Below are 104,840 nucleotides of genomic sequence, written 5' to 3'. Positions count from 1 at the left end.
TGAGCAGTCGATGCACCTAAAATAAATGAGTGCTGTTTTCATTCTAGTCATCTAATCATAGGCTTATAGAGCTGAGATGGGATGTGAATTCAATTAATTATGTTGTGGGCAAGAAGCAGCAGCACTGATTGGTCATCTGGGCTCTTACTGGAGGAAACAGACAGATAGTTTTCTCCATCTTATTTATTATGATGCTGAGGGTGATGTGATGTTCTTGCTTAACCTTTCTTGAATAAAAATGAGACTGGGAACCTATACAGTAAATTATCTGTATCATTAGCCCATGAACTCCACAACTCATTCCTTTAGTATATGAAATCTGACAAATTCAGCATAAACTCATCAGCATATAACTAACACTGAATATTCTACATATTCGCAAACTGTATTAAGCAACTTCTGGCAGATTAAAAACTGAGACAGATTAAATCAGCCATGTAATTTAGTGTCATGCATAGGTAATACTCATCTAAATATTTTGCTTCTCTCTAGTTGGCTGTATTCAGTGCTAGAAAAGTTTCCCTCATGCATGTGCGAGATTTATGTTGTTTACTTCTATTATAAAGTCTAACTGTGGCAGTTTTTAATTACCTCATTGTTCAACAGGTAAGTCACTTTACAGTAGTTCAGTCCACATCAGTGGACTATATATAATATTTTATAATATTAATTGATTTTTGCCCTGTGATGGACTGGTGACCTGCCCAGGGTGACCTGCGTTTCACCCAAAGAAAGCTGGGATAGGCTCCAGCAGATCCTGTGACCCTAGTGCCGAATAAGTGTGTATAGATAATCGATGGATGGATGGAAAATGATTACTGAACACATTGAAGTTATGACATAACAAATATGAAATTATGTAATCTTACTACAAAAATACAACCAGAATATGTTTTCAATTATGCAAAGTAGTCAGGGGCTGTTTTGATGACAGCCTCTTGGCATGCTCTTAGTCAGCCTCATGAGGAGAATGGGTTTCCAACTATTCTGAAGGCGTTCCCAGAGGTGTTGAGTATTGGACTACTGCTTTTCCTTATCTCTCTGGTCCAACTCATCCCAAACCATCTCAATTGGATTTAGATCTGGTGATTGTGGAGGCCAGGTCATCTGACCCACTCCATCATTCCGGCACTTTTCTTCTTCTTATATAACCTAGAGATGTGCTTGGGTTCATTATCCTGTTGGAAACAAATGGTGATGGTTCCACTAAATGCAAACCTAACCTTGAGCTTTGAATGTCACTAACCTTGTGCTCTCTCTCTCCCCTAGTTTGTGCTATCTCCCTCTCTCTCTCTCTCTCTCTCTCTCTCTCGCTCTCTCTCTCTCTCTCTCTGTACCATCTGCAGGTGTCCCTGGTCCTGGAGCTGTATATCGCTGATGTGCAGTTACTGGCCCCACCAACCTGCAATGTCTATTTGTTGTTTATTGTTGCTGTTCTTTTCTCTCTCCTCCATCCACTCACCCCAAGGCAGATGGTCGCCCAAATTGAACCCGGTTCTGCTGGAGGTTTTTTCTTCCATTAAAGGGAGTTTTTCCTCTCCACTGTCGCAAAATGCTTGCTCATAAGGGATTCGTTGGGTTTTTAGTTTTTGTAAAGTGCCTTGAGATGATTTGTATTGTGATTTGGCGCTATACAAATAAATTGAATTGAACTGAATTGAAACCACATCGGCTGGCATGTTGCTGCAAAATGCTTTGGTAGCCATGCTGTTTAAGTGTGTTCATCACACCTCCTCCTCCATGCTTAACAGTGGGAACCACACATTCAGGACCCCTCACATCTAACAAAGACACTGGTTAGAAACAAAAATCAAAAATTTGTAATCGTCAGACCAAAGGACAGTTTTCTACTGATCAAATGATCCTCTACAAAGAAATTCTCTTCTGCCTGATGTTCTTCCAAAGTAATGGTTTCTTTGGCGCAATTTGACCATGAAAGCCTGACTCACGTAGTCCCCTCTAAAAAGTGGATGTTGAAATATGTCACTTGAACTCCAAGAAGCATTTAATGGGCTGTAATCTGAGGTGCTGCAAATTAGCGGTTTCTGAGGCTTATTCTAATAAACTTGTCCTCTGCAGCAGAGGTAGCTCTTGGTCTTCTCTTCTTAGAACAGGTGTTCACCACTAGCAGTAAATACATTTAAAACATTTCTTTGATCTCCTTTACGAGCTAACCATCCTTCGTTAGATATGAACTGAAGCTTATGTAAAGTGTGTACTAATTTGTTTTGTTGTAGTTCCCTGTATGCGACAATCCAGCATTTAGTGTTTAGAGTGTTTGCCGTATGTTTCATGTCTGAAGGATCCACTTAACCTCCCCTTATCATCAGATCGGACACTATGCCCATTAAAGGGGTTAAACAAAGGTCAGATTCACAATACACTCAACCCACTCAAAATACTGCTACCAAAATATAATGTTAAATGCAAGATGTGTTGTCAATCTGTTTGACTTATTATAGCTTATGTAGCGAAGTTATGGTTCCAATATGTTTTACAAAACACTATCATGTTGTCTAAAGGTCAGGTTGTCTAATTATAATATAGCTATAAGAAGAGAGCAGAAATCTAACCCTTTGTGTCACACAGCACTCATACCAATAAAATTGCACCATTGCAGTCAGGTGAATGTGAACCAATGTGAACCAATATGTGAATGTGTCACCAACAATTATTAGGCACCTTCCCAAACATAGGGTGACCAAGGGTGCAAAGGTTTTTTTATTTCATATATTTATTTATTTATTTTTACAAATTATTCAAATGGAAAGCTAAACTACTGTAACGTGCAAGCTAATGGCTCTCTAATCAAGACACTTTTTACCCCATGACCCCAAATCCACCGATTGTAGTGATCCAATGGATTTTGCTCCTTGGTGAAACTGGCTAGTCTTTTCAAAAATCCCTCTATCTGCACCTTTAAATCTCACTCATTAATCTTATCATCATGTTAATTTAGTTCAAAATAATATAAAAATATTAACACTTGGTTTTATAGGGAACTATATAATACAATAAAATAAAAGAAATAGTTGTAGGTGTGAAAACCTCTTTTAAATTTTTGTCGTGCAGGAGTTAAACAAAACAAGACACCACGTGTTAACTTGTCAGCTTTAAAGGTGGTTTTAAATTTGAATAAAGCCGGAGTGATTGATTCTCCTGTCCTAGTTTTTATACTAAACTAGGTGAATTAAATTCCAGCTTTGAAGCTATAGTTAATGCACAGAGCGGTACAATATCAATCTTCTCATCTAAATCTCAGCAAGAAATACATACGCGTATTCCACATAATGCCAAAGAACTTCTTGATCCCTGTGTCAAATGCCAAATCATACCTCAGGCTGACGTCAATTTAGTCTAGTTTACAGGTTGTCTGTCGAACAGCTGGGTCTACAGGCAACAAGGTTCGTTTTGAAGCAACACTCCCTCTGTTTGTTTGCACAACCCCAGCCCTCAACTGTTTATTTATTTATTTCACCCAGAGAGGAGTTTTAATCTTCTGTTTGTCCAAAGCTCCGATGATTCAGGTCACTTCGTCCTTCACAGTCTGTCCTCAGGATGAGACCACGTGTGCAGCTGGGATGTCTCACAGATGCAGTTTGTTTGTTGAGTTTAGTAGTGCATTCCTCTCATTATGTCCTTTGATTGATTATTTGAATGAAAAAAAATGGAAAGCAACATGACAGACTCAGTTTTGATTTACTTTAGCCTCTCCGATTCCATTGCTTATTTACCAATCACACATAAGCAAAGACAAAATATTTTTTGGCTGTGAGCTACAGTATGTAAAGCTACTGAAGCATACAACTGTAATGCAAAATTACACACACATCTCTTTAACTACACACATCTACACACCCTCCTTTCTTTCTTTTGCGTTACCAATCATGAATGAAGGTGAGTGTAGTGACGTGTATTGCAGAGCTGCACATATGTAAGTAATGTATGTGCTAGTGCTGTGATCACAAGTTTTGCGAGAGTCCATGGTCGCTAATCTCTCTCTTTTGCCAACATTTCCACTCTATCTGGTTTCATCAGGCAGGGATTACACAGGATTAGACAACCTCCCAGAAGCTGACATGCATTCATTCATTAAAAACCCAAATGCTCACATGCCTCCATTTCTGCCAAAATGCACCAATTACACATCGTGTATAATACAGATTAGATTGACTTTAATATACTGTATATAAATATATCTCTTTTGACAAGGTTATTGTCTTCTGTGGCCTGTGATTACATAATGCAGTGGACCTCATGACATTAGGGTGTGAGTGGTATTGAGGTTGTAGTTTAGCCTGTCCATCAGTGCAGCAGGCAACCAGTGTGTATGATCCTCTGGTTGTCTTCTTCTTTGTGCAGAACGAAGGAGTTGAAGCAGGCCCTTTAAGTTTAATAACCACTAGCTCTATAGACAGTTTACAAATGTAAACCTCATGGTACTAATCTAATCTGGACTCTGTATAACAGTAACTCCAAAGTATATGAAACTTTCAATCTTCAACATTTCTTTCTTTCTTTTTTTTTCTTAAAATGATTATATCTGCTCTGGGCTCTATAACTCCTCAACAGCAGCAGGACAATGTCAGATTCAGCAAGTGTTCCCTGTGCAATTTGAGTCTTCCAGCAGAAGAACAATACAGCAAGTAAAAACATTGTTATATTACTGTATGTGAGTGCCCTTTAGGTATGGTGCCCCCATAAGGCTGATCGACGGTACTGCTGAAATTCCGCAATACATTGGCATCTCTGCATTGATTCACAGGTCTGCAGACTTAACCTCTTGCTGGAGAAATATTTATTAAGTAGTAGTCTCATTACCACCATGTTAAATAGCAATTTTATTAGATATGGCCCCTGCGGCATTAAATTATCAAATGCAAAGTAATGGCTAATACACAGTACATGGTGACCCTGTCAGGGAAACAGATATATTCAATTTAGAATGGTAATGATAATATTACCCTAAATAGGAATAGGTGGGTATAGATAATGGATGGATGGATAATAATATAATAAATTTGATAATTTTCCTGAAACAGGCAATGGCTCCAACAAGCTCTTACAATTCAAGAATATGACTCATAGGACAGGTCCAGCAATGTGCTTACCAGAGCTTAACCATTTATTTATGAAAATACTCATGAACACATGGTTATATTTATGCAAATAGTTTAATGAGATTTAAGGGAAGATAAAACAAAACAAACTAGATAATGTTATAAAAAAAAGATAATGGATAAGAAAAACAAAACTTTTTTCATATTGATTTTTAAGCTTTTAATCTTTGTTTTTAGGGCCCTGCACAATCTGGCCCTTGGGTATCTTGGTTATCTATTGAGATGGTATGATCCTACAAGACGTCTAAGGTCATCCAGCCAGTTTTCACTAGAGGTCCCAAAGGTTATATTTTAATGTTGGGGTGAATGTGCTTTTGTAACATTGGAATTCTCATTCTCACTCTCTATTCTCTATCTAGTATAGATCTGGCTACTTTTAAATCTTTTTTGGAAACATACAGTACCTTTTTTCCCAGGCTTCCAATACACAATAGTTGCTGACTTCTTCTGTTTATGACTTTTTTTTATGTTTGTACCTTAATTTTATGTTGTGTTATCTCATTCCTTCGAATGTTTAATTCTATTGAGCTTTTTAGCTGCAATGTACTTTGGTCAGCAAACACTGGTGAGCTAGCATTTGTATTGATTTTTTTGAGAACATTTCACACTGGAATGAACCACAAGTTTTGTGGAGTGATCAGTGTTTTTAAACCACCCACCCTCACTAACCTCCTCTAATGTGGATGCTGAATTTCCTGCAATGCTTGTGTCCAAATTAATTATGTGTTTGTTTGAAATCTGTTTTGGAAAGATGATACTACGAAGTGTAAAGTGAAGATCTATATATTTTTTAGTAATATTTAGTACTGATGAAAAATGCAATCCATACATTGTTTGTTAAATGCCAAATATGAATTTCTAGAGTGTTAAATCATTATAAAATTTATTCTATTGCATCTTTATTATTATAAATGTGGGTAGTGGTTTCTATGTCAGTGCATCATGTTTTATACACTTATGGTAAGTGCTGTATGTACAATATGTACAAATAACTTTAGCATTTAAATACCTTTGGTGGAGTGAAGAGTTCAGTATTGATCTTTGAAAATGCAATAGCATTATCTGTAATTATTCCAGTACAATAGCTGAAAATTACTACTACTACTTTGGAGTATTTAGCTAATTATAGCTCTTTTGAAAATTTATGCTACTACTGATTTTATTCATATGTGTCAAATGTGCAGTTCACTGTATTTCCTTGTATTTTTTCTACGGTGGCCGACAAGGGCAAACGCGCTGCAAAAGAGAAACGCGCTGCAAAAGAGAAACGCTGCAAAAGAGAAACGCGCTGCAAAAGAGAAACGCTGCAAAAGAGAAACGCGCTGCAAAAGAGAAACGCTGCAAAAGAGAAACGCGCTGTAAAAGAGAAACGCGCTGCAAAAGAGAGAACACAACGGAAGTGCGCCAGGCCGATAGGGGGACCCCGAACTCAGGGGTGCTATTAACAAAGAACACGGAGTGTAGGATGTAGAGTAGGGACTTTGAATGTAGGGACTTTGTCAGGAAAAACTAGAGAGTTGGCTGATATGATGGAGAAAAGAAAGGTGGATATCTTGTGTGTTCAGGAGACCAGGGGGAAAGGTAGCAAGGCTTATAGATTAGAAGCAGGGTTCAAGCTGTTTTATCATGGTGTGGATGGAAAGAGAAATGGAGTAGGAGTTATCCTGAAGGAGGATTTTGCTAGGAATGTTCTGGAGGTGAAGAGAGTGTCAGATAGGGTGATGAGTCTGAAGCTGCGAGTTGAAGGTGTGATGTTGAATGTTGTCAGTGGTTATGACCCACAGGCACAGGTAAGATGTGAGTTAGAAGAGAAGGCGAAATTCTGGAGGGAGATGGATGAGGTGATCCAGGGTATCCCTAGTGGTGAGAGAGTGGTGATTGGGACAGACTTCAACAGACATGTTGGTGAGGGAAACAGAGGTGACGAGGAAGTGATGGGTAAGTTTGGTATGCACGACAGGAATGGAGAAGGACAGAAGGTGGTAGACTTCTCAAAAAGGATGGAAATGGCTGTAGTGAACACATTTTTCCAGAAAAGGGAGGAGCATAGGGTGACATATAAGAGTGGGGGCAGGAGCACACAAGTTGATTACATCTTGTGCAGAAAAAGGAAGAGTGTTGTGTAGGAAGAGCTGAAACATGCTCTGGGAGGTCAGGAGGTTCTTCCAGATGACTGGACAGCTACAGCTAAAGTGATCAGGGAGACAGGTAGGAGGGTACTTGGTGTGTCATCTGGAAAGAGGAAAGCAAATAAGGAGATTAGATGGTGGAATGAGGAAGTTCAGGAATGTGTTAAGAGGAAAAGGTTAGCTAAGAAGAAGTGGGACATTGAGAGGACAGAAGAGAACAGACAGGAGTACAGGGAGATGCAACGTAAGGTGAAGGTAGAGGTGACAAAGGCCAAACAAAGGGCATATGAGGATTTGTATGATAGGTTGGACACTAAGGAGGGAGAGGTGGATTTGTACAGGTTGGCGAGGCAGAGAGACAGAGATGGGAAGGAAGCGCAGCAGGTTAGGGTCATTAAGGACAGGGATTGAAATGTGTTGACAGGTGCCACAAGTGTGATGGAAAGATGGAAGGAATACTTTGAAGAGTTGATGAATGAGGAAAATGCCAGAGAGCATAGAGTAGAAGAGGTGACTGTTGTGGAGCAGGAAGTAGCAAAGATCAGTAAGGATGAAGTGAGTAATGAGCTGAAGAGGATGAAGAGTGGAAAGCCAAGTCCTGATGACATACCTGTGGAGGTATGGAAGTGTTGAGAGGTGGCAGTAGAGTTTTTCACTGGGCTACTTAACAAGATCTTGGAGAGTGAGAGGATGCCTGAGGAATGGAAGCGAAGTGTACTGGTGCCCATTTTTAAGAACAAGGGAGACGTGCAGAGTTGTGGAAACTACAGAGGAATAAAGCTAATGAGTCACACAATGAAGTTACGGGAAAGAGTAGTGGAGGCTAGGCTGAGGTCAGAAGTGAGCATTTGTGAGCAGCAGTATGATTTCATGCCAAGAAAGAGTACCACAGATGCAATATTTGCTTTGAGAATGCTAATGGAGAAGTACAGAAAAGGCCAGAAGGAGCTGCATTGTGTCTTTGTAGATTTGGAAAAAGTGTATGACAGGGTTTTGTATGAGGAAGTCTGGAGTGGCAGAGAAGTATGTTCGAGTGGTGCAGGACATGTATGAGAGCTGTAAGACAGTGGTGAGGTGTGCTGTAGGTATGACAGAGGAGTTCAAGGTGGAGGTGGGACTGCACCAAGCATCACCTTTGAGCCTCTTCTTGTTTGCTGTGGTGACAGACAGGCTGACAGATGAGATTAGACAGGAATCTTCGTGGACCATGATGTTTGCAGATGACATTGTCATCTGTAGTGAGAGCAGGGAGCAGGTGGAGGAAAATCTAGAGAGGTGGAGGTTTGCTCTGGAAAGGAGAGGAATGAAGGTTAGCCGCAGTAAAACAGAGTACATGTGTGTAAATGAAAGGGACTCAAGTAGAACAGTGAGGTTACAGGGAGTAGAGGTGAAGAAGGTGGAGGATTTTAAGTACCTAGGGTCAACACCCTAGGTACCTTGTACCTTGTGCTCTCTCTCTCCCCTAGTTTGTGCTCTCTCCCTCCCTCTCTCTCTCTCTCTCTCTCTCTGTACCTTCTGCAGGTGTCCCTGGTCCTGGAGCTGTATATCGCTGATGTGCAGTTACTGGCCCCACCAACTTGCAGTGTCTATTTGTTGTTTATTGTTGCTGTTCTTTTCTCTCTGCTCTATCCACTCACCCCAACCGGTCGAGGCAGATGGCCGCCCAAACTGAGCCCGGTTCTGCTGGAGGTTTTTTTCTTCCGTTAAAGGGAGTTTTTTCCTCTCCACTGTCGCCAAGTGCTTGCTCATAAGGGAATTGTTGGGTTTTTAGTTTTAGTTTTTGTAAAGTGCCTTGAGATGATTTGTATTGTGATTTGGCGCTATACAAATAAAATTGAATTGAATTGAACAGTCCAGAGCAACGGAGAGTGTGGAAAAGAAGTGAAGAGGAAAGTGTCAGGTGTGACGTGTAACAAAAGAGTGTCAGCAAGAATGAAAGGAAAAGTGTACAAGACAGTGGTGAGACCAGCAATGTTGTCTGGTTTAGAGACAGTGACACTGAGAAAAAGACAGGAGGCAGAGCTGGAGGTAGCAGAGCTGAAGATGTTGAGGTTCTCTTTGGGAGTGTCGAGGATGGATAGGATCAGGAATGAGTACATCAGAGGGACAGCTCATGTTAGATGTTTTGGAGAAAAAGCCAGGGAAGCCAGATTGAGATGGTTTGGACATGTTCAGAGGAGGGACAGTGAATACATTGGTAAAAGGATGCTGAGGTTAGAGCTGCCAGGAAGGTGGCCTAGAGGAAGACCAAAGAGGAGGTTCTTGGATATAGTGAAGGAGGACATGAGGATAGTTGATGTGGGTGAGGAGGATACAGAGGATAGGGTTAAATGGAGGCGGATGATTTGCTCTGGCGATCCCTGAAAGGAGCAGCCAAAAGGAAAAGAAGAATTCTGAATGGTCTGAATGGCATATATCAATTTCATTTCATGGTTCCAGACACTTGGATAAGCTCTCATTCTGCTTGCACGAAACCTGAATATGCAGTCTCGGGTAATGTAATCAAAACCAGCACATGTAAATATCTTATTCAGGTTTTTAATAACCTTTAATGTTGTAGAAAACTATATGTATAATAATGATTAGGAAGATGGATATCTTCTTTCTTATGTTCCAATAAAAATCATATGCCAAATAAGATCAAAAAAAGATGTAATTATAAATGCATTCAATGTAGGATGAACTGAAGCAACTGCATTCACATTGTAGGCCTTAATATTCAATTCCATTTCTTTGGTCAGATCCATTTTTGTTGTACTGATGGTTCACATTCATGTTGAATTACATACTGTACATCCAGCTCATGTGTGAACACCACTGAGGTCCTAAACTTCCATGCATGTGGAGATTTGTTCAAAATGTAAGCCACGTGCATACAAAAAAAAAGGAAGAAATGTAATTTGTGTAACCGTCAGTGAATCAAAGGGCCAGGGCAGTGGATAAATGTGTGTAGTGATCATTTGCATAATTGATTGATCAGTGGGCCCAGAGAGCAGGGTTAAGGAGATGACAGCCAAGATTACTAGGTCTGAGAGAAAAAAAGAGACTGCTGCTGTGTCCCTGCGTTGTTAAATGGCTATATTCGAGCACAGTGATATGCACATACACAGAGGAATGAGACATTAAAGAAAAAACACATAAATTCTAATATGACCATTCTGACCACAGTTGCTTAGTCAGAGAGCACTTATACAAATATATGACCACATATGCAAGTGAGTCAGAGCAAGGGATTTTTAAACTGATTTGGTTTGTTTACAATTCTGTGAAGAAAATCAATTTAAGTCACTTAAAATGGAAGACAATAATTTGGAACACTATCAAGTACTGTGTGTATAGCCCTAGTTTATAACTTTCTTAGTATCAGAGTTCAGCAGTTTGAAAAATTATCCTAATTGATGATATCTAAAAATAAAGCTTTAACACCAGGTCAATAAAATTGTAAGTTTAGTGAAAGAACAAAATAATAAAAGCAAAATCATTCAAGTGTTAACTGAATGGTTTCCCTTTGGAATGAAAGGTGTTTTCCTTAATGTCCCTGGTTGCTCAGTTTAGAAGGTTCAGTCCATCTAACATGAAAGAAAATCAACACTGTTGTAAGGGCTTCTCTTCTTGTTTGCATAATTTGACCTTTATGAGAGCCAGCCCATGGTTCTGTGCTGAGTATAAACCCTATTCTAAATGCAGCTCAGCTGTGATATTTCAGATATCACATATGGTCACATCCACTTGTGGTTTTGACAAACTAGATATATTTTTTCATGATTATGCTTCAAGACTAGCAAAAACATATTAGGTTTTAGGTAATGTTTCATATATAACTGTCAAGACGTGATTTTTGTTAAATGTGCAAAGTATTTACAGTTAACTGTAATGCTATTTATTTATTTATTTATTGTAGCATGTATATTTATTTGGTTTGCGCCACTTTTCACATTCAGCCCCAGTAATATTTGACATTTACCTAAGTACATTTTTGGGTACAGTATTTATTTATACTGCAAATCTATCTACCCCTGGATAAGGGGCCCTCATCCAAAACTCCCCTTAAACCGATGGGGCCGGTATGGTGTGCAAAAAAAAGAAAGCATCCAATCGATCACTGTCAGGCTGAGGAGACAATGCATGTGACAATGCATGTAATCACAGAATGTAATTTATCAAGCAAGACAATATATCAAGGCAGACTTGATGGTCTCATAGACTCAGCATTAAAACTTTAAATGAACTTACCTGGTGGGTTAGGTAGTAGTGTTTGTTTAGTTCATGCAACAGGATCAATAATCTTTGATACACACTTCAAAACAGAAGGTGGCAGTAATGCCTCTAGTGTGCTAAAACCAACAAGAAGTGCTACGAGAGTGTGTGGGAACATGTTGGTCTTACTGTTAGTGCTAAATATTAATATTTGATCACATTTCTTTTATTTGTGGGTCATTTGTTGACTACAAGATGTATCTTTTAGTGTTTAACCACAGAATTGTTAATTTAACATTAGCTAGCAGTTGAGTCCAGAGATTTACAGAAATGCTTGAATTATTTGCACAGATGTTCATTTTAAGCTATGCCTATTTGTGGTTACTGTCCACTGACACTGACATGTGACCTTTGGGGTTTTCAATGATCTCTGAAAGGCATTAAATACACTGGCATTCAAATAACTCCTGATTATAAAGATAAGGTCCAGGAAAAAAATTAAATAACTAATGCAAAAATTGAAAAATGTTTTTTGGCAGTAGGACTAAACTTAATTTTCCCTGTGGGGCCAAATCCCTACTGTGGAAGTGATGTCTGTGGCTGTGATTTTCTATACTCTTTCTCATATTACTTTAAATATTCAGATTCCCACTTCAGAGATTTTGATGTACTGATTCCTTTTGGGGGAAAATACCAACACAGCATAGGGATAAGAAAACTACAAGCCTATTCAAAAAAAGGGGGATTCTCTCTACCTTGAAATTGTATTATTGGCTCATCAGTGTAAGGTACATGAGAACCTTGTTGCCAAGTTGTAAGTTAGAGATAAACCACAATGGCTCAAAATGTGCCTTGTGCTGAAATATGACTTGGGCTATCTCCCTGGATTGGAAGTTTCAGCACAACACTGCTACAACAAAAGAAGCCCATCATTACTAATGCCTGGTTATTGTCAAACAAACTCAGTAGAGCTGGTTGCTAAGACTTTTTTAAATACCCCCACCAAGTTATGGAATAACAAGCATATCCTAATTTTTCTTGTGTTTTGTCTAAATGGTTAATCATCCCAATAGGCAGCCCAGTTGAATAATTACTCACTAAATCAATATCCTGTGTGTGTATATAAATGTATAAAAGAGCAAGCAAGCACTGTGCATCCTCAGTGCTTCAAACCCAGGTGCATATAGAGCTGTATCACTTCTTCACTCTGAATAGAATCATGAAATCTATTTACTTTACTGGCCGATATTATCTTCTCTGCATGTCATTGCAGTTCATTGCACTAACCTGACAAAAGGTTTTCACCAGGCCCCCACACACTACTCTGAATCAGATGGATCGTGTTCTGACATAGACCTGACTAGGGTAGCTTGTCTCATTAAGTGGGAAGAAGTAGAATGTTTATCTCCAGTCATGTAGGCTATTTTTTACTATCCTAGGAACACTGTGAACATTTTGCAATGCATATTGCTTTGCTTCTTCATTGATCAGTGAGTGTTAACTTCTTTTTGACTGGAGAATAAGGAATAATTTTGCAGCTCAGCCACCGTCTAAATTGCACTGCAAATCACGAGGACAGGTACAGCATGCTAAACTCTTGCTGCCGGTCACAAAACAGACATGGGCATCACACTGCAGAAAATACAAAGCGATGTTAGTCTGTCCGCAGGTCGGTCAACCACTTTGGTCCAGGCTAAACTACCACAGGGATTGCCATGACGTGCTGTACAGCAATCCCCAGAGGATAAATCCTTCTAACTTGGTGATCTTCTGGCTTATCCTTTAACAACACCGGCTAGTCAAAGTTTCACTTAACCTGTAATATATCTCAACAACTATAGGATGGACTGTCATGCAATGTAGTATAGACATTCATGGTCCCTTGAGGATGAGTCTGAATGATTTTGGTAATCGTCAGACACTGGCTCTTGGTACAGACATTCATGTTTTTAAAATGTAATAATGTTTGTGATAATAATGTGATAGCATGTCCTCTAGCGCCATAATGAACTTAAATTTTCAATTTAATGTGTCAAGCTAGGATAGCCATTCTTATCATGGCTATTTACACAGTATTATCAAAACACTGATGTAAAAACTTGGCAAAACATAACAAAATTGTAATTTTATTGTTTAATGAAGAACCCCTTTCAATAGTAAGGTACAGTATCCCCCATTTGTGATTTAAGAACATAGCTTAAAAATCAGACTAGGCCACAGTTTAGCCCATATTTTATCTTTTCTGTGTTTTCATTATAAGAAAGAGAGAGAAAATGTAAAACAGATGGGAGTGTTCTGACATTAGCAGCACAGTGAAGGATGATGGCAGGATAGTGAAATCTGTTTCAAAGGATTTTGCCATATATCCCTCTATTGATTTATTAAAGGACAGGGTACAAATACAAGAACGCGTTTAAAAATTGTGCATATTGTAGTAAAACAGTGGAAAGAAGACTGGTAAGGAAGAATGACACAGTGAAATAAAAAGAAATTGAGAGAACAAAATTAAAAACTACTGTTTAGGTTTTTCAGATTTGTTGCTTTGCCTTTTGGCTTCCTGAAATTATCCTGAAACCTGGAAACAGAAGTCTGTGGCCAGCTGTGATTGGTTCATGGCTTTATGTCACCCATAGCCTACCAGTTTATCAGGAGCCACAAGTTTTAACTGATATAATGTTCACTAATTTTTTGAGTCTTGTCAAGGTGCTACAGGAGCACAAATATCATGCAAAAGATGTGTGTAACATATTGCAAAATTCTGTTAAAGAATGATTTTATTACATTTAATGTATTTTCTTGTCCCTGTAACAGGAGACAGTTGCAACAGTCCACAGGCCTGTTTGACTTTTTCTGTTCAGGTATAAATTATGTATTATTTATTATATCATATCATCATATGTAAACGTGCTACAGCAGTGTAAATGGGTAGCTGACAGGGTTTAATGGTTTAATGTATTAAAATGTAGTCTTTCCAAAAACAACAGTTTAGGTGACAACAATCTGAGAAACATGCTACCACTCTGAACTAAAATGATGAACATTAAGCTACACCTGATAATACTAGCATGCTATCGCTTTGATGATAGCATTTACCAGTTACTTAAAAAAAACAAACAGCATCAGGCAAGGGCATCTTGACTCATCAGAGAATCCATATTATTTCAAGCTTTTCTGCGCTGTCACTTTATGCACTGCTTCCCCAATAGCTGGTCCCACCTCAACGTGCCAACACTGAATCAGCTATTTATTTGATCAATCAAAATGTCATCCATTGTTTTATGGTTTAGGTATTAACAGCAGTTGTTCATGCAATATCATGTAATCAAATTATTTCTTTATATTTGTAATTAATGTTTATAGATTCATAGATAGACATAGGGTAGTGAATGACACACACACACACACACAGTCCTGTCTCACCATGGTTGTGAGACAACTCTTAGACATATTGTATTTCCTAAACCCTAACCCTAAAATCACAACTAAGTGCTTAACCTTAACGCTTACCCTAACCCTAACCCAAGTCTAATTCTAACCCTAATCCTAAAACCTAAAGTCTTAACTCTCAAACAACCATTTGAAATTGTGAGAACGGGTCAAAATGTCCTCACAAGAATGGCATCAGAGTAAGACGTGTACACAGAGGAAGAGAGCGAGAGAGACAGAGCGAGAGGGAGAAAGAGGAGGGTGGGGGAGAGATGGGAGTGTGGTGCACTGGTCTCACTCTCACATAATTTGCCCGCTGATGTGAAGTTGCAGAAGCGGACGGGATGAGAGCGGGTTGTAATGTGCGCCGCACCGCATCCGGCTGTCCATGTGCGGACAGCTCTGTCTGATATGAGCTCGTACTGCGAAAGTTACTACAGCAAAGACAACGTGTCCGTGCAGGGCTTCGCTTGTCCGAAGGCGGACAGTGACACCTCGGCGCTTTACTGCTGCGGTTTCAGCGACTTGAAGTACTGTTGCGATGACCCCAACAGCTTTTTCCCCTACGAGTATGGATACATGTGGTGGTTAAGGTAAGGAAGAATAGAAGAAACAAAATTAACATGTTGCATAGATTGTTTTTTTTTTTCCTGCTAGGAGACCACTCAGAAATGTGTACACGCAACAGGCGTGAATGTGAAGGTATTGCCCAGAATACCTTTATTTGCAGAGTGGGATGTGATTGATTCCGCTGGAAAATGATATTTTGCTCAACAATTTGAAATCACAATGAAGATTTATTTATTTTTCATCAACATGGACTTTAGGGGTTAAAAACATGTATGAATGAAAAATGAATGCCCTGGTGTGTGTGTATTTAGAAGCCAAACTTTGGTTGTCACTCTTCAGCTTTAGTTCTATTCAAATGGCTTTCATAGATGAGAACCCGAGTAATTTAGCAAACATACTACATAAGGCTATATTATAATGTGATCAGGGATTGCTGTGTTAAAAACAGGACCACTATGAATGTAACAGGTAAATACAGAATGTTTGAATGCAACTGTAATGCAACATTTTTTATTTTCTCTTTTTAAACTGGTAATTTGATATGATTCATTTGAACTTTCAGAGCAGATTGACTTGCTAATTGTTTTATTCATGAAGTTTGTTATGAGCCTTGTTTAAAGGTACCTCAGTGTGTGTGTAGTCATTTTCACTGCTATGGTATTGCATACATGCACTTACCTGTTGTAACCAAAGCTCACCTTCCCGTTTTTTTACTTCATACTCTACTGCTGTTTCAAAAGTAGAGACTGTCTGGCTTGTCTCACTTGCTTTAATTGGTATCTGAGATTTCCTGACCTGCGTGTTTGAGACACCTGTCTGAGATTTCTGCTGCCAGCCTACACTTTAATTGGTGGTGTTCACTGCATTGAAAAATGACGGTTTAAAAACAGAGATGTTGCTGTAGATTTCAGTGTCTGGATAATGCATATAATCCACTGTTGACAGTTTTCAGAGGGACTATTACCATGTTAAATGTAATGTCTGTGAACACTATAAGCAAATACCATCTACCTCTGTTGTGCTATTAATATGGCACTATGCATGGGCAAACATAGGTACTGTACAAAGTTAGAATAATGTGTGATAATGTTAAAAATCATAACATACGGCATGCAAAGTATTTAAGGGTGCTGAATGTTTAATTAATATGTAGTATACAGCATCTCTATATAAATGTCTGAATATAATTGAATGTATGTAATAAGAAAAGTGCAAGTTTATCTCTGTTTTAATAATGGGCTTTTAATCAAGTACATAAAATGTCACATGATATCAAATCGTCTCAGAAGGATTTTTGGTCCAGTGAAATAAGAACTTTATTGAAACACTTCAGTGCTTTTACTGAAGTGCTTTACTAGTCTCAAGGCACAGAATAGATGTTTACATAATCAGGCATGAACACAGAACACATCACTCAGGTGCCCTGCTGCTCCAGATTTGACAGACAAAAGCTAGAAACAATACTAAACATATTTTAAACATCTTGCATCTGTCATCCTTTGGGAGTGCAGTAATTATTAGTGCGTAGGTAGCCTTTAATTAAGAATGGATGGTCAGACAATTTGAATTTAAACCAGTTTCTTAATTTTTTTCTTTTAGCTTGCTGAAATGTTTCATAGTGAACCTTTAAAGCCTATTTGACTATATGATAGGTTTTTGTTTTCTCATATTTCATTTCATTAACTAATTGGGGCAGTCATGGCCTAATGGACAGAGAGTTGCACTTGTAACCTGAAAGTTGTTTGGTCGAGTCTCAGGACCGGCAGGATTGTTGGAGGGGCGGAGTGAACAGTGCCAGTGCCCACTCCACCCTCAATACCATGATTGAGGTGAGATCCTTGAGCAACCCACCTTGTGGGACTAATTAGGGTAAGGGTAATAACTTAACTGTCATCATTGTAAATATTTCCATTCTGCTAAAATTAATTTGCTACACACAAGCAACCAAATCACAAGATAAGGATATGTTATTCTGGGTAATAAAAATTCAGTGGTTAACATTAAAAAAAGTGTTTTATAATCCTGTCTTAACCTGTCAGTGTCTCTCCAATCAAAGGCCATGATTGCTTCAGGTGGCAGGCAGCTTACCTAGCATGCAGCTCTTAACTAACACAGAATGGCTTTAGGCTGTTTTTTCAGTTCAACTTGTTAATTTTTTTCCAAATAAATAAAGAAACTGGGCTCTCACCTTTGCAAACTGTGGGTTGTCTTAGTCTGAACTGACTGTAGACATACTTGTATGTCTGTTGAGATATAGGTCTAAATATTCATCATATTAACATTGACATTTTTTAATACAACAGGGGAGAGAAGCAGATGTGGCTTGTCTTCTGACACACGGTGAATTAATCTCCTACACTTTGCCACCTCTGAGAAAAAAAATAAATTAGTTGCCTACTAGTCAAGTATCATAAGGTATATTCATTTAAAAAAATAAGAAAGACACAACTGAAGAAATGAATGGTCACATCCAAAAAAAGAAAACCAGGCTGTGTGAAGAGTGTTTGTGTCTCGAAGCAGTGAGCATTACTAAGAATGATAGAAAAAATACCAAGGAGACAGCAGGAAACAGACTAAAGAAAATGAGTTGAACATAGCTGGATGTTTCTTGCAGTGTGCAATTAAGGCGCATGTTTTTTACTGATTATGCTAGTACTGCTTGGTGCTGCAGCCCCTTCCAGCACCAGTCCCCTCCTTATATGTATTACTTTTGGAACTGTTCAGATAGCTTATATTTAACCCCGCAGTTAATGGGTTTGCTGCATTGTATTTGTTACTACATACATGCTGCAAGATCCCATAGATCCTCTGTCTTCGCTTTCATTTAATGGTATCCTTGGTATATCCTTGTCCTAGTCCTTTTAACGATAGTCAAACAAATAATCTCACAGCAAGGCACGATTTTAAACACCAATCATTATTCTCAGGTCAAAACCTTCAACTTCATAGCACATCCGCCTAATATTGAGTGGTGAAACCTGGACAATAACAAAAGTTTTAAAGGCAACCTGTGCTACCTGTGTGTTATTCTCATGTTTTTCCTAACCATGTCCAGTATAAAATGTTTTGAAACACTGTTATTCATGAGATACAAATAGAAACCCAGTCATGAAAACATGCCAAAACAAATGTCCATTTCAATAAAGAAAGCAGTGTTTATCTATTCTAATCGATATGAACACATTTCATTTTTAATGTACAGCATTTTCAGAGGATACCGTATAAGCCTAAAGGATGCTTCCCTTCCCAGTGTCTGTGTTGTCTGTCTTACAGCCTTGGAGCTCTAGTGGGTCTCTCTGTAGCAGCTGTGGTTCTCCTGGCCTTCATCATTACCCTTTGCGTTCTCTGCTATTTGTTCATCGCCACCAAACCCAGAGGTCTGGACAACGGGCTGCCACTACAAGCACCAGGTACTGGCTGCACTTCAGTCTCTTGGCATACAGAATGCTACTAAAACATTTATAAAAATACACAGAATTATTTGGCCACCCTTTCACTGTAATTCACTGTAATAATGGTTGACCTAAATGTGTTGAAAGAAAGAAATGGACTGCTCATAGATTCATTGCTATTTAAATAGGTTATAATTTTATTTATTTTTTTTTTGTAGTTTTTTTTTTTTTTACATTGAATGAGAACTAAACAAATTCTGGCCACATTCATCCCACAAGATAAAATCTGATAATGGGCAGAGGCATAGGCTATTCATAAAAACAAAAGAAAATTAGTGCAGTACCTGTCCAGTATGGTGGACAGGTATGGTCTCTTCATTTTTAGCCTGCAGTTGACAATATCAGATGAGACTTACCAAGAGATTTTTGCCAGAATAGTCCAATTAAATACATCCATATTTCTTAGTTTTCCTATTGTATGTTACAGATACATCTGTAAATAGTGGAGGGATTTAATGTACCATTTAAGGAAGTGGATTGGTGTTACCTAAAGGCAGAGAATAAGATGACAACATTAACCTAAAGGTCAAAGCAACTGGTGATGCTCTTCTATTTCTTTTAAATTTGCATAAGAGGGATACAACCTGCTAAATCAAACAATAAAAATTTTTAAGTTGCCAAAGAAAACCCTTCTTCTCACTTGACTCTTGTAACACAAACACTCGTGAGCTCAAAACAACTTGGATGCAACAGGATGCAAACAACTTTTGAACTATTTAGAACTTGTTGTTTATTCAGATGTCAACTGTCAGATGTTTCTTACAGTTCCAGTTGCTTTTAATATGCTGAGCAAATGACTTATGCACTGGTTCTCAGTTGAATCTTCATAGCAAATTGTCATTATTTTAGTTCACAAAATTTGGCAAAATGTTTGAACAAGTGCCCATAATATGTCAATCATATGGCTATCTGAAGGTTTTTATACATGGCTAGTAGAGGCTTGGTAAATATGTCCACAATTTATGAATTTGTCTCAGGTGAATTTCAAGTGTCACTAATAAAGGGGAACGTGTGAAGCGCTACATCGAACAATGACCAACATATACTGTGAATTAGCTCAGAAGTGCATCTCATATATATAGACAGGGTCTAAGAGGTCTTTGCTGTGTTTTAATTTGAAATTATGTATGTTTTTCTTTGTGCTCTGCAGCACTGTATTAACATTCTGCTGTATATTCTGAATGTCAGTGCCTGTAGAAACAGTGAAATTTTTAGAATGTAAATTATGTCCAGTCTTTTGTTATGAGTCTCATACACTAATTTGAAACATTATGTAGTGAACAATGTCTGTGCTACACAGAAAGTGCAGACTTGTACATTTTCAAACATTTTCCTCAAACTGTACCCATAGTTTATGTCGGAAACCTATCCTTTTGACACCATGACTAATCATTTTGCCTGTGGTGTTTGTAGTCAAAGAGACAAGGACATGACCTTCTGACGGCACTGATTCACAAAAAAACTTTTGTGCAATAGACAAAGCACTTTGGACAAGGGATGCACTTTTGCCAGCCATCCATGTGGTGGTGCTTGTATGTGTTGTTTTGAAAGATGTACTTACAGTTCTGCACACTTTAATCTGAGAAATGCAGCAAAGCCTGTATTACTATGCTAAAATGAAATGTTTCACTGCCCCCTCTGGTTTAATATTATAAGTGTCTTGCAATTCTAACCATGTTCATCAGCGACATCACAGACACACCATGGAGTAGACTCGGATATCAGACCTGAGTTAGATGTTAACCTGTTGGTTGTCAGCAGGGTACTCTTTAAAAAGATGAACCCTCCCTACTCCTGATTGGACACCCACTAGTCTGTCCCCTACCTTAAACTTTGCCTTGGCCTTTAATTTAATTCACTGATTCCTAAAAAAGAGGTGAACAGTGGGTGGAAAACAGCTGGTTGAGTTTTTTCTTAAGTTCATGACTAGACCTCAGAAGCTCAGTAAATTCACTACACTTTGTCATGTTTACATGCCTTTCTGTGATCAGTCGTCTCACCTCACTCGGGAAAGAAAGCATCTGCTAATAATTATAGTTTAACATTACCTTTTGGGTAGATATACAAGTATAATCTGAAAGTGGTAAAACAAAGTCTTGAGTCTAAAGATATACTTTGGTATCAAAATACTCTTTATTTAACATACATATGAGACAGGACTAGGGACAAAGAGCACATATGCCATGCTCTAGCCTAACATCACCAAAGCTGGAACTTCTAGATCAGAGGTCACTAACAGGCGGACCGCGGTCCGGGTGCGGACCCAGAAGCCGCCCCATACGGACCCGGACGTATAGCCAAAACAGAAGATTGTGATTTAAAACCTAACGGGGCGCTTCTATTTCCACCGGAGCAGCTTTTTTAGACTTTACAGTAGTGGAAACACACAGACCAATTGCATGCGAGTTGAGCCATCCCACGTGATACCACTCAGCCAATCAAGTCTGTGCATCCCAGGCGGTAAACATTACGACTCTACAGTGTAAACAGCGCTAGAGGCAAGTTACACATGAAAACAGTGTTGCCAACTTAGCGACTTTGTCGCTATATTTAGCGAGTATTCAGACCCCTCTAGCGACACTTTTTTTAAAAAGCGACTAGCGACAAATCTGGCGACTTTTTCTGGTGTTACTTGAGACTTTTGGAGACTCTGATGTGTTTGTACTGCACCATTCTTACACTTCTCAATTTGCCGCAGTAAGACTGCAAATCAGCTGCAGCCGCGAGCCCCTCCCCCGTCCCAAAGCCTTCACAGGCGGCCCAGTCCTCTCGCAGCAGTCCCTCCCTCCCTCCCTCCCAGCTGCAGTCACAGCAGGAAGTGTTCACGCCTCCGCGTCCCGACTGCAATGTGCGTGATCTGTACTGATGCATGGCATAATAAAAAAATAAAATAAAATAAAAAGTAAAATGTTCTTTGTCTAAAATAAATCACTGCATTTGAATCAAACAGCCTCAGTCATTTACAGCAAGGCAAATGTATTTAGTTCTGAGAACTTATTAACTGCAGGCCGTCATGCTACATTATATGGCACAGTACAAATATTTTGAGTGTCCCTTATTCTGTCCCTTATTTCTTATAAAGAATCACAATTGTCTCTTACTTTCCATTTCTGAAGTTGGCAAAAGCGTCCATCACAATTAAAGCATGTGCCATGGACATTATGCAAATTACGCGATGACGTCATTCAGCGACTTCTAGCGACTTTTAGGACAGCCAATAGCTACTTTCCTTACTGACGAGTTGGCAACACTGCATGAAAAGACAGTACAAAGAAAAAGAAAGAGAGCGATACATGTAGAAAACAAAGGGAGAGAAACAGGCGAGTGAGACGGAGAAAGAGAGAGAACTTAGTTAATGAGAGAACATTATACATATCTACAGCCATACATATATGTTCAGTTGTGTGTTACATGACAATAAATATTGTCAGAAAGTTTTTGAATTGTACTGAATTCATTTGATTTGACAGTCAGGTATTGATTACATGCAGATGTTGATAAAACTACTAGGCTACTTAAATATATATCACACTAACTAGTTAGACATTATGATCTTCCGGACCTTTGCTTCAAGAAATTTTCTCTAACTGGACCTCTTTAAATTTTAGTTGAATACCCCTGTTCTAGATAATGGAGATGTTTCTCCTGGACACCAGATCTCTCTGTGCTAAAAAACTGAGATCAAAGAAAATGGCCTTTAAATACTGTAACGCAGGAGCACAGAGAGACGTTTTTGTCTTCTACCAAGGGAGTTCAGACTCTCTCTCCTCCCCCTTCTCTCTCCTTGACCGATGCAACAGGGCAGGGAACATTATTATTGTCTTTTAAACGATAATGCTCAAGTGGTTAAATTTGTTCCATGTGATAATTCTGAATAATATTCTACAAACCCATAATTAAGTTAATTTTCTCTACAGACTAAAACAAGAAACTATAAAACTACAGAATGTGTACTGGTTTTTGACTGATATTTTTCTTTGCAATTCCAGTGTCTGCAACGCTTCTGAGGCAAAACAGTCCCAATAATTCCACTGAAATGTGTTCTTGTGTGTTTGACCTATACTCACTGGCATGTGTTTATTTCCATTGCTGACATTAAATTCTATACTTGGCATTTTTACTAGTCTTCAAACTGTTACAGTGGACAACAATGTATAATTCTGTGATCATTCTCCGTAGCTTTGTAACTACAAGTGACACTTTTCACACCAGCATATTTGATCTGTTGTTACAGATCAGAATTCATAATTATTAAAGTCAAAATATTGTTAAATTAATTAACAAATGTGATTTTTTTTTTTTTTTTTTTTTGCCTTCCAGCCTCCACATTGAGTCCACAAGAACCAGGACCGAGTCATAACAGCGCCCCTTCAGGCCCTCAAGGTCTCAGAAAACACTTCCTGAGGGGGAAGCTGGACTGTGACAATCAGCCCCCAGATCCAGATCGCCTTTTCCAGCGTTGTTTCATGGCTACTGTGACTTCTGTCAATGTTGAGGGTCCTGCATAGGCTTCGACTTTTTGACTAGCTGCTTTTACTTTGATTATTGTTGTTGGCTGCCTAGCTGTTCACCATGTTGTATCCTCTCAAGGAGGTTACAAGGTGGGCTGAATTTAGATCACCACATAATCTGAGAAATCCTTAGAGGTCTCGTTAAGAATTCACATGTATTCATCAAGGGAAAGCTAGAGCAGAGGAATAAGGACAATACACAGAACTCGCCCTGCAAACACAAATTATTTTGTGCATCAGAGCAACAAAACATGATGTGAAAACAAAAAAATATTTTCATGATAGTAAATCTGCAGTAGAGGATGTTTGAACAATGTTTGTGGATTGCAAAATCACAGGCATTGAATACAGATCTTGTAACAGATCTTGTTTTTAATTGCCTTCTAATAGATGAGATGAGCTGAATTACAATAAATGTATTAGAGCTCATTTCCTTAGAAAATTCCCCAATGTCCAGAAGTTGTTAGAATCTGTTAGTCATAAATTTTATATTTCTCTAAAGATAAAAAATAGGCAGAATACCTCACTTGTTTTCAAAATTAGATCCACTGAGAAATAACCCCAGTATGTTCTCTGAAAGGTGACAACTGACATTAATAAGGTTTTTTTGTTGAACATGAGAGGCATAGTGAATTTGACAATCAATAAAATTCAGCTAGCTGTATTGTGTTTGTGCCTGTTCAGGTTTCCCCACATTTAACCAGAAGGTTACAAACAGCTTTCACACTGATGGAAAAGATAAAGTCAGTAATCAGAGAAACTGAATGAATGTATTTTGCACAAGTTGTTAATCCAGATATATAATAGGTTTATTCATCATGAGTGTCATTAATTCTAAGGTTGGCCTTGAGGCTTTACAGTTCTAACAGAAAATCTGTTACTAGTTAGGAGCATTTGGGGAAGCTGTGCGTATGTATGTTGAGTGCATTATGAGACTTGTTGGCTGCAGTGTTTTTGGAGCTTGTATTTGGGGGAACAAATCACGATATATCTCTCTCTTCTTTAGATGATTTGTCTCCCCCAACTGTTTCAAAGTGCAACCCTAACTACATATTTTCACTGGATGCAGCTATATCACATTTCAGTTGCATCATGTCTCTGTTTCATTTCAAATGACACTGGAAGTCCCACTATATGGATACTTTTAGACCATTTATTTGTGGTACCCACATGCCTCCTCCTTCGAGATTACCAGGGGCTCTTGGTCCAAAATCTCTGCAGCCACCCACATATTGTGCACAGTGGTACACACACGGTACATGTTCCGCTCAGGATTAATTTTTTTCATCAACCACCATCCTCAGATAAAAGTTTTACTTTGTCCAAAATCTCCACAAAGTAAACATTTTCTAATGTGGTAGTGCTAGTTTGCAAATGTCAAACTAAAAAGAACAAACTAAAACTGTGAACTTGGTAAAACAATATACGTTCTTGGGATCAGCATTTTAATGCTGTAACTGTGAGCATCTTAGCATATTTTCAGCATTTATTGAAAAGTACAGTGCCTGAGTACACAGCTTAACAGACCATGGCTATAGACTCTTATTTGTTTCTACCCAATATATCACTGACGCTGGGTGAAATAACAGCACCACCCCTCTGTATAATGCAGTGCAGTTCAACCACAGCACAAATATTATCACCTTCACTGAAACTTCTCATTTTTGTTTAAATTGAAACATTTTTTTAGTCATGATGAAGGTTTATTTTGTTAAAAGAATGAATGTGAAAGGGTAACGCTGAATGCTGTAGTTTTGGCTGATTAGTTTATTCTGGTTTAATGGTTTAATTTAACGGATGGTGTTTCTGTGAAGGCTGTTGGAAAGGTTGCAAAGTGTCTTGATTCTGGCTTTCTGTGGCTCTCCTCTGCTACCACTGTCTGCTGTTGTCTGCTTTCCAGGTGAGGCACAGTTCATCTTGAGTGATCCCATTTATGCCTACGGGCTAATTAACATAACCTGCATATCTCCTGAATGTGGGAGAAACCTACGCAAGCATGGGGGAGAACATGCAAGCTCCCCCAACTGTTTGGAACACTGCATTATTTACAATTATTTTGTGCTTTGTTAAGTGTGAAAGCTGTGCAAGGAACACAAGCTAGATGTAGCTGAGATGTCACTCTGATGTTCACGCCTTCGAGCAGCTTATGTTTTGATTTGATGTGATTTGCAATTGTGAATTCTCATATTGTGCCATGACTGCTCATCACATTTTGGAGAATATTCATGTAATGTGATTCTTTATCAAAGCTTATTTAAGACTTAAGACTGGTTTAATATCAGTGTATTTGTAATATGAAATCTGGCAGCTAAAGTGCCTCTTAATCATATCTGTGCATTTTCCAAAGTTATGAAAGCCAAGACTACATGTGTTTGTGCGCTGTCTTTCTTTGATGCTGATCTGTCTTGAATCTGGACCAGTGTTTTTAAATTAAAATTTTCTCAGACCTTACTTAATGTATTTTTTATGAGTAGCACCAGAGCTGCAGTTGAGCCTGCTCAGATGATTTAAGCCACCATGGATCTATTCCCTGGCTGTCACAACACTGATGTCATATCACTTCCTGCTCACTTGATGCAAGTGCGACACAGTGAAGAATATCTTTATGCAAATAATACCTGTACTCTGCCACATTACATGGACTTTCTGTATTTTGGTACACATCCCCACATTTTACAAACACATTTCACATTATAGGATATAGGTGAGGAAAAATAGATGATGATTTATTTTTATTGTTTGTGGTGGTGTGCAGTGTATAGACTGATGATGTTTATGGTGGATATTTAGATCTCTGAAGGAAACAGCAGGCAATAACACAATTGTTAAGGCATCTGCAGTTTGTTGGAAAGAATGAAAAACTGTATATGTGGAGACTGAATAAGTAGCTTTGAGAATTTTATTTCTAATCTGAGAAATGTACTAAAGCACTGTAAAACAATTACAAATGAAAATCTGAAGTTTCAAATAATATTCTATTACAAAAGCAAACATATTCCCAGTTCAGAATGGCTTGTCAGAATAGACAGACAGGCTTTTGTTCTCTTTATTCAAATTGCAATTCAAACAATTTAGGTCAAACAGAAACTGTTTCCTCTTTCCTGGGTCAGTGAATTCACTTCCGGTTGCGTGTTCACCGTGTTGTGCTGTGTTTCTGTACAACTCATCTCCAGATTAGGTCTGGTCTAACACAGCTAAAACTAACTAGATTCTCTGTACAACTTCACTCCTAAATTGTTACATACTCCTGTTTTTAAAAAAATCAAGCTAAATTTATTAATTGATCAGTTAATTAAATAGAAAATTAACTTATAACAGACTAATAACTGGTTAGTCATCCATTAAACAAAAAATGCCAAAAAACAAAACAAAACACTGGTACAAGCTTTTGTAATCTACATGTTTGGGTTTCTGAGTGTCAGACAATAAAACAGTTTGAATTTGTTTACTTGTGCTTCAGGAATAATGATGATTTTTTTTATACACAAAACAGTTTTTCATGAAAATAACTATCAAAAGTGCTGGTAATTAAAATAACTGTTGGTTGCAGCCTTATCTTTCAGCAATCATTTTCTTCCCTGAGATTTTAACAGGGATTGGCATCCTTATTGTTGCATTACTTCCATCTTCTGCCTGCAGTCCACATCAACCCACGCATTAGTTGTTATGTGCCTAATCAGTCCTATAGCCCTCAAATTGTCAAACAAAATCCTTCTCCTTCTCCCCCATTTCCATCCATCCTTTCTCTATAGTCCAATTCCCAGCTGATTTTGGGTGAAAGGTGGGGTACAATCTTGACAGATCACCATTGTATCACAGGGCTGAGAACAGAAACAGACAAATACTCACTCACACTCATACCTATGGGTAATTTAGAGAAAACCCACACAGACATGGGGAGAACATGCAAACTCCAAACAGAAAGGCCCGAAGTTTGAATGGGATTCAAACCCTGAACTTTCTTGCTGTTGGGGGAAAACTGCTAACCACCATACCACCATCTTGCCCTACCCTTACAGTGTAATCAGTTCTAGCCTTTCCTCTGCATAGTTCCTGTGTGATATGATAACGTGCAGTGTCAATTTTGCTTCCTGCTCCTGCTTCTAATCCTGGTTGTCCTCACCTTATTCTGTATCATCTTTTGCTTCTGAACTTTTCTGACAATCACAAACTTTCCCTGTCTTGCCCTGGTATAACATTGTGTGCTGGTATCCATATGAAAGTGATTACTTTCCCTTTACTGACTTCTGTTGAAATTAATTTCAGAACTTCATATAGTGGAGCTTGGTGATTTTTACTATTACACAGCTGCATAGTCTCATATGCAGGCTGAATCACTGTATATAAGAATATTCTGCACTCCATTTCCTCCAGCCCAATTTTGAGCTATCAGTATCACACAGAACTCCACAGAATACATTTCTGCAATCATACTATCTTGCTCAAGCTTTTATGAATTTTAATAGCTTACATGCAGAAGAAACCATACAGATGTGAACTAAACACAATAACACAATACACAAGCTTAAGATAAACTAAACTAAAAAAGATGTTCTAGTCTTAAATTCAGATTCAGACCACAAGGCTACAAGAAAACCTGCCATACTTTATATTGCACTTTAGTGGTATACATTTCTAAAGGATTCGTCATTAATCAAATTATGTAGCCTCATGTGATATAGCATAAACCTGGAGCCTTTGGGGCCCCTGAGGTCTGGTTGAGTTCTATTCCAAAATTTTCTTAAGAAATATTGTGTCTAGGCACAAACACAGAGCACTTACGCTCACTTTGTGAACAACCTGGCTATGCAGGATGGACATTAGATGCTTCTGTCTGTTAGACACCAGTGTCTCACAGTGGAAGACAATAAAAAACAGAAAGAAAAACATGGAGTGTCTAGACCTGAAGAATAAGATAAAGCTACAAGAATAGTTCTCTCAGCAGGAAATTAGTTTATTCTATTTTTATTCATCTACAGAGTCATCATCTGCTATTAAACTGTTTTGAAATCCACACAATTATTACCAAAGGATTACCTGAAAAATGTTCACTCCAACATACACTCTCAAATCCATTTTATACCACTTTAAAATAATTGCAGTAGAATTAGATGATTGTGGTGTCGCATTCAAGTTCTTTTTTTTTTACCCTGAGGTATAATTTGATGTGAACTATGCAGGACATAGTAGACAAAGGTTTAATATAACAAACATATAAACCCTTGTCAGTCACTGCTTTCAGAGTGATCTCAGTATCAAAATGTGACCAGCAGTGAGACAGAGAAACAGATAATACAATATTCAAATATCCTAACCTCTCAAGATGAGGAATTCATGGTTTCCAGATTGATAAATTTAGGAAAAAGAAGGGCGAAGGTGGATGATGCACCCATCCGCCAAAGTGGCAAGATGATGATCTCCCGTAATTATTACAGGGACATCAAGATACCATCCAGTTAGTCACCACGCAAAATGCAATTTGAGCAAAATGTTTCTCTACTCTCTGAGCAGCAAATGCCAATTCCTTGCTGAGGTCTAGGGTGACCCAAGCCAGGAATTAACCATGATGAGACCAGGACTGATGAAAGGGGAGTTCAAGAGGATTTTTATGTCATTTCAGCCATATGCAGAGTACAGTATACAGTGAAATGAAACAACATTCCACCAGAACCCCAGGTGCTACAATATGAGGCAGCACAAGATTACTACTGTACAAAACTAGTACTGTACAAAAGAAACAAGACTACACTATACATAAAGTGCCAGAGTGCAGCAAAGTGAAAACAGCAGGACATTCAGGATGGCAGTAAACATTAGATAACATTCAGTAACATCAGACAGTGCACATTGGACAGTAAGAAACAAAACACGAGTAACGCTGACCAGAGCACAATGCCCTGTAAAGGGCAGTACAACAAATGAAGAGCATATTAGAGAGGTCCATGCAATGTTCAAAGTGACAGTGTGCAATGTAACATTGAATATAACTGAAGTGTGCAAAGATGCAATGTTGGATGTGTGTGTATGTGTATGTCTTATTGCTTGTGGGGAAAAGCTATTCCACAGCCTGAATGTCCGGGTGAGTGAGAGCCAGATAAGAGTGTTGTGGTGGTAGTGTCGTCCATTGAACGGTTGGGACGATACGCGAACTGCAGATCTTTGATGTGCCTCATGACCAGCCTTTTGAAGACTTCATCACGGTTGAACTGGGACTAGTCACATTGTTGCTTTGACTAGTCACAATGTAATTTTTTGATATCTGAAATGCAATTACGGATATTCAAGTGAAATATGTTAAAATGGCACAGAACGTGTGCAAACAGCCACTATACACGATGGCCAATTGAGGCGCTGGGAGAAACTGACTTGATACAAAGAAGAAGAAGTAGTAGAAGAAGAAGCTCTTCCATGGATACGAGGGACGCTAGAGTGGTCGCTAACTAAACAGTAGACAACAACGCGATACGTGTTAAAACTGGGTGAACCGCTTGATGTTAAACTGCTAAACTAATCAATGACGCACTTTTCGTCCAGGTATGCAGCTAGCTAACATGGCATGCTAACACTACCGTCCAAAACTCAATTCAAAAGGCGGGACGGCATATTGCAGTTTACTAACGCTGCACTCAGTTAGCTTGATACAGTAAACATGCAGCTTCCTATATCGAGTGGATAAAGTGTCAGCGAAGCAGCGAAAGGGAAGAGCTGTAGGTTTAAGATGTGGAAACGAGGCGGGCAGAGTGCTGCTCTGGACCGAGCTCTGGAGCTGTTGTCCGCGAAGAAGAAGAATTCAAACGAACATGGGTCTGCGACCAAAACACAGGTACACGCCGGGAGTTTAGTGTGTCCACAATTGTAAATGAGTTCAGAACCTAGGTTAACATAATTATTTGTTTTCTGTCACTGGCAAGTAAAGCAAGTCCAAGTCCCGGGATTCTTTAAAACCACAAAGTTGTCCATTCTCCACTTCTCCGTAGGGTGCTGTGGTTGGCTCTGTTCGCCCAAATACCCAAACTCTGTTCTCAGATGTGAGTGACGTGTCTTCAGTAAGTTTAGCTCCTGAGCATGGAGCTGACTTCATGGGCTCTGCCTCTTCAGGACGGAACAAGGACGTAGATTCAAACAAAGTGAATAACTTCATTGATGTGGAACTGTTCAGAATACACATGCAACAGAGCTTTATAAATGATGATAGTGAGATGTTCGTAAGAGTAATTTGACATCAATCTTCCACTTTTTGTGATGCAGTCTGAGTGCTACTTGTTTTCTTCTGCCAGGAATACAGGCCTCAGAGCTCTCTGGGAGGAGGACGGAGCAGGTTCTTGAAGAAGGCCCCACCACCTGCAACAAACAGTGGCCAAATACAGCAGATGCCTGAACCAAGGTACAGATTCAGTTAGACAATGCTTGATGCATCAGTGATGAGTACAGGGTGAATATATTTTCAGTTCAAATGTAACTGAACTTGTTTTTTTGTCTTCATTCGTCCTGTTCATCCCTTCTGGTCAGATATGTGTCTTCTTCCCAGCATGGCTCCCAGACTGCTGCTTTGCGTAAACTGGCTGAAATTGAAAGCCGCATTCGCAACCGCAAACAGCAGCAGGAACGGGCAAGACAGGGGCCAAAACCTGCTCATAATCTGACCTCAGATTTGGGAATCTCACCATCACCAGAAGCAGTTTCCCAGGCACTGAAAACCTCTGCACCAGTCTCAGCACAGCTCAGCAATGACCAGAGCGTGAAGGGGAAACGTTTCCTCAAGACTAAGGCAAATGTAGTTTCTGACAGTGTCGGTGCTGCTGGCTCAGTGAAAAACCCAGATGCTGGTGTCATGTCCTGGTCCAGAGCTGCCAGTGCTGCAGTGCCTTTGGTAGGATTGGAGACCAGGTCAGTGAGAGCAGTGAGTGGTGTGAGTCTGGAAAGTGATGAAGAGGACATGAGGAAACTGCTTGGAGATTCGTTTGATTCAACAGATAACAGCTTGTTAAGACCAGAGAAAATCTCATCAAAGAAACAGTCGGACAAGGTACCATTTAACTTTAACCTCTTTTATTTACACGCATGTGAAGTAGTTACTACATCTCAGTAAGGCATTGTATACTGGACACAGGTCAGATTTAAATTCTTACAAATGTCACTATCCTTTACAAGGCTGTCATAATTTATATTTGACATGACTTCCAAATAGAACAGTACACACAGATTCTTGCATGAAGAGAAGTGTGATAAACTATGGAGTCAGAAGCAATGTACCAGTTCCTGACTACAGTACTTAGTTTCATAATACTGTGTACTGAACTTTACGGTTTCTTCTGACACTAGCTTTTAAACAAAGTTTCAGAATGTACATTGATGCAATTTTTAGATTACATTACATTAGATAACACTTTGATCCTCTGGCAAGGGAATTCAGGTGTTATCACAATGAGCAAAAAATTGCATAAAAATAGTAAAATAGAGCATACAAAAAAAACCCAAAACAAACCCAAATAATAATAATATTAATACATATGAGCATAGAAGGTAGTATTCCTGGTGAAATCTCTGGTGCTTTATCAATGCTGCTATTTTGTCTGTTTGATTAGGGAGAGCTCTACATTCTTCATTATGACAAATAGGCGAAACCATTAATAATGGTCTTAGTTTTTTCACAAACTACATAGTGCAATCATCTGCTTTAATGATTTGATGATATGAAAAACTGGTAATGTCTGCAGTTTTATGATTTACAGCCACTGTTTTGCCTGTTCAAAGCAACACTCTACTTTCCTCCCTTACAGATGTTTAGGAAACACAGTGAGAAAGTCTGTTCCACACCTCCTCCAGTTGCTCTTCATCCCCCATCCTCCTCCAACACAGCTCCCCCTCGCTCGCCCACCTCTCCTTCTCGCCGCAGTTCTCCTTTTCGATTCACTGGCCAGGCTCAGGCCCAGTTCAGCCCCTCCGTGCTGTCTCCGTCCCCCTCTAACAGCTGTGCATCTCATTTGCCTCGGAACTCCCCTCACAGAGCAGGCAGTCCGTGGCATTCTCTGTCCCCTGTGTCAAGCCTCAGTGAAGTGGTGTCTCTGGAGGAGCTCTTCCCTGTGGGGTCTGATTCTGGAGATCTCCACAGTGAGATGAGTTTAGTTTCATCTGAAGGTGAGATGGAAAGAAGATACTGTTGTAGTAACTAAGAGCAAGACTCAGTAGGATGTAAAATCTGTGTACTCCAAATCTGTCTGTGTTTTCCTATTTAATGATTCATTGACATCAAAATGCACAGCATGTTTATCATATTTACAAAGGAGGTTTCATGGTGCTTTTAATCATCAGTCACATTTTATTCTTCACTAGTCAACTTATACATCCTAGATGGACAACAAATTACATATTTTCTCTCTCTACAGAGTTAGAATTAATAGAGAATGGGATAACCAAAAATAAAGTTACTTTGCAGGGCATCATCATATGGGCACTATTTTTATGCTTGTGAAAATGTATTTACTGATAGAGTAGCCTAAAATAACATTCAATTTCAAATTTTTGGCCTACTAGGTGCTTTTAGTGTGTCTTGGATCCCTAATGAATGACTGTGTGGATTTACACTTTTATAAAATTCAGCTATGATCCTATATTATTGCAGACTTTAAGGCAAATGTGATGACATTAGACGACCTTGTGCCTGCTGCCATAGGATTTACAGAGGAAACACCAGGAAAGGTGGGTAATGACAAATGACAATAAATCGCAGTTAGTTATGTATGTGATGTACAGTGTTATTTGGATGTGTGCTATCATGAAATGATTTATTGCATTAAAGCTAATATGAAAGTTTTGTTTTATGTTTTTATATCATTTTGGCCATCAATTCTATTTAACACTAAGCAGTCTGACAACTTGACAGGTTTTAAGCAAAACTCCAGTTTATCCAGATTAGTTTAAAGCTGCACTAATCAATACTCATTAGTTGATTTACATATAATGTTATCTGTGCTACAGATATTTACTGTATCTGGACTCTATTGTTTTCAGCATCAGACAGCTGTTTTTATCTAAGAAGCTCTGATAATTCTATTGCTTGCTGCCTGCCCCACATCCAGCAGCAGAAACAGTAAAGAGCCAAATATATCCTTAATTATAGTAATTTGGAGCTCTTTCCCTTTTTAATTGCGAATCTCTTGGAGGCACTGAAGCTTTTGCTTACTTTATTCCTACTTAAACAGAGACAAGGCAAACACAGCACCCCTGTTCCTGGATCACCAAACAGACATCAGAATCCACCAGGGTCAAAGGAAGAGAGGAAGGAAGAGGAACAGCAGCAGGTGGAGGAGGATGTGCTGGACTACCAAAGTGACTTTGAGAGTGAGAGCAGGACAGAGCAAAATTACAGTGCCAGTCAGGTTTCAGAGCACTTGCAAGGAGATGAAGAGGAGGTGGCATCAGAGGTCAGAGGGGAGGCTTTGGATTCTCATGGGAGGACAGATGATGATTACTCAAGCACTTTCTCAGACACGAGTTACTCTGGCACGCTGCAAACCTCTAATAACAGTCTAAGATCAGAGCCACTCAGCAGAAGCAGGGGCTCCAGATCCTCAGTATCACATGGAAACCAGACTTCATCTCACTCGAGGAGGCGTGCTTCTGTCAGAAAGGTTTTAAAAGAGGCAGCAGTACAGACACAGCCTGATACCATGACCTCCACATGGTACACTGGTTAGTCTGCCATACCATAAGTTTTTCAAAGTTAATCGTTTGACAGTGGCCTGTTGATGGTAAAATAATCATACACAAGAAATATGACTTCGGACATATAACAAAATATAAAATAGCTGTTTCTGTTTCTGCCCTTTTGACTCTCCCTCTCTGTAGGTATGGCTACCTCTGGCCCTGTGCTGGGTATGACATTCATGAATCCAACCCCAGTGGCTGTTCATACTCTCAGTGCAGAAAGAGTGGAAGGTTAGACCCAATTAAACAGAGCAATATTTCACATAAATTCACCTTGAAATCCAGAAGCACTCATAGAGAGGCCATCTCCATCAAGATGGCCCTTTTAATTTATTACTTTGGGAATGTAAAAAGAAGGTAACCATGCATTTCTGGGAAATCCTTTGCAGGAATATTAGGGTTTGCAGTATTTTATAAACTGTAGAAAATGTTTTGCTGTATGTTGTGTGGAATGAACAGAAGGAAGTAAAAACTTGCAATTCCAAAAGCTTTCATTAACATGAAAAGGTTAGATACTGTGTGTTACAGACCTTGGATACACTTTGGAAACAGAAGCACTCACTTGATATAGGATGCTGTGGGTTGAAAATGTTACTAACTTTATGTATGTCTTTATGCTACAGTAAATATAGTTAAGAGGAGATAGCTTCGCTCTGAAAGCTTTTGTGAGTTAGTAAATTATTTGCTTTTCATTTCACACTAGTGGTAGTCTCTTGCAAGTAAATCTGCATGTATTTACAGTAAACCTAGCAAATGTACTTTGTGCTTTGGACTGCTAAAGCATTGGTACTGATGATTCTGTTTTTATGTCTGTGTTTCACATATGTCCATCAGCTCTTAGCACCTACAACCCAGCTGTGTTTGTACTCAATGAAATGCTGAAACAGCAGCTCGCCATGACAAGGCAGTTCATCGAACGGAGCCGCTATCGTCACTCCAGCCTGGTGCAGAGTCTTGAACCACCAAACTACAGATACACCACGCTGCAGGACACCAAGGAGGTAAAGCATGCTACTTACACATACAATGACATTCTATATGATGTGGCATTTGATTCACAACTTCACAACTTACACCCACAGTGATCTAGGTGGTCTGTCATGTAGCATAGTGGAAAATGAGTCAGTGTCTTGTAAAATAAAAAAAATTAAAAATTAATTTACATTTTTACTAGGTTCAATTCCCAAACTAGATTAAAATGATTACAGTTTGGCTCTGAAACCTTTGGATAATGCACACAGATACGTTTATCTACATTTATTCCTTCTATCCACAGTGCATCCGTAAGCATAGACCTTCAAAGCTGACAATGGAGAAGGTTTTGCAGATGTGATGCTACCACTGTATGTGACAGCTGTGATGCAGTGCAATGGATCACTGAACTCCTTTTGTGCAGAACAAGAGACTTTGGCCATTTCTTCTTATTAAAATACATTTTATGCATACCTTAATGTACTTTTCTGCTATAGGTAGAATTGTATTTGTTGTTAATCAGTCATGGGAATTACCTTGAGGATCTGAATTCTCTTTACTTTTATGTGCAATTCAAGGTCATACGTCTTTACAGTCTGAAAATATTCTTGTACATTTAGTTTTAAATTGGCATCAGCTTTAAATCACGTGCTGTTAAATGTGTGAATAAATTTCATGTTTTGGATGGATTTGTTATTACACTTGATCGACTATGCTATAAACAATTCAATATCTTGTATTTTGAAAATTTTATGGTTTAAGGCTCTAGAAAATATCTAGGATTGAGGAACAGAATAGCTAAAATAATTTTTTTATTTCATTTAGTAATTTTGATTGCTTGAGGCCATGCAACTGCTCTAAATCTTTAAAACAAACTCCATCTGCATTATAATAGTGTTTTCAACTCCACGTTGTGCACACAGTGCATTCAGAAAGTATTCACCAGTCCATCTATGGTAAATTAAATTAAAATTAATTAAAACTTATTGGACATGCTTTGGAAAGGCACACACCTCTCCATAGGCCTCACAGTTGGCAATGCATGTCAGAGCAAAACCCAAGCCATGAGGTCAAAGGAACAGGCTGCAGCGCTCAGAGACAGGATTGTTTATAGGCACAGAGCTGCAGACAGCTATAAAAAAAAGGGGGGGATCACAGGGTTGAGGGAAAGCTGAAAGGAACAAAATATCCTCAATGAAAACCTGCTCCCCAAAGCTCAGGACCTCAGACTGAGCCGAAGGTTCACCTTCTAACATGACCCTAAGCACCTAAGCATACAGTTAAGACAACACAGGTGTGGCTTAGGGACAACCCTGTGAATGTCCTAGAGTGCCGCAGTCAGAGCCCTGACTTGAACCCTGTTGAACATCTCTGAAGAGACCTGAAAATGGCTGTCCACTGACAGTCCCCATCCAACCTGACTGAGCTTGAGAGGATTTGCAAAGAAGAATGGCAGAAAATCCCCCAATTCAGGTGTGTAAAGCTATAATTGCTGCCAAAAGTACTTCAATTAAGTATCAGCCTTCAACAATTGTAGTATCATTACAAAATTGAAAAAGTGGAGAGGGGCTGAATACTTACTGACTGCACTGTATATTTTTCATCAGACATTCACAAATAATCAACTGGTTAATGATACTTGTAAGTGAAGTAACAAACTGTTTATTTAAAAAATAACATACAGTATGTATGTGGTCATACCAGTTTTTTTTTTCAATAACTTGACATGTTCACATGGAACAAACTGCAGGATTTTACATAATCTAAGGACAATTGCAAATAGCAGGATCCAGGAACATTGATAAATGTTGAGGGAAGGTGATGTGGTGGCATGGGATGGCTGAAGGCACAAATTCAGGTTGTTAATTTGACTCCTCGTAGGGGTCGTTGAATGGGTAGTAAGGATGTCCTGCATCTCTGGGAACATGCTTTCCATCCACCTGCAACATCCAAACCAAAAAGAATGCATTTCCCTCTGTTCTTCATTAATATAATTATGCTCCTGTATCAAACCTGTACTTTTTTTAAGCAAGTCTACTATATCTTCTATTAGACTATTTGTTAAAACCTTTGCTAATCAACAAATTGCTGATAAAATACTATTTGTACCAATATCCCTTAAATTGAAAATTCTACCTATTCCTAGGATTTTGAAGAAGCTTCAGACAGACAATATAGGTAATTTTGCAATACAACCTCTATACCATCAAAATCACACTTGATGGGCAGTGGCACGTTATCTTTGATTATCACTATCAATAACCATGAGACACACAGTATAGTATATAAAGCCTACTTACTTCAATCATTGGCACAATGTAGCGCCACCCTTTGTTCAAGGCTGTAATACTTCTCATTTCCTCTGCTTCAAGGGTGAAGTCAAACACCTGACAACACAGAATAGCAACATATTCTGAATGTAGAATCTCATTAATGGAATTACCTTAAAAAGCCTAATTATTTGGAAATGAACAGCTGTGACTAAAGATGTCACTGCACCTGAATGTTCTCTTTGATACGTGACTGTGTCACACTCTTGGGGATTGTTACCACTCCTCGCTGTGTCTGCCACCTGCAAATGTAACAAAACTTTACATTTAACAAAACACTTTTTGTATATAACAGAAAGTTTTAGAAATCTGGCAACATACCAGTGTATCCACTATATGATACATTTTATATAATTATACATTTTGTAAACAAAACCATTTGTAAAAATATAAATCAATCTTTGTTATTCCTCAAAAAAAAAAAAAGATAACAAAACCTACCCAGATCAATAATATTGGAATGCCACAAAGCTGATAAAAGATATTAATGAATTATCACCCAGCCCTGCCATAATTTAGTAGCTCTTCCTTTGAGGGTATAAGCATGCACTGTTACTGTGATAAAGTCACAGCTGTTTTTAGAGTTCATTGTGCCAAGAGACTATTTTTTGAGGCTGATATTAATCTTTGAGTACTATAACAATAAATATGTTTTTCAAACCATAAACAGCAATTTTGATATGGATCTTCCAGATCTTTTTTTTTTTTACTCTTTTCATTGTGACAAAGAATTAACATTATAATGAATCTGAGACATTTTGCAGTTAAACGTCAACCTGCCATCGCCCTCTGGTGGACAAACTTTGTAATGAGATATATCTTAATGACACCTACAGTATTTGTGTGTATACATATCAAGCTGAAATGGCCTTCAGTAAAAAAAGAAAGTGTCATCAATTAAACATCTTGTGTCCTTTTTTAGTTTCAATGGAATGTGTCCTCAGAACTTTTAACATGTTAAATGGACATAAATGTATGCCCTTCTGATGTATTTAGGAAATAGCTTGTGATGCATGTTGTGCTCCAAATGTGAAGAACTGTAACAGTGAGACTAAAGAGAAACCAACTGGCTTTTCTTTGTATTCGGGACATAAAGTCTCCAACTTGTTCAGCTTCATACTGTCAGAGGCTAACGTTTGGAGACACGCCACACTGTTTTGATATGCCAATATTAGTATTGTACATACTGCACACTGTAAATTGTTTTTTTAATCCACATTGCAAATCTGTTATTTTATTTTTTATCTTATCTTATTATTTATTTGCAAAGTTATAATTGCACTTGCAAATTCATTGTTTATTTTATCTTATATATTTGGCACATTTGTTATTTTTTCTTTCTTTTGCTTATTCTTGTGCTCTTATTTCTTTATGTGTACGTTAACTGAGGTCACAGGCAGTTGTGCAAGCATTTCACTGCATATCATACTGTGTATAACTGTGTATGTGACAAAAAAAAAATTGAATTTGATTGGTGAAGCTGAAGGCAAGATTATGCATCATCTTTTCTTGTCTTTGTTTTGGTGACATCTGCTTTACTTGGTAGTATTTTCACAAACTTCTCCATGCTAGCTGTGTACTATCAGACATTATTTATATTTACTCATCACTGTGACTCCCTTTGTAATTAAAGGAGTAGGTCCCCCTAGTTTGGGAACCATGATTTAAGACTTGTGTAAGATCTTAAATTTTAAAATCTCTGTAAAGAGGTCAAATGTAACCTGTGAGAAAAAATCTGGCTATAATGTAAAACCTTTGCAGATAACTGAACAGTTAAATTACCTCAAGATTATCTGAGCAGGGGACTTTTTATATTTCTCTGCAAGGGACGCGATCACAGGCTCCTGAAGCAGGACAGGCTCATCTGGACGTTTCCAGGTCCGGTCAGGAGAGCCCAGAGGACTGTAAGACGTCATCACCAGGCCCCGGTCCCGACAGTGGGCCAGCAGTTCTACTTGTGCCAGGTATGGATGGCTCTCTACCTGTCCAAACAAAACACAGTGTACCAGTGTGACTCTTATGCAACATTTTAGAGATTTCTTCTTGCATAATGTGTTTGGTGCTCTCGAAAAACAAACTTGTCATTGTCACAAATACCCTGTACCTGTAGCACAGTTGGTTTGATGCTGGCAATAGACAGGATATCATCAATCTGCCGACTGTTGAAGTTGGACAGGCCGATGGAGCGGACAAGGCCTTTTCCCACCAGCTTCTCCATAGCAGCCCAGGTCAGCTTGTAGTCTATGTCGTCATACAGCAGGGTGCCATCCTCTTTTCTGGGAAAGTTAACATCTCCTCGTCTAGGGGGCACATAAAGGGAGCCTTGTATAAAGGACAACCAAGGACAATCTGAAATCTCTATTTTCTTAAAGCGTGTCTCTCTTTGCAAGTTCTACTTTATAGTGAGAGAAATACAGTGTCATACATTCATTTTTATATTTACCAAGTTATTTTGAAATCCTACAGTTGCAAAATATTTATATTTTTATCCTGTATGTAAACAGTATGTTTTCTACCATGTTAATTATCTCGTTATCTTTAGAAAACAAAAAGCTATTATATTATATTTCTTTGTCCAATAACGAGTTAATTAACTCAGTATTGGACCTTGGTGGACAGTGAGCTCACTGGAAGGCGTAGGGCCAGTGGATGAGGTAGAGGTCCAGGTACTCCAGCTTCAGGTCCTTCAGGGTCTTCAAGAGGGCAGGCTCCACGTCTTCTGGGTGATGTTGGGTGTTCCAAAGTTTGGATGTGATGAATACGTCCTCTCGTCTCAGGGGCTATATATATATATATAAAAACATGTCAGATATTGTTATGGGTTATGGAACCAAAAACATTCATATAGTTTAATGAAGCTGTGTTACCTTGCCAGTTCCAAATGTCTCTTCTAGAGCTTCTCCAATCTCAGCCTCATTGCCATAGATGGCTGCGCAGTCAATATGGCGATATCCAGTCTCCAGTGCCCACAAAACTGCTTGTTTGACCTGTGGCGGATGTAAAACCCATACTGTTCAGTGAGTACTCATTTAAGCTTTCACATTCAGTGTCTGCCCTGAAATTAAAGAGGAAACACATAAATGAACAGGTCTCTGTCAAACATATGTATTTTATGTATTTATGCAGTTCTTATTGAATCAACCCCTCCAAATTTCAGTTTTATGAGTGAAACAAGAATACATAAGAAAGGAGGAGGAGTTGCTATTTTATTTAGTGATAGCCTCAAATGCAAAAACATATATGGAAAGTTTGACTTCTTTGAATATGTTGCTCTTCATACCAAATCCTCCTGTCGAGCAATATTTGTAACTATTTATAGACCCCCAAAGTACAATGCACATTTTTTTGACGAGTTTGCTAAATTACTATCTATTGTATGCATTGATTTCGATTGTATTGTTTTAGTGGGTGACTTTAACATCCATGTTGATAATCTCAATGATGCAAGTGCAAATGAACTCTTGAACATCCTGGACAACTTTGGGCTTTCTCAGCATGTAACAGATCCAACACACATCAAGGGACACACACTGGATCTAATAATTTCTAAAGGTCTTAATATTTCTGAGGTGGAGGTGACCGATGTTGCTCTTTCTGATCATTACTGTGTTTTTTTTAAAATAACCACCCCTGCTGTTTTGCACACAGGTGAAACAGAGGTAGTCAAAAAGCGGAACATCAACGAGAAGACCTGTGCAATAATTCATTCAGGCTTTTGCACCATCACCAACCATGCCATCAGCCCCTGTTGATGATCTTGTAAGAAGTTTCAGTTCCAAAGTTATGACTGTTATTGATTCCATTGCCCCAGTTAGGACCAAGGTATTGTCAGCAAGAAAAAAGTCAAAGTCACCTTGGAGAAAAGCCACAGTGGTTAAAATTCAGAAAAGAATATGCAGACAAGCAGAACGCAGGTGGCGAAAAACCTAACTCCAGGTTCATTTCGACTTGTACAAAGAGAGTCTTCAACACTATAACCAAAAACTAAAAAATGCAAGGCAATCATTTTTCTCAGAGGTTATCAATAGAAACAGCAATAATGCCCGCGCATTGTTTTCTGTTGTAGACAGACTCACAAACCCAGCACCCTCTTTTCCTTCTGAACTACTGTCCAAAAAGTCATGCAATGATTTTGCAGCCTTTTTCACAGACAAAATATTAAAGAAAAGACAAACTATCTCTAGCTGCAGTCCTAGGAACATGACAATATCACCTGTGCCTACTTGTTCTCCAGTGAATCTAGAACATTTTGATCTCCTTGATCACAGAGCTCTGGCAGAAACGCTTCTACAATTAAAATCTACATCATGCTGCCTTGATATTTTACCAACAAATGTTTTTAAAAATGTTTTTAACAGCTTAGCTCCAGATGTATTGCAGATTGTCAATAGTTCTCTTCAGTCAGGGCAGTTTCCCCAGGCCTTAAAAACTGCTGTTATAAAACCTCTTCTTAAAAAGCCTAATCTAGATGATTCAGCAGTAACTACAGGCCAATATCAAATCTTCCATTTTTGGGAAAAATAATTGAAAAAGTAGTTTCTCAACAAATTCACAGATTTATGGTGCAAAACAATCTTTTTAAATCACTTCAGTCTGGATTTCGCGCACACCACAGCACAGAGACTGCACTTATTAAAATTTTAAATGATTTACATTTAAATAATGATGAATCCAAAACCTCTGTCTTAGTACTACTGGATCTCAGTGCTGCATTTGACACAGTTGATCATGATGTGCTGCTTCATAGACTAGAAGCGTGGGTGGGATACTACAACATTGACTACCATACCTATGCAGATGACACCCAACTTTATATATCAGTATCATCTCATGATTATAGTCCTCTAATTTCATTATGTGAGTGTATTAATCAAGTCAAAGAATGGATGCGCCAGAATTTTCTCCAGCTCAATACAGACAAGACAGAAGTGATTGTTTTTGGCCCCAAAAATGAAAGGTCAAAGGTTATTGCTCACCTTGACTCCATGTCATTGAAAGCTACAAATCAAGCCAGAAACCTTGGTGTAATCATTGACTCAGACCTGAATTTTAACAACCACATAAAATCCATCACTAAATCTTCCTATTACCACCTGAAAAACATTGCTAGAATAAAAGGTTTTCTGTCTACACAAGATGCAGAAAAACTTGTTCACGCATTTATCTTCAGTAGGTTAGATTATTGTAATGGCTTGTTCACAGGTCTTAGCAAAAAGTCAATCAGGCAGCTGCAGCTAATCCAGAATGCTGCTGCCAGAGTCCTTACAAACACCAAGAAACTGGACTATATCACACCAGTTCTCAGATCACTACACTGGCTTCCCATTAGTCAAAGGATAGATTTTAAAATCTTATTGCTAGTTTATAAAGCACTAAATGGTTGTGGACCAAAATATATCCAAGATATATTAGTTCCCTATGAGGTTTCCAGACCACTCAGGTCATCTGGGACAGGTCTATTGTGTGTTCCCAGAACCAGAACCAAACAAAGTGAAGCAGCATTTAGTCACTATGCTCCTCACTTGTGGAACAAACTTCCTGAACACCTGAGGTCTGCTCAAACTGTCAGCTCATTCAAATCAGGACTGTTGTTGTTGTTTACTGCTGCCTTCAAATAATTGTTTATCTTTGTTTTCTTAATGTGCTTTTATGTTTTATTTTAATTTACTTTACTTGATTTAAATTTATTTTATGTTAAATGTCTTTATTTTTTAATGCTCTTTTCAATGCTTTTAATGTAATTATATGCCTTGTAAAGCACTTTGAATTGCGTAGTGTATGAAAGGTGCTATACAAATAAATTTGCCTTTGCCTTTAAAGAAGCATTAAATCATTCACTAGGGGGCAGCAGAACATGTAACATGTTGCTGTCTGCAACATTAGCTAATTAACATTTATCTGCTGATCGAGGCAAATGGCCATCCAAACTGAGCCTGGTTCTTCTGGGGGTTTCTTCCATTAAAGGGAGATTTTCCTCTCCACTGTTCTCAAGTGCCTACTCATGATGGATTTGTTAGGTTTCTATGTAAAGTGTCTTGAGATGATTTTATTTTGGCACTATGCAAATAAAATTAGAGACATGTCTGTCCACCTTTCAGATGTAGATCTGACACTTTTTTTTTTTTTTTTTAAGCTCTTTTTTGATATGCACCAACTCCTGAAAAGATGTATCTGGCTCCTTAGCCGCTAAATACTCCACTTTGGTATCCAATGTATAGATGTGTTATTTGGTGGTGAGCAGATAGGGCGCAGTGGGTTTTAGAGCTGCCTGCTGCCCCATATCACATATTTCCATCTAAACAGCTAAGCTCTCACAATCGTTTATAAATATTCTGTTAGACCTACATTTTGTCATGGGTGAAAATGTTTTCTGTCCACTCATTGCTGGCAGCAGCATAGGCCAACTGTGTATTACCCTTTTCCTTGGAAGGCGCTTTGGCAACATAATGGCATTACTTCATCACTCCATAAATCAGGATATCGTATATTAATAGTTAATTTAAATGTGTGTATTTTTTACGTTTCATCTTTGATAAATCACTATTTTGTATTCTGCAGTGCAACGATGCCTCGTAAAGAGAGGAAACAAAAGCAAAAAGAAAAGATGCTGCATGAGGGAGCGGATCTCTGACCAGCTGGGTTAAAAGGAGCACCACAGATTAGAATATTGAATCGTCACCACTCACCAGAGAATTAAGGTCTATTCGACATATCCATTAATCTTTATTTTCACCAATTAATAAAAATGACATGATTGGGTGCATAAATATTAAATAATGGTGGGATTTTAATTACCTTTTTCTACAAAGTCAGATCATGTTAAATCTTATGTGACAACTTACACCAGTTGTTTTTTTTACCATTGTACAGGTAATAAACACCAGGAACTGAAAAGTAGACTATTGTGAAGTATTATTTTTAAAACACTTCTTCTCTTACAACTTTGGTGGAACTTTTGATTAGGTGGAAGAGTGATGAATTTTGGTACTGAAATTTCAATAGCAATTGCAATAGCAAATTGTTACTTGTTCCCAGGAGTGGAAAGCAGCCAAACTATGAGGCCAGTTCCATCCACAGAGAAAGTGTTGAAATTGTGGACACTTACATACTTAGAAACAGTGTTTGACTCTGAACTCAAATTTGATAAAAACACTGATGCCATCGCAAAAGAGGCCAACAGCGTATTCATCTGCTGTGAAGGTTGAATTCTTTTAATGTCTCAAATTGTATTTTCTGTACTTTTTACTGTACTTTTATTGAGTCTTTTAACCTTTTCCTTCATTTGCTGGTTTTATGGGTTGTCAAGTGAAAGACAAAAACGGTTTGAACAACATTGTAAAAACTTGTTCAAAGGTCACCGGTGTGCAGATGCCTGACCTGACCTCTCTGAGAAAAAGCAGGCAGGTGATTGAGAAGGCTCAGAGCATCATGAACCACTCTGACCACATTCTTAAACAAGAGTTCTCTTTAATGCCTAGTGGCACTATCTTGCTCCTAGAAGAGCAAACATATGGGAACTCTTTTATTCCTTCTGCCATCAGGCTTTTAAATTCTGTTAACAGCAGCTTATTGCTTACTGGTTCCATTCTTCTTTTAAGGTCTCTATTTATCCTACTTGTTATTTATTTATTCTTTGTCACTCCACTTATCCATTCGCTACGGTAACTTTTCTGCACTTTATGACTTGGATATTGGCCTATACAGACGGTGTATGCTGCTCTGCTCGATGTTATAAACCTGTTGGACTGACAATTATCTGAATTGTAGACGAGTTATCAGAATCAGAAACAGGTTTATTGCCAGATATGTGAGGGGTTCACATTATAAGGAATTTATTTTGGTGAGATGGTGCATACATAAAGCATAGACATAACAAGTAACATATATATTAAGTGTACATAAGCAGCATAGATAAAATAAAATAGAGTAAGGTGCAGTGAAATTTAAAAAAAAAAAAACAAAACTGTATGTATACTTTTCTTATTTACAAAATTAATTTAGAGAATGAGTTAACACAATATAGCTAAGTAGTGCAGTGGAATAAACAGTGCAGAAAGTCAGCAGACAGAAGGTGTGAAGGAAACAGCAAAGCCTGGGACAGAGACAGAAACTGCATTAAATGAGGGAGATACTGAGCAACAGCGAACAGAAAGTGAGCCTGGAAACAGTTATAAAGAACTGTAATCTTCAACATGCCCACATGATGACGCTGTAACAAGTGTAAAATGTGATTAGAAATTCTATGTCAAACCATGATGTCAACCGGTCTCGAACTCCCGTCTACTGCATCCCAGACAAACGCCTTACCAAATGAACTACAATAGGCGGGCGGTAAAACATGCCATTCATACCATATAAGAACAAAGCACATGCTAACTAGCAAGGACCCTAGATGCGAGGAAATGGCCTCAAAATAGGGGTTATGATGGGGTAGCAAACATGAGTGGTCAATATAGGGAGCTTCAATCAAGGATTCTAAAATAAAGTCCAAAGGCCTTGTATGTGCACTGTAAGGAAGAGAAATTGCCCTTAAAACTCTGAAGAAGGTTATCCCAGCTATTATGCTGTTCCTTGAGGAAATAACATAGCAAGATCCCTTAGACTCTTCAGCTGGTGAAACAATGATCCTTCTCAATTTTGAGTTTTTCTTGTGTCTTGCGATCACCTGTCCAGTCTTCTAGGTGACTGCAATTGCTTCTGATGCATTGCAACAGAGAGACATGGACCTAGTTTCAGCATACAAAATTATAGATTGAGTACTGCAGAAGTTGGCCCACAGCAGAACAGAGGAAGAGTTTGAAAAGATTTAACTAGACTATGGTCCAGTGGGCCTGGACCCCTCATCTGAAGTCCCAAGACAAGCTAGGAGAAGGAAAGTACCAGCAAAGTTCAAGTGTGATGCCAAATCAGCTGTTGCGGACCACGCTTCTCTGCAAGACTTACCATGCTGAGGTCTATTATGTTTTGTTGGGCACAATGACACAGGAGCTTCAGAGACGTTTTAAAAGGAGGAGAATATACCACATGTGAAATCTTGAACACCTTCTACTACCTGACAGTGCCAGAGAAATGGAAAACAACAGTTCCATCAGAGACACTCCAAGCTGTGAAGAAGCTCTGCCAGTTCTACAGTTTTGATGAAGAAGACAAATTGCTGACTGAACTGAGGGTCTTTCACACCTCATAACAATGCCTCCCTCCAGTCAGTGTGGCATCTCTGTTTTTGGTGGTAAAAGAAAACAGTGCAGATGTGGTGTTCCCAAACATTGTTGTGCTTCTGAAAACTTATGGCACACTGGAATGGTCTCTCTCAAAATTAAAGCTCATAAAAACCAAATTTTGCAGCCTTTGCAAAGAGGAAAGACTGTTGGAGCTCCTCTTGTTGGCCACCGAGAAGGATATGCCCATCAACAGAAGGGATGTCATTGACATTTTCAGGGGTATGGCCAACAGAAAGCACCTGTTCTAAGTTCTCCAACAACTGAAGGTGGGCCCTCTGTGGCATTACAGTCAATAGTTAGAGATATCATCTGATGAAGTACAATGATATAGCATGGTACTGTGTTTTTTGTAGATTCCATGTTGCATTTTGTTTGAATATGGGTTGTTATAGTTCAACAGACTGACCTGGTAATGATGTTGTTATCATACACTGTATTGCTAGGTTGCTGCATAATGTTAAGAAATATTATTCCAATGTGCTCCTTTTTAAATTTTAGTCCATGCCCCTAGAAAGCTCCTGCACTGCCCTGGACAAACACCTTAGATATCACACAGTAATTTAATTCAAAGTACTATAGAAATAGATGCAGCTTTATTGTCTGACATTACAGGGATATTTTTGCATTTGGACAAATGAGAGCAGTTAAAGACATGGGAACAAAAGCACAGTCTCTACCTTTCCTGGCTCACTCTTCCATGTTCCCAGTCCGAGGAGGGGCATCTTTCGGCCCGTGTTGAGAACTGCAAAGTCATTCATACCTTTCAGAAGCACCTTTAAAAAAAAAAAAAAAGACAAGGGCAACATGCTTCAGTCTTGACTTACTCATTTAAAACATTAAAGCATTTAAAATTTTATGTGAAGACACACCCCTTCTGATTTTTTCCCTTATTTAGACTGCAAGAGTTTTTGCCCTCATTGCTCCACAAACTGTACCAATTAAAAAATGTGGAGCCTCGATCACCTTACCACACAGTAAAAACGCCCTGTCAAAACAGCAGCATGGAAAAGAGCCATATGTCATACTGCCTATTTAGATACTTCTAACCAAAATAAACGCAATGAATCCACACTCCTGACGCCATGATTTACCGTTATAATTTGCCTCATTAGTTTTCCTGCTCACATGCTGTGAGTGAAAACCAGAGTTCTGTGAAACACGACCATCTGAAACATCGGCAAGTTTCTTGGAAAATCACGAGCTACAAGTCACATGTCAATGACTTCGAGTTCGATCGGCAGCTAAAAACGTAAAAAAAAAAAAAAAAAAAGCTTCATACTGACTAATAAACGCATTGAAATGATCTTTTCCCCCATATATGCTTTTGTCTGTTCTGTATGTTGTTTCCTTTGTTTGTTTAATGGAAATAAAGTTTGGAGGGGAAAAAAACTAATAAACGCATTGACATATATACAGCTAACGATAGCCAGCACTAGACAGTACATTATGAACAAACGATTGACATGACAACATTGCACTTAGCCTGGGCTTAGAAAGATCGAGGTCTCGGCGGGTTGTGCCCATTAAAGCAAAAACCAGCCGCTCGCCGCTCCAGCTCCTGTTGACACCGCTAGCTAGCAATCTAATGCCATCCCGTTCAGGGCGAACTAGCCTTACTATTAAATGTTATCTTACCTACCCGGTTACCTGTGTGAAAGCATAAACAACTGAACGCCTGTTTTATGAGGACCTGTGTCATGTCCTCACAACCTGGAGGAAGTGAAGTATCTTCAGTGGCTGTATGCCTGGTCATGCTCACCTGTGAAATTACGGGATCAGCCAATGAACAGCAGATCCCCGTTTAGATTAAGTCACAAACTTACTGTTTCAAGATTTTAAAACCCACGCCTTCAAACAAAGACCGTTTCCCGTAGCTCCCCTATACAGGACGAATGTGCAAGAAGAACGTTTTCTGCCAAATGTTCAAAAACACCACCTCATTTTGTTCAAGTTTCCCTTTCCGGGAGGATGACTCGTCTGTTTCCGGTGAACATCCTGTCATCCTTTATAATCGTCAAAATAAACGGGATTTATTCATCAAGAGAAAACAAGGCATCCAGATCCTCATGATGTATATCAAGCAGCTGGACAGGGTTAAAGGATTAAAAAAAGAAAATTCTGCCTGACCTTATGAGGCAATGCCCTCATCTGAAAACATTACCTTTGGTGCTAATAAGGTTTTTTACGCTTCCAAATAAAAAAAAATGTTTAGTGACAAATGTAAAAATTTTAAATGCCAAACTTGGGCTAATACTGATGTAAATCAGATGTTGAGTTTTGAGATAGTATACTATCATGACAGACTCAAATACTTGGGTTGCAGATTATAAATTTAGCTATAAGCTTTAGAAGACGCTTATGCAAGAACAACCTGATGTTTTATATTTTACAGAGTTGTTATGCATTGGACAATAAAAAATGCATGTGTGAAGCCATATGCGATTATGTTGTTCGTGGTGGCTAATAGTTTGATCCTTCATTCTTATCCCCCAACCAATACATCCCGTACGAATACAGGCCAATCAATCAATCAACAAGCATAGTTGTTGGTAGTAAAAGTTGACACAGCAGGAAGAAAAATGGTGTAAGCACTCTCCTCGCCGACAGGGGGCAGATTGCAGGAAAACACGTACTGCAAAGCGGCAGGAGGAGAGCAGGGGAGGAAGTCAGATTAATATCAACAACTAGTTTACAGGTGAAACTTGACAGACTTTAGCGAATTGTTATATTTAATTAAAATGCGGTAGTTATACCCGGTGTATTACGGGGAGAGCGTTTTCTTGTGTAATGTTATAATGGAAGTTGTTAGTTTTGTGCTCATGTTCGATGGCTAGTGTCGGAGCTGAGGCAGCAAGATTAACTTTTTCAGCTGACTTTATGTTGGCACCCTCAGTGAGCAAGCAGTAGTCTAACATGTTAGCATACTGCTCTGCGCTTAGTCTCCACAAGGTTGCGGGTGTAGCTGAATGGTCTGCTACCTGCTGTTGACACGTCCTGTTTAGTTTATGCCCAGGTCGCTTGCAGTGCTCATGCAGCTGCTCACACCTATCAAGTAGCTGGCTCCTCTGCTCCTGTCTCCAATGGCTCACTGCGGCGCTTCCGAGCCCAACGCAAAGATACAGGCGCCGCGTCCGGACAGCACCGTGGCCTCGCAAGGTAGCGTAGACCAGAGCATGAAGCCCGTGCTCTTCGAGATCTTCGGCGAGATATGGACCGTCCAGTCACGGCTTGGCCAAGGAGTCTCGGCCTCGGTGTACCGGGTCAGCTCAGGCAGAGCCTCCACCGCCGCTGTCAAGGAGTATCAAGCCGACACTCAGGGAGGAGATTACGGGTATCACAAGGAGAGGTCCGTGCTGGAGGACATCCAGGGACATAAAAATATCGGTAACATTATTTTAAGCTGTGAAAACATGCAGACTTCTCTGTATGCCATAGGCAGGGATGTGTTTACACCACCTCCTCTAGCACAGTAACACTGAAGTCATTCAATAAAAATAACAAGCGGCAGAACAATTTTCATGGTGGAGTCTAATGCCCTTATGTGTAGAGTGAATGCCAAATTCTTCTAGAAAATCTGTTTTGACCTGGCTTCTCATTTCATCATATTATCAAGTAAGACTGTACCCTGTTATAATTTTAAAGTGAACAACGTTGGCCACTAAGAAGGTAGTGTTTACTTTCTCATCAGCAAAAGGGAAGAGAGCCGTAAAGGCCATGCTGTTTCTGATGACAGATTTATTCTCTTCTCAGTGACATTGTACGGGGTGTTCACCAACCACAGCTGTATGGGTGTTGCCACCCGCTGTCTTCTGCTGGAGCTCTTGGATGTCAGTGTGTCTGAGCTGTTGGTGAGAGGCAGCAGTAATACCCAGGGTGGTAGGTGAGTAATGTGACTGACCGGCAGTTTGCCAGTCATCATCAGGTACCACCATGTAAAGATTCCACTAACAGTATTACATACTGTAGCCTACAGAAATGTGTTGAATTTACACACTTCAAAGCAGCATCCTCTCTTTCAGACTACATTCATAAGCTGTAATTAAATCACAAGTGAAATGTTGTTTGCACAGTTCCACTTGTGATTTAATAAAAATTACAAAAAGAAAATACTAACATGAGTAGTATGATATTTTTTTGGCAGACCCCAGCAGGGCCACTCCATGTGGCTTGTTCAGCACTGTGCCAGAGACATACTGGAGGCTCTCGCCTTTCTCCACAGGGAAGGCTACGTCCACGCCGACCTCAAGCCACGCAACATCCTCTGGAGTGCTGATGATGAGTGTTTCAAGCTCATTGACTTTGGCCTCAGTTTCAAAGAGGGAAACCAGGTGTGTGTGGCTAATAATTTGAAGGTCAGTAAAAGAGAATCTGCAATTATTAAGTATTAATTTCTAATTCCAGGATGTCAAGTACATTCAGACAGACGGGTATCGCGCTCCGGAGGCTGAGCTTCAGAACAGCCTTGCTCAGGCTGGAGTGGAGATGGAGGGGGACTCGGGCTGCACAGCTGCTGTGGACCTGTGGAGCCTGGGCATCATCCTGCTGGAGATGTTCTCAGGAATCAAGCTCAAAGACACTGTCCGCTCACAGGAGTGGAAGGTAGGATGGATAAAACAAAGCTTTTTGAAGCAAGGAATTTATATGAAGCAACAGTGGGTTAGAGCAGGGGTCACCAACCCTGGTCCTCAAGGCCCACTGTCCTGCTGGTTTTCCTACTATCTCTGCTCTTCCAGTTTCTGATTGGCTGAACACACCTGATCCAGGTAATCAGCAGTGTGCAGGGCAGGGATATCTGGAAAACAAGCAGGACAGTGGGCCTCGAGGGCCAGGGTCCATGACCCCTGGTTTAAAGTGGTTCAGAGTTTCAAAGCACTAGACATGGTCAAAAATGATCACATCTACTGCACAAATCCTTGATACTAGACTGGGACCATAATGAAGCAGTTTAAGTACAAGTGGTCATAATGTTTTTATTAATGTTATTTTGTTTACTAAAGCCTTGTATCATGAAAAGGGATCTTTTTAAATCTACCTATAAATTTGTTTCAAAATGCAGTGTTATAATGACAAGTATTTGCAACCTGGGTGTTTGGTTTTATCAGCTCAGAAATATTGTGTTTGTTGATATTTGTGACTCATGAAACATCTATGCAGAAAGCTAGGGAATTGCAAGCAGTGCAAACTGTATATTAAAGTGCTTTACATAGAAAAACTATGCCCAAAGTATGGAGTAAAATGTATACAACCAGAGTTAATTATATAATACATATAGGACTGAAATAAAACATTTTGAAAGTTATACAAATTTACATAATTTCCACAAATCTGTTAATGCAAACACCTTCCTGCAATACTAAAATTGTGTCTGTTTTCCTGTCCTGTAGGAAAACAGTGCTGCCATTGTTGACCATATCTTTGCCAGCAACAGTCTGGTGTGCCCTGCCATCCCTGTCTATCACCTCAGAGACCTTATCAAAAGGTAAACATACTCTATTATATTTCTTATATTACTATGAGCTATACTGTATGATAACATAATTGTGTCTGTTGTGTAAGCAGTCTGTATAACATCTCTAGGTATTGACTGGGACTTTGTTACTTTATGTCTGCAGCATGCTTCTCAGTGACCCAAAGCTAAGATGCACAGCTGAAACTGCCCTGCTAAGTCCATTTTTCAGTATCCCCTTTGGTATGTGTCAATATTTGTGAAGTTTTTCAGGATTAGTCTATCTCTTAGTGTGCCATATTTACCAGTGTATATGTTCGTGCCAGCTCCTCACATTGAGGACCTGGTTCTTCTGCCCTCTCCTGTTCTACGTCTGCTCAACCTGATTGATGACTCCCATCTGCACAATGAAGAAGAGTATGAAGGTAGAGCATAGTTTTTTCTTCTCCTTAAGCTATGAATACAATTCTGAATTGATATCGAATTGCCTTCATGTTTGCAGAGATTAAAGTAATTAAGAATGCTTCACTGTTGTTTGCAGACATCCTGGAGGACATGAAAGAGGAGTGCCAGAAGTATGGCTCAGTGGTTTCTCTGCTCATCCCCAAGGAGAACCCAGGAAAAGGACAGGTACGTCGGCTGTTTTATAAACCAGGGTCTTAAAGATGTTTCTGTTCATCTAAAATCAAGGAACTCCAAGGAGTTTTCAAAACATTTATTCCACTTCAAATTTATCTTAGCACACCAAACATTATGCACTTTGTTGTGCAGTAACAGGAGAAAATGTGGTGTAAAATATAGGGAAAAGAAGGCAATACATGCTTTTTATTCTATGTTGAAATAGAATCTAAACAGATGAATGATTTTTAATAGTTCTTTACTCTCTCTCCCGAAACACTCCGCTGGGTCCAGCAGCAATGCCTTCTGACTCTATTATGTTATGTTGCAGCCTGATACTACAGTTGTTTTAGTTTTTTTTCTCGGATTAATCTACACTTAGTACCACATAATGACAAAGTGAAAACAGAATTTTAGGAATGTTTGTAAATTTATTAAAAAGGAAAATTTTAAACATCACATTTGCATAAGAAGAAGCTGCATTTTGTACAAGAAATAAACAGGACCAGAATGCACCACACCCCTGCCAGAGGACATCCAGGTTTACATACTTTCATCCACTAATTCATCCTTTATTTGCCCACCAGGTGTTTGTAGAATATGCCAATTCCAGCGACTCCAAAGAGGCTCAGAGGTTGCTGACAGGCCGCACCTTTGATGGGAAATTTGTTGTGGCCACCTTCTACCCTCTCAGCGCTTATAAAAGAGGTTACTTGTATCAAACTGTGCAGTGAAGTCCTAAAGCTCAATTTACACTTTTGCATTGTTCGCATGAAAAAAACAAATATAACTTTATAGACCATCACAGTGGAGAAGTTGTTTGCTCCCTATAAAATAGAACATACAGAGTTATGAGTGGCCAGCCTGAAGTTTAAACTGATTAAGTTATTGACTATAGTTCTGCATGTTATTCATGTGATCTTCTACAGTAAATTTCAGTTTCATGCAGAGTGTAAATTGAAGCCTGAGGGGTGTACAGCTACACTTTCTTTCTGCTGCCTGTGTGCTAAGTGCACACCCATTTACTGCTTTGAAATGAACTGCATCTGTTTCTTCTAATGACTGTATTCCAGAAGTCAGTGCTCCTGGGATAGTACATCCTGTTCTAGCTTTTATTCTCAGTTATTGAGAGAAATTAGCACGCAGAGAGAATATGTAATGTGAGAAAAAAAATGAAGGTTGCAAGAGCACAAATTCAATAATCTGTGCTCTACGTCACATCTAAATAGTTGCATCTCTCTTGATGAATTTCAGTGCGGCACTTTATCTCATTAGTACAATCAGGGATGTGATTAGAAATATACAGTCGGATTAGGTATGTCTGAAACCTGAAGATCCCCCCAAAAAATCCTTTTCATCTTAAAATAATCTGTGATGAAACTAGAGTCCTGTCCTGTTATTTCATAATGAATGATAATACTAATTCTATTTTTATCGTCTAATATTATAGCATTGTGTTAACCATTATTGAGAGGAAGTTCCATGGTACAAGGTGATACTGAGGTTGTCTCTGCTAGCTCCTCAGACAGTTTTCAAGTTGAAATAGTTTGGAGAGACCCCTCACTCTAAAACGTTAATCTGAGCAAGGTAAGAGCTCTTTGTGTTCTGTCCTGTTGCCTTATGCTTTGTAGCATTTTAGTTACAAAAGTCTCCATACTCGGAGAGTATTTTTAGCATCATTTGACTGTGCTTCCAATTACCAAATACCATGAGTGTTGTGTTTTGACTGCAAAACAGAAATAGCACATTAATAAGTAGGTTAACGTTATGGGAATGTGCAGAACAATTATCAGAAGTTAGTCTGACTTGCAAGGTTAGAAGGCAGAACTGATTTATGAATATGATATAGTACAAGCAAAAAAGACTGGTAGTTGTAGCTGTGGCAGAAAACGTGTGTTTATGAACTATAGCCAAGTACACTTTAATTTTACCTCACATAATAGTGTAATTATCCAATACAGTCTAGAATCTACATGTTGATTGGTAAATCACTGTTCCGTCTCACTGAGACAATAGCAGACACACAGTGAACTGCTGCTCTGTTGTGTGGGGTAGTATAATATCACTATATAGATTTTTTTTTTTTTTTTTGGTAGCATTTTTCAATTTATTCTAAAGACAGAAGTTATTGTTTGTATAAAATACAGACAATCCTGGGAGAAATTGGTGCAGTTGTTTTGTTGCTGCCACCATATTTTTCAAATTCTATACATAATGGCTTTAAAGTTTATGCAGTGCTGATACTGTTAATGTTTTAATTAGTTTACACATGAATCAGAGAGTTGATAGATAGACTGCAAATCCAGAATTGTAGCGCTACTCTCCTGTGGAAGTATTTCCCTGGTGCATCTAAATAATATTTGAAAGACAGGAGAGAGAATTGTTTCAAGAAATGCTGGAAGTTGCATGACAATGAGTTTTATGAATGTGATAGAAATGTCATAAAACATGCAGTTTTGAAAAAAATGCTGAATTAAGGTATCGAATTTTGTTGTACTCGTTACGACAGCAGTAAGACAGGATTATGGTGGATGGCTGTAGTGGAATGTATTTTTGTTATAGAGCAGAAATCTTGGTTTTTATCCTCTTGGTTCCTCTTCGTCGAACCCACCCTATTATGCTGAAATATCAGATAATTTCTACATAAGTGCCCTTTGGCATTCACAAGTTAACTAACAAAATTAATTGCTGCTATAACAACAGGTTTGGCTTCACCTGCACGTCAGCTCTGTACGTACTTAAAGCCGCTGCAGTTGGAAATAGGAAATAATTCATTAATATATTAGAGCACAGATGTTTTTTGTTTTTTTTCAAAAGGCTGCTTATTGCTAATTTTTCCACTTTTTTCTTGTTAAAGACAGACTATGTGACTCTACTGAACAGCTACACTGGAACTATAAGTGACATATTCTAATTCTGGTACTGGCTAAGTGCTAGTATTATATAAAATACTTAACTAAATGTTAAACTGTTGTTTAGTGTGTGGCATCTACCATTTAGTTAAACTGCAATGTAGCTGTAACACGCAGGTGGAGAAGAGTTATAAAGTCAGTCAGTAATATGGCATATATGGCTTACCAGTAACTGGTTCACTAATTTTGTAGAGCCCAAATTTAGAGCAATATTGTGTCTTAATGGGTAATGTGATTTGAGAGAAAGTACATTTTCATTTCAATTAAGCAACTGATATAAACTTATGGATATATAAATTTTGTCTGAGACTTATTTAATACTGTGCTTACTCCTTGCAATATTAAAAGATAATGCAGCAAAAAACGTAGTCAAAGGAAAAGTCACAGTATTTATTACAAAAGCCCTATTTTTCTAGAAACTTTATTTGTATGTGTCTGAATTCCAAAGTTTCCATTTAAGTACACTACTGGCCTAAAATATGTGACTCCAACCACTTACAGCACTATACAGCACTTTTAAATTAGCAAACTGTGGTACATGATCAAGACCGTCTGTGTTGTAATCACTGGTCCTCAAATAAGAATACCTGGCTTGAAACCAATGGATGAAGTCAATAAAAAACAATGTTAGACCAAATATTTTCCATAGCTTACAAAGACCTGGTCCAAAAATACGTATTTTCTAAGATAAAGATATTCCTTTAAGCTATTTGAAGTTTCTTGTCTTTGAGTTTCATTTATGATCTTTGTAGCTCCAATATCTCCTGTTCATCCCACAGACAAATAAATGATCATATTTGTAGTTTTGTGTATCGGTGCTGCTGTTGACCAGGTTCCCTGCAAGAATAAACTCAACACAATTGTACTATACCTTATCAAACAATGAGTAAGGGCTTTGTAATCTGTGGTTTATGAAGTGCTGCAGGAAGGTTTGGAAAAGCGCTCCCCTTTGTATTCACTGATGCATGACAAGTCAGTGTGATTAAATTGTGTTCTTTATATTATATGAAGATATTGTCCAAGTGTAGACTTCAGAAAAGCTGTGTTAGTGAGTGTGTGTGTTAAGGTTAAGTCTAAAACTGAGGTGTTAGACTAGCTTTTTTTTATAGATCCATAATTGAAAAAGGTTACATTGAAGGAATCTTGTAATTTGGTACTAATTATAGAGAAAATAGTTTTCTAGGAGAAAAAAAAGGCCAGTTTAAATATTGAAGCAGTTATCCATACATGATTCATTTATTATTGAAAACTTTATCCTCTGTAAAAATCAAGTTTATAAGAAATCCAGTGTTTTTGGTCAACTTCTAACTTCAAAATAATACAGTCATATTGAATGTGCTGAGAGTTTGTGTGAATTCAGCAGTTAATTTCAATCAACCCGTAATTGCTACCAAATTACAGAGACTTCTTGGTAATTGGTAGGAAAATGCCTGGAAATTGCAGATCTGCAAAGTAAAGTTTTACATTTTTGTTTGCAAAGTTTTGAGATGCAGGGGATTAGAAGCCATCATTTTTTGTTTTAGATTTCTTCAGATATTGAGGGCTTTTATCCTCTCTCTTGCACAGTTTAGGTGTGGATGCACCAAAACTACTTTATCTTTGTCAGTTCAAAAAATTGTTACAGTATTTCACTTCTGTAAACAATGGCTGAACTAAGCCATGATTGGTGAAAAAACAGAAGCACAGTGATGAAGTGATGACTGACAAACAGTAGACCCAAATGTGACTATTATGTCTTTGCCTTATTAAAATGACCTGCCACTGAATCCAGTTTTTAATGCTACACTGTCAGCTTGTACTGGATTGGTTCATTTACCATTTTGTATCACAGACTGGAGAACGGTACTGAGGCTGAAAGTGTAGTACAAGTACAAGTGTTCGGTGTGTATTTACGTTAACACTGTTTGTTGTGTATGGAGTTGTGTTTGTAGTTACAAAGAAGGCACAGCAGATTTCTATGTTGATGCCTCCACCTTACAATACTAATGTGACTTCCCTGCCTTTTCAGATAAATAAGAATTAATTAAATGATCTGATATTTGTTCCTTACAGGTCTGATTATTGTGCAGCTCAGACGTGATTATTTCAGCTTTAGCTGCTATAAAGCTGTGTCTGGAGTGGAGCATTAAGTCTTTTAAAAGTGTTTAAATATCAAACTTAAATGTTCCTTCAGGCTACAGATGACCTGAATTATATAATACCAATTTGTTTGTCGATGCTGATTCTGTCAGATTGGAGCTTATTTTTATTGTATCTTGAAAGCATTTTCTTACTAACAGGGATCTAACACACCCAGAAGCTTAGTTTTTTTGTTTAATACAGTAATTACAGTAATAATTTTATGCTCTCAGAATTAGCTTCTGAAATTGTTTTTTTGCCCCTGGTACATAATAGATAGCATTTTCTTTTTTTCTAAGTACAGTGTGTTATGCAGGAGGAAAAAGCTACCTGTATTTACACAAAAGTAAAACCATTCTACATAGTCTTTATTGCAAACTGTTATTTAACACCCTATTAATGTGATATTAGCATGTGGTTAAACCTTCCACCCACAGTTAACCATCAAGAGATATCAGCACAGCCCAGTTTCACCTGAACTGGGCAGTAAAGGTAAACAGAATCCCATCATTCAGGTGTCTAACTTATGATCAGACAAGCATAATTTTCTACCAAATGGTGACAGTATGCAATTATCTATTTATTTGCTCCTTTTAGTTTAGAAAATGTCAATAAAAAGAGCTAAATGCCCATCAGAATATTCTAGAGCACAAAATCACATTGTATTATAAAACAAAGAGTAAAATGAGTAAATTCTAGGTATTTGAGAATGTTATGCTTTTTTTGTGATAAATTATGTAAATGATCTATTTATAGCAAATTATAGCAATTTAAATTATAGCATGTTGATTGACTAATCAGTTAATCCATTATTTTTTGCAGGATTGATGCAAATTTACTTGCAGACTATTATCAGTAAAATTAACATGAGGAAAATAAAAATACTAGCAGAATATTGTATCCATTAATATTAGCTTCTAAGATAAGCTAAAAAGATCATGGCTCCATATAACGTGATCATCGCTTGTTGAACTATGTACCCTGAAATCATTTTATAAAAATGTCTGTGTGGAGAGTGGCACGTGCATTATTTTTGTACTCGCTGGCATCAGGCCTGTTCAGAGCAGCAGCCGAGTGTTGTATTATTTTCTTGTGTGGGTGTAGTTGGCTGCAGTACTGAGGATGATCACACAGTGTTAGTCTGAAGGTACTGTGAGAGGGTACAGGCTGACAAACAGAGAATCAGATGCATTACGAGCTCTGTAACATATTATGATGAAAATATGTGGAAGCTTCAGATAAAACACAGGACTGACAGAGGTCTGTGTCCTGTAAGGATTTAACGTGAATGCACGAAGTTTGTTGCCTCAGTTTTCCCACCCGATCATTGAGGCCTTCATGCTTGTCTTTCTTCTGGTCTTTGTGGCTTTGACAAAGACGAACCTTTTCAGTTGTTTCTCTTCTAGCTGTTAAAGCTGTTCTAGCAAAGATGTGTACCTCTCTGCTCATTTGTTTGAATGGAGTTCTGGTGTATGGGCAACAAAGGGAAAGCTGGTACAATGCAGTCTTCTGCAAATTTAATTAATGATTTCTGGGTTTTTAATTCTTTGCATTTCAAATACTTTACATCTCATTTCGGGCTGCCATTGAGCTGTTGTTTGTCTTTGCAGCTTTGCATGGCTACTTTGTACACTGACAAAGATTCAGGGGTGTATTTGAAATCTTATGGCAGCTGACCTCTAGGCACGAGCCGTTGGCACATTTGTGCATTTGTGTGTTTATAGATAATTTGGGAAAGGTGTATATGTGCATACAGTAACAATATAAATGTAATTAACAGTGACATTTACATTGATTGGTTAATTTTTGAGTTGCCCTTGCTGTTAACCTTCATTTCTAATTCTTGGGTTTCTCACTATAAAACACCCTTTTCATTTGTTTTTTTTTGTTTTTTTTTCACCCCAATATTTTTTCAACATAATTCAAAACTGAATTTGATCTATCATAATTGTCTAATAACGTTTGAGCACAAATGTGATGTAGAAACTTTGAGGGTGTATAAATACCAAACACTGGCAAGACTATCAGATGACTTCACCCAAATGATTAAAGTTATTGTTACAACACCTTTGATGTTAAGTTATAAAATGTCATGTCTTTAGTCTAAAATTTCAAATGTCAACACTTTACAATGAGATTACAAATCATATACTTAAATAGTATTTAAGGTTTTATTCACAATGATTTAATGCATGAATTAATTGGATGTATCATGAATTCCTTAGTAATTATTAACAAATGATCGGGTCACTGTGATTTTTTTGTTGTGATTAGTTCAAAAGTGTGCAGCTAATTTTGTGTCATATCAGTAAATGTATAAGTTAAATGTGAATTAACATCCTCTAATTGATGATCTGTTACATCATTAAATCATCAGGAAACATGTGTTAAACAAACATTACCTCAGTGCATGACTTGTACCCTTATTGTAAAGTGTTAGTAAAATATTATAGACAATCCCTAAGAGAATTGTGGCCTCTTGTGCTTAAGGTCTTCCTTTTGGTTTTATTTGAACCAGTTTACTTGAGAATCAGTTTGTTGGATGTTACAAAGTTCTATAATTTGGTTTTTGACAATAGATGATGTTTTAGAGAACAGTGGGGTATTTGAAGAAGGGGGTTGGTTGATTAATTCAAATAAATTTTAATCTCTTTTTTTTCAATGAAATGTTTGCATATAAAGAGTTGGTGTTGATTTCTATTTCCAGGTAACATATCCCCATTCAGAAGCCCCACTTCATGAAATGTCCCACAGGTGAAAGTGCACACTGTAAGCAAATGATTGTTGAGTTTTGTTTCAGAACTTCAGCACAATGTGAGAAGGTGACTGTGTGAAAGGCACATACAACATCAATGAAGCAGTGTGAGTTAGTTCATGCTTTACAGCCTTCTAGCTGAGAATGAATCATGCTGATGTGTTTGACTATCTCATAATAAAAATTATTAACTTGAACTTTTGTCTAAATAGTGATGTGATGCTTAAAACATGTTTATGTGACAGTCAAAGACAAAAGATGATATATAATATAATAATGAGAGTTTCCCTGTATGATAAATGCACTCTGAACAATCATATTGACTGCCTCCCTGTGGCTGCTGTTGCTACTACACACAGATTTTTTTTTTTCTCTATTGAATTACAGAGATTTTCACAACCTTCAGCCAATTTCAACTTCAAAATGAATTTATATGCCAACAGTTTTACTTCACAACACCATAAAATAAATAGTCTTGAAATAAATTGGCAACTGTTTCACTTGGTAGGTATTTTGTATTTGTATTTCAAATTCAGTACATATTTGTTGAGATTGTAATAGATTTAATCCCATTGTTGAATTCAGTCTTATTGAAAACTGTTCAGATCTACCTGTTTTATCTTATAGATATGTGTTGTATTTACTTTGAAGGGTACAGATGGCCTAGTTTGTGATGGGAACACAGCTTTCAAACTTGAATGACGGAAGTTTATTGTGTCTGACAGTTTAGTTTTTCACAGTTTTTTAGCTCTAAATTAAGCCTTTCTAATAACCTTACAGTTTACAGTTGCTATATAGTTAAGGTCACCTAAAAGTAACCATAACAAATCACTCTCAATTACTAATGGAGGAGAACAAAAGATGAAAGCTGTCAAAAATTTTTTTTTTTTTTTTACCCTACCACTTCAGATTATATATGAAAAAGATTCAGGCAACAATATGATCAAGTACAGTAGACGTAGTAGAGATCATTTAGTGATGTGCCCTCTCTTCTGCTCAGTTCAGCTTTTTCCTTTGATCAGGATTTTATGGAATGGTGAAGGGACAGGGTAAATCTTTGGCCGGGAGCTCCTTTAAAGAAAGAGAAACAACTTAAGTAGTCATTCTATAAGCGTCACAGTTTGTTGTACTTTAAGTGAGGCACAGTAGGTTATTACTAGCTTAAATGCAATCTTGTGAATGGACTTAATTGCCTGACTCACACTGACTTCCATGAATCCTGGCATGCCCTGTATGATTACCACGTCGTCTTTTTCCTGGTTTCTTCTCCTCGTCCTCCAGGCATTCCCTGCAATCAGTATGGCAACCACCAACATGGCAGCTGCCACAAATGCTGCCATGGCTGTGACTGCCGTAAGGTTACTTGCAGCTCCATAGGGAGCACCTTGATCTGCAGCAGCCTTCACCAGGCTTCCATCGTCATGCACAGCAGAGGGAGGTACTGGCTGAGATACTAACAGGTTGGATATATCTTGAGAACAAGTAGACAACAGCCAGTTTTAGAGACAGGATGAGATCTGGATATAAAATATTTGTGTGTGATGTCCTGGGGCTGTCTGAATGACTCTGTACCTTCCAGACTGAAGAGGAAGAAGGCGTCATCTCCTTTGATGAAGTTTCTGCTCCTCAGTCTGCTGTGCGTGATGAAGGTACTTGTCCCGCTGCCTGGGCCTCGATAATAATAGCTTCCATCAGATGCAGTCACTTTAGAGCCCACTTTCCTGGGATCATCCCAGTAGTACTCAGTACCTGAGAGAAACAGCTGGACTGTCATCCTCTGTTTAACCAACTCAACAACTCACTGAGTTTGGGAAGCTAAGTTGATACAACACATGGAAAGGGACTGCTTTGTTCCAGCTTCACCCCCCTTTATCTCACCATCAGAGGACATCTTGTCGGGTTCAGTGGTGATCATTCGGTGCATGTTCATTTGCTGTCTGATGTCAGACTGCTGATCCATCAGGACCATGGTTGCCTGCTGCCATGGACACGGCCACTTGAGGCTGTGGTCGTTGGGGCCAGAGGTCAGGTGGAAGTAAAGGGCCATGTACCCCGGATTGTTGCTTTGACCGTTTGGGTACATGCCTACCTACAGAACACAGAGCGGCATCAGGTGATGTTTTACACTTTTCTATTGGTAAAATGGCATGGTCTCGTACAGTTGAAGGTGGTTCATAGATTACACAGGACCAAATGAGCTTAATAACATGTTTCCAAATATTGACCTGTCATGTGAATATTGTTGACTTGTCAAATTATTGGCTGTGTTTTCAGACTTGAAGGTATACAATGGAACTTTTGTGTAGTAACATTTTTCAGTGTGCTTGTATTAAGACTGATTCTGATTATCAACCCAATGAAGTGAAATATTACCTTTAGTACTATTTCTTCGCTTACTGGTGCCCACTCTTAGAGGCCTCACCAGGAGTTCCAATTTTATTTTTATTTAATTGGTTTCTTTTTTGTGGTATGGCTTTAACTTGTATTGTGTTTTTCATAATAGTACTGTATCACAAATATGTATTCCAGAGCTGTGTTCTCTGTGTTGTATGTATGTATAAATTATACAGTTGAAAATGAAGGGATTTACCTGGAAGGAGTAACCTGCTGGAGACAGAAAGCGAGGGCTATACAGTTTCTTTCCTGCCGGTGTGGTGGCCATCAGGCCAGTGATGTTGCGGATGTGCCAGATGTGCTGTGGGCACTTTGTGGATGATAGGTTAATGTCATCCAAAGAGAACCCCCCTTTTGATGGGCTCTTTCCCCTCACCCCTTCAAAAACCACGCGAACCTTCTCTGTCATGTTCAGATTGACGTTATGTAGCTCCCAGGAACCCATGGCACCTCCTACCACAGAGAAAAGTTATGAATCACCCTTAAGCAATCTTTTAAAAGTGAGATTTCTGAGTATCATCTGGTGTTACTCACAGGACTTTAATTATTACCATTACCCTTATCATTCATCAGGTGATATTACATTGATTACCTGAAATGCTCTTAAAGAGCTTCAGTTTACCACTGGGGCTGGCCTTGTCATCCTCTCGGACCCACATATTGAAAACATCATCAGCTGCACCAGTGTTGTGGAGAAAGAACTGCAGACACTGGGCTCCAGGTTTGGGGTAAAGCCAGCGACTCTCGAGGAACGCTCGGTCACCAGGGTCAGCAGAGGCTGTTCTGAAGTGCATGAAGTAGCCTTTCCCTGAGCAAAGCCAGAAAAAATTGGGGTTTTTCTGTCCAATTCAGTCAGTTTAGTCTGTCTTTCTCAATGCACAGAAATACAGTCACCCCTAGTTTTTTTTTTTTTTTTTTTTGACAGGTGAATTGTTGGATATCAGTCTTCCTTCAGTATCCAACCTACAAGATCCATCTGTGGAGTCACACTGCTGACACCCCTAACATTTCTTGTTAGGGCTGTTTCTCTTCTCTTTAGCTCTGTTGATATAGCCCTAGTATAATAGTGTAGTTAACGCTAAAAATGGTTGTATTGTTGACAAAATAATCAGGGACCTTAATTTTTTTAGACAACTACAGAAAACCATAAAATTATGTTTCAAATTTTTACAAAGACCTAGGGAAAAATACTCTGTAGAAGGGAATTAAATTAGCATGGAATTTAGCTTCACCATATAATAAGAGGAAATGATGAGTATATCTAGTGCTGTGTTTACTACTCCTGTCTGATGTACATGAAGCCTACCAGCAGTGTAAGACTCAGTAGATACAATGGGTATTATATTCCTACTAACCGTACCTCTAAGTAGCACTTTCATGATCATCTTGACTGACTAGACAACATAAATGTGACCCTCAAGCCTAGCCTGTACTTTGTACAGGCTGCTGTTGTCGGTTACCTTTGTTTTCAAATATGGTCAGATACACCAGAGATAGGTACCTTTGAGAGCAGATAAGGGGAAGGAGCAGTAATATTTAACCACACAAACATGTACATGTGTAATGTAAGTCGTTGTCTAGTGTATAGACCATCTATCATTCTGCTTAATAGCGTTGCAGACCTGCAGCCATATTTCTGTGTACTATTGATTCTCTAATGTTAATACACCCCCGAGTCTCTAACCCTGGTCCTCGAGCGCTATTGTCCTGCCTGTTTTCCAACTATCCCTACTCTTACAGTTCCTGATTGGTTAAACACACCTGATCCAGGTAATCAGCAGTGAGTAGGGTAGGAATATTTGGAAAACAAGCGGGACAGTAGCACTCGAGGACCAGGGTTGGAGACCTCTGATATGCTCTATTCTACATAGATCATTGCCTCTAGTTGGTGCCAGCAAAATATTGACCTTTTAGTTTTAGTTTGAACTTACTCATTTTAGTAAAGAGACCTGTGTGTGTATATAATCTGTGGAAAGTTTCACAGTCTCAGCTTTAATTGAAAATATACTTTCAGGGCTACAAAAGAAAACCCAGAACTTTTGTGATGATGGACATTCACCTTTGCACTGCCCCATGGTGGTGAAGTCAGTCTCAGGCCCTCCACTCACAGAACTACGCTGTTCCCACTCCGCCTTTCCAGTTCCCTGAATCATCCCACAGATGTCCTCCTCCTCGAAGTTACAGCTATCCACAAAGGTAGAAGACCTGGCTGTGGAGAGCAACAGCCATGGTTTACCAGCCAACAGTGTCAATAATTATTAAATTTAAACTTCTCATGTAAAAGTTTCATCACTCTCCTTTTTCCCTGCAATAAAGAGTTACATAATAAATAAATGATTGGCCAAGCATTTGTGATCTCCAGACAACATTATACAATATCTTGGTAGCTGGGACATGAGCCAAACTAAAATTCTGAAGTACAAATAAAAAAAAAAATCTAAAAGCTTATTTCATTCACACTGATTTATGCACAATTTGTCATTACTCTGAGATGTCTTGTTTTTAATAACTTATTTGATGGAATCAGGTTGTCAGCCTTGTCTTTACTGTGATCCTATATACCACATAAATATATACATATACATATATATATATATATATATATATATATATATATATATATATATATATATATATATATATATATCAGGTTTTACCTGAGGCTTTCTTCTGTGCCTCACTAAATGCCACACAGGGTTTGAACAGTGAAGTTAACTTTTGTCATTTATTGCCTTATGTACAAAACAACAAGTTGTGATGACTTACTGCAGTTGTACAGATGGTTGAGTTTGGTTAGGTCATTAGCACTGAACCCCATCCTTTGACCAATCACATCCATGAATCTTGGGATCCTGGTGATGATGGTGGGCTCAGAGCCAATGTTAAAAGACATCTTACTGTAGTGCATGACAGAGCCATAGTCATAGGGAACTCCCAGAGCACTGGAGACTGTGTCACCATATGTTTTAAAGTTGTGCTCTTGACCTGAGGAAGGTATAAAATGAATAACAGGAATTTATGCCTTTGACTTTCACAATTATTGATGGAACAAGTGTTTTGCATGCACCAGCAGTCTGATGTTTTGAAAACCAGGGCATTGTAAATTAAGCACAGCTGACACCATAGATGAACTACACCTGTATTTGCTGCAGCTGTGTGGTGAGTAAAGATGTTTAATGAAGCACACAGGGGCAGCTCTCTCCTCACATGTTTTTGCAGAAGTTCTGGTCAACTAGTTACAGTCATACTAATCATATTGCTCATAATCTTTCTCAGTCCGCAGCACACGGAAGGAGGCCACATATGACACAACTGACAGATGACAGAAAGGTGAGTGTTGAGATGTTACCAGGTTTAATGTGATCCCAGATGATTTTTACATAATCATCACGGTCGGCTCTGGACTGCTCATGCCAAAAGCCCAAGGCGTGCATGAATTCATGCTCAACAGTCCCTAGACGATCACAGTTTTTTCCAATGGACAGCTTCTGCTTGCCCACCTGCCGGTTTCCTACAGAGGAGGAGCATCTACAGAGAGAGATTATAAAAGGCAAGTTTCTTTCAAAGCCCTGGACAGAAAGATAGTATTTAGACACAGACACACACACACCCCTGTAGTTTTGTTTTTGAATGGAAATGTGTGATTGAGGTGTGCCTGGCAAACCTAGAAACATTGATTTGATAGCCCCATGTGTGGACAAATTCATTTCAAAATTTTATAATTACAAATGACTCATGTCACATGTAACATGTTGCATGTAACATTACTACCAGGGGTGTATCTTGTGTCTTTACGAAGAGATAGTTTTGCCATGTTAAACAATAGTCTATCTACTGTATATGAGCATAAATGTCTGCAATTGAGGAGAGCAGTTTGCAGGTCAGCCCACCCACCCGCTGCCTTTATACACAGAGATGTAGTTCTTCTCTCCTGTCCATGGTGTAAAGTCTATGCAGGTCTTCAGTCTGTACTGGTCAAACGTCTTCAGGATCACTCCCTTTGCATTCAGCTCTACGAAGTCGAGACGTGAAATAGCATCCTAATTTGCTACATAACCATAGTTACATAATTGCAAATGTTAGTTTGCATAACCCTCCAGTCTTACCCAGACTGTCCTCTAGGTAGTAGGGAATGGTTGTTGGCCAGCGATACTTTTCTCCTATGATGGAGTTGAATGGCTGACGGGAATGAAGAAAACACCAGGTATGAAATACAAGATGATAAAGGACAAATAACATAAGCTTATATCACAAAAGTCATTGAACAAATTAGGTGTTATTAGTGTTTTTCAGAAGACTTTGCTATGCTTAGTTCTCTAAAATTGTCTAAAGCAGAATCTCAGTGTCACTCAAAACTGACATTTTCTCAAAATGAGACTTGAGACAAATATGTTTTATTGGCGCATGGGCATCATTTTAATCATTTTACATAGATGAGCAGATATTGTTGTTACATCAATGCTGTATAACTATCATCACATTAATAGTATTCATATTCTCCAGTTTTAGTTTCCATGTTTACTGCTTATATATTGCAGTGTATTTGTATCTGTATATAAAAGCACACTCTACAAACTATAACATACACCCATGCAAAAGTATATAATACTACACTGAATATGCAGATTACTAACAGGTATTAACAACAGACTTTGTCTGCACACACTAACTTACTTGCTTCTGTTCGATATCACCCTCCAGTAAATCCAGTCCAGCCACTGTAAAGGAAAACTGTTGTTACAGGCGTAAGTATATTATGCAAACAAAACAAAACACAAATAAGGGCAGTCTACAGACCTTCATTGATGTTAAAGATGTCCCAGTCATGGCCTTCATCAACATCGGTTTCTGCAGTGAAAGCATCAATAGTAATGAGATTATGACTAGATTGACACATTACACCAGAATCTGAGGTAGAAGATATACAGTACCATTAATACTGTGCTGCTGTAATTGGCTTTGAGCCCTGTCCCACTTCTAGTATCACATGTCATGATATTTCATGTGTCATGAGGCATATTTAAAATATTATATATTAATAAAAGCATTCAAATTCTGCCTACAGTGTATTTTTTAGGATTTCAAACAAACCCAAATTTCTGTTTCTGCATAATTCCCTTTAGTTAACAACCTTACTTTATTAACTTTACTTTATGAATTACTATTAATCAATATAATTTAAATAATCTCAAATTTAATAACTGCTGTAACAACTGAATTTCCCCTTGGGGATTAATAAAGTACTTCTTCTTCTTCTTCTTCTTCTAAACGCAGGGCTTTTGACTGAAAAACAGATTCTTGCTTTCTTGCAGTATAATTTAATCTTGACCTGAGGTTTTAAAAAAAAACTCAAGTAAAGACTAAAACAAACAAATATTATTTGCCTCACCTGTTTGACCTGTTAGTTCGGCTGCTGTCTGTAAATCATATTTGAAAGCACAATAATCATTTATTATTATTTTAAATTAAATGATAAGACAACATTAAAGCAATAGGTCTATTTTGCCATCAATATACCTATTATATACACATTATCTTATGTATATGTATAGTATATACAGGATATTATATAATATAAATTAGCTGATATTTGGTAATAATATACATGTATATGCACATGGTAAGGGTGACACTTACCAAACCCAGGCCAAAGAGCAAAATTAGAAACCTGAATGACATGGCTCTAGCTGCAGGCACACTCAGTAGTGTTGTTGCTACCCTTTCCAGCCTGAGTGTGTTTGAAAGAAGGTTGTTGAGTTGTTTTAGTAAAGCAGAAGTACATGCAACATTCAGATGACCTGATAATTTTTATGACAGGTTGTGGGAGATTACATGGCTATCTAATTAATTATTAATTTAATAATCATGATTAGCTAAATGTGCAATGGTGGTTTGCAAAGGTTGGTTTGTGTGGAGTTTGCATATTCTCCCTGTGCTTGCGTAGATTTTCTCTGGGTACTCCGGTTTCCTCCTACAGTCCAAAAACATGTATGTCAGATTGGTTGGTGATTCTAAATTGCACATAATTCAATTCCATTAATAAGACTGAGTGTGTTTGGTTGTCTGTCTCTATGTGGCCCAGTGATGGACTGGTGACCTGTCCAGGGTATCTGGGATAGGCAGAGCCCTGTGACCCTAAACAGGAATAAGTGGGTGTCGATAATGGATGGATGCATGGAATTATGATGCATCAATGATCTTTTGTTCCCAAAATCAGATGTGGTGATAAAAGCTGATCAGATGTCATTAAGGACTCACTACGTGAATTTACATTGCTTTTCGCGTGTATGCAAATCATGAGCCTCGCACCATAACTGCACGTCCAACACTGCTAACCTGGACCTAGTTACTGTATGCAATTTAACTATAGCTGTAGTAGTTTGTACAACATAGAGTTCCAATAAAGGCTGAAGTGACTCCACAGTAGAAACTGAGGTAACCTAACATTAAAATAAATAACATTACATTGTACATCCCACTACTAAAAACAGTGGTGTAACACTGTGTGTTTCATCTCACAACAGGTCATTGTAGATGAGGGTTTAGCCCAACTGGAAAGGCATAATTTTGCAATGTTTAAACATACTGTCTGTGCGAAAGCATGGGTGGCTTAATTATCATACACATTTGATAGTCAGGTCTTGTTGATTTTGAATGGGTCCGTGCACCTAAAAGTAGTTTATTTGCAACATCTACTGGTTATTAAAATGTACAGCACGCTACGCAGGAAAGTTGTTTTGCATCAAGTATTGGGCAGTAGTTGGACGTCTGCTTAGCTGGATTTGCTGATGTTGTTGTATCTTTCCAGACTTCATTGTTTTACCCTCTTTTTTCATTTTAATTTATTTTAACCCAAAATCAGTTGGATGAAATCTTTCCTGAAAAATATTACACTAAACACTACAGTATATCTGACCAGATGTCATTTTAAGCAAAAGTAGATATTAATGGATTTTAGTACTTTATTTATGCAGATGCATCAAATTTAAAAGATGAACTTGAAAAGCAGCTTGTTTTGACAGTGATTAACTGGCAAAGATCCTCTGAGAACTAATTTTTTTTACAAATAGATACTGCTACATTTTACCATATCTTGTCTTTTTTCTTTGATTGCAATGAACAGTGCTCACTGTTGGAACTTTATTTAAAGGGATACCCCAATGATTAAGCATTGAAATCCATAAAATAAGGCTTTTCAAGAGACTAAAATAGATTTAACACACAATGGTAACAACCAAACTGGAGGTCAATATGGACTGAATTTTCACCTCATGTACTGGCCAATCTCCAACATCACTAGATCTACATTTCCCTTGATTCAACCAATAGCAATTTTTTTGGTTGAATCACCCATCTTGTGAACGCCCATGTCTTTCTAAGTCTACATTTGTAGTTTATTGAAAAGTTTTAGTCCCAGCTGATGACATCATCCAATTTATTTTCTCAGACTTCTGCAGAGTTATAGTAATCTTTATGCAATGGATTTTAGACTGCATTGTACTTGTCATAGTGATTCAATGAACTTGTGTAAAATTAGTGGAGTACTCCATTAAATGGCTGTTGATATTTTGTCATCTGGAGCTGATAGCTGGATCCTACTTCTCTTCAAGTTATGGTTACTATAATAAATATTGGGAATAGAGGCACAATAACTACTATGGATTATAGGTTAAAATAAGTCTTTACTGAAGTAAAAACACTGACCACTGTTTGAAACTGGACATGAACAACTGTCATCCCAGCTATTTACCCTGATCTCCTCCCTATAGTGTCACCAATAGTGGCAATTATTAGGGCCTTCAGGATTACTGGTAGTATTATCATGATAAAATAAACAGCTGTATAAGCTCTGGAAATGTGGTGGAAGGGTCTGCAGTTATGTTAATCGCAAAGAACGCTATAAGTGTTGTGGAAAAAGTCAAATGTAATAGCCAGTTAGTAGAGTAATGTATACTATAGAAAAACAAAAAAAGATGACTAACAATGAATTGCAGAGAAATTCCACTACCATGAGAATGAAGAAATGAGTAAACAGAGCTTGGAATCCTTTCAAGAATCCAAAAAGCTAAACAAGATCATCAGAGATCACAGTGTCATTAGACAAACTTACTCAATGACTGATTATGCTTTTCTAGTTATGGTAGAAACAGCCAATTCTTGCATTTTAACACATGGGTACAGTAAAACATTGAAACAGGCTATGTTTCTGAAGACACCCAGAAGATCCAAAATGCAGATTTTGGTACCAGGCACTAGGTTCTAGGAAAATCTGCCCTTAAGGAAACAGTGTTACATTTTTTGGAAATGCACATATTTCACTTTCTTGGAAAGAGTTACATAAGAACACTGACAAAGCTGTGCAACCCAGAGCCTGTGATGTTAGCTTAGCAAGACTGGAAACTGATGGAAACTGCTTGCCTGGATTGAACAAGCAAGACAAAATGCAGTAAGAATAGCTGCTGCTGTCTCTAGCTGCATTTAGACTGTACATGTCATTGTCTTTGAATCCCAATATTCCAGCTATCACACATGGACCACATATCAGTGGGTAGCACTGTCTTTCAGTTCTGGCTGCATAAAGCTGCTTCAGTTGTTCCCTTTGTCCATGTAATGGAAACTTCCATCTGAACCTCCATCCTTTGTACCCTTCACCTCTTGATGTGGTTTAGTTGCTCACACATGATGGATAGGTACTGAGTCAGCTTCACCATGGCAATGATGATGGTTCCTCCAATCAAAGAGCAGGTTGGCCAGAAGAAGGAATGGAAGACGGCAACCCGACCATAGATCTGGGTCAAAATGGCACTGTCCATCCTGTCTGTAGGGTCCACGAAACACTGAATGGTGTGCTGCGACCTGAGATGCTCAGAAATGTTCTGAACTATGGCATGTGTGGCTGCATAGTCTTTATGGCACTTTGGAACATAGAAGCACTGAAGGAGAGAATAGAAAAAGAAAAAAAACAGAATGCAGCTGAGAGTTGAAAGTACTTTATAATTTACATAAGTTGTAATGTGAACCCTACTTAGTACACGAATAAATACATCTTTGATGTATTGTATACACCTCTGCAAAACAGTCACAGACATTTATATTTAGTAGTCAATCCATCTGAATCCTTTTTCCCCACACACTATTAGCAAGTGTAACTAATTTACCAATCCAATTGAAACCTTCCATACGCAGAATATATAAAGGTTCACCACAGTTTGTAGATTGTAGCAGTATTTTGCCAAAATACTTAGAGCAGTTTTTAGTTTGATATCTTTCAGGATTTTATTTGCATACAGTTTACATGGATTCAGGCAGCCATTTACAATGAGTATGTTTAACTAAAAAAGTAACACTATGGAGCTGTGCAGCTGTGCAGTACCTCAGGATTTCTGTCGTGCGTCTCTTCATTGTGCAGCAATCGCACCATCTTTCCTGAGGAGTTAAGGCTGACATACACCTGGAGACAGGGGTAACGGGAAGTCTTCAAACACTCAGCTCCACAGCTGTACGAACAGTTTATATCCCACATGATGGTGGAGTTCATGACAATGCAGCTAGACTCGTCCGTCCACACCCTGCAGAACAAGACAGTGGCTTCTGTTTGATGGTGGATCCTATATTTGCATTCTAGTGTGTTTGTGAGAATATTTCAAAGGTTTAGTCATTGTGTGTGTTGAGAATATATATGGGCCTTTGATAGTGTTGCATGATACTGGGAAACAGTTACACTGCAATATTGTTTATTTTTCTGCAATATATATTACAATATAAAAAACAACCCTTTCTGTACCATGAAGTAATTCTGTAATACTTCCATACAACTGATTGTTGTATTGTTTTTCTTTTGCAAACCAAATCCAGGTTCTGTTGCTCATTCATTTTTAGGTCATGGTTGACAAATATTGGCAGATGGTACTTGTATTTGCAACGTAGCATTTGTTGCTTTGCACACTAAAAGAGATATTACCTATCAGAGTAGGAGCGTAGTACAGTAATTCCAAGGACAAAGTACATCATGACAGAGAAGAAGACCATGCTGAGGCCCAGCAGAATGGCTCTGTCCTCTCCTGCTCTCAGAGCTGTCACTGTCTTCCTCTTGTCCAGGACCTCATACTCACGAATCTTTTGGTAGATGGATCTGTAAAAGGTTAACCCTGAAGATGCACTTTGACAGTTTTCTGTTTGCCACCTGTCGTTGTAAAGCTTTGTTCATGTGACTATTGTTGAACAGATTAGTTCATTATCTAGGAAGTGAGTACCGTGTTCATGTTTGTGTTATCATATTTTAATGCATGTCTCATTCTTAGATAATTTACATAACCTAAAACCTCCTTATGAGATGCTCAATCAACCCTTGCTATTTGTTGCAAAGTAGAGCCTGAACAAATGTGAATGTGGTACAATCACATTTGCTCCTCCCATATGTATCTAATTTTCTAAATTTTAATAGTTCATCCTTTCTATAATTACTTTGGTCATCACTTTTAAAACAAAAAGTGATTACTTGTCTAGAGCTAGTGTTTGGTTTGACCCTTCAGGGCTACTGTAGAGACATGTCAATGCAACATGGCTGCCTCTGATGAAGGAGACCTGGTCCCTATGTAGATTTAAAAGGCTCATTTTAAGATCAAGAAAATGCAACTGTTGGTATTTTTCAGTGATTACACACTAATGACAACAGATTTATGAACACTATATTCAATTTCTGTTAATAGAACACTCTAAATATTACACATTATGCCTTTAAACTAACACTTCAAAACAGTAATTACCAAAAGATACTTCAGATCCTGTCAAGGCTTATTCTTCAGCTAACACATTTAATTTTTAAAAATTATTTAAATTGGCCAGAACTACTAAAGCTTCAATTTTCCTCAGTAAATGCATCCTATAGTTTAGAATATTTCTGCATATAAAAACAAATTTAGATGAAACAGGAGTCAGTACTTGCGGTTACTTCTTCCATCTGCTGCTTTACTTCCTACCCACAGAAACATCCTCTCAGAGGATTGTGGGAATTGTAGTCCACTGTTGCTGCCAGAGGTGCTGACCCACCTGTGAAATATATAAATACTGTTAGTTAAAACCATCAGATCCTACAGGATTTGAGTTATGTAGTTCTTTTTTTTCACCTTTACTTCCCCACCTGTCATAGCGTATATATCAAAATAATGTCAACCATGTTATAGTGATTTCAAAAACACAAAATTCATGATAAAATGAGTTGCAAAAAAGCATCTTCAGTTAACAGTGTTTGGACTTATAAAACCAGCACCTGACAAAGTAGCTGTGACATATTGCAAGTTATATCAAGGAGGTGTAAGTAACACCAGCTGGTAGTAAAAATGTATGTTTATGTGTCCACAACCAGCTGACCCACCATCCCTTACAGTGATTTACATCCCAGATGTAAATTTCACATGGCTCGGGCATGTGAAATTGCAGATTGGACACAAACTATGGTTTTCCAGCATCAAAGACTGACATGCTACACACTCACTTTCTGGCCCTATACATAAAGGTCACGCTACCTGCTACATTATCTGCAATCCAGATTGGTGCCATAATAATGTTTTTGTTTTTTTTTTTGGATACACACTGCTTTCTTGGCTTTTTAGCAGTTTTTAGATGTTTATGTTGTGCTTTATTTCCAGTGAGGTTTAATTAACCAGGAGTGACTCTGCTTCTATGAAAGAAACCACTTCAGTGGAACAGGATATCAGTCTGTTTTCTGTTATTGTGGAAGAACATAGAAGCTAAAATAAGCATGGGCTGACATTGCATGTGCCTTTCCTGAGACCATGTGCTGGTTTGATTTATGTGTGATGAGTGTGTTGACTGACTGCATGCCTGCACAGGTCTACGTGTGTCTCTTTAAGTGTTATATTTGTCTAAAGAGAGTTGGCCTTGTAAGCTAATGCACACATATTAAGTCATATGTGGACATGGTGTCTACATGTCATTCCTTTAAAGTCTAAGACCTCCTCGATATGCTCCTTTATAAAAGCTGGCGCCATAAAGGTCAGACGACGCTGCAACTGGAACCAAACAGAAAAGCTGCACTATAGGAAAACATACATCTACTTCTTCTTGCCAACCTGAATTATGAAAGCCAGGATTTTGTTAGACTTTCGATTCACTGATAGGGAATAGTAGATTGATCATGTCACACATTTTTCAGTGGTTTATGCTGATATTGGATCAGATCCCTCTGTACTGTATTTCGCTATACAAGCAGCTTATTACAAGCACAATTCCAAAAAAGTTGGGACGCTTTGCAAAATTTACATAGAAACAGAATGCAATGATTTGCAAATCTCATAAACCCATATTTTATTCACAATAGAGCACAGAATACATATCAAATATTTAAACTGAGAAAATGTACCATTTTGAGAAATAAATGAGGTGCCATATTCTCCGGGCTATAAGTCGCACTGGAGTATGTCACTTTTAGCTAAAACAGCCTTGTTGAACAGAAAAAAAATCATATACAGTAAGTCACTTCGGTGTATAAGTCACATTTCTAATTATATTAATTATATAACGAAAGGCTGGAAAAGTAATTGGCATTAACAAGGAAGAGCTGGAAGAACATCTGGCAACTAATTAGGTTAATTGGCAACATGATTGAGTATAAAAAAATCTCACTGTCTGTGAACACAGTTCGCCATCCAAAAATGCAAGTTAAAGCTCTATCATGCAAAGAAGAAGCCAAATGACATGATCCAGAAATGCAGCTGTCTTCTCTGGGCCAAAGCTCATGTAAAATGGCCCATGGCAAAGTGGGAAACTGTTCTGTGGACAAATCAAAATTTGACATTCTTTTTGGCAATGATGAGTGTCACGTCCTCCAGACTAAAGAAGAGAGGGGCCTTTCAGCTTGTGATCAGCGCTCCCTTCGAAAGCCTGCATCTCTGATGGTATGGGGGTGCATTAGTGTCTATGGAATGGGCAGCTTACACATCTGGAAAGGCCCCATCAATGCTCCCATCCAGACGACATTTTTTTCAAGGACAGCATTGCATATTTCAGCAGGACAATGCTAAACCGTATGCTGTATCTATGACAACAGCATGGCTTTGTAGTAGAAGAGTCTAGATGCTGAACTGGCCTACCTAAAGTCTAGATCTACCTTTTTTTTTTTTTTCAAAAGGAACATTTTCTTAGTTAAACCATTTCATATGTTTTTTATGTTCTATGACAAATTAAATATGGGTTTATGAGATTTGCAAATCATTGCATTCAGTTTTTATGTTTTTAGATTTCACCCAATGTCCCAACTTTTCTGGAATTGGGGTTGTACTACCAGAAGTTAAAGTTTTATTTTTAATCCACATTTAGTGATTATGACTGTATGAGTCTTGTCAGGAAATACTGGAACAGGAAATACTATAGATTGTATAAGAGGGTGGGGGGACTTGACCAAAAGACCTTCAATAATACCCATATTAATTTTAGAACATTTTTGTATTTATAAAAAAATGACATGTAAGTTTTCAATAAATTGGCAGCATTAGAGTATTCACAGATTTAAGACAAGACTTTTGACAGACAGCCCAGAAATAGGTTGGGAAAGGCATTCACCATGAACCAGAACAGAAGACCAAAACATCAGCAAGCTGTTGGCTACAAAAGCCGGAGAAGTCAACATGACAGGACTAAATACTGACTGAAGCATGCTTCAATACGCAGATGCACACACAGACAGGCTCAGTCTATAAATGTAAACAGGGCCATGAGAGATGGACCACCTGACGGGTGCCTTGGTCAATATTTGCTTGTCTGGTTGGGCAGTTTCAAACAGGCCTTTTCACACAAGAGAGCTCTTAGCTGCAGCTTATTGACAGCATGAGTTAATTGAAATCTACACTAGTGCTAAGATGCTCAGTGGTGGGAAATGTCAGGGCAGGAAATGAAGAATCAAAACACCCTAATTTGTCATGGAAGAGAGGGCTCTGAGGGGTGAGGCTAAGGGACAATGGTTACTAAATATTCTGCATATAATTTGCATATTAGGGATTGAACTGCACAGTTCATGCCCTGATATCTACACTACTACAACTATAGGCATGATCACATACTGTTTATACTAGTAAGAATGTTATTATGGATATCTTTAATGGCCATTCTGAGTAGTAAAAATACTAATTTGAATAGGAGAAATGTCATTATGGATATCTATAATGTAATTACAGAAATAGTGTGGTTCCATTAAATGTTAAAATATCTTGCTAAGTTTAACAACCCTCTCCCCTGCCTTAGGGGATCACCTGATTAATGGACTGCACCTGAGAGATAGGAGGGGTTAAGGGTATAAGTTACTACATCCACCCCATGCTATTTTTTGGTAAAGGTAAATAAACTGGCATATTTTGATTATGTGTGTGTGGACTCAACAAGTACTGTAAGTCTGTCTCTATCCAGTTTTTTTCCACACAGAACTGAGCTGGTGTGAAGTTAACCATAGAATTTATATTGGTCATGCTCATGATCATGCTCTTTTTAGCCCCAAACCTCAGAGCTTTCCCTTCCACACCAAAACAGTGACAGAAATTGGCACTGGCATTGAAAAACACTGACATTGACTGAAAAACAGAAGACTGTCACTAAAAAAAACAACTTTGGCATTGAAAAAATTGACCAACAAAAACATGAAGATTGTATTTTTTGTGTATTAATACCATTTTTAATGCCAAAGTTTTTTTTTTCCCAGTACAAATGCATCAATGCCAATGTTTTATTTTTCAGTTCTTAATTTGTCTTCAGTGCTAAATGTTACTTGTCAGTGCTAAAGTTTAACTGTCGCTGTTCTGGCTCCATAATCATAATCCATGGCTCAGTTTCCTCATGTGTGGATTGGAAATTATACAAATCCAAGTTTGCCCAATAATAAGGTCGTATTTTACATTGCATAGCTTTCATTTCAAAAGAGCTTTATGAGTAGTGATGATGAAATGGAACTCACCTGATTTCTGATGATGCTGTCGGACCAATGGCAATGGCGAGACTGTCAGAGCAGTTGTTCCCTATCATAGCACTTTGCACATTACAACACCACTACCCATGGACTCATGTTTATCTTATTCCAGACAATTACTTCAATTGAAGCTAATGTTGACCTTTAGATGATAATTCAGTTTCTCCCCTGATTTCACAAACCCAACAGTTTTTCAAAGGGAAAATGAAAAGGAAATAAGAACTCCAGCACTAGTTTCAGAAAGTTCCTATTGAACATGAAAGTTATTCACGACAAGATCTGCTGTTCACTGCTGTTCTGTCTGAGGTGTCAGGTCTCTAACAGCAGTTCAGCCGTGTTTATGTAAGCCTGATCAGCAGCTGTCAGTGTGGATGTGGGAGGTGGCTGGGCTTTGTGAATGTGGGCTGGAGCTGACAGAAAGGTGGAGGAGACAAAACCCTGTCCTCCGGTGCTATGAAGATGGTGGGAACTATTTTCAGAGTATTTCTTTCATTGGGTATGTTCTCTTAGAGGCATGTGAGCCCTAGCAAAAGAATGTAACACTAGACCTTGTCACCAGAAGCAAATATTTATATTGAACTACAGTATTCTGCATGGATGCAATAATGAAATGATACTAGGAATCCTTCCTGAGAATAAACTAGACCTAAGGGAATGAATATTGGCCACAAACAGATTTCAGATTCCTCTGCATTAAAGCAGACTCCACCTGATACACACCATGCAGTGACTGTTGTTTAATAGGCTCATTCAGTGCCTTTGATCTGTGATATTAGGTGACATTAAAAAAAGCATTATATAATAGGAGAAGAAATGCTTCCATTAGTATCATCTTAGTCTTCTGTGGATTTGGCCAGAATCCAGGTTACACTGTCAGCCATTATCTGATGTTAGGCACCACATCCCTGTGGTTTCTGCAGTTGCAGAGATACTGCTTTTGACCTTTAAAGAGATGACAGATATCTGAAATAATAGCTTTGTCTCTAAGAGTGTATATGAGTGGGTTTTCAGTGTCTATTGGCATATTACTGTACCAATAATTCTTATACTGGGTAAGAAAGGAAGCATATGGATAAAAAGATAAAAGAAGAAGAAAAGAAATCATTTAATGGAAATGTGTCTTTATGTTGGTGAAAATACACTTAGGCAGAGGGCTTCAGCTGAGCCTTTTGTAGCTACTGGTATGTGTATATACAAGTCTATATGTGTTTCATAAAAAGCCTATTAGGGCTATTTATTCACCTTTCTTACAGCTGTTAAAAAGGTCATGGGTAGCATGTCTTGTGCTGTTAAAACCACAGGAGGAATGTACTCTGATGTGCTGTTTCATTCTACACCATATACATGTGGTCGTATATGCTGCCCACATACTGTATGCTCCCCCTCTCTCCTTACACATCAACACAGCCACAAACCACACCACCACATCCAGCCATCTCAAACAGTTCTTGAGCCACTTGTTTCTCTGTGACACATTAAGCTCAGCGCTTTCCAGGAAGGTGTTACTGTCAGGTGGCGTGGTGACAGCACAGGTGCTGCCATTCTCTGTGACAGGGTTAGATAACTTGCAAAGACACAGGCATGCCTGCTAAACACACACACACACACAGCATCTTAACAGTGATGTCATGGTTCTGTTTCTGGAAGGTTATCTGAATAGCATGTGCTCAGTGTGCGCAGCCTCCAGTTGTCTTTCGCCACCTGACCGACTGTCGAAAAGACAGCGAGAGTCAGGTACAGCTGGCCAGCCTTGTTTAGAATAAAATAGTTCTGCCTTATAAAACAAAGCTGCAGTTAAATGAACTTATTGTAAAATCAGCGGTGGGGATATACTGTACATGTAGGGTAAACAAACGAGGTGGCAGCTGCTACTTATTTCAGGTTGGGCCTCTCTGTGTGTTAGTGTGTTCAGTCCAAACACAACATTGACCTTTAATTTTAGTTATATACAAATCTCATGGTGTGTTTGTACAATGTATTGTGTTGCTACAAAAAGCTGGTGTACTAACTGTTTAGCTCTGTAGTTGTAGCTGTTACATAACTAGCAACAAGTTGAAACGTCATTAACGTTAGCTCTATTGGAACTGCTCAGTGACCGAGCAAACACACTGTGGCTGTTCACAAGTCTTTTTTTTTTTTGGAAGTCCAAGTCAAGTCTCCAGTCACAAGTCCAAGTCAAGTCTCAAGTCTCATGGTTGCAATGAACAATGCGTGTTGCATGCAAATTCTTTGCCTCCAGGATTCGTTTAGTTACTCTCACTTGCGTTATCCGACCTGCTCAGCCTAGGGATCATTGTTCCACACGGACCGTAGTTGCGAAACCGTCCGTAAAAAGCAGAAAATGTCCACAGTTAAAAAGGGTGATAACACGGTGTAATGCGTGTATTTTAAAGTAGAAGTGGCGTAACACAACAGCACTTTGTCAGTGCTTCAACATCTGAACAGAAAGCGTCTGGTTGGAAACGACGTATTGAACTAAATGAAGAATTCATGTTAAACTGCAAGTAAGCAATGCACCAAATAAGCTGACTCCTAAAGCATCCAGTTGTGGACCACACTGGCCGACCCAGCCGTGCCAACACAAGGTAACGTCACTGCCCGTTTTCTACTCGACATTCTCTGCTAACGTCAACATTGATGTTCTAGTGTTATTTTGTGATTGGTTGGGGCACTCTGCAGCCATCCCTCAAACTTCTTAACACGCAGCCCGCCTTAGATCGCTTTTACCAAAGCACAAATTGTAAGAACTTGTAAATTATGTCTTTCACTAAATTCTAATTGGATGCACAAGACTGACGTTTGAGTGGACTAAGCTAGCCCACCTCTGCCCATGCCTAGATCGGCCCTACTGACTACTGCAATACACCTTTGCTACGTCTATTCTGCCACTTATTTACCAGAAGAAGAAGAAAATAGCAAACATACTGCCTGTCAGAAATTTACCTCAATGCGCTAAAATAAAATAAATATATATATAAACATTGTTCACGGATCCCAAACATCAACTCTGAGTTGAGTCTCAAGTCTTTTGTTCCTGAATACATGTTAGTTTAAAATAAGATGACCAAAGAGACGTTGCAACCCAGATATTCACTATCTGGCAACTTAAGTGCAAAGCTTGATCACCCACCAGAGGAAGCCGCCATGGGTGGAACCTCATTGTCAGGGCTGATTTGATTTGCTTTGCTTGTTCTATTTAACCTACGTACAGATTTCTATTTGTCAGTAATGTGTAAATTGTTTCACTAAGTTTCCTGGAATGTTTTCCTTAAGCCTGTAACATTTTGATTCTTAATGTTTAAATGTTTAATTGTCAGAGGTTTGTGCCTGACAAAGGCACATCCTTAATATAACTAGTTCTGCCTTCTCATTAAAGTTGAACACCACAACATTTTGTGAAGTCACTGAAGGAAAATCTTAAAACTTCCATTTATTTGCACAAGCTCATCTTACTAAAACTATTGCAACAACGTATTGGCCCTTGGTGAAAGTGTTTATAGTCTTTTACCTATTACTTGTGCTTGAAATCTATTCCTGTCTATGTGCTTGATTTATATCGGCTTTGATCATATGTCTTGTGAAATACTTGTCATTGCTGATATCAGATTACTATGTGTGTAGTGAAATGTTATTGCCATACATTCTGATCACTGTTTCGTATTTTAAATCTGATCCATGGTGAAAACGAAAGATTACTTAACTATTTGTAGAAATAATTCTTTTCTAGGAATTAATTTAATGTTTGCTTTTGAAACATAAATGTGGTTGGGGGTCAGCTGAGCTAGACCAATCAGACGCTGCAGCAGGTCATAGCTCAGACCAAGCAAAAAAGCAACCACATACAGTGGGTACGGAAAGTATTCAGACCCCTTTAAATTTTTCACTCTTTGTGTCATTGCAGCCATTTGCCAAAATCAAAAAAGTTCATTTTATTTCTCATTAATGTACACTCAGCACCCCATCTTGACAGAAAAAACCAGAAATGTAGAAATTTTTGCAAATTTATTAAAAAAGAAAAACTGAAATATCACATGGTCATAGGTATTCAGACCCTTTGCAGTGACACTCATATTTAACTCACATGCTGTCCATTTCTTCTGATCCTCCTTGAGATGGTTCTGCTCCTTCATTGGAGTCCAGCTGTTTTTAATTAAACTGATTGGACCTGATTAGGAAAGGCACACACCTGTCTATATAAGACCTTACAGCTCACAGTGCATGTCAGAGCAAATGAGAATCATGAGGTCGAAGGAATTGCCCAAGGACCTCAGAGACAGAATTGTGGCAAGGCACAGATCTGACCAAGGTTACAAAAGAATTTCTGCAGCACTCAAGGTTCCTAAGAGCACAGTGGCCTCCATAATCCTCAAATGGAAAAAGTTTGGGACGACCAGAACTCTTCCTAGACCCGGCCCTCCAGCCAAACTGAGCAATCGTGGGAGAAGAGCCTTGGTGAGAGAGGTAAAGAAGAACCCAAAGATCACTGTGGCTGAGCTCCAGAGATGCAGTAGGGAGATGGGAGAAAGTTCCACAAAGTCAACTATCACTGCAGCCCTCCACCAGTCGGGGCTTCATGGCAGAGTGGCCCGACGGAAGCCTCTCCTTGATATGATTCTCTGGTCTGATGAGACCAAGATTGAACTTTTTGGCGTTAATTCTAAGTGGTATGTGTGGAGAAAACCAGGCACTGCTCATCACCTGCCCAATACAATCCCTACAGTGAAACATGGTGGTGGGAGCATCATGTTGTGGGGGTGTTTTTCAGATGCAGGGACAGGACGACTGGTTGCAATTGAAAGAAAGATGAATGCGGCCAAGTACAGAGATATCCTGGAAGAAAACCTCTGCTCAAGACCTCAGACTGGGCCGAAGGTTCACCTTTCAACAGGACAATGACCCTAAGCACACAGCTAAAATAACAAAGGAGTAGCTTCGGAACAACTCTGTGTCCGTTCTTGACTGGCCCAGCCAGAGCCCTGACCTAAACCCAACTGAGCATCTCTGGAGAGACCTGAAAATGGCTGTCCACCAACGTTCACCATCCAACCTGACAGAACTGGAGACGATCCCCAGGATGAATGGCAGAGGATCCCCAAATCCAGGTGTGAAAAACTTGTTGCATGATTCCCAAGAAGACTCATGGCTGTACTAGCTCAAAAGGGTGCTTCTACTCAATACTGAGCACAGGGTCTGAATACTTATGACCATGTGATATTTCAGTTTTTCTTTTTTAATAAATTTGCAAAAATTTCTACATTTCTGGTTTTTTCTGTCAAGATGGGGTGCTGAGTGAACATTAATGAGAAATAAAATGAACTTTTTTGATTTTGGCAAATGGCTGCAATGACACAAAGAGTGAAAAATTTAAAGGGGTCTGAATACTTTCCGTACCCACTGTATAAGCACAACAGAATACAAAGGGGCCAGATCTTGCTCACTTTTGCACACTTTATCTCAACTTTTTACATACACTATCACCACTTTTTACTTTACAGAAAAACAAAAAAAAGAAAGGGAATCCCTTACAAAGCACACTTCTTTGCATTTTTTTGTTTGTTGTGTTTTTGTAGTTAACTAATATTTGACCAAAGGTTTTGCTCACAGGACCACAGACTTTTTGTTTAATGTATTTTTTAGGGCTCCAACAACTAATTGATAAACTAGATAAAAATCGATTATTTAAACAGTTGGCAACAAATGTACTTATTGATTAGTTAGGTCTAGTGATACAGCTGCAATGGCACACAGTAAGGAGCTGCAGAGATGAAAATGGCAGAAGCAGAGAAGAGTGAAAGTCATGTCTTTCACAATGAAACCATTTTTACACTGTTATGTGGATGGTGTTGGTATCTTCTTGTTCTAGTTTTTCTGTTATGTGGTCAGATAATCAGTCATCCAATAAAATGTTTACGGTTCTCAGTCTAGTTGAGTGTGCATCACACTGAGCAGACGGCCATCTGTTTTATCTTATGTCAGTCCACACTGACTCCAAGACATGGCCATGAGACCCATGTCACCTTTAACCTCCTTTTTTAGGCTTCTTGTCTGTATTTCCTCTGGCACACTTACTGAATTTGTAAAGACAGCCTATTGCCTATATGAGACAGAGTTTTGTTTTTTTTTTAGCTGCCGTCTCCTGCTGACATTAAAAATGGCGCACACACCTCTGATGTGATGACTTTGAACTATGTTTCCTTTCCACATATAAACTCTGGACAGTCTATAGAGTTGTCGTTGTGTTTAGTGAAGCAAACAGTGGGAGACTGAAGAGAAAATCCAGTTGATTTCAGTGAGCGGCAGGGTTGTCTTTGTAGAGTAAACAAAGTCTGGATAATGTCTGGTCTTACTGTCAGGTGGTGTGGTGGCAGCACAGGTGCTGCCATTCTCTGTGACAGAGTTAGATAACTCGCTAAGACAAAGGCATGCCTGCTACGCACACACGCAGACGATTGCGTTTTTATATGCAGCTCACCAGGATAATGTTTACCAATGTTCAAGTGCATGTCTGAAAGCATGTCGCAGGGTTAGTGCTCCACTTATATTTGTTTTCAGTTTGAAATTCTAGTAAACAAGCACCCTTTTTTAATGTAACAAAATTTATGATCTGTTCCAGTGCTGTCACAAACAAACATAAATCAAGGTCGTTTTATTTTTTTTATCATATGTGTAGAACACATTTACATGTTTTGATCTACACTCCAGGCATAGTTGAGGTATAGGTCTGTTCATCAGAGTTCAGAAATTACAGCTCAGATACAACATGTTGCATTGATTAGTTTGCCTTTTGGTGATTGATATAGACTGCTAGGACACAACTGAGGAAAAAGAGCTTTGCTTTTTCAAAGCATCATATTCAGTAATCCTGAATACGGTACAGTCAGAGACCAAATACCAAAATGTCAGTGTCTTTGTTCCACCAAAGCTTTTTCTCCTAGTAACACATCTACAAATAACAACATTAATATTCATTTGGAGTTGGATTTTTGGCCATTTGATGACATTTGTCAATAGGTGTTTTCGGTCTGGAGGAACCTTTTCAGAGTTCTTAGAACCTTTGGAGGAAGTCCCCCTTTTTCTGTGTGTGACACCACAGGAACTGAGAACAACTGTAGTTCTTAGAAGGCTGTTTTTTGGGACATTAACTTAAGCCAGTGCAGTACCAGCCATCGCCATTTTTAAAAGTTAATGTTAGTGAAAACACCATATTTCATCATGGTAAAAAACTCACATAAATGAACAACTGTTTAAGTCTGGGCTGCTGCACAAGAGTAAATTCAGAGATCTTGGGTGATTATAAAAGAAAAAAAAATGCGGAAAATTGTACCATTGTTGACTGTTGTGAATAAGTGATGTCGCTATACCAACTGCCAGCTACTGTCTTATGTTACTTTAGTGTTTGCTCCTAAAACAGCTAATATGCACATTCTACCGAATTATGTTTCAGCTGCTACAGGTTCTAGTGAGACTCAAAACAAACTTACACGCTTCCTGTTTCCTGGAGCCATGATGTGAACTATGGCTACCTAGTTGCAACATACTGTACAGAAGAGCCTTCACCTAAGATTTGCATTAGGTGATTAGAGAGTGTCAGCTCTACATCAACACTGCAGTTTGTTAAGTTAGAAGGCTGACTGAGTGGTTTATGTGGTTTATTTTGTTTGAATATGTAGCAGGACATCTAGAACTGTGAAAAATGTTCTGGGCACTTTAAATGTGTAGATTCTTATCCATGACATGACATAATCAGAATGGCATCTGAAGATGAGTCATAAAGAACAATCTTCAGTGAGTACAACATACTGTTATAATTACCACTTATTTACTTCAACTCAGCTTAGTTAATTGATATTTACATTACATAAAATTCAAAAAAGCATATTCACTTTTTTCAATAGTTTGTTGATCATCAAATTTCTTCCAAAAATTGTTATGGATATTACATGTGTTTCACAAAAATATAATTTCTAGTCATGGACATGGACCCACTACACAAAGAGAAGTTTGAACTTTTAGTGTAACTTCAGCCAAAGGGACTACATTGGTATTCTACATTGACTGCATCACTTGCATTATACAAAAAAGATATCAAAAGGGTCATACAATCTTAAATCTTAAATCAAAATAGGCATTAGAGTTGCTATGGACAGAAGGGAGAAAGAACACTGGGCTCACCCTGGGGTGCAATGGGCACCGGCCTTTCTGAAGCTCCTCTGGTGTAGCATGCCGTGTTTATGTCAGTGGCTGACTGACTTACTGAAAGGACTGCACACACACACATACATACACATGGCCCAGAGGATGGAATGCAATGCAATAAGCAAACACAGAGAGAATTGGAGGAAGTGGAGACCTTGCTTCCTTTCCTGGTGGTGTGAGAGGAAAGCTGTTATCAGATGTTTCTCTCCACTCTATCCAGGTCAGAATGTGATTTGGTTTTTAGCTTTCCTTGCATCTAGGCACTTTAAAAAGTAACTTATCCCAACTAAGTCAATTTTTTATAACAGAAAGTATTTATGTCAAACTAGAATTAAAAACTAGAAATTAATTTTAGTGACACCATTGGTTTAGAGTGGTCAAAATCGATGCAGCAGAGACAAAGAAATACCACACAGATTTGCTTCTATTAAATGTCTCAGTTCAGTGGTGTAAATAAACTGAGCCGCAATTAATCTGGTTTGCAATAAGTGCTACCTGATCCCAGAAAGTTCTGCATGTTTTGCTGCTGAAGTTAGAATGTTTGTACTGCAAAGTAGACATTTTTGGAACTGGAAGTGTTGTCATCGTGCAAGGGGAAGGTTCTTTGTGAGAAACATTACTTAAATGAGCTAGGCACAAAGTAATTTAACAGCCTACTTAACATGTATTACTGGCTATTCAGTCTGTATCTGCATCTTTGCATCTCTGCATCATTTCAATTTTAAACAAGCCATTTAAACAAATTTCACACCAGTTTTTAAATTTCAGGTGCATTTTGCACAGTTTTAGTGATTGCTTTTCCTTTATCTTTTCCTTTAGCATCTAAAAAATACCAGTTAGTCCTCTGAGTGTAGTGTATTTACACAGGAACTCCCCTGCAGTTGCTTGAATGTCACCACTCGATGGAAGCAGAGATGATCTGATTGTGATGTAAAACTACATGGTTGTGCTTTTAAACAAGGCCCAGCAGGGGGTAGTGTGGAGTTATAAATGTCAACACAATGGGCATGCACTTTGTCCATAGGAGGCAGTATATACATAAACCTCTCTATTCTCTCTCACACACATGCACACACACACAGACACACACAGGCAGTGTTTTGAAACAGGGTTCACTCAGGGCTTAGTTTGGTATTCTATTTTAGAACTCCACCCTTAACAGCTCTAAGTGGACTTAGTGACTTCACCCACCCCCATCCTGCTCTGGCACTGTGTGTGTGTCTGTGTGTGTGTAGGTGCGCACAAGTGTGTGTGTGTGTGTGTGTGTGTGTGTGTGTGTGTGTGTGTGTGTGTGCGTGTGTGTGTGCGCGCGCGTGCGTGCATGTGTGTGTGTGTTTTAATGGGTGCGGAGGTGGGAAAGAACACAAGACAGGGAGACATCAAAGGGCCAAGGCACCAGGAGGAAATGTAGGTCATCCTAGATAGGAGGGAGGAAGAAATGAAGAGAATGGAGATAGAGTGAGACAAGAGGGAGTAAGACGGAGGAGGACAAGATACTCAGCCTCCCACAATTCCTCATGTGTCCTCTGGCAAATTATCAGCAAGGACAGAGAGATAGAGAGCATCAGACAGGGATGGAGGAAGCAAAGCAGCACTCAATCGATCACAAGTGCTCAGTGTGTGTGTGTGTGTATGTGTGTGTTCTCTGATCAACAACAACCATTACATTGGGATGTTCCTTTCCCTACCCCCCCTCTCCTTCCACAAACCGGTGACCTAAATACTAAATCCACCAAACTAAAAGAAACTGTTTTGTGTGTATGTGTGTGTATGTGTGTGTGTGTGTGTGTGTGTGTGTGTCTGCATAGGTGAGGGTCCTGGGGGATGAAGGGGATCATGGTAAATGTTGCATCAGTCATGAGAGCCGTAGTACTGCAGCTCAAGGCTTTAGTCTTGCCTGTTGGCATAGCAACCACTGAGTCAACCCAGCAGGATCAAAGAGGGCCTGGTTACCCAGTGTGTATGTGTGTTTGTACATTTTTGTAAATGTGTGTTTGATTAAAACACACTTGACATACAAAATATAACTGATGTTACAAAATTTCTCGAAATGGACAAGTCACAGTTGTGCAACCAGTCCATCAGTGACATAGTTATTCCTGCTAGCACAATATGTCCTCATACCTAAAAAAAAGAAACAAAATAGGCCATTACTTTCTAAAATGACCCGTATGAATGTTCCAAAAATTACTATGGCTGCTTCTGAAAACAGTTGATGATTTGCTACCTGGTACACTACTGTGTAAGTTCTGGTTAAGGTAAGGTTAAGGTCCTGGGTATAGTAATGTTATTATTAAGCTCTGACACAGTAGAGCAATTTGAAGAGCAACTTACAAATGGGGCAGTTGAAACACTAGTTATTTCATACACTTTTCACAGAATTATTTAAAAATCTGCACCACACTCTCGTCTGATTAACAGGAAAATATCCAAGAGGAACAGTAAATTTCTCAGTACAGATTAAAAAAATGGGCATTGGCTATGAGTAGGATCCATTTAGTCTTCTCCTACATTGTCTGACTATGTATTCATATCAGTACTTTTTGACAAATACCATGGTCAGTACTTGCTTAGGTCTATATCATTCTATACAGTATTAGTGCACAATAAGCCTGCTTTTCTGCTGGGACACACAATATTCCAACAGACCTCACCGCTTTTGTCAGCTGAGAAGCAGAGATGTTTTTGTGTTTAAGTGATGGAAAAGAGGTGTGTACTCGAAAGTGTATAAAATGTGGGTGTGAAAGTCAGTAATAGGGTGACTGTGGTGTTACAGTGTTATTAAAAAAAACATGCAATCATTTCTCAGAAACCACAGAGCTGGTTGCCATGGGAATGCTGCAGGGAGCTCCTCATCCTCCCACCAATGGGCTTCAGCAGTTTGTTACAGCGGGAAACCTGGCTTGTTGCCTAGGAGACCAGAGGCTGTATGCTTTAGTTCAAATGAAGAGTTGTTTCTGCTTGGCTGCTATTAAAGATGAAACACTTGGTGGTGAAAAAAATAGGTTTGCACAGATATCTGGGTTTGCTGGTGATGTATGGGTGATTCTGATCTGTTAATTGAAAAATGTATTACTGTATAGCCTGCATTGCAACTCATTGCAACTGTAATGAGCCTGTTTATATCATTGCAAGTCTAATACCTGTTTTCATCACTCTGCATGTTGTCTGTACATGAGAGACTGTCAACTTATTTAAAAATAGTCTATAGGTCATCTGTGTCAGTGACATGTGTGATACTTAGGAAACCTTAAGCAACCACAGATTATGACATAGAGACCCAGTCTTTTTTTCACACTGTGTCTGATATTAAAATCAGTGGGACACACTTTTGAAATAGCGGAAATTGTCAATTTAACTTCCTGATATGAGAATAAATTCTTCCATCCAGCCATTTTTAAATTTGGATGTTTGTTTTGTTTTTTTCGTTGGAGCACCACCTGAGTCTTCTCCCATTTCTACCAATGATGTTTGATTCAACTTCCCACATCTACTACTAGCGCAGATACCAACAGTGCAACTAGGTTGCCGGGTCGAGGTCACAAATGGGTTTAAGTTTGTATAACGTGTCAATTGTGTGAGTAGGACACGATTCATACAAGATTTGGCAACTGGACAACCTTGTAATAATATACTGATGTGATTGTTCCTGAACCACATTCAGGTTTGGGCCATTCAAATTACAAGAGCTTCCTGGGAGGAATAACAAAATGGGAAGGGGGCATTAGATAGGTGTGAAATACGGGAGACTCCTGGGGAAAATAGTGGTGTTGATAGGTATGCATGTATATGTCATCAGTCCCCAGTGCAGGTTCAAATATTAAACGTGTTTTTAAAAATTCTTAGGGGAACAACTCGCAGCAACTTCATCTTCATCTCTGCATAGCAGACATTACACAATTTTATCTACAGACTGACAACACCAAGGGCACATGGCAATAATAAGAAGGTTTCACGATCAAATCCTATTTGATATCGAGGCCTTTCTATTTGGAGTTTGCATGTTCTTTCCAAGCCTGCGTGGATGCTCACTGGGTATTGTGACCCACAGTCCAAAGAAATGCAGGTTAGGGCAGGGGTGGTTCTAGGATTTCATCCTTAGGCGCGCTTAGCCCTCACTATTGTTGCTGATAACACTACCTAACTTCTATAACCACCTACGCATTGCAAGTCGTTTCATCGTCTCCTGCCTCCAGCTGACATACAGCACAAGTTGTTGCACTTCTAAGGAAGGGCTATCACACGTGCACAATAGCAAAGAGAATAAAAACAATAAATAAATAATAAAAAAACTCTTTGTTTTTAAGCAACATGTCCTGTATTTCTTAGTTATTTATACTTTCAATAAAGTTTGACAGTTGATTTTTAGCCCCCCTAAAAAGGGTCTAGAACCGCTCCTGGGTTAGGGTTAGGTTAATTGGTGAGTCTCAATTGACCATAGGTGTGAGTGTGACTGTTTGTCTGTTTCTTTGTGTCAGCACTGTGATAGACTGGTGATCTGTCCAGGGTGTATGCACCTCTTGCCAAATATCAGCTGGGATTGGCTGCAGCCCACCGTGGCCCTGGATGTACCAGGATAGGGGGTAGATGTTGAACCAGACCAGGACAGGCTAGAACCTGTTAGGTCCAAACAGTCATAAATTTTAAATTCCATTCATAATCAGCACATCAGTCACTAAGTATGTCCATGTCTTTAACTATAACAGCTGCATGCATCATGTTATTGTTACCAAATCAACCATATCAGGTGTGAGGTTACAACTGTTGTGTGGGTTGTATTCAAAAGCAGGGACAAATGGCATATATTGTTTAGGTTGAAGGACTTGTTAGCATGTTAATACCTTAAAGGAAGAATTTAACCCACCATAAAAATAGTAATCATTACAGACCAGAATGCAGTCTAGCCCCAATATTTGTTTTCAGTAAGTGCCATATCCTTGATCACTTCATTTAGCTTTTATTGAAAGAATCCACTTACACTCGTTTTCACAACAATGTAACTACGCAAACCAGTGAATAAAAATTTAATTGGTTTGATATATACATTTGTTAAATGTCAGCCTGTGTTGAAATAAAAGATCACTAAAGAGGAAAAAACTATTGCCATAATTAAACCAAATGTAAGAGGTTCAAGGCTCAGTCACACCAGCATTTACAGTTAAATTTCCACATTTTGCAGTAAAATCAGCTTGCAATCGCAAGCAGTCTTGACAGCACTGACCTTTGATGGAGTGGTGAATCCAAAATGGGAAAAAAAACATGTAGCTTAGTGTTTAGCACCACTCAGAAAATATGATATGTAGACAATTCTAAAAGAGGAATTCATGGAACCCTTAAATAAAGTATATGACTCTATATAAGAGTCTGTTATTTGTGTTATCTTATTTCGGTATTTTGTAAACATCTCTTCAAAAGAAGTTAGACATAAGTAGATATTTACAGCATGAGCTGTTTATTTATGTTTATAGTAAAAAGGAAACATGACCTATTGAAATGCTGTGGCTCATTGATATGTTGGGGAAAAAGATACAGTATATCAGGTTTTTGATTAACAGACAACATAATGTTAGTTTAATAGTGCTTTTGGTCTTTAATGGGATTTGCTGGTAAGAAAAATTATCCTTTTGTGTAGTGCTTTGATTATAAGAATGAGCATATTTTGACTAATAATACACTTTGCTAATGTAAAACAAAAATGAGTACAATTTGAAGCATCCCAATATTCCAGAAAAGTATTTTAATGTGAAAATTTACATTTACTGTAGTTGTTTCTGTGCAAAGAATGAAGAGTGAGAGAAAGTATTCAAAACATGCTGAATTATTGATAAGTGAGCCATCTGGAGATGCAAATAACCTCCTACTAATTCACCAAGGACATCACCTGGGTGCATGACAGCACTGCAGTGCAGTGGGAAATATCACCAAATATACTATAAGACAATCTGTTGAAAAATAGAAACATCTGGGACCTACAGCTCATTTCCTGATTTTCAAATTTTGTTAACTTTGTAAAATGAGTTGATTGTACCTACAGAGATGGTGTTTGACACTGTACACCTACTGAGGAGTTCACTGTCCCCTAAATTTGTCTCTTAAAGTTCAGTTAATCAGTATTGTTACACTGAAACAAATCAGAATGCATTATAACTACTCATAACATGGTGCTATTTTACATTAGACATAGTATGTGTAATGTAACAAAAAGCACTGCAACAGATAACATCCTTATACAAATCATAGAGGAATTAGAGCAATTAAAGACATTTGTAAAAACATGAAAATTTAGATATCAACAATATCTGCACATCTGGACAATACATGTGAAAAAAGAGAAAATTGGGAGAAAATTAAAAATCATCAGTGTTAAGATTAGCTAAAGATTCAGACAAATATTTAAATTCTATAGCTGAAAGCATTTTGAATTTTAAACTAAAATTTAAAAAAATACCAAAAAGAAAGAAACAACAAAAAGATTATAGATAATGGATGGATGATTTCCACAGCTACTTTCAAATATTTCACTTTTTCTTCAACAAAATGTACTATGTACAAAATGTTTCAATCCTATTCCCACTTATTCCTAATTAGGGTCACAGGGAGCTGCTGGAGCCTATCCCAGCTCTCTTTGGTTGAAAGGCAGTGGTACACCCTGAACAGGTCAACAGTCGGTGCAAATCAGTATAATATATATTTTGTTAAGTAGGTGTTTTCAGTTATTTGAAATATAACTAGTGCATTAGTGGTTCCTAATGAAATCTTACCGTTTATTGTTTTGTGAATCGTCAGTGCATCTCAGCCTTTTCCTGAGACCCCTAAAACTTCACATTAAACAAAACAGTTTCTGTATAGCTAGAGTTTTTGACTGTGGTCAGCAGTACCAAAGATTATTGTATTTTCCAACAGCATCTATGATAAGTGATTTTGCTATGTTGTGCTGCTAGAATGCATTTGTTTTTACTTTTAGAAGAGAAAGAGGTCATCCTGCTCCCCTGTATTTTCTCTGCACTGTCACAGACTGACAGGGACAGACTAAAGGGAAAAGGAATGGTTCTGCTTATGCTTGATCCAAAGCCAGTATGTGAGGCTAGAACCACTACCTAGTCCAGAGGAGGTTCTGTCATCATATTAGGATGCTGATTGTAGCAGGTGTGGCTTCTCTCCGCTGTTTAATAAGTAATCTCTAATGTTAATATTTGCTTCACTTGTTAATATTTGCTTCACTGTGGCTGGAGGGAAACAATGTGTTAATACATAATTCTTCATCAGGGCAATCACACAGTAGGTTTTGGCTCACTCTGATAAAATTATGAAAATGGAATAAACAACACTATTACAGGTCTTTTTATACTTAAGAGTATGGATTAAATTCTGAGGCTTAATGAGCCCACATTAGCCAGTAATGTGAAGATTTTCAAAATATCATCTGACTAGTTCTCTGTAGTGTCTACATATACAATGAAACTGAAATTTCCTTGTGTCATGTTGAGACAGGAATAGCTGCAGGTTTGGTGACATAGTGACAGGAGGTTGTGAAACGGTCATGGGGAAAGGTCCAATGTGTGGTTTCTCTTTCAGCAGGGCAAGGCTGTATAGAATTCCATGGTGTGACAGACTAATAGCTTGTTCCATGTCCTCCCGATTCTGGTCAGAGCTTAAAATCCAGGAATGAAAAGTGGCACATCATCTTCCTACATAGCTGCCTGCCTAGCTAGTTAACAGGCCAGGAGAAACTGAATATGTTGATGACAGTAGAGGCTGTAGTAAGTCAGTGTTCTGTTAAAGCTGTGGGGTTTTTATGTGGGGTATGACACTGTAGTATCATGATTTTGTAATTGATTATTTTCACAACGAGCAGTTCCAAAGCAGTGTTCTCATTCATTTGAGGTGTTTGTATGTCTGCCAACATATACATCCAGTGATCACTTTCTTTCAGCTCTGTTTTTGGTCGCCACCAACTCCCAAGCTACATTATAGCACAAAAGCTCCCACTGCTTGCAATTTGGGGTGCAAGCCAAGAAGCTTTAGTTGTTCTTCTTAAGTGGTATCCTGGTGGGGATGGGGGGGGGGGGGGGGGGGGGGGGGGGGTAAGATCATAAACTCACCTTTCATATGCCAAGGTCAATAAGGGTTATAAATAACTTAAAACCTTTGTAGACGACTCTTGACCCTTTGAGACTCTAACTGTGATTGGTGGCCTTACAACACAAGTTGACAGTTGAAATGAAATGGCTAATGATGCTTCAGCAGTTCAACTAGATTTGCACAACACAAGCTTTCTTCCTCCTTCTCAACTGACCTCCTTCTGGTTGTCTGCCTGCCTCCTGTTGAATATTTCAGGTTATCACTGATGAAGGGAGTTATCTGTCTCTCACTGCAGTAGGAGATTTAAATAGAACTGGAACATCAATTCACTGCTAACAGTCCCACTGGTGTGTGTGTGTGTGTGTGTGTGTGGGAGTCTTACACAACCTCACCAACTGGCCTGGCATTATTCTACCATGTACACTAATGAATGGAATTATTGGGCATTTGAAACAGATTTCAGGATTTTGTTTAAATTCACCTGTCCTCTGATGATATTCACAGCATGTCAGGTGTGTCAAAATGAGTTCAGAAGGCAAAGAAAATGTGACTGTGAAGCTCTGATGCAGTTGAATGAAGAAGTGGTGGCTCCTGATAAATCATGGCATAAATCCCCACACAAATGAATATGTTTCCTCACATAGCCTGGCTTTGTGGTGCTGCTGTACAGCTGATAAAACAGATTTACAGTAGAAAGGTTATTTTGATAGTGTTGAGCTTCTTTAATTTATATGAAGAGCAGATGGAGAATTGATAAACCTGTCAGTTTGGGAAAGAGTGTTTTTTTTTTTCTAAGTTACAGTAGTTAAAATTTTTGAGAAAATAACCTTATTTGCTTTCTTCCCCAGGCTGTTATGAAATGATCAACACAACTCCCACATCACCAGCCAGCTAACTAAGCATTACATTTGGAGGTTGGTGGAAACAGCTAGACTGGCCAAAAGTAGTCTCATTTATAACCTGGATTAAGCAAAGGTGACATGTTAATTAATGAACTTTAGAGGTGCTGGTAGGTGGATTTCATTACATTTGAACATAGCTAGTTTAGCTGTATCCTAATTTCCAGCACAAGGATGCATATATGATGTGAAAGATTCTTCTGGACCATAGGAAAAGTCATTTGAAAAAGAAAATCACAAAAGGTGCAGTGGACATAAGTCAGCACTTGTGAAGAAGAGGACGACATGAAACATAGCTCTCCTCAGAAACAAAAAGTATGTGCGCACTTATCCCCTAACAGTCAACATACATTTTGTGATGGAAAAATTACATAAGTGTAACACTACACTCATCTAAACCATGTCCAGAATAGTGTCCAAAATCTCAATTTACTTCTTATTACAGATGTGGCTCAACTCATGTTGAAATTTACCAGGAACTAGTTCTGTATGTTTGCAGTTACTAGTATTCGATTCAATTCAATTCAATTTTATTTGTATAGCGCCAAATCACAATACAAATCATCTCAAGGCACTTTACAAAAACTAAAACTAAAAACCCAACAATTACCTTATGAGCAAGCACTTGGCGACAGTGGAGAGGAAAACCTCCCTTTAACGGAAGAAAAAACCTCCAGCAGAACCGGGCTCAGTTTGGGCGGGCATCTGCCTCGACCGGTTGGGGTGAGTGGATAGAGCAGAGAGAAAACAACAGCAACAATAAACAACAAATAGACACTGCAGGTTGGGGGGACCAGTAACTGCACATCAATGATATACAGCTCCAGGACCAGGGACACCTGCAGAAGGTACAGAGAGAACAGAGAGAGAGAGGGAGAGAGCACAAACTAGGGGAGAGAGAGATGATCCTCGGGCAGTCTAGGCCTATAGCAGCATAACTAAGGGATAGTTCAGGGTTGCCTGAAGCCAGCCCTAACTATATGCTTTGTCACAGAGGAAGATTTTAAGTCTAGCCTTAAAGGTACAGAGAGTGTCTGCCTCCTGAACCCAGGCTGGGAGCTGGTTCCACAGGAGAGGAGCTTGATAACTAAAGGCTCTGCCTCCCAGTCTGCTTTTGGAAACTCCTGCACTCTGAGAGCGAAAGTGGTCTATTGAGATAATATGGTACTTTGAGGTCTTTAAGGTATGAAGGAGCTTGATTATGAAGGGATTTGTATGTGAGAAGAAGGATTTTAAATTCTATTCTATATTTTACAGGGAGCCAATGAAGAGAAGCCAATATAGGAGAAATATGATCTCTCTTGCTAGTTCCTGTCAGGACTCTGGCTGCGGCATTCTGGATTAATTGGAGGCTTTTTATGGAGATTTTGGGACATCCAAATAGTAATGAGTAATCTAGCCAGTAATCTAGCCAGTAATCAGTAATCTAGCCTTGAGGTAACAAATGCATGGACTAGTTTTTCTGCATCATTTTGAGACAGGATGTTCCTAATTTTGGAAATGTTGCGCAGGTGAAAGAATGCAGTTCTAGAGGTTTGTTTTATGTGTGAGTTAAAGGACATGTCCTGGTCAAAAATAACTCCAAGGTTTTTTACAGTAGTGCTGGAGTCCAGGGCTATGCCATCTAGAGTAGCTATAATTTTAGAAAAGTTATTTCTGAGATTTTTTGGCCCAAATATAATGACTTCTGTTTTCTCTGAGTTTAAAAATAAAAAGTTACTGGTCATCCAGGCCTTTATGTCAGTTAGACAGGCTTGAAGTCTGGTTAACTGGTTTGTGTTAACAGGTTTAATAGATAGATACAACTGAGTGTCATCTGCATAGCAGTGGTAATTAATAGAGTGCTTCCTACTGACATAGCCTAAAGGAAGCATGTACAGGGTGAACAGAATCGGTCCTAGCACAGAGCCTTGTGGAACTCCATAGCTAACTTTTGTTCGTGTGGAAGGTTCATCATGGACATGAACAAACTGGAATCTGTCTGATAAATAGGATTGGAACCATTTTAACGCTGTTCCTCTGATACCAGTCACATGCTCCAGTCTCTGTAATAAGATGTTGTGGTCAATGGTGTCGAATGCAGCACTAAGGTCTAGGAGGACAAGTATAGAAACAAGTCCATTATCTGAGGCTAAGAGAGGATCGTTGGTAACTTTTAACAGTGCTGTTTCTGTACTATGATGTGCCCTAAATCCTGATTGAAAATCTTCAAATAGTTCAATCCTGTGTAAGTGGTCTGATAGCTGCTTAGCAACAGCTTTTTCTAGGATGTTAGAAATAAATGGCAGGTTGGATATTGGTCTATAATTAGCCAAGACTCCTGGATCAAGACTAGGCTTTTTGAGTAAAGTAACGCTTATGATCATCATCATGATCTTGGATTTCAGCAAGAAGCTTAGCAACCAAATGAAACACAGTGAAGGAGTAAACCTTACATACAATAAATCAGTGTTCACTTAAAATCCTGACAGTATTTGACAGATGCTTGTCCAGTCTGTATCGCCTCCCCTCTATCCTACTAACCCTTTGTTTCTTTGTTTCACTCTCCCTCCAGAGAGAGGGGAAGAGTCTTCAGAAGTACTCAGTCTCCAACAGAGAAGCAAGTTGCAGAAACAGGCAGACTGTCATGTTCCGGAAATTAGATTTCCGGTTTTGGGGGTTTTATTTTGAAGGGTCTACGGGAAGTTTTTGGGCAAGTTGCATTTGACTTTGCTTAATGGCTGATTTGTGTCACCTGTGACCTAGGCTTAAATAGCAGGGATCGTGTGAACACAAATCGCCGGATTGTTGTTGCCATACAGCGAAGGAGTATTATCATGACGGGATGTGCTCGAAATCTTGGCCACCGAATGATCGGAGGAATCGTCAGTTACAGCAGGTACTGTTTCACTTCTCTCACTGACATTGGAGTTTAGTAAGCAGGGGAGCGGTCTGCACTACTGGGAGGATCGGAGGAATCCCCAGTTTCCTACAGTAGCCGGATTGCTTACGCCAATGACTGGAGGTACAGCACCAGTGGAGTTAGCTCTGTGTGTTCGGTTTCTGTTGTCTCCACGGAGAGGATTGTGACTCGGCGAGGGGGATGCATTTTCTTAAGCGGATTATTTCCTGACTGTTTTTGGACACCCGAAGGGTGCGGTGTGGCGCTGACTGTGCTCTCCTCTACCCGGGAGAGTCAGGTGCGTCACCTTTTCAGTTATACTGTTTTTCTCTTTGGTAGTCACATCTACAGTGGGTACGGAAAGTATTCAGACCCCTTTAAATTTTTCACTCTTTGTGTCATTGCAGCCATTTGCCAAAATCAAAAAAGTTCATTTTATTTCTCATTAATGTACACTCAGCACCCCATCTTGACAGAAAAAAACAGAAATGTAGAAATTTTTGCAAATTTATTAAAAAAGAAAAACTGAAATATCACATGGGTATAAGTATTCAGACCCTTTGCAGTGACACTCATATTTAACTCAGATGCTGTCCATTTCTTCTGATCCTCCTTGAGATGGTTCTGCTCCTTCATTGGAGTCCAGCTGTGTTTAATTAAACTGACTGGACTTGATTAGGAAAGGCACACACCTGTCTATATAAGACCTTACAGCTCACATGTATGTCAGAGCAAATGAGAATCATGAGGTCGAAGGAACTGCCCAAGGAGCTCAGAGACAGAATTGTGGCAAGGCACAGATCTGGCCAAGGTTACAAAAGAATTTCTGCAGCACTCAAGGTTCCTAAGAGCATAGTGGCCTCCATAATCCTCAATGGAAAAAGTTTGGGACGACCAGAACTCTTCCTAGACCTGGCCGTCCAACCAAACTGAGCAATCGTGGGAGAAGAGCCTTGGTGAGAGAGGTAAAGAAAAACCCAAAGATCACTGTGGCTGAGCTCAGAGATGCAGTAGGGAGATGGGAGAAAGTTCCATAAAGTCAACTATCACTGCAGCCCTCCACCAGTCGGGGCTTTATGGCAGAGTGGCCCGACGGAAGCCTCTCCTCAGTGCAAGACACATGAAAGCCCGCATAGAGTTTGCCAAAAAACACATGAAGGACTCCCAGACTATGAGAAATAAGATTCTCTGGTCTGATGAGACCAAGATTGAACTTTTTGGCGTTAATTCTAAGCGGTATGTGTGGAGAAAACCAGGCACTGCTCATCACCTGCCCAATACAATCCCTACAGTGAAACATGGTGGTGGGAGCATCATGTTGTGGGGGTGTTTTTCAGCTGCAGGGACAGGATGATTGGTTGCAATTGAAGGAAAGATGAATGCGGCCAAGTACAGCGATATCCTGGAAGAAAACGTCTTCCAGAGTGCTCAGGACCTCAGACTGGGCCGAAGGTTCACTTTTCAACAGGACAATGACCCTAAGCACACAGCTAAAATAACAAAGGAGTAGCTTCGGCACAACTCTGTGACCGTTCTTGAGTGGCCCAGCCAGAGCCCTGACCTAAACCCAATTGAGCATCTCTGGAGAGACCTGAAAATGGCTGTCCACCAACGTTCACCATCCAACCTGACAGAACTGGAGAGGATCTGCAAGGAAGAATGGCAGAGGATCCCCAAATCCAGGTGTGAAACACTTGTTGCATCATTCCCAAGAAGTCTCATGGCTGTACTAGCTCAAAAGGGTGCTTCTACTCAATACTGAGCACAGGGTACTTATGACCATGTGATATTTCAGTTTTTCTTTTTTAATAAATTTGCAAAAATTTCTACATTTCTGGTTTTTTCTGTCAAGATGGGGTGCTGAGTGTACATTAATGAGAAATAAAATGAACTTTTTTGATTTTGGCAAATGGCTGCAATGACACAAAGAGTGAAAAATTTAAAGGGGTCTGAATACTTTCCGTACCCACTGTATTATGTGTTTCTTCTTTTTCTGAGTTTCAACACTACTCGGGCCTCGGTCGGACCACCGAGGGAAAAGGACTCCGCCAGATATTGCTCTGCGGCCTCATACGGACGTCACTACTCATCTCCGAGGACCAACTAGGCGGTACCGGGTCTGGTCATCGGAGCAACCACTTACTACAGTTTCTTCTCCTGGACTGACAGTCATCACTCCAGGTCGTCGAACATCTCCACGCTTTCCTGTCTGTTTTTCCAAATAAAACTGTCAAACTTTTACTCTGCTTCCGGGTTTTGTTGTTGATGGAGCCGTGATCCATACAATCTAGTATACAAACCATGACACAGACACAGAGAGAATTGCCAGCCTGCAGAGATAAGATGGGAAGAAAAGATGCAACAGACAGGTTTCCAGAGAAAACCTATGGAATGGAGAGATGATTAAAAAGAAGTCTGTCAACATTAAAGTTCAAGTTAAGATATCCAGGCAAAGTTCAGTGAAGTGCAGTGAACTGAGATGCCCTCGTTCCTTTTTTCTCTCATACAGTGTGATACACTGCAACTTCAAAGTACACATTCTGAACCTTTGCCACTGCACTGTAAGTAATACACTGAGAAAAAGAGACAAAAATTAAAGCTTTTATATCATTCAATACAAATGACATAAATAAATTCACAAGTAATATCCAATACCAACAGCTAAATATAAAGGCACTGTCATTATTATGCAGAATTATTCTCAAGCTGTATTTTCATGCATGTGTGAGCTGTGAGCACTCTAGGCTACAGTGCTATTTATAACTGGCATTGACAGAGTTGCATAAGGACACAGTAGCACATGAGACTGAGAAAGATGGCGAGAGGAAAATGTGTTGGCAGTGGGCATTTTTTATTGTGTATTTTTGTTGAAAGAAGTGTGTGACTTGGTAAAGAAGAAAAACCAAAATCAAGATGAATATATTAAATAAGGTTTTTTAATTCAATCACCAGGGCCTCTGCATTTTTAAAGATGTTCACCCTTTCCTTATTGTTACGAACGCCCTCAGATACAGGAACGAGGTACATAATGAATATCTTTATTCAAGTAGGTACAGAAGCCACAGGAATCAGGAAAACAGGAATGATGCGTCCATGGAAATGTAACTGAGATCAGACAGAGAGTAGGAGTGAGGTAAGTCCATATATACTGGAGGGAGAGTGCAGACGAGGTGCAGGTGAGTGACTAGGGAACAGGTGAGACGGATTGTGGTGATTGCCAGGGGAAAATCCTGGCAGAACCGTAACAGTACCCCCCTCTCCACGGCCAACTCCTGGGGGCCGAACCCCCCTCCTGAGGACAGGGGACCATGGAGACTGGGGACTGTGGAGGCTGGAGACAGGGGACTGGGAACTGGGAACAGAGGAGACTGGGAACTGGGAACTGGGGACAGAGGAGACTGGGAACCGGGAACTGGGGACAGAGGAGACTGGGAACCGGGAACTGGGGACAGAGGAGACTGGAGACTGTGGCGAGGCAGCAGCCACGGTGGCGGTGGTTCCGGAGACCGCGGCCGCGGCGGTTGAGACTGTGGAGGTGGTGGTTCCGGGGACCGCAGCAGCGGTAGTAAAAGCTGCGGTGGCGGCGGCGGTTCCGGAGACCGCGTCGGCGGCGGTAGAGACTGCAGAGGTGGTGGTTCTGGGGACCGCGGCAGCGGCAGTTGCAACTGCGGTGGCGGCGGTTCAGGGGACCGCGGCAGTGGCAGCGGTTCAGGGGACCGCGGCAGCCGCAGTGGTAGCTGCGGTGGCGGCGGCTCCGGGGGCACTGTCGGCAACGGCGACCGCTCGGGGAACTCTGATGGCGGTCGTGGCAACGGTGACTGGGGGATCTCAGGTTTCTGCCTCCAGGGCGGCGACCTGAGACTCGGCGGCGACTCGGGAGGCTCTGGAAATACTGGAGATGACTCTGGGAACGCTGGAGGCTCTGGCGGCTGAAGGAACTCGGGCTCGGACTGCAGGAGGGACTCTGGCTCGGACTGCAGGAGGGCCTCTGGCTCGGACCGCATCGGCGGCGGAGGAAGCTCTGGCTCGGACGGCTCTGGCAGCGGAGGAAGCTCTGGCTCGGACGGCTCTGGCGGCTGAGGAAGCTCTGGCTCGGACGGCTCTGGCGGCTGAGGAAGCTCTGGCTCTGGCTCTGGCGGCTGAGGAAGCTCTGGCTCTGGCTCTGGCGGCTGAGGAAGCTCTGGCTCTGGCTCTGGCGGCTGAGGACGCTCTGGCTCTGGCTCTGGCGGCTGAGGAAGCTCTGGCTCTGGCGGCTGAGGAAGCTCTGGCTCTGGCTCTGGCGGCTGAGGAAGCTCTGGCTCTGGCTCTGGCGGCGGTTTTGGCTGCTGGAGAGACTCTGGCATCGACTGCTGGAGAAGCTCGAGCTCTGGCGCGGACTGCTGGAGAAGCTGGAGAATCCCTGGCGCGGACTGCTGGAGAAGCTGGAGAATCCCTGGCGCGGACTGCTGGAGAAGCTGGAGAATCCCTGGCGCGGACTGCTGGAGAAGCTGGAGAATCCCTGGCGCGGACTGCTGGAGAAGCTGGAGAATCTCTGGCGCGGACTGCTGGAGAATCTCCGGCTCCGGCCGCTGAGGAGGCTCTGGCTCCGGCTCTGGGGCCAGCGGAGGCTTCTTGAGCACTGAGGGAATGAGCGGGTCCGGGAGATTAGTGGGAAGGGGTGAGTCCATGGTGGACGGCTCGGGGAACTCCGCTGGTGGTGGTGGAAGCTCCGAAAAATCCGGCAGGAATAACTCTGGAAACTCGAGCGGATCCGGAGGTTCGGGCCATGGTAGCTGCTCGGGGATCGGCTGCTCGGGGATCGGCTGCTCGGGGATCCCCACTGGAGGCGGCGATCGGCGAGGCGGCCCTGGAGGCGGCGATCGGCGAGGCGGCACTGGAGGCGGCGATCGGCGAGGCGGCACTGGAGGCGGCGATCGGCGAGGCGGCTCGGGAAGCTGCTGCTGGGATGGCCTCGGGAACTCCGGAGGCGCTGGGAACTCTTGGGCTGGTCCCCTCAGAAGGCGGCGACTACGTCGCTGTCGTCGAGACGGCAGGTTAGGTGGCTGTGGGGGCACCGAGTGCTGTGGCGAAGGAGAGTGGCGTGACAAGGAAGACAGGCATGACGATCCTTTCCGTGGTTGACCTCCAGACCTCTTTGCCAAACAGGTACCACGGTAGGGGTTTAGATGGGAATTCCCGATGAGGAGGTCTGTCCAAAAGAGGTCCCAGTCCTCATCATCAAGGCATTCACCGTTCGAGTAATAGAGAAGGTCCCTTAGCTCTGGGTGACACTGCTGAAATCCCGGGTCCTCGGGGTACTCCGGGTCCTCGGGAAACTCCGAGTCCTGGGGATACTCTGGGCCCTCGAGGAGGTCGAGAAACCGGTCAGGCGGGAGAACGGGAGCATCGGAGCACGGCGGCTTCAGGGTCCAGGGTTTAGCCTTAAGCTCTTCTCAGATGGCGCGCGCTGGTGCCGGAGGTAAAGGTTGAGAAGCCCGTGGAAAGGACCGGAGCTCAGGTGGAGACACTGGGAGGGTTCCGGAAGACGACCAGCGGGGTAACTCAGGTCTGGCGGACCTACCGCGGGATCTTGACGGTGACCTCCTAGGAGACTGTGGATGAGACGGCCGGGAAGACAGTTGCGGAGACGGTCGGGGAAATCCAGGCTTTGGGAAGGAGTCTGGCGATCTCCTCCTGTTTGTTCGGTGTGGTTCTGATCTTCTGTTACGAACGCCCTCAGATACAGGAACGAGGTACATAATCAATATCTTTATTCAAGTAGGTACAGAAGCCACAGGAATCAGGAAAACAGGAATGATGCGTCCATGGAAATGTAACTGAGATCAGAGAGAGAGTAGGAGTGAGGGAAGTCCATATATACTGGAGGGAGAGTGCAGACGAGGTGCAGGTGAGTGACTAGGGAACAGGTGAGACGGATTGTGGTGATTGCCAGGGGAAAATCCTGGCAGAACCTTAACACTTATAAATAGGTCTGCAGTTAAAGAGAAAGTACTTCATCAGATAACTGAAACTGTTACAATGAATATATGGAGTTTTCTTGTAAACAAACAGAAGTGTTAAAATAATTGTTCCTCACCAAAATGCATCTATACATCCTTGAGTCCAAATAAACTTTTTTAATGTGTTTTCTTCCTTGTAAAACCTTTGCTCAGCAGGTTTACTGCATACAGTCTTCTTCTCTCCTTTCCTTCACCTTTGTTGACACATTTCTTGGCCCAACAGATTCAAAAAACTGCAACATAACGACAGCTTCTATTGATTGGTGTCATATAAAATCAACCCTTAAAGCAAATGTATTAAGATCTGCATATCTCAAATATAAAGTGGCCAAAATTTATAAATACATATAAATCAGTTTTCATTCCCCCCATTTATAGCAAGACAGGTCCCCATTGCGTCAGTAGCTTTAAAATAAAATGTATAATGCATATAATATATACAAAACATAATGTAATAATCCTGAATTTCCCTTTGAGGGTGAATAAAGTTTATCATATCTTTATCTTATCTTATAATGGATTGTGAAGGAACAACACAACATATCCGCTGCATTCTGGGAAAGATATTGAATATTTAATCATTGTCAACTAATTCAGCTCTTCAGCACAGGAGATAGTTAGACACATGCATTTGGATTTTGTCCAGGGTGGTGAAGGGGTTGTACGACACATACACTCTGAGCCAGGAAAAGTTTCAGGTTGTGGTCCATGTTTGTATGCTATCATGGTTTGGTGCTTGTACATGTCAGTACAAAGATACCTTCTCAGTAGACGAAAGCTTGAAATATCTGGTCTCTGCTGGGACATGAATAAAATAAAGTGAGCGACATCAGGTATTGTTCCTTCTGCACCATTGCCATCTGAAATTTTACAGGCTCTATGCCTGGAAATGTAACTACAGTGTCAATACCTAACAGATGTGATTTCAGAT

General features: G+C 39.4%; 7 protein-coding genes across 13 annotated transcripts; 3 read left to right on the top strand and 4 right to left on the bottom strand.

The window, feature by feature from the left end:
• Window positions 1-15,232: 15,232 nt before the first annotated feature.
• Window positions 15,233-23,402, top strand: LOC113129378 (protein shisa-like-2B). Its single transcript, XM_026305335.1, has 3 exons — window positions 15,233-15,465; window positions 18,716-18,852; window positions 23,215-23,402. Exons 1-3 carry the CDS (start codon window positions 15,233-15,235, stop codon window positions 23,400-23,402), a joined length of 558 nt encoding a protein of 185 aa, XP_026161120.1.
• Window positions 23,403-29,579: 6,177 nt separating this feature from the next.
• On the top strand, window positions 29,580-36,122 carry c4h19orf44 (chromosome 4 C19orf44 homolog). 2 transcript variants are annotated; one of them, XM_026304577.1, is made up of 10 exons: window positions 29,580-30,228; window positions 30,383-30,532; window positions 30,683-30,789; window positions 30,915-31,431; window positions 32,186-32,543; window positions 33,028-33,104; window positions 33,608-34,097; window positions 34,254-34,343; window positions 34,947-35,113; window positions 35,389-36,122. In XM_026304577.1, exons 1-10 carry the CDS (start codon window positions 30,124-30,126, stop codon window positions 35,443-35,445), a joined length of 2,118 nt encoding a protein of 705 aa, XP_026160362.1. In that variant the 5' UTR covers window positions 29,580-30,123; the 3' UTR covers window positions 35,446-36,122. The 2 variants fall into 2 exon arrangements, with proteins under 2 accessions (XP_026160362.1, XP_026160361.1); XM_026304576.1 differs by having other exon boundaries at window positions 34,947-36,122.
• A 604-nt stretch (window positions 36,123-36,726) lies between these two features.
• Window positions 36,727-49,816, bottom strand: akr1a1b (aldo-keto reductase family 1, member A1b (aldehyde reductase)). 6 transcript variants are annotated; one of them, XM_026305278.1, is made up of 9 exons: window positions 49,681-49,816; window positions 47,313-47,408; window positions 40,282-40,401; window positions 40,043-40,194; window positions 39,519-39,714; window positions 39,197-39,396; window positions 37,584-37,656; window positions 37,385-37,471; window positions 36,727-37,024 (listed from the first exon to the last, which is right to left on the bottom strand). In XM_026305278.1, the coding sequence occupies exons 2-9, from the start codon at window positions 47,391-47,393 to the stop codon at window positions 36,947-36,949; spliced, it is 987 nt and encodes a 328-aa protein (XP_026161063.1). In that variant the 5' UTR covers window positions 47,394-47,408; window positions 49,681-49,816; the 3' UTR covers window positions 36,727-36,946. The 6 variants fall into 6 exon arrangements, with proteins under 6 accessions (XP_026161063.1, XP_026161064.1, XP_026161061.1 ...); XM_026305279.1 differs by lacking the exon at window positions 49,681-49,816 and adding an exon at window positions 49,614-49,642; XM_026305276.1 differs by lacking the exon at window positions 49,681-49,816 and adding an exon at window positions 48,572-48,619.
• uhmk1 (U2AF homology motif (UHM) kinase 1) lies at window positions 49,684-65,203 on the top strand. Its single transcript, XM_033325175.1, has 10 exons — window positions 49,684-50,019; window positions 50,386-50,515; window positions 50,777-50,963; window positions 51,037-51,234; window positions 52,020-52,114; window positions 52,248-52,324; window positions 52,408-52,506; window positions 52,623-52,711; window positions 53,287-53,407; window positions 64,893-65,203. The coding sequence occupies exons 1-10, from the start codon at window positions 49,716-49,718 to the stop codon at window positions 65,024-65,026; spliced, it is 1,434 nt and encodes a 477-aa protein (XP_033181066.1). The 5' UTR covers window positions 49,684-49,715; the 3' UTR covers window positions 65,027-65,203.
• LOC113129341 (meprin A subunit beta-like) lies at window positions 60,857-62,697 on the bottom strand. The gene is made up of 3 exons (XM_033325176.1): window positions 62,363-62,697; window positions 62,057-62,233; window positions 60,857-61,955 (listed from the first exon to the last, which is right to left on the bottom strand). The coding sequence occupies exons 1-3, from the start codon at window positions 62,565-62,567 to the stop codon at window positions 61,585-61,587; spliced, it is 753 nt and encodes a 250-aa protein (XP_033181067.1). The 5' UTR covers window positions 62,568-62,697; the 3' UTR covers window positions 60,857-61,584.
• Window positions 65,204-65,976: 773 nt separating the features above from the next.
• Window positions 65,977-67,720, bottom strand: LOC113129532 (meprin A subunit beta-like). The gene is made up of 4 exons (XM_026305584.1): window positions 67,676-67,720; window positions 66,985-67,057; window positions 66,773-66,890; window positions 65,977-66,406 (listed from the first exon to the last, which is right to left on the bottom strand). Exons 1-4 carry the CDS (start codon window positions 67,718-67,720, stop codon window positions 66,151-66,153), a joined length of 492 nt encoding a protein of 163 aa, XP_026161369.1. The 3' UTR covers window positions 65,977-66,150.
• On the bottom strand, window positions 67,553-86,125 carry s100p (S100 calcium binding protein P). Its single transcript, XM_026305282.1, has 7 exons — window positions 86,025-86,125; window positions 73,820-73,927; window positions 72,840-73,010; window positions 72,252-72,447; window positions 68,268-71,811; window positions 67,676-67,726; window positions 67,553-67,596 (listed from the first exon to the last, which is right to left on the bottom strand). Exons 1-5 carry the CDS (start codon window positions 86,072-86,074, stop codon window positions 71,527-71,529), a joined length of 810 nt encoding a protein of 269 aa, XP_026161067.1. The 5' UTR covers window positions 86,075-86,125; the 3' UTR covers window positions 67,553-67,596; window positions 67,676-67,726; window positions 68,268-71,526.
• Between the last annotated feature and the right edge of the window lie 18,715 nt (window positions 86,126-104,840).

Source organism: Mastacembelus armatus, chromosome 4 (genome assembly GCF_900324485.2).
Source record: "Mastacembelus armatus chromosome 4, fMasArm1.2, whole genome shotgun sequence".
Lineage (NCBI taxonomy): Eukaryota > Metazoa > Chordata > Actinopteri > Synbranchiformes > Mastacembelidae > Mastacembelus > Mastacembelus armatus.
Note: the sequence above shows the minus strand (reverse complement) of the source record. Positions and strands in the feature narration are given on the sequence as shown.

Coding starts and splice junctions, on each gene's coding strand:
- LOC113129532 (XM_026305584.1), bottom strand. CDS start 67,720: ATGTTGATGAAGGCCATGACTGGGACATCTTTAACATCAATGAAG. Junction 67,058..67,675: donor CATCTTTAACATCAATGAAG/GTCTGTAGACTG, acceptor CATTCCCGTCAG/CCATTCAACTCCATCATAGG. Junction 66,891..66,984: donor CTACCTAGAGGACAGTCTGG/GTAAGACTGGAG, acceptor TCGACTTCGTAG/AGCTGAATGCAAAGGGAGTG.
- c4h19orf44 (XM_026304576.1), top strand. CDS start 30,124: ATGTGGAAACGAGGCGGGCAGAGTGCTGCTCTGGACCGAGCTCTGGAG. Junction 33,105..33,607: donor CAGAGGAAACACCAGGAAAG/GTGGGTAATGAC, acceptor CTACTTAAACAG/AGACAAGGCAAACACAGCAC. Junction 34,344..34,946: donor CAGTGCAGAAAGAGTGGAAG/GTTAGACCCAAT, acceptor TATGTCCATCAG/CTCTTAGCACCTACAACCCA.
- LOC113129341 (XM_033325176.1), bottom strand. CDS start 62,567: ATGTACCCAAACGGTCAAAGCAACAATCCGGGGTACATGGCCCTTTAC. Junction 62,234..62,362: donor CGACAAGATGTCCTCTGATG/GTGAGATAAAGG, acceptor TGTTTCTCTCAG/GTACTGAGTACTACTGGGAT. Junction 61,956..62,056: donor CTTCCTCTTCAGTCTGGAAG/GTACAGAGTCAT, acceptor CTTGTTCTCAAG/ATATATCCAACCTGTTAGTA.
- s100p (XM_026305282.1), bottom strand. CDS start 86,074: ATGCTACACCAGAGGAGCTTCAGAAAGGCCGGTGCCCATTGCACCCCA. Junction 73,928..86,024: donor GGTGCCCATTGCACCCCAGG/GTGAGCCCAGTG, acceptor TATATTTCACAG/GTGGGTCAGCACCTCTGGCA. Junction 73,011..73,819: donor GATGGAAGAAGTAACCGCAA/GTACTGACTCCT, acceptor AACCTTTTACAG/ATCCATCTACCAAAAGATTC.
- uhmk1 (XM_033325175.1), top strand. CDS start 49,716: ATGGCTCACTGCGGCGCTTCCGAGCCCAACGCAAAGATACAGGCGCCG. Junction 50,516..50,776: donor AGTAATACCCAGGGTGGTAG/GTGAGTAATGTG, acceptor TTTTTTTGGCAG/ACCCCAGCAGGGCCACTCCA. Junction 52,507..52,622: donor CAATGAAGAAGAGTATGAAG/GTAGAGCATAGT, acceptor TGTTGTTTGCAG/ACATCCTGGAGGACATGAAA.
- akr1a1b (XM_026305274.1), bottom strand. CDS start 48,388: ATGACCAGGCATACAGCCACTGAAGATACTTCACTTCCTCCAGGTTGT. Junction 47,409..48,274: donor GCTTTCACACAGGTAACCGG/GTAGGTAAGATA, acceptor TTTTTTTTAAAG/GTGCTTCTGAAAGGTATGAA. Junction 40,195..40,281: donor AGACATTTGGAACTGGCAAG/GTAACACAGCTT, acceptor ATATATATATAG/CCCCTGAGACGAGAGGACGT.
- LOC113129378 (XM_026305335.1), top strand. CDS start 15,233: ATGTGCGCCGCACCGCATCCGGCTGTCCATGTGCGGACAGCTCTGTCT. Junction 15,466..18,715: donor GGATACATGTGGTGGTTAAG/GTAAGGAAGAAT, acceptor TCTGTCTTACAG/CCTTGGAGCTCTAGTGGGTC. Junction 18,853..23,214: donor GCTGCCACTACAAGCACCAG/GTACTGGCTGCA, acceptor TTTGCCTTCCAG/CCTCCACATTGAGTCCACAA.